The 129,950-nt window shown below is 43.5% G+C and overlaps 5 protein-coding genes across 14 annotated transcripts; 3 read left to right on the top strand and 2 right to left on the bottom strand.

Annotated features, from left to right (window-relative positions):
* Positions 1 to 375: 375 nt before the first annotated feature.
* On the top strand, positions 376 to 23,443 carry PKD2L1 (polycystin 2 like 1, transient receptor potential cation channel). Of its 2 annotated transcripts, none has more exons than XM_062001099.1 (15): positions 376 to 791; positions 4,521 to 4,634; positions 6,008 to 6,135; positions 7,219 to 7,475; positions 8,297 to 8,521; positions 8,872 to 9,100; positions 9,408 to 9,578; positions 10,244 to 10,425; positions 13,825 to 13,945; positions 14,600 to 14,698; positions 15,471 to 15,592; positions 15,917 to 16,034; positions 16,257 to 16,393; positions 17,176 to 17,323; positions 19,919 to 23,443. In XM_062001099.1, exons 1-15 carry the CDS (start codon positions 497 to 499, stop codon positions 20,129 to 20,131), a joined length of 2,559 nt encoding a protein of 852 aa, XP_061857083.1. In that variant the 5' UTR covers positions 376 to 496; the 3' UTR covers positions 20,132 to 23,443. The 2 variants fall into 2 exon arrangements, with proteins under 2 accessions (XP_061857083.1, XP_061857084.1); XM_062001100.1 differs by lacking the exon at positions 19,919 to 23,443 and adding an exon at positions 17,755 to 17,942.
* A 6,849-nt stretch (positions 23,444 to 30,292) lies between these two features.
* LOC104552224 (broad substrate specificity ATP-binding cassette transporter ABCG2) lies at positions 30,293 to 55,717 on the top strand. 4 transcript variants are annotated; one of them, XM_062001108.1, is made up of 17 exons: positions 30,293 to 30,375; positions 32,337 to 32,421; positions 33,305 to 33,605; positions 34,178 to 34,237; positions 35,080 to 35,194; positions 37,462 to 37,614; positions 38,386 to 38,543; positions 39,621 to 39,772; positions 44,001 to 44,117; positions 45,783 to 46,048; positions 46,587 to 46,669; positions 47,035 to 47,124; positions 48,466 to 48,590; positions 48,949 to 49,103; positions 50,490 to 50,579; positions 51,836 to 51,948; positions 54,795 to 55,717. In XM_062001108.1, the coding sequence occupies exons 3-17, from the start codon at positions 33,397 to 33,399 to the stop codon at positions 54,940 to 54,942; spliced, it is 2,034 nt and encodes a 677-aa protein (XP_061857092.1). In that variant the 5' UTR covers positions 30,293 to 30,375; positions 32,337 to 32,421; positions 33,305 to 33,396; the 3' UTR covers positions 54,943 to 55,717. The 4 variants fall into 4 exon arrangements, with proteins under 4 accessions (XP_061857092.1, XP_061857091.1, XP_061857094.1 ...); XM_062001107.1 differs by lacking the exon at positions 30,293 to 30,375 and adding an exon at positions 30,569 to 31,080; XM_062001110.1 differs by lacking the exon at positions 30,293 to 30,375 and adding an exon at positions 31,200 to 31,273.
* Positions 55,718 to 58,289: 2,572 nt separating this feature from the next.
* On the top strand, positions 58,290 to 63,468 carry BLOC1S2 (biogenesis of lysosomal organelles complex 1 subunit 2). Of its 3 annotated transcripts, XR_009819184.1 has the most exons (6): positions 58,290 to 58,569; positions 59,440 to 59,556; positions 60,687 to 60,806; positions 61,288 to 61,392; positions 61,906 to 62,048; positions 62,793 to 63,468. XR_009819184.1 is itself a non-coding variant. In XM_062001258.1 (5 exons), exons 1-5 carry the CDS (start codon positions 58,518 to 58,520, stop codon positions 61,935 to 61,937), a joined length of 426 nt encoding a protein of 141 aa, XP_061857242.1. In that variant the 5' UTR covers positions 58,290 to 58,517; the 3' UTR covers positions 61,938 to 62,436. The 3 variants fall into 3 exon arrangements, 2 of the variants coding, with proteins under 2 accessions (XP_061857242.1, XP_061857243.1); XM_062001258.1 differs by lacking the exon at positions 62,793 to 63,468 and having other exon boundaries at positions 61,906 to 62,436; XM_062001259.1 differs by lacking the exons at positions 58,290 to 58,569; positions 62,793 to 63,468 and adding an exon at positions 58,678 to 58,985 and having other exon boundaries at positions 61,906 to 62,436.
* A 2,051-nt stretch (positions 63,469 to 65,519) lies between these two features.
* Positions 65,520 to 75,209, bottom strand: LOC104549995 (cytochrome P450 2H1). Of its 3 annotated transcripts, none has more exons than XM_062000699.1 (9): positions 75,030 to 75,209; positions 72,425 to 72,587; positions 71,433 to 71,582; positions 68,337 to 68,497; positions 67,759 to 67,935; positions 67,218 to 67,359; positions 66,755 to 66,942; positions 66,158 to 66,299; positions 65,520 to 65,701 (listed from the first exon to the last, which is right to left on the bottom strand). In XM_062000699.1, the coding sequence occupies exons 1-9, from the start codon at positions 75,207 to 75,209 to the stop codon at positions 65,520 to 65,522; spliced, it is 1,485 nt and encodes a 494-aa protein (XP_061856683.1). The 3 variants fall into 3 exon arrangements, with proteins under 3 accessions (XP_061856683.1, XP_061856682.1, XP_061856684.1); XM_062000698.1 differs by having other exon boundaries at positions 68,331 to 68,497; XM_062000700.1 differs by lacking the exon at positions 67,759 to 67,935.
* A 10,190-nt stretch (positions 75,210 to 85,399) lies between these two features.
* On the bottom strand, positions 85,400 to 93,985 carry LOC104557931 (cytochrome P450 2H1-like). Of its 2 annotated transcripts, XM_062000747.1 has the most exons (9): positions 93,806 to 93,985; positions 91,076 to 91,238; positions 90,084 to 90,233; positions 88,217 to 88,383; positions 87,645 to 87,821; positions 87,104 to 87,245; positions 86,643 to 86,830; positions 86,045 to 86,186; positions 85,400 to 85,581 (listed from the first exon to the last, which is right to left on the bottom strand). In XM_062000747.1, the coding sequence occupies exons 1-9, from the start codon at positions 93,983 to 93,985 to the stop codon at positions 85,400 to 85,402; spliced, it is 1,491 nt and encodes a 496-aa protein (XP_061856731.1). The 2 variants fall into 2 exon arrangements, with proteins under 2 accessions (XP_061856731.1, XP_061856732.1); XM_062000748.1 differs by lacking the exon at positions 87,645 to 87,821 and having other exon boundaries at positions 88,223 to 88,383.
* Between the last annotated feature and the right edge of the window lie 35,965 nt (positions 93,986 to 129,950).

A 129,950-nucleotide genomic window follows, 5' to 3' on the forward strand; every position in this document is an offset into this window, starting at 1 on the left:
CCTCAGAGCCAAGGCCCATCCAGGACCTGTCCCTAACGAATCCACCCTTTGCCAGAGCTCCACCTGGAGCAGATCTAGGCTGAGGGCAGCTTGAGGGGTCCAATTAAATCCCAGCTGCCTCCTCCCCTCCTTCCCCCCCACCAGCTCCGGAGCCGTCTGCTAGCAGTATCCTCTTCCTCTGACTAGATCTGTTGTCTCCTTTGGGATAGCAGAGAAGGTCTCCTGGACGTGTCAGCGTTCCCGGGACAGCTGGGGTGGCAGAGCTGACGCTGAGCCCTAACAACAGGCAGTCCCACCCCGATAGGTGGCACCCACTGAGCTGGTATAAGAGAGAGGATGTGTGCTGTGTGTGCGAAGTTGGTGGTGAGCCCTCGCCTGGTTGCTGAGCCAGACAAGCTGTTTGGCATTGGCTGATTCTCTCAGCTAGCTTGCAACAACAGCCTGGGCACACAGTCTTTACAATTCCAGTTAAAAGGTACTCTGACAGTGACTAGCTATGAGCTTGTCTCATCCCAACAGCGGAGCCAGGAGCCCCTTCAGAGCCTCAGAGGAGCATGAACTGCAGGCAGTGGGGAAAAAAGCTTGGGACAATCCTGTTTACAACAGCTCTCCCTCTACCTCCTTGAAGATTCAAGCCATCTACAACCCCAAGTCTAACCTGGAGAGTCCCTATAAGAACTGTGAAGGAGTGGAGAATCCACTGCCCTATCAGGAAGAGCAGAGGAAAGCTGTGGATGGGAAGACAAGTCTTTTCCTCAAGTTCTGCTTATATATCCTCAGAGGCATCCGAGGTAAAGCTCTGACATCTATTGAGAAAGGATTTACTAGCCCTCAGGAAGAGTGATGGTATGAGGGGGTGTGAATGCAAGGATGCAAAAGGTAGAAATGCCATAGTGTCTGTGTAGCCTGGGCACCTGTGATCATCTTTGACTGACCTGGAAGGAGCATCTGCATTCTGTGTGCCTTGCTGTAGCTCCAGGGTCTGTCATATTCTCTTTACTACATGTCAGCCTTAGTAGCATGCTCAGGATCATGCAATGAATCTGTTGGCAGAACTTTGGAGAGAGCTTAGGTGTCCTGAATTGGCAGAAGCCATCACTCTAGTGATGAGACTATTCTGTCTTTGCCTGCATTTTCTAGATTGTTGTGTCACAGTAACTTAAGAACTGATATAAATGCCTGTCAGACAAAATCTATCATTGTCAGGACTGAAATGCAGAGAATGCCAAGGATGTATCAAACAAGGCTTTGCTTGAAGACAGCTGAAAGGAAAAGGTGCTAATATCCAGTTTAAAAGACAAAGGCGAATGAAATATCATACAGGCTTATTCAGAGGCAATCAAAAACCTGGGAGCAAGTTAGATCTGTAAGAATACAGTCCATGGCAAAAGCATTTGTTGAATGTTTCTGATAGAAGGCATAGAGTCTTAATGGTGTAAGAACAGGGAAGACAAAGCAAGAAACTGTATTTCTTGTGAAAATTCATATTTTTTTGTCAATGGGTCTTTTCTTCTTGACTTGGAAGGCAAGAACCTTTCTGAGAGCTGTACTCTCCAACAGTACATGTGAGTGAAAAACAGTATAATCTGGTCCTGAATTGCACAGCACCTCTGTAATAAATTCTTTCTTACTTGCTGTTGCAGTTACAATCCAACACTATTAATTCATATGGAAGCTGGAGCTGAGAGGGCTTGGTGGGTAATTACAGGTTGCTCAGAGGCAGTGTATGTTTTGCCTGTTTTATTCTGGTGTCCTTTTTTTTGAGGTATTGTTTAAGACTTAAAAAAGGAAAAACAAATCTATACTTTAACATCAAAATTCCATTTATGAGATGCCAGGGTTGAAACTGGAGCATGCAAATGAAAATACCTCTCTGGACACTGCGGTGATTCCTCTTTGTGGCAGTTACAGCCCTTTGTCCTGCAGCAAGTGTGGTAAATAGGGTTGTAGGACAAAACAAAGCTGGGATGAAATCCAAAGGTCAGTGCAGCCAGAAGAAGACTCTATCAATATTGTGGAAGTGGTGACTTCTTCCTTGAAGAATTTGCATCCTTCCTTTGCATTTTTACTAGATACTTATTATTTTTTTATTGCCTCACCAAATATTGCTGGTGCTTCCCCTTCTCTTCCATTTCATCACTTTAGTGTCTCACTTGGGAAACAGAAGTAGTAAAGAGAATTTGCTTAGCCAAGGACAGTTTGCGAGGGATTCTTTTTCTTAAAAACTATTTATTGGGATTATACATCCAAAGCTCTTTGGGGGTACTGGTTGTATTTGGCTTACTGAGTTCTTTTCTTGTCCTCATCAGCTACAGGGCTGGACTATTTGTGAGTAGCTGCTTCATCTAGCACCACTGTCTCTCTATATTGTGTCCAAGCAGCTCCTTGTCATCTGGTTCCTCCTTTCCTGCTGCCACCTCAGCTGTTTCATGGTCAGACTACGGACAGACTTTGCTGGGTATCTGGGTGGCATGAGGGCCAGTGGAGGTCACCCAGCTTCCTGCTGTCCTTGGAAGAGGATTTCCAGCTGTAGCCAAGACTGTGAGCTAGTGACTCACCTGAGTCACAAGTCTGATTTAAAAGCAGCCTCAAAAATAATGTAGATGTTACCACCAATTCTTACCAGTAACTTGTTACTGACAGGAAGGCAAGAATTACAAAACAATTGCATTCATTGCCTGTTTTCTACATTCTGTTTTGCTTTCCTTGCTCTGCCGTGGTAGTGCTAGATAGTCATGTAAGATGCCCTAAGGAAACCTGGATGTTATCTAGTCTTGAGTATCATTCTAGTCCAAATGTTGTTCAAAACAGCTTCATCCCCAAAGGATTAGGTAATGCCAAGGGAGACACAGGTGGGAAGATGCTTCATGTATTCCATGGCATGTTTCCCAAAGAAATGGATGAAACCAAACCTCAGTTGCTCTAGTTTTACATTTACTGAATGCAATCTGAAAGTGTACTGGACCAGCCTCGTGGTCCACCAGGTATCATTGTGGGCAAGTCTCTGAACGATGTTTTCAAGGGTATTTGAGTGTCTTTGAATGTAGGTGTTCCTAAGTACACATCTATTCCTAAAGCAAAGTCTGTATCTCTGTTCTCAATGTGAATAGTAGGGGTTCTGTCCTTCATGGAAAACCAAATATACTTCTTAAAAGATTGTGATGTGGTCATGTATAGAGATAAAGGGAGTCATTTAAAAGTGACCTGAACAGATTGATGGGTTGTTTCTCTTTGTTTCTCTCCATTGTGGAGATTCCTGTAGACCACGTGATTCTCTCTCCTCCACATGATGCAGACTACTGGTTTGTCTGCCCATGAGTGAGGGTGGATGCTTCGTCACTATGGTAGCTGATGGTGCAAAAGGCTCTCTTAATCTGTTGCGATGCCAAAAATCTATTGAAAGGACAGGACTAAATGCACACTACATCACTTTTACTTGCTCCAAAGAAAAAAGCACTTCATGCTCTGCTAAAGTTGACTTCAAATGTGTGACCTTTGATCAGTTTTGATCAAAGCTTACAGGAAAATGATTGTTGCGTATTACTGGGGACAGGCATCAGGACTGAGCTCTCTGGAAGCTGCAGAAAGCAGAAGGACTATGGGTGTTATTGATATGACTTCCATCAGTAGGCTTTCAAGTTCTTATGCCTTTCAGGAGCATTTCAGAAATCACAACAAAAAGCCATTACAAAAAGAAGATACAAATACACTAATGGTATCAGGCAGTTCATCAAACCAAAAATACCAAGGCTTCTTTTAAAGGAAGTGTTTCTTTTTGATCAACCTGGTGGCATTTGTTGCTTTGCTTTCACTGTGTGAGGAAATCGAATCATTAGTTGGTGCAATTGGCAAAACTATTTTGAAGTCAGCAGAGCTTCATTGATAGACATTCTGAAGAAAATGTGACTCTAAATTTTACACCAAAAATATTGAATTGGGTTATTTGATTGAGTCTTATGACCTACAAGAAATCTGCAAGTGCTTTTAGGTAAGCAAGGGACAAATATTTGGAGCCTAGTGATTCAATATACACTAAAATACACACTGATAGTTATGAAGATAACATCAGATGTAGTTCTGCTGTGGAAGCCCTATCATAAGGATGGCACAGGTGTGACAGAGATGAAATGTTATGGTTCCAAGAAAACTTGTGACAAAGACTGAATTTCTACATAGAGTAAGCTGAAAAACAGGCAGAATAAGTACTAGGCCACAGTGAACTCAAACAGAAAACTGGAGAGTGACTTAGCAAAATAATAAAACCAAATTGCTTATGTTTCAGTCAGCCTTAAATATTTTGTTTAAGCTGTAATGGTTCTTTTTAGGTGTTAACACATTTTTTGCAGCTCTTAGACAAGTTTTGAAAAAACAAAGTAGTTTTGTCTTGAAAAATAACAAAAATCCAACTCCCAAAAATCCAACTCCCAAAAATCCAACTCTTTGGGAATGGGACTTCAGCTTCTCACAAGGCCTTTGAAAATAGCCATCAAAACTCTTCAGTTTCTTCTTTCAACCAACAGGTCTGTGGGGCACTACATTGACTGAGAATACAGCTGAAAACAGAGAGCTTTATGTGAAGACCACATTGAGAGAGCTGCTAGTCTATATTGTGTTCCTGGTGGATGTCTGTCTATGTAAGTAGCCATCATCTCATAGGTGTCTTTTCTCTGTGCATTGTGAAGGGAACAACATGAGGTTTTATTATTAGAGTTCTTTACTCCGTTGTAGGCGTTGAATTTATTGTACATGCACTCACTGTAGCATGTCATTAACCTACAGAGTAGCTACTGCACACAGAAATAAAGTAACTGCCTATTGCTGTAGATCTAATTGACATTCGTTAGGTTTAAGCAGTATTTTCTAACCTACATTATCAGTTCTAGCCAGTGACCCCACAGTTCTAGGAGAATCTGCCCTAGGTCCTTTCTTAATTTCACAGCAAGTGAACACAAAACTTTAACGAGACCCAGAGAGAAGCTCTAGAAACTTCTTGGGATCAAAGATGCAGAGTTCAAAGAGATTTTCACCTCTGAGACTGGAGAGCTGGCTGGAGAGATAAAGCAGGTGGCAGCTCACATTGTTGATCCTGGGTGGATTTAATGCATCCCTATTCTGAATGATTTGTGTGGGTAGAACAATGGCTGTTTTTTGGGGAAGGTTCATTCAGTATCACAAAAGAGCACCTGTGGCATGGGACAGTGAAGAGGATTATGTCTCATTGACCCTGTGACAGAAGAGATAGATAGACAATACTAACCCAAATTACTATCACACAGGCCCAGGGACACAATGCCTCAGTCATTCTTCCTAAAGAGACAAAACAGGCACATAGACATAGATGTGGTTGCACAGTGACTCATCAGATGTGGGGGTGGGGGTGTGTCTTGAATGTCAGCTGCTTTATTTTCATGATGCCCTTTCAAGAACAGGACATGTTCTTAGTGATTGCTTTATTTTCATGGTGCCCTTTCAAGAATAGGACACATTCTTAATGATTACCATGATGGATGCTTTTATACAGGAAAGAGCACTGGAGAACTGAAACAACATATTCATGGAAGCTAGAGTGTGTTCCTGTTTGAAGTTTCTTTGTAAATGAGAGAGCTTTCCGCTTGAGAAATGGTGTGGTCGCTATACATTCATAGCTTCACATCATAAGTTCAAAATACAGATCATGGACTTTGTTCTGAGAAATAAAATTTCCTTAGAAATTTAGTTTGATGACAAAATTTGTTACCTGGGATGTTCAGTTGTGTCATTCATTGGTCTTTTCTAAACTCTTGTAGTCTATCAGTCAGTTTAAATTCTGGAATGTGCTACAACTAAGTTTGTAAATTCCTAAGAAAGCAGAAAGTAATATGATTAGTGTTCCCATTATTTCTTCTCTTGTGCCTTGCTCAACTTACCTGTGACAGTATAAGCCACACAGAAAGTGAATCTGTATATGTATTTATATTAGGCTTCTATATTCAGGTATAAGGGAAGACCCTCTTGTCTCTTCTCTTAGTGACATATGGAATGACAAGTTCCAATGCCTATTACTACACCAAAGTGATGTCTGAGCTCTTCCTGCAAACCTCTTCAGGTGGCCATGTCTCCTTCCAGTCCATCAGCAGCATGGCTGACTTCTGGCTCGTGAGTACAAATCAGCATGAGCAGCCTCAGAAATCTCAGCTAGACTGGGATACTCATTTCCCTCTGAGTGTGCTACCTAGTGATTTCAGCAAGGCATTTTGCTGCCACAAGCTTTTGCCACCTACTAGCAATAGTTACAATTTGCTTGCAAAATATTCATGACTTTAAAATATCATTTATCCCTCTGAGTACCATGGCCAGAATATTGGCTATGCTAAGTGTAGTGCATGCCCAGAAGAGTCCATTCCCAGTAATTTACCAGCTAAACAGATAGGACATAACCAAAAGGGAAATTGCTGTGGTCTGAGGCCCATTGCACAGATGGGGAGTACCAAAATGGAGGGGCCAAGTGATTTACTCCATTTTTCCTTGTGGTATAAATGGCTTTGAATCCTGCCTTTATGCTGGTAATAGACCTATGTCCATTTTCATGGGCAATTGTGGGAACAGCATACTTAATCTGCCTGTAATTCATGACTGGACTGATCTGATGTGTAGATTCTTTATGAAGAAGCTGGATTAAAATTTGCACTGATGCTTACCAAAGAGATAAAAAGCGAAAAAGATGTCTGATGTCTAATGTATTTCTATCAAAGATCTGGTGAAGGAATAAAAGAAGCCACACAGAATGTTGTTGAGATATTGCAACTGTTTATCTCTGACAGTCAGACAGAAATTGTCAGTTAGCTTTGTCTTTTTCTGTCATATTAAAAAAGAACTATTGTTTTTTTCCCCATCAGTTTCCAGGGCACTGATGTACACCTTTTTCATAATTCACACCTCATGCCATAGCAGTTCTTTGAGACTTGTAGGGCTCTTGTCTCTTCATTAGCCTAACAAGATGCAGCAACTATGTTACAGGCCTGTGAGGAGCCAGTGATGACCCTGCTGACCAACATTCTTCTTCTACCCTCAGCCCTGGTCTTTCCCCTCCTTAGTATATTTCCAACACAAGCTTTTACTATTTCCCATTTTGGGGACTAGAGAGGGGTGGATCGGGTTTTACTATCTCAAAACCAGGCTAAGAAAATTCCTCTGATGTGTGGGCTATGAAGAAGTTGTTCTCCTCTTCCTCTCTTGCAGTATGCACAAGGGCCCCTTCTGGATAATCTTTACTGGACAAAGTGGTACAACAACAAGTCTCTAGCAGCGCACAGCACTCAGTCATACATCTATTATGAGAACCTGCTACTGGGTGTCCCACGCGTGAGACAACTGAAGGTGAAAAACAATTCCTGTGTGGTCCATGCTGACTTCAAGGATGAAATCTCAGGCTGCTATGATGTATATTCAGAAGACAAGGAGGAAAGGGTCTCCTTTGGGCACATTAATGGAACTGCGTAAGTACATCTTCCACTGTTCAGGGTTAGAAAATTAGTCTCTTCTAATTAAAATAAGTTCTACTCAGCTCCAGGATGCTGAGGGTGAGCTTCACTGACTGGAATATCCCTTGCAGTGAGAGGCAGCAAATCATTTTTGTCTATTAATAAAGCCAAGTGTCTGTTTGAGGAAAAGCAAAACAGAATGAGTGTCAGAATCGGACCCGTTAGAAAAGCCATGAAAAATTCATCAGAGAGTTGGGTAGAAATTGTTGTCTGTTTTTAAGAGGGTGAGAATAAATAGAGAAATTTGGGACCAGGTGTACCAAGTGGATAATACTATTTGCTTCTCTCCTGGGTTTTAGGATCCAGAGAAAAGAAAGGGCATCTCTTTCATCTTGAAAATCTATTTCTTTATAATAATGTGGGGTAGCTGAAGTTAACTCTTTGCTTGCTGCGTGAGCTTTCTTCTGTAAACGAAAAGCTATTGTTCATAAGTAAATATAAGAGCAAGCATGTTCTAAGAAAGGGATTTGTGTGCATTGTGGTAGAAAGTGATACAGCAGATGCTGGGAGCAATCTCCATGCAAACAAGACTGTCACATAGCCACGGTGGTTGAAATGTAGTACCACAAGTCATGTTGTACCACTGCTGGGAAGCACTAGGTCAGTAATCTAAAAATCCTGAAGATGTGATATAGGCTCTGGAACAGGAATTAAGTGTTGATTTTTAAATTGAAAACTACTTTGTCCCTTGAAGATACAGTTTAATTTCTTCTGACTGCAATGTCATATTCAAGTCTGGAGTGGTGATTCCTTTGCTTATGGCTTGTCTGTTGCAGGTGGAGGTACCATTCTGAGGACGAGCTGAGTGGCTCATCTCACTGGGGAAGACTAACCAGTTACAGTGGAGGAGGATACTACATAGATCTCAAGTTGACCAGAGAAGAGAGTGCTGAAGCCCTGCAAGTCTTGAAGGAGAGATTGTGGCTGGATCGGGGCACAAGAGTTGTTTTCATTGATTTCTCTGTATATAATGCAAATATCAACCTGTTCTGTGTTTTGAGGTAAGCCGAGTCCTGCAGAAAATACTCCTGCCTCTGGCTTTTTCCTCAATGACACAGTGTCTTAAAGTACAATCATGCAGTCCACTAGTTGGGTAGGACTGAGTGGTATCAGTAGGTATTGTATAGATTAGTAAGAAGACTTTTTTTTCTGAAATAATCAGTCACATTTTACCTTTCACGCTTTCCTATCACAGTCAGTGAAAGCAGCAGAGATAAGACTTCATAAACACGCAATTTTTCTACTCATGGTTTGGTGGTTAGCTCAAGCTCAGGTTTGATACCTCTCAAAATTACCCGACAGCTTTCATCTCCCTGCTTGTAGTTACCAGGGTTCTCTTCTCTACTTCAAGGTTAGTGGTTGAGTTTCCAGCTACTGGTGGTGCCATTCCCTCCTGGCAAATTCGGACAGTCAAGCTTATACGATATGTCAGTGCATGGGATTTCTTCATTGTTGCCTGTGAAGTTGTCTTCTGTCTCTTCATCTTCTACTATGTGGTGGAGGAGATTTTGGAGTTGCGTATTCACAAGTTTCAGTACTTCACCAGCATCTGGAACATCCTGGATGTGGTTGTCATTCTGGTGAGGACCCTTACATGCTTTTTTGGGAGGAGTAATGACAGAGAGTTATAAGAGACAAAATAAATGAAGGATTGGTGAAACAGGTCTAGATAAGACAAGAACTGGCATGTGTTTTTCTCTGATACTGAAATGAACTAGCAGAGTAAATGGATACATGATCTTCTATCTGATGTTGGGGGAAAAATGTTTCTTTAGAGATGCCTGACAGGCTGTGAAGTCAGAACATCATTCAGCACATTGCAACCTTATTTCTGTGGAATGCATAGGTACAGCAGTCTCTGCAGACTCTTCATCTTTGTCTTTGCAGCTCTCCGTTGTCGCTATTGGATTTCACATCTTTCGCACCATTGAGGTGAACAGACTGTTGGGAGAGTTGTTGAAACACCCCAACACCTATGCGGACTTCGAATTCCTGGCATTCTGGCAGACACAGTACAACAATATGAATGCAGTCAACTTATTCTTTGCCTGGATCAAGGTATTGCAGGGAGTCTGGAAGGTATCAAGCCTCTTCCTCTAGATAGCTTGGGGATTGACTCTTCCACCCCTCTGAGTGAATGAGAGTAGCAGTTATACAACAGAGGATTTTCCTCAGTCACATGTTCTGTTTTGCAGTAAATCCAGACAACTTTTCACCCTGCATTCTGAGGCTTGTTATTTTGAGAAGGCAAACAGGGAGATGAGCTCAGACATTGTAGCGTAAAAGCAGATTTCGAGAATGCTGAGTATAGTGTAACTTTGTCCATCCTGTACTATTTTAGTGTTTTGGAGGACAATCTGGCAAACTATGTTTTGCTTTCATGATGACCACCCAAAAACTGGAAATTATTAATCTGTTGGCATGGTCTTTGCATTTCAACTTGTCATGGTGGAAAGCCATGCTATCCTTGGGGCTCTTCATTATCTTTAAGACGTTTGTCCTTGTAGCAATCCCTCTTTATATTTGCCTTTCACACAGGGAACGGAGTTGTATGTTTATAATATGTTTATAAAAGGAGGATGGTGGCACACCTGGAACAAACCTGACCACTAAACCACCATTCCTGTAGCCTGGCTGTTGGTGAACCTCTGACTTAGCAAACATATGCACATATGAGAGACAGTAACCTAGCCTAACTTTCTCCCTATTCTTTCTTCTTGCAGATATTCAAGTATATTAGCTTTAACAAAACAATGACCCAGCTCTCCTCCACACTGGCACGTTGTGCCAAGGACATCCTGGGCTTTGCCATTATGTTCTTCATTGTTTTCTTTGCCTATGCCCAGCTGGGTTACCTTCTTTTTGGGACACAAGTGGAAAACTTCAGTACCTTTTTAAAATGCATGTAAGTATGTAAGTCAGAACCATGCTTACATCATTTCATCAAAACCATTTTAACGGCTTTGCAACCTCTTCCCAGCTGCAAATCTGAATGACAATCAGATCCCAGTTGTATCTCATTGTCATAAAGCCACAATAGTTAACAAGTTGCTCAGTCCTCCAGCTGTGACATCTTCATGGACAAAAGAACACGGTGAGAAAACGGAGAGTTACAATCAGATTTCTGGTTATCTGGTATTTATCAGTAGAGACGTGAGTAGCTGATCCTGTCAGACTTTGAAACATCTTGCAGCAATTCAATAGAAATCTCAGCCTTTGCATGGGAGTGTTGTAGTGAGAAGTTTCAGCTTGCTGAAGCCTAGGCAGCTCTCCTTTGATGTGGAGTGTTTTAACATTTTTCTACAGAAAAGCATTAGAGCTCAGCTGATAGTTTAGCTTCTGTTCTGCACACCCTTCTGTCACCTTCTCACTTGCTATGGGTCTGTGACAAATTTGTGATTTTATACAAAATTTGTATGGCAAAATTGTGATTTTATACACAAGCAGATGACTTTATGTCTTGTTAGGTTTACGTCTTGGTGGATTAAACTTCTCTGTAATTCTGGTGGCAAGAATTAAACAGCTCAAAACGAGAGTTTTGAGATAGGCTTAGAGGGGTTTGGGTTTTTTGATAAGGAAGAAGCAGATATATAAACTCCAAAGTTTTGAAACTCTCTGGCTTGCAAATATACTTATGATCACATTGTTTCAGTGTCTGCACAACAGCTGCATAAAAACTTGCCTGTTTTCCATCAGATAGTGCCTTTTAATTCAAACAAAGATTTAGAAGGAATACTCTTGTTGCTACAAGTTTTTCACAGGGAAAAGCAGAAATAATACATTTATCTTATCAAGATGATGGCTTTAAACATTAAAATGGAAAAAACCCCATCATTTTATATTATTTATAAATATATATTACTTTGATCAGATAGCATCTCCACATTTCTGAAATTTGGTAGTTGTATAATATGCTAATTTTAATACAAATTCAGTATGAGTTTTTTGAAAAATATTATGTACAATAGTTTAAATAAGACTAAGTAGACCTTTTCAAAGCAAAAGAGATAAAAATAATTTCTTACTGGAAGGAAGACATTTCAACATCACTGAACTGGGACAATTTAAACCAAAGAAGAGGAAGCAGTGCTACATTCCTTTCGCTTAGACCTGGAAAACTTTTCCAGTTCTGTGACTAGTCCAAATCTGAATCTGAAATGGAACTCGACATTTCTCAGACAGGATTTTCAGGCTCCAGGCTCTTGAGATCCCTTTTCATAGAATTATAAGGGTTGGAAGAGAGCTTTAGAGATCATCCAGTCCAACCCTCTTGCAGAAGCAGGTCCACCTAGATCAGGTCGCATAGGAATGTCCAGGTGGGTCTTGAAGACCTCCAAGGAAGGAGACTCCACAACCCCTCTGGGCAGCCTGTGCCAGGGCTCCCTCACGCTCACAGTGAAATAGTTTTTTCTTATGTTTAAGTGGAACTTTTTGTGTTCCACCTTCATCCCATTACCCCTTGTCGTGTTGCTAGATACAACAGAAAAATAGGATGCCCCAACCTCCTGATATCCACTATTTAGATATTTGGAAATATTAATGAGATTCCTTCCTCAGTCTCCTCTTCTCTAGACTAAACAGCCCCAGTTCCTGCAGCCTTTGCTCGTAAGGAAGATGCTCCAGTCCCCAGATCATCTTGGTAGCTCGTACTGGACTCTCTCCAGAAGTTCCCTGTCCCTCTTGAGCTGGGGAGCCCAGAACTAGACGCAGGACTCCAGATGAAACCTCACCAGGGCAGAGTAGAGGGAGAACAGAAGCTCCCCTGACCTGCTGGACACACTCTTCTTCATGCATCACAGAATGCCACTGGCTTTCTTGGCCACGAGGGCACATTGCTGGCTCATATTTAGCTTATTGTCAACCAGCACTCCCAGGTCTCTCTCTGCAGAGCTGCTCTCCAGCAGGTCAGTCCCCAGCCTGTACTAGTGCATGGGGTTGTTCCTTCCCAGATGCAGGACTCTGCACTTGTCCTTGTTGAACCTCATGAGGTTCCTCTCTGCCCAACTCTCCAGCCGGTCGAGATCCCGCTGAATGGCAGCACAGCCTCTGGGGAATCAGCCAGTCCTCCCAGTTTGGTGTCATCAGCCAACTTGCTGAGGGTACACTCTGTCCCCTCATCCAGGTGGTTGATGAAGATGTTGAACAAGACTGGCCCCAGAACCGACCCCCGTGGAACTCCACTGGCCACAGGCCTCCAACTCAACTCTGTGCCATTGATCAGCACCCTCTGGGCTCTGTCATTCAGCCAGCTCTCGATCCACCTCACTGTCCACTCATCCAAGCCACACTGCCTGAGCTTTCTGATGAGGATGTCATGGGAGACAGTGTCAAAAGCCTTGCTGAAATCAAGGTAGATGACATCTGCTGCTCTCCCCTCATCTAGCCAGCTGGTTATGCACTCATAGAAGGCTGTCTGGTTGGTCAAACAGGATTTTCCCTTGGTGAAGCCATGTTGACTCCCCCTGATAACCATCTTCTCCATTTTTCTGCACACGACCTCATATTCTGTGTCTTTCTGTCCCTCTCTTTTTTTTTTTTTTCCCCCTTTTATGTTTTAGTTTGAGGACTTTTTAAAAAAAAAAATATCCTTTCACTGATCAATTTCCAGAGAAGTCCCACAGAGAATGTATCAAGATACTTGAGATGGGGGATGACCAGTGGGTAAATAAGCAACCACAGAAGGGAGTGTTGGGAAAGTGCCTTAGATATCCAGTCATGGACAATCTTTCAGTCCATGGGCCTGCGACAGCTACAGGTATCTGCTACAGCGGTCGTTTTCAGCCTGTCTTCCATATACCTCTGACATCCAGCTCCTGTCTTTAAGAGATCTACAAGAGATAATTGAGATAAGCAATCTTCCGATCGACAGACTTAAATTTGCTTCATTATAGAAGCTATGAATTGCAAAACGTTGAAGACCACTGTCCAGTACTATATCCGCACAGTCTGATAAACTCTTTTTCAAGAGAAGATTTCAGTGAGTTGAATACCTTTACAGGGGAACATTCAAGTTGTTTTTGGTTTAAACAGGAGTTAAAAAACAAAACAGACTTCAGACAAGCTGAAATTTGTGTGGAAATCATGTTTTGCTTTCCAGACAATTCTTGCTCTAACTTGCTTCACACCTGAAATATTATAGCTCTATTTAACTCACCAGTCAGACTGAGTGAGTTAGACCCTGCTCTGGCTTGTACCTGTGATGATCTAGGCTGCAGGCAGGTTCAGAGTTTCCCTCAGAACTGTCTGAGGGTGTGATATAAATATATATGTCTTTGTGTGACCTTGTGCTCCTTATTTCTTCCAGATTCACCCAGTTTCGGATCATTCTTGGTGATTTTGACTACAACTCCATTGACAATGCCAACAGGATTCTTGGTCCTGTTTACTTTGTCACCTACGTGTTCTTTGTTTTCTTTGTGCTTCTGGTAAGCAAGAAAGTCCTCCTTGCCCTCATATTGACCGCAGTGTTTGATAATCTCTGAGTTAGGTGCAATGCAAATGCTTAGAGAGAAAGGAAGTTTCTATTATAATAACTCTGCGGTGAAAATAGACAAAAGTAGACAAAAACCCCATTGTTTCAATTCAGGATTTGATGATCAAGGAGATTAAGGGTCATGTTCACGTCCTTTAAGGTGAAGACTAAAACTAACTGAATTCAAGAGGATCAATTCAGATGCGCTGCAGCAGGTAGTGAACAAAGCATGGGGGACAATCTCTGGCTTCCTAGGTAACAGATGCAGAGGAATACTTACAATGACCAGGTTAAACACCCAGTGCCAGGAATACACATGTAACCTTATATCTTGCAGGAGAGACTATCAAAGATGGGTTTTCTTCTGGGAACAAAGGTACCTTTAGCCACTTCTTTAACTGGGAAGCCCTCCTCCCCAGTGAGAAAGAACTGTATGGCTGAAGTGGGTCTTCCCTTCACCCACTTTAATGTGCCCAAGGGAAACCCCATGTGGAAAAAGCATCTTGTTTAACTAAGCCTTGCACATCCAGGCCTGTCTCTTGCTGCTTCAGTTGCTGGAGCAGGCAAGATGCTTCATGATTATTCAATTCTGTTCTACTTTTCCTAGAACATGTTTCTGGCCATCATTAATGACACCTACTCAGAAGTGAAGGAGGAGCTTTCAAGCAAGAAGGATGAGCTGCAGCTCTCAGATATCTTGAAACAGGTGATGAATAGTGAAAGCTGTGTTACTTTCTATCTAAATCCTGAAGCATTTTCTGGAGGACTCTAACCTACACGGAATTTACTCAAGAGAAACAGTGTTTACTATTTCCAGATCCACCTTTTTGGTGTACACAGGCATTACAGTTCTTTTCTGGAGTAAATCAAACTCCCATATCCCTTGGAAATGGGACAATGATAAAGCAGACAACAGGTTGGGGGAATCCTGTTACTTTAGTATACTGATATTGTTTCTGAGAGACTTTTCTTCCAGGAAAGTTTCTGGACAAAGCTCATTCTGTCCTTGATAGTGTACTTTGGTAAAAAAAAAAAAAATGACAGGTCCTATTTAGCTGAGCTGAGTGGGTTACAGTGATGCAAATTTAGTGGATTACATCTATATTTCCCACAGGCAAATTCCAGACAAATTTCTGGATGATCACAACTCTCTTGTGCCATGGGACCCATATTCTGGAAAGAATAATATTTGAGACATTATCTTAAACAGCTGATGTCTGAGAGATCAGATACAGGTAGAGTCAGGAGGAGAAAAGCAGAGTGCAAACCATCATGGAGATCACAGCTACTATGATGGTGTCGCTTTGAAGGTGTGATCCTAGTCTAGAAGTGGGGCTCATCAGCAGTGTTGTATTATTGTGCCTGGAATCTCACTGAATTACTTACCATCTGCTCACTTGTATTCCACTATCCACTCTGTTCTATTTTTCACTGTTCTACCTGCGTGATTCTGTGTCCATTTGCACCTTTGACAACAGAGCTACAACCAAACACTCATGAAGCTGAAGCTGAAGAAGGAGCAGATTTCTGATGTGCAGAAAGCACTGCAGAATGGAATGAAGGAACTAGAGTTTGAAGACTTCAAGAATAGCTTGAAGGAGTAAGTGAGTCAGCTTAAGGGATGCTCATTTAGCCCTTTCTCTTGGTAATACAGGTAAATTAAATTATCTGTTTTTTTAAGAGTGATAGAGCAGTTAGCTAAGATCTGAGCAGCATAAGACTCAAAAAATTAGTTATCTTTCCTTGTATTTTTAATTTCCTGTTCTAAATAAGTTTGTGTTACTATTTCTTTCCCATTTGGGATGCTTAGGTTTGTTGCTGGGAGGAGGAAACAGTACACTGATTTCAAAAGAGGTGCTCCTACACTGTTAGAGCCTAACAGTGTAATTCAGTGCTTTGAGGTTCTCTTCCTATTCTTTTGCAGAATGGGCCATGCAGACCATGAGATCACAGCAGCCTTCTCTAGATTTGACAAAGATGGTAACCACATCCTTGATGAAGAGGAGCAACAGCAGATGAAGCATGACCTAGAGGCAAAAAGGGTAAAAAAGGGTCAAGGAACCCTCTATTTGGTAGGGATCACTCCAAAGTGATCTCAGGAATCTTTAGGTTTGTGGTATAAACCAAGCAAGCAACTCAAATACAGTTCCAACTCTGCCTAGGTAGCAGCTGAGTATAGTGCTGCTTATGAAGCTCTGTGCTATTAGCAGTGAAGTTGACACAGACTTCGTATGCAACTTTGCAGGAATTTATCTATCTTCTAGGTTGCTCTGAATACAGAGATTGAAAATCTGGGGAAATGTTATGGTGACAACCACCTGGATGAAAATCTGACCTACATGGAAGCAAGGAGTAACCACACCGATAAGCACAGCTGGGTCCCCAAAGAAGAGTTCCAAGCGTATGTTTGTGCTTGCAGTAATTTAATCCCTTCAAATGAGGGGTCTGTTTCTCTGCTGCTTCCTTCCCTGATGTAATTGTTTATACTGGTGCTAAGCAGTTTCAGTAAGATCTTGTCCCTTTCTATCTTGCATGTGTGAGGTCAGGAGAGAAGTGGGGTGGTTCTTGTAATGTGCTTGTTCTTGTAAAAAGATAGAGTTAAGAAGTTTTGCTTTCTGTTCCTTGAATAACCTCTGCAGTTGTCATCTGGCCATAAGCAATATGCTGTCACGTTTCAGGTCAGAAGATTGCCCAGATAACTGGGCCAGGGAAAGTTGATACCTCTACAGAAGGTCCTGTGGGAATAGATATTTTTGATTTACAGCCTAGTTGGCCTTCACGCTTCAGGTCTGAAAATAACACTTGACTGTTTCTTCCACAGGAGACACATGGGATAAATACAACACAGAGAATCAGAATTTCCTGATTCTGCTACTGAGAAACACTGTGCAGTTCACATAGGGCCATATCAAAGGAGAGCTAGGTGCAATCTTTAATAATGGGATTATATTGTGGCTGGGCTGTGATCCAAACTAGTAGGGATCCATCCTAAGCAGAACCACTGATTACAGATGAAAACACAGTGTAGCAGAGAGGTATGTCTTCAGTGGGTATGAAGCAATTATCTGGTGTAGAGCATTCACTTCTGCTTGAGATCAGGCCCTTTGTTTGTGAGATGTCTACTGCACATCCTACTGTTGATCATAAGAAAAATCTTGTAGATGCTCTGCATGTCTCCACCAGGCTCCCGCAACGCGTCCTGCAGCTGGAACAGTCCATAAACAGCATTGGCTCCAAGATTGATGCAGTGGTCAGCAAGCTAGACATGCTGGAAAGAAGCAAGCTGAAGAGGAAGAACCTGTTGGACAAACCAGTGGATAATGGTAGCACGGTTGGTAGCCCTCCACCATGCATTTGAGCCAGGTGACCAGCCCTGCTGTGCGAAAGAGCCTGGTATCATAGAATCATAGAATGGTAGGAGTTGGAAGGGACCGTTAGAGATCATCTAGTCCAACCCTTCTGCTGAAGCAGGTTCATCTAGATCAGGCCGCATAGGAACATGTCCAGGCGGGTCTTGAAGACCTCCAAGGAAGGAGACTCCACAACCCCTCTGGGCAGCCTGTGCCAGGGCTCCCTCACCTGAACAGTGAAATAGTTTTTTCTTATCTTTAAGTGGAACTTTTTGTGTTCCAGCTTCATCCCATTACCCCTTGTCCTGTTGCTAGCTACAGTAGAAAAAAGGGATGCCCCAACCTGTTGACACACACCATTTAGATATTTGTAAATGTTAATAAGATCTTCCCTCAGTCTTCTCTTCTTTAGACTAAACAGTTCCAGTTCCCGCAGCCTTTCCTCATAAGGAAGATGCTCCAGTCCCCTGATCATCTTGGTGGGCCTGTGCTGGACTCTCTCCAGAAGTTCCCTGTCCCTCTGGGGAGCTTGGCAGACCAGAACTGGACGTAGAACTCCAGATGAAGCCTCACCAGGGCAGAGCAGATGGGGAACAGAAGCTCCCTTGACCTGCTGGCCACACTCTTCTTGATGCATCCCAGGATGCCACTGGCCTTCTTGGCCATGAGGGCACATTGCTGGCTCATGGTTAGTTTATTATCAATCAGCACTCCCAGGTCTCTCTCTGCAGAGCTGCTCTTCAGCAGTTCGACCCCCAGCCTGTACTGGTGCATGGGGTTGTTCCTTCCCAGATGCAGGATTCTGCACTTGTCCTTGTTGAACCTCATGAGGTTCCTCTCTGCCCAACTCTCAAGCTGGTTGAGATCCTGCTGAATGGCAGCACAGCCTCTGGGGAATCAGCCAGTCCTCCCAGTTTGGTGTCATCAGCCAACTTACTGAGGGTACACTCTGTCCCCTCATCCAGGTCACTGATGAAGATGTTGAACAAGACTGGCCCCAGAACCGATCCCTGTGGAACTCCACTGGCCACAGGCCTACAACTTGATTCTGTGCCATTGATCAGCACCCTCTGGGCTCTGTCATTCAGCCAGCTCTCGATCCACCTCACTGTCCACTCATCCAAGCCACACTGCCTGAGCTTTCTGATGAGGATGTTATGGGAGACAGTGTCAAAGGCCTTGCTGAAGTCAAGGTAGATGACATCTGCTGCTCTCCCCTCATCTAGCCAGCTGATTTTACACTCATAGAAGGCCATCAGGTTAGTCAAACAGGATTTCCCCTTGGTGAAGCCATGTTGACTCCCTCTGATAACCATATTTTCCTTCATATGTTCAGTGATAACATTCAGGATGAGTTGTTCCATCACCTTTCCAGGGATGGAGGTGAGGCTGACTGGCCTGTAGTTTCCTGGGTTATTCTTCTTTCTTTTTTTGAAGACTGGCATGACATTGGCCTTTCTCCAGTCCTCAGACATCTCACCTGTCCTCCATGATTGTTCAAAAATGATAGAGAGAGGCTTAGCAATCACATCAGCCAGCTCCCTCAGCACTCCTGGATTCACCCCATCAGGACTCATTGACTTATGAGCCTTAAGCTTGGCCAACAAGTCTTTAACCTCTTCCTCTTCCACCCAGGGCAAGTCCTCTGCTGTCCTGGCCATCCTGTTATCCTTGCTGGACTGGGCTTCCCAAGGACTGGCCTTGGTATCATCTTTGCTTTTCCAGTCCTGATTGACATAAGAAAATAAGCATTGTGCATGGTCACCATTTTGTATTATCAAGCCTTTTCTGTTCAAGCAAAGTGACACAAAGCCTCTTGCTTTCATGATCCCCCACACCTTCCATATCCTTTGAGACCAAGCTCATTCCTGTAGCAGTGGATGCAATTCACTTGTCTTCAGTTGCTTTGTACCTACTTGTTTTCAGACATTAAAAATAGCACACCGTCCTTCCCAACAAGAGCAGCTCATGACAGTATTGTGGACTGTGATCTTAACATCTTGTCTACAGATTATTTGCCACACATGATTTGAAAGATTGTTAGAGGTGTGCTTATATATCTCATTGTAGAATTTTGACTTTTGATAAAGACTGCCTATATCCAGTCAACCAGCATATTTTGGGTCTTCAGCCTTAACATAAAAGGCAGCAAGGAATGTGGGAGACGTGTCATTACTTTGTATTTTTATAGTTTTGATAATGAGAAACAGCACAAGGTGACTTAGCAAAGTCAGAAAGTAGCCTTTCTTTTGCAGAGTGATATTATGGTTCTTTCCCATCAGAAAAATTGAATATGCATTCAACTCTATATTGAATGGTATATATTGAATGTATATTGAATATACATTCAGTAGAAATTCAATAATACAATATGAATATACATTCATATGAATATACAATATGAATATACAATATGAATATACATTCATATTGTAGCAAACAATATATTGGCTCTTTCATAGACAGGCAGGCCATGATATATGAGTATCATGTACAACTTGTCTCTCTCCTAGAGTGCTGATAGACTTCTTGGTAGCTTGTTAACATTGTAGGTCACTCTGTCTTCTGGTTCACAGGAGGAAGAGCTCAGTCAGGAAGAGCTGCTCCCCCAGAGCCTAGACCAGCTGGGGAAAGAAGAAGCAGAAGGCTGGGGGATTGAACTTGTACCAGGAAACAACCTCAGTGGCAAATCGTCCCAAAATGGGGTCTATCCCATCTTGCCCAGGATAAGTGTGCTGGGGTCTCAGGTGCCCAAGAACATCCAGCCACAGTCTGATGTGCGGTTCTAGCAAATAGCCTAATGTTCCCTGCCTGGCTCCAACAGTACCAAGTCACTGTCAGTTGTTTCCCCACTATTAGAATAACCCAGACAGTAGGACACCGCTGTTGCCAGGAACTGGTGATGTGAAAAATCAGGGACATTTTTTTCCAGCATAATGATGTATAATGTCACAGAGCTAGAACTTCTGCTCCTGGTATCTCCAGAGTAGGTAGAGATTTGGAACCAGATGACACATTAGGTTTCTGACTCTGAACAGGCTGGCACAAAGTCTTTTATCTATCTTTTCTCAAAAAATAGAGACTCTAGAACATAGTGAACACTTGTGTCCAGAGTAGCACCTTGCAACTTGTTCCCAACACACACAATTGTCTGCAGGACAAAGATGTGGTTATCTTGTAAACAAAGCAGAATATAAATATTAGGGTGAAATTCAAAGGAGAAATTTAACTGTTTGTGTCTACCTGGTTACCACCAATTTTGCTTTGTAGTTTATTTCAAAAAATGCTTTGGTAACCCTCTCTATACCTTAGATTCAGATGCTGAGAAAAGAGGATACTAACAGCCAGCACTGGATAACTGAGAGGGTGACTCTCAGTGTAATTGGAAGATCTGAAATATCATAAATGTAGAAGCAGTTATGACAGGCAGAGTCCTCGGTCTGAGTGTTAGAGAGCAGATTCCTTTTTCTATGGTTTCTAACACAGCTGTAGACACTAAGAAATCTTTGTTCTGTTTTCACGCTCCTTAAATTGCATTTCAAGGTACTTCATAAAACTAGCACTATATTTCTGGAGTTGTGATACTTCTCTTTTTTGTCAAGGAAACAAACTGATTTGCTGTTGTGGGTGCTGATACTGTTTCAGTTGAAGAATATTGTGAAAATTAGGTGAATGTCAGTTTTTCATTCACATTTAAAATCCTTATTTTCCAGACATTTTTCACTTTGCTGAGATTTCTCTTCCCTTTGTGCCGACTATTACTGGTATTACAGGACCACTGCAAGTGTATTTCAAATATCTCAATCACTGGTATTCCACAAGCTAACCACAAATAGGCTCTGTAAGCTTAAAGCCAATAGAAATGTGAGTTGTACTGGACCACTGGTAACAATTCTCATTATCACTATGATGTTTAGAGTGCTATGCTGTGCAGTGACAAGTTTAGTGGGGACCTTGTGCAGTGGTGTTTTCTATTGACATCTTTTTAAGATGGATGTGTCACTTTGTTCTGGGGAAAGCCTCCCTGAGAATGTCTGAAGGACCTCAAGATCACCTCTGTTCCCAAATGGCCCGGGCTCCATTGCTGTCACAGCTACAAGGTACCATTGATCCTGAAATTGAGACCTCCCAAGAAAATGAAGGTGAAAGTTATTATCTGTAAGGTCTGGTTTTATAAAGCATCAGATTTCTAACAGGGAGGGTGTTGCTTGGTTCCTACGCTCAACAGAAAAGCTGGCATAAGACCTTCCTCTTTCTGTTGCCCAGTATTTTTGTTCCTCTCCTGAGCTGTGACAAAAATCCACACGACCAACATCAAGGACAGCTCTCCCCCTGAGGCAGGAATTCTGCAGCCACCACAGTGCAAGAGCCTTGCTGTCACTGCACCAGGAACCAGTCTTCACCATCCTGCTCCTTTCTGCACAGAAGCGTCAGGGAAATCAAGTGAGACAAGAGGACAATGATGTGGCAGCTGGGCTCAGATCCATGGGACAGTGACTGTCAGTCTCAGGCAACCAGATCACAGGCACTGTGGTCTCCTCTTTAGGGAAGCAGGAGAAGCAAAATCGTTGTTAGCGCTGCAGTGTTTGTTCATACTCAGAACTTGGGAAGACAGCTTTCTGCTGCCAAAGGGAGAGCACAGAAGTCTCAACAGGGCCATTGAAGCTGGGAGTGATGTCTGCCTCTCACTCTGTTTGTCAGTGTCAACCACGGAAGCTGCAAGCCCAGCTTGTCAGGGCTCCTCACTTCCCACTGATATGAACAGTCTGACAACTTCCTTCTTTGGGCCATGAGGGAAAGGCAAGCAGCAGGAGCAGTCAGCCTGCCCTGTTGAGCAGCTCTGAATCGGCTCCAGTGGGGTCGGGCAAGTAGGCTGCATTGGTTTCCTGGGTCTGTCCACAGCCCAGTCAGTGATCGCCTTTCCCCCTTTCTGGAAGAAAGACTACTCTCTTCACCCCATGCTGTGATTTTGGTGGTGCCAGTGCTGCTCAGTGTAAAACCAGCTCTGTCACTGGTATATGGCTGTACATGCATTAATGTCTTCTCTCTTACTTGGTACCTGTCCTTGCAACTGTATCTTGTCTGTTTCTTGTCAATATGCTGTCATGTATATGACGTGTCCTAGAGTAAGGCAAGGAAATTATTTATCCCCAGCAATCTCTTGTCTGTAATTGTCAATTGTATCTTCAAGCTGATTGAGAAATAACATAAAGACATTGAAAGGTAAGTTCATACAGCTGCTTTTTTCAGATGTGCATTGTCAGGCCTTTCATTAGGATCTTGTATTACTTATATGATAGACGTTTGATGGGGAAACTATTTTTTACTCAATAGTGGGTGTATGTATTTTGTTCAAATTTGCAGAGGGTAGGTGTGATGGGTTGGCAGGACAGCCTTTCTGATAAGGGGAAAGGGGCTGTAAAGATGGCTTCTGTAAGAAGTTGGTCAAACTCTCCCCAGCTCTGAGCCAGACCCACTGCTGGGGCTGAGCCAATTAGATGCCTCCAAGATCACTTTTTAAGAAGAAACTGGAAGAGGAGGTTTCTCCTTGTTTCTTCCTTCTCCTGTCCCTTCTTCTTCTCTGGCTGGTGGTGGTGCAAGGAGTAGGAAGAGTGAAAGAAACAACCATGCAGACTCCAAGGTCAGTGATGAAAGAGAGGAGGAGGTGTGCTGGAGCAGAGACTCCCCTGCATTCTATGAAGAAGGTTGTGTCCCAAGGGAGGGACCCTGTATCTGCAGAAACTGCAACTCTGGCAAAGAACCCACACCAGAGATATTCACTAAGGACTGTGTCCCATGTGAGAGACCCTGTATCAACAGAAGCTGCAGCTGCTGGGAAGAGCCCACACCAGAGAAGTTCATTAAGGGCTGTGTCCTGGGAGAGGGATCCTGTATTGGAGCAGGGAAAGAATGCAAGAATTCATCCTCATCTGAGAAGAGAGAAGCAGCAGAGCTCATCTGTGAGAGACTGACCACATCCCCCATTCCCTGCCCCCCTGAGCCGTTGAGAGGGGAGGATGTAGAGATATCGGGAGCAGTGAGCTGGGCCCGGGAAGAAAGGAGGGATGGGGGAGGGAGATCTTAAAGTGCTGGTTGTAATTTTCTCATCATCCTACTCCCTTTTTGCTTTTATTCTGTTCTCTTTCTTGTAGAATAAACTTTCCTACTTTCCTCTCTAAGTCCATTACTGGAGTCTGTTTTGCCCAGGACCATAATTGGCAGCGAGCCCTCCCTGCTCTTGTCTTAATCCACAACAACCTTGCTTATCTTTTTCCTCTCATTTCGCTGGAGCCTCTGCCATCCTAACAAGAGTGGGGGTGAATGGGGGCACTAAATGAGAGACTGTTGTGGTGCTTCTGTGCTAGCTGGGCCAAACCATGACAGTAGCCTTCCAAAATGCTGTGTCACAGTTGTGCCTTAAGATGGTTAAAGTCTTCAGGAAGAGGTTTGGTAAACCATACGGTTCTCAGAAGAGTTATCATCATCAATGTTATTTGTGTTGGCAGTTGCAGTGGCTGGGGTCTAAACCCATTCTGGTAGGTGCAGCATGTGCTCCAAAGGACAGGCTGCCTTAAAATGCTATGGATCTGATCCAGCCAAAGGGGATCCAACCACAGTGTCAAAGCATAGGTGAGGCATAAGATTGATGTGGGCAGGGAGGAGCATGACAGAGGTGTCTGAAAGCAGGCTCAGGCAGCTGGCAAGAGGCAGCCCCAATCAGCCACGACCCTGAGTGTGTAAAGCTTCCAGCAGTCTCTTCTCTGTGTCTCTCCAAGAATATGATGTCTAAACAATGAGTAAGCCTACCTTTTGGTGTTTAAAAGGACCCCATGCAAATACAGCCAAGTTTTTAGAGTTATCAGTCATCTTTAGTTTACCAGTAGATGTCAGTCAGCACCGCTCACAACCCTTGGCACCTACAGCCCCTTCTCTGCTCAGTTTTCAAAGGAGGTCAGTAGCAACTCTCCCATTTGTTTTACTGAGAGAAATTGGACCACAGGAAAACTACTCAGGAGCAAAAAAAAAAAAAAACCCAGAATCCAGGGTTTTCAAAAGACACTTTCTAATACTGCCACCCAAATATTTATTGCAAACTTTCTCCATCTCTGGACAAAGGTTACAGTTCTCTCTCCAACCTGTAAATGGGGTTTGTACAGGTTTTTCTCATTTTTTGCAGTCATGTGAAAAATCTTAATAAATGCCACTATTAGCCTACAGCTGCTGCTAACTGGTCAGTCTTTAGCAGAGGAGGTTGTTGGCTGGAGATGGCCCTGTTCCTGCCTGTATTACAAACATCCTAGCAGGAGGCACTTAGCAAGAAGAGGGCAATAGCAGGGAACAACTATCAGTATTTATAGAGTTTATCTATTGATAAACTAGGGCAAAGGAGGGGAGAAGCCAGTATCATCTGGTGAGACAGCTTGTTCCAAACACAGATAAAGTGCCATGCCATCTTTCTGCTTGTCACAAAAGCCCATGCCTAGGCTTTGCAAGAGCATCAAAGATGGAGAAGTTCACTGAAAGAGACACCTTGATCATCTCCTCTGTATGCTAGACACACTTTGATAAAGGCCTTTCCAGCTTTAATTTCAGCAGTCTTGTTAGATTTGGCAGGATTTGTGAGAGAGTACTGGGAGATCTCTCAGGAGGGAAGACCTCAGGGTTGCATGCTTGCCTGTTTCTTGCACTAGGGAGGAAAAAGAAAGCCTTCAATATGAGTGGCCGAACGCGGCGAACTGACCTGCAGGGCCCTGATGCTTCAATGGAAGTGAGTGGTCCATGGGCCATGCTCTGGCCATAGAACCAGTCTGTAGCTCTAGTGTGAGATATGAGTGACCTTGATAAGGGCTGCGCTGCTGAGTTGCTTCTGAAAATGGAGCAGGAGAGAAGGATGAATTGGAGAGAGATCAGTGCAGGGGTGGGTAATGCAGGCACCAGGAGCAGGGAAACAAAATGCAGTGGTAACTATTTTAAACTGATGGAACTTCTGTTCTCTTACCTGCATACTCATGAGCAGCAAGAGACATATCTAAATGTTGGGCACCAAAGCCTGTGTCCAGGTGCTGTGGTCAGAGGTCTTTGCAATGACGCAGAACAAGGAATGCCACTAAGAGAGTTCTCATGTCTCCTACATTCTTAGCCTGGTGACCATGGGTTGTTTTTGCAGGTGCCTTTTCATACCCTCTGGGAGATGACAGGCTCAGTTTCAATGTCCCTTCTCTGTGAGTCATTAAGATTTACTCATTGCCCTTTTTCTCTCAGTCTGAGTGCCCGGAGGAGCTACCCCTAGATGTGTTGATGTCCTGGCTAGCAGCTAAGCTCAGTGCTGTTAAGACCTGCAACTGCTCATGTTCCATACCCAGACTCTCATTTGCTCTCCATTCACACCTACCTTTGCTTTTCTGTTGGAATTCTCTACTCCTCCCCTTGCCCTTCCCAAATTACTGCCAACTGCCTCCTGCCCTGGAAACCCAGCTACCCTTCTGTGGTTCCCAGGTAGATCTAGACTCCCCTAGAGGAGCAGAGTCGCACTGTCAAAAAACCTGAGATGCCATGGCCAAGACAAACACCAGGCAGTGGCTCTGTTGAAAGAAATAGCTAAATATTGAGATGTACCTGGGACCTAGTAGAACATAACCAGTCAGGGCAGCTGGAAAGTGAGTACAAAGAGCTCTGGCATAAGTAATTTAGGATTATTGTGCTTTTTCCTGTAGCATTACTGGATGGGCTGAGCAACAAAGTGGGCTTTTTGTTTTGGTCACTTTGTTTGTTTGTTCTCCCCTTCATCTGTGTTACTTTATCTTCAAGACAAACATCCTAACATCTAGCCTGGCCTACTGCTCTTTGGTAACACTCGCTACCTGGTGATTCATTGCCTTTCTGTCTCAGTTTCCTAGTTGGCAAACATGAGTCTTCTGCGGTCTGCATCAGAGTAGGGGACAGCTGAGCCTTTGCACTTCACCATTTTCTTTCACCTAATGTGATGTATTGGAAGCATGTGACACTGTAGTTCTCTGTCAAGTTCATACAGCACTGTTAGGCATGTAGGAAGGAATGAAGGAAGGGGGAAGTTATGGACAAGACAGACCTAATTTTTTATCTCTCCTTCTCCAGAATACAAACTGTTTATTGCCACGTTATCTCACATTCTGCTGTTGTGCAGTGTCCCTTTGGGAAAGGACACTCTGCAACTCTGTGTGTACAGCACAATAAGTAGTCTGAATCTGTTTAGGGCTGCCACAAAAAATGGCAACAGCTCAGGCCTTGTGAGCGGATAAAAGTTAAACAGTTTTTAGGAATGACTGGTGGGGCACCCTGGACTTTGTTCCTGAGGAAAGAGGTGAACGGTATCTGTAACCTTGTGTATGTTAACATTTGTGCCTAGGGAGGGACCTGACCTCTGGGGAGCTAGGCTAGGACAGATAAAATGCACTTCAATCCTGTTAGCCTCCTGCAGGCACTGAGGCCCTCAAAAGGGAAGTGAAATGTGGAAGAAGAGTTCTCATTCCTGACTAGCAAATAGCAATGCAAACTGCACTTGTGGGTGGCATGTCCCAGGAGCTTGGGCTGAGTGTGAGACAGTCTTGCACTGGGGAACTTGTGTTGCTGCCCCAGCTTAGTTTGGTGCTGCTTCTTAGTTTGCAGACCCAGGCTTTGTCCTAAAGGTGTAAGAACATGGGGCAGTCATAGCCGATGTCTCTCCACATCTGCTTTGCTAGAGAGGATGTGAGAGATTCCTTTCTTAGCGGGCTCACAAAGTTTACCTTCCAAGTAGCTGCTATGCAGCGTGGCTAAGATGTATCCATTATCAAGGTCTCTATTCCAGGCTTTCTTATCAGACCTTGCTGTTCCCTCCACGTGTATTATCTCCCTCTCTTAATCCATTTAGACTGAGGGAAAGAAGTGTTTCTCTTATGGTGGTCCTAGATTCTCTCTAACATTACTAACAACAGCAAGTTGGAGGTGTAAATATCCGAGTACATTTATGGTTAGCTTTTTAACTACTGTAGAGCTGCAACAGTGGTTTAGACACCCTGGATACTCCAGAGTACGGATGTTATATCCTTGTCTGATGACTTGCTTTACCCAGATAACACCTGTGTGTAGTTCTGTTGACTACAGTTTAGCTGTTTGTGATTTCTGTCAGTCAAGGCCATGCCTCAGTGTAGAACACTAGTTAAATATTGATTTCCTCTACTCTTAGATTTACTTGAATCCTTTCTATCTTTAACCAATTAAGGACTTAGTGCTACTATAGATTCAGGTAATGGACTAAATAATAAATAAATAAATAACAAAATTTGACAAAGTCAGATTTCTTCTACGTAATCTGCTAGTCTTGCAAAACCCAGCTTCTCAAGGCCAGCAGCACTTTAACCAAGTAAGGAAGGCCAGTCAGCACCAGTTTTGACACGGTAAGCAATCAGGGTGGAAAAGGCACAATGAAATGGCATTTTATGCCCAGTGTGGTGAATTTGTAGATGCAGCAGATTTAGCACATGTGTACATGTCTGTACAGGGTGTGTGTTTTAGAGTGGTTTGCTGGAACTTTTGGAAAAGGAGAGTTAGAAAATATCTCTCACTCATGTACCATGTTGATATTGCTCTCTTCTGCATTGATCTTGGAACTGCTTTTTTACAGAGCACTGGGATCTGCTCCTTGCTGCATAGGGTAGAGAAAGCAACAGTATTAATCACTGTGCAATTCCTCCTGCATGTATTTCTCATGCACTCTCTTGCTGGTTCAAGTTCCCAAAATATTTTATGAACTTTACGAAACTCAGCATTAGGCAGGATTGAAAAACACCCTGGATCCTCAGGGCAATGAAAGCAGCATCCTAAAGAAAGCAGTGGACAATCAGATGTGAAAATTTGTGTCCAGTGATTCTGCTAGACAAAGCCATTGACTTGATCAAGTGGTGTCAAGTCTTGTACTGTGTGAAAAGCTGGGCTATAAGAAGCTCTCAGCATCCCCTTCAAACACTGATGTTTTTGTGATGCTGTGGCTCAGGCTGCAGGAAGACAGGAAGAAGAGACCAGGACCTTCATAAGTGAGTGGATCTCACAGTAACTTCTTACCCACTTTGTGTTCTGGGGCACATATGGGACATGTCTACTGTTACCAGAACCTGTAGGAAAGGAGCAATGTTCAAATCAGCTGCAAATGAGAATGATGCTTTCTCAGCAGTCCTCGATGTCTCACTTTCTGATAGGTCCCTTCCCTCATACCCAGGACAGTATCATGGGGTTTTTCCTGCTCTGCAACCCCGTAGTGGCAGCCAAACCACAGGCCCATGGCAGAAGGGGCTAAGGAGCAAGAGCAGAGACCCCAAATCTTTGCTAAAACCTGTGTGAGACCTGAAACATGACCCAGGTTGCTCTTGCCTTGTTATCACAGTGTATTTGTGTAACGTCACTCAGTAAAAGCAACAGGACTTTGTAGCTTGCTGCTTGCTAGAGCTTTAGCCCGAGTTAATGCCTTTGTTGTCTTCCCCTAAAGACCACATTCTTTCATCAGAAGTAACAGCTGTCAGTTTACACAAATGCCCTTCTCTGTAGATGAGCATCAGAAAGCACTGCTGGCATGCAGCAATGTAAAGAATGGTGCAGTGAGAGAAAAGTGTGGTGCTCAACATCAGTCTCTCCTCAGGATTGTTATGAGTATTCATCTTAAAAACCCACACTGTTTCCTACACCTGTACTAGCAGAAATCTTCCTTAGCAACAGTATAAGCTAGATCAACCAGATCAGTAATCAGAAAAATACTCTCAAGTGGGGTTGTAGATGAAACAGAATGAAGATCAAAAGGACTTTGAAGAAGCCTAGAAGACTGTTGCTTGAAGAACAGGCTAGAGGAAAGCCAGAGCCTCAATCCAGATGCTGTAGCTAGTCTGGTTTCTTCCTGTATCTTGTGTCTCTATTTCTTTGCCATCAGGATATGCTTAGGCTCAGTGGGCAGAGAACTGATTTTTTTAATTTAATGAAGTGTGGGAGGAGCAGTGCTGCTTCCCCAAATTACCAGCATGAAAGCATCAATCTTCTTTGCCTGAAGAGCAGCTGAGCAAATGAAACTGTCACGAGTAACCCGAACCTTTAATTGTGCTACTTCAGTAAGTTGTTCTCCTGCACCACTGTGCAGGCACTATGTGGAGCAGCAAGTTCATGATTCAGAAAGTGCTCACCTCTGCTCCCAAAGCACATAGGCTTTTTTTCCTCACTGTCCCAGGCACATGAGAGGATTGTCACTGCAGCACATTGAGGAATAGTGAGCATTTAGGGTTGAAATACGCTTGGAGACAGAGATGTGTTTGCTTGGTGAAACACTAGGGCAAAAGTCTTCAGTGAAGGCAGATTTTCCTCAAAACAGGAAGTTAAATCTCGAATTGAAACACGAACTCAAGCCTACTTCTGACCCATAGAGTGACCGAAAATAACATTCTTATTCAGCAAGCCTGATCCTTGGGTGTACTTACGGCAAGACTCTCAGGCTACTTCAATATCCTCATAATCCCACCTGCTCTGGGATGTTATGAGCTCTGTAGAGCAATGTAGCTGCATGAGATATGTGGATCTTCTGCCTAATACCTTAATAGCATTGAGTGCATCAACATGCCTGGAAGGAGGCAGGTATCAGAAAAGGGATAGGTGAACTGTTGGAGTTTTTATTATTGGTATTGACTGAGAAGCTACCACTATGCTTCAGCATGGTTGAGCCTTATGCTGATCTAGGTGGTGTTAGAAAAATGCTGTGCAGAACTGAAGAGGGTAGTAAAACTGGAGGCAATTAATGTGGTGACTTGACAGCTCTGCTATAAATCATAGTTATAAACCACAGAAGTGGGCTTTTCCTGCATTCATATTACCAAGAGGTCTGGGGAGAGTGAGCTTATTTATAAATACAATAGTGTCTGATAATAGGAGGCTGAGGAGGAACCTTGACAACAGACCAATGGATATCAGATCTTCCTGTTTTCACACATTCTCCTAGCTGGGAGCACACAGCAACACAGAGAAGCAGCCCAGCGGACCCCAGGTAACCCCACCAGGCTGCCCTGGCCCCCTTGGGCCAAGCAGAGAAGCTTGGAGGAGCACACTGCCTCTCAAATGCGAGATCAGTGTGGCAGAGCCACCCTTGGAGGGGTTCCTTGGACTGCCTCTGGCCTCAGCTGACCCAGCGGGACTGCAGAACCATCCCCCGGGTGCGGTGACCTTTGCAGGAGGTGGGAAAGTGGGAGAGAGAGCGGGTACCTCCTCTCATCCCCAGCTGTACTCCTCTGAGCCAGGGACCTGCGGGGTCCGAGGACAACTGGCGCCCGCAGGCACCCCGTGCCCGATGCCAGTTCGCCCTTTTGACTTTTTCCAACGAGAGAACGACGCTGCTTGCCCCTACACACCCTCCTCCCCCCGCGCCAGCAGGGCAGGCTAGCAGCGCGGGGCAGCGCTCCCCATCCCGGCGCAGAAGGCTCCGTGGCCCCGCACGCCACGTCGGGACACCCGCACTCGGGGGCGCGGCGTGCTGCGGCCCGCTCCCAGCACCGCCCCGGGGGTCGCGCCGCCGCGGCCGCCCGCGCTGCCGGGGAAGCGAGGCCCGTCGCCGCCGGCGTCTCGGCGGGATTCGGAGCGGGCACTCCCCGCCGCTGGTTTATGTAACTCGCCACCGAAGCCGGTTATAAAACGCGGGGAGCGCAGATCCGCCGGCAGAGCCTCGCTGCCGCCTTGACGCCGCGGCGGCCGGGAGGTAACGGCGCGGGGCGGCGCGGACCCGGCCGGGCGGGGAGCGGCGAAGTCGGGCCGGGCCCTCAGGCGGGCAGCCCGGCCGGGGCGCGGGGGGACCGGAGCGGAGCGGGGCTGCACGGGTCGGTTCTCATCTCCGGCTCAGTAGCGGAACCGGCCCGTGGGGCGAGGCGGGGAGGCCGGAGGGACAGAATGAGGTGCTGCCGCTGTTGCCTGGTCCTACCTGTAGCGTCTGCTGAGCTTTTCTCATCCTCTGCTAAGCTTTTCTCATCCTCACCTTTACACACGTGGCGGTTTAGCTTACCAGTAGCTTTGCAAAAACTAGATAAAAGGTCTTGTGGTGTAATATGTTACAGAACCTGTCCAGGACAGATGTGAGGCATACAGGACAGCCAGATGTTCAGAAGTCTTTGCTCCTGATGTCGCTGTCATCCTGATTTTTTTCCCTCCCTCTGATCTGTTGTGCAACCTTTGAGGCATATAAGCCCTCTCTTGCTGATGTAACCAGCATATCCTTTCTTGTTTCCCACAAGGAAGGCTTTCCCAGGGGTGAACAGATTTAGAATTCAGGATGTGTTCAAGCTAAACAACCCTCCCTTCTCCCCATCACTTTTAGGAAAACACTACTGCAACTTATTGAGCTCTAAGTGATAGAAAGAGACAGAGAGGAAACACAACTACAGTTTCTTTAAATCTGGCTCATGTAGTTCCAGTTTCTTAAAAGGATTACTATCTTGCTCCCTAAAAAATCCATTACTTCTGTAGTGGTGGATATTTTTGGTCCTGCTGCTTATCACCATCTTGGTCCTGGGAGGAAGGAAGTGCAGATGGTGGGAAAAGGGTGATTGATGCGATACAACAATCTTCCCACAGAACTCAAGGACAGCAATAGATGTCTTTGTGGACAGTTCTTGCTCTCTCAGTCACTGTGGCTTTCTGCAGGATCACAGCAAATTTTTAGCTTTCCAACAAACACTGTCATGCCAGCAGCTATAAGGGGAGTGAATGATTAGACTGACTTGTGGTAATCTAACCTGTCATGTTCAATTCCTTGCTTGCTGTAGTTCTTTGGAAAGGGACAGGAAGGATAACGACCATGAGGGCACCTGGCTAGAAGGGAGTGTACAAGTTATGCACAGGCCTTGCACAGGGTGGAGAACTTGGAGACTTTAGGGTTTCCAAGTTCTTCATGTGCAACATCAAGGCAAGAACTTTAAACATTTTCTTTCTTTCTTTCTTTTTTTTTTTAAACCCACGAAGGAATACAAACTACGTCTCCATCAGTTACTGCAACAGAAGGGGAAGCAGCCTCTTGGCCAAAGAGCTCTACTGCTGTGACTAGTAGGTGAGTTACAACCATATACATATGTTGCCTGCTGTATATGCTCTTGTGCATGGACAGGGAGAACAGTTCCTTCCTGTTGCTGTTCACATGTCCTTCCTTTCAGGTGCCCCCATCCCGAGGTAAAGAGGCAGCTTAGCTGCTTGAACCAGAACATTTTATAACTCTATTTGTGCTTACAAATAGATACCATATTTCATTTTCCTTAATGTTTGAGTTTGTACCATATTTTTCCTTACTGTGGCATGTCCCAGATCTCTCCTTGTGGGAGGGGGAGCACCTACCATTCCTCAGGGTAAATGGTGCCTCCAGACAAATCCAAATTCTCTTCCTGTTTGTAGTTGTGAAGTGTCTTGATACTGATGTGACTGAAACATGATAAGCAACATGTGTAATTGTTATTTTAGTCACACTGGTATCTCTGAAACAAATTTGTGCCAGCAAACAAGGTGCATGAGAGTGGCCTTCATTGTCATATGCACAACTGTGATTCTTCATACAGAATCATTCATAGGTTTTCTCTGAATGCTTTGTGGGGATGTGTGGAGTAAGCATGTTATACCTGGAGGAAGGGAGCTTGAGTCCCTGTAGCTTAAGTGGTAGTAGCTTTCATTTGTAGTCCCTACTGTGTTGAGCAGATGGGCTTGGCTTTTTCATCATTAGGTGCTCTTTGAGTTAGCATCACTTCAAGAACATAGATATCTTGTTCTTAAAGGCTATATGTATTGTTCTAAATATGTGGTTTCTGTGCCTTTGGAGACTACTTCCAGTGCGGATGTCCATCCTCTTGGAAACTTGGCACGTGTAAGGGCTGGTGTGGTGTGCATGAACTTACTTTTCCAGACACTTTCTACAGAAATCTTTGCTCACGTCTCCTTCCCTGCAGCTTTTTGTCTTAACAGATGGGAAGTGCTCAAAACAACAAGTGACCTCAAAAAACTACATGCAGTGGAGCTTGACCTGTGTAACGTGGACGTGATGGCAGACATGTTTGATCACAGTGTTATTTCTGTTGGAGAAGAAGAAGGACCAGGCAATTTCCAACGTTCTTTTCCAACACAAGAGTCACTCCGATCCCCTCGGGGCTCTGTTGTGAGTTTCCATAACATCCAGTACTCTGTGAAGCAGTCCAGTGGATTCCTATGCAAACGGAAAACTGTGGAAAAGAAGATCCTTCATAATGTTTAGTAAGTTCTTGCTTAAATAAAATACTGGAGGGTAGGAATTAATCTAGTGCTGTGAATCAGTAACATCAATGTCATCTTCCAGAACCGTCCTGCCAGTCTGCAGTTCACGTGAACGCTTCCTAATTTGTTTTTAGGCAAAATAGGTGGGATGTAGCTGGAGCAGTTTCAGTTATTGATTTGAGCAAATTAGGACCAAACTTATGTGAATTCTTCTTCCAGAAGATCTGAGGGTTACTTTAATTATAGTTCAGGCTGCAGTCAGAAGAAATGAAGAAACTAAATGAAGAGAAGAAATGAATAGCAGAGAGCAGTTGTTCTTTTCAAAACCTGGATCATCAGGGATTACACTAATTTCTGTCTTTTGTAGATTTCTTTTTATATCTGTCTCTGGTTCTGTTCTGACTTGTAATCTGGAACACAAAGGGAAAATTGCATATTGTTTTCAGATTTAAGTAGAAGGTTTTAATCATCTCTAAGTCTTCCTTTCAACAGCAATTTGTTCACACCTTACCTCTACTATGAGCTGCATGTAAACTGTCCTTTATTTGGAAATAATCCTTTCCTTCTTCCAGTGGCATTATGAAGCCAGGCTTGAATGCTATCCTGGGGCCAACAGGGAGTGGTAAATCTTCGTGAGTATTTTCTTCTACTCCTTCAAATGAACAGGCAACTGTTCATAGAAGATTTGGGGTTCTGAGGGTTGGGGGAGATTTGAAACTTGCAGGCTCAGACGTCTGCATGGCGGTGAGAAATCCGGAGATGCAGTTTGATCTCCTGTTCTTGTATCAGCTTTGCTGGAGTTCTTGCCCTGCGGCAGTATCACACCCCTCATCTGCTCCAGCTGGTGATCTGCAGTCATCTTTGGATGTTGACCTCATTGAAGATACTAGGCTGAACAGGGATGACTGGAGCTCAGGTGTAGACTATGTCCTAGACCTGTAACGAGGTTGTGAGAGAGTGAAAGCTCCCTTGGGGAAGGAGAGATTCTGCATTGGCAGTGAGCAGAATCCAGTGATATATTTAAAAAAATACTAGATTTAATATTAATTCTCTGAAGTCTTGTTATACATGTTTGGATTAATTTCCTTGAGATCAAAGTAGTTAATTCTGTGCTCCCCTGCCTGGAGAGCAGACCACAGCTACTCGTCAGGCTGCTTTTGTCCCCATGCATTTCAGATTAATTCTTAATAGAGACTGAGTTTAATGTCTGTAGGGTGTTAACTGCTGTGAATTGTGAGGGTCTGTGCACTACCACATTGCTGTGGCACATCTTGTGCTTGAAAATCCTGTATGTACAACAGGCTTTCTGTACAAAAAGTTAAAGCCCCCAGAGTAGAGGAAGCCCCTTTCTGTGCCCTTGGTTTGCAGCATGCTGTGAGCATGCTCTAACTGCAGTCCTGACTGCTGGAGCTTATCTCATCAAAAGTAAAAGCAGCTGTTGTGGCAAAACCTAATGCCTGGTGTTTATCTGAAGTCTCTTAGATGTGCTGGCTGCCAGAAAGGACCCAGCAGGCCTGTCTGGAGAAGTGCTTATAGATGGCATCCCTCAACCTCCAAATTTCAAGTGCATCTCAGGATATGTTGTGCAGGTAATGGCCTTCCGTGGAGGACTGGGAACTCTTGGGAGGGAAAATCACATAAGATGAGCAAAAAATGAACTACTAGGTTAGGTAATTTTCCATGATCCCTACAGAGTCTAATTTGATAATTCAGATGCTACAGTATTTAGTAGTTTTCTGATGTGTGGAAGACAAGAGGATCAAATTGTTATGCTGGGCTACTGAGGCTTTTTATTTTGGCCCCTGCCTATAGGGTTTCAAACCAAAAAAAAAACCATAAGGAAAAAACTTGGAACACCCAAAAATCTCTTGTAAAACTCAGAAGCAGTTCTAGCTGGCAGAAGTACCTTCAAGCTATCAGATAATTCTAGGAAGTAAATAGATGCCTGTTGTTCTTCCTCTGATTCTGGCTGGCTGGAACAGAGCTTCATTCCACTGGGAGACAGGAAAAGCCATCTGAATCTGCGGAAGTGGGTGGAGACCTGGGCCAGTAATAGATCCTCGAAGCGCTGGAAGAGCTGAGGAGAAGGGAATTCCTGGCAGCCATATGAACAGCTAAATCTGGAAAGCATCCAGACTTATGACTGCAGGCAGATGTGAAATAGGCAGCTTTTCGGAAAGCTGCCAGCTGGGAGGCTCTGGATGGATGTATGTGACAAGACTGATGCCAAGCCTCAATCCTGCAGGTCAAAGATCCTCTGTGTTTCATGACTAGCAAGGAGTTTTCTTGCAAGTGGTCCCCTTTTGAGACATTTGTCTCTCAAATGTTCAAAGCAACCAAACATCCTTAAAAATATAGGCAGCTATGTGAGACATTAAATAGTCTCACTCCCCTCCCACTCTGTGCAGTTACTCCCTAGATCAATAAAGATGTCCCAAACACTGCAAACAACACTGGAGACCTAAATACGTAAATAAAAACATACTTATAGGGTAAATCTGATGCAGATGAGCATATAGATGTGCTAAGTCATGTGTTTTCCCTACAAAACTGCTGGTGGCCTCTCCACTCATGCCTTGCAGGTGAGGTGTCCTGCCAAAGTTCATTATGTTTGGTATTAAGGTACCCTAAATTTAGTTTAGTTTCCAGTGTGGTGACTCAGCAGTTGTATTGGTGAGATCCGAGGATGGGGAATGGGGGACTAGGGTGAGAAACTGGGTGTATGGAGAGGAAAGGGATGGAGAGAAATTCCTAAAAGACCTTTGTTGGCAAAGACAGTTTGTCATAACACTACAGTCTGAGTAATCTGTCACATGCTTTTAGCACAGCAGCACATTCAGTCTTCCTCTGTTAACTCCAGTGCCAAACCTGGCTGGCTGGCACATCCTCTGTGTTAATGATCAGTCCTGCAACGTGGAAGAAGTCCCAAGGCAGGCAAGAGTCTGCTGCCCTGCAGCTTAGGGGCTGTGCCTTCCAAAAGGGCCCTAGACGTGAAAAAGGCCTGATTAACAGGCGTGATTCTCAGCAGCTTCCCAGTGCCACAAGCCTTCTCTCATCATATGTTGGATGCAGAATTGGCCTGAATATCAAATCAGGGGTGACGGAGAGGCATGGAGCTCTGGATGGACTTGTCATCAACTCTGTTGGGCTCATGGTTGTTGCAGGTTGGTGTAGGCTGCCCAGATGTTTGTCAACTGGATAGATTTGATTCTTACTCTGAATGCACATGACTGTTGGAGCTTTTCTAAAGGGGTAGCCCTTAGAATATAGCCTTGTGCCCAAGAGTTATAGATAGCTGAAATGTGAAAAAAATTAGAGGCATCTTGGTGAAGTACTCTTGTTTCTCTGAGGAGCTGGGGAGAGTTCTGTCAGCAGCTGAAGTCAGCAAGTGCTGTGGAACACAGCAAGATGTGGCTTGTAATTGGGAGCAGAGATGACACAGGTGACTCCCTGACTGTCTCTACCTTGAACATTGAGCACTAGCAATGTCCGTTGGCTTTAGCTGGACTGGCAGAAGTTTTAACTCTTTACAAAACAAGATACCTGTTCTGCCTCTCTTTGCCTGGTAAGGAAAACAGCACAAAATGGTACTGTCTGCACTTGAACTCCTGAGCCTGAAAGCAGGCAGACATGTTGCTTGGTGTAAGCTGGGAACCTGCAAAGCTGCATTCTCCCCTTGACAGCTACTGAGTGACCTTGAATTTTGTATCATAAATTTTGAAGAAGGGACTGTCCCTTAGTCCAGCTTCCACTGTGTTCCACAAACAGCTTATCCAGCAACTGCCACTACATGGACTCTCGTGTCCAGTCAGGCAGTTGAGGAGACTGCCTAACTTGTCATTTGTACTGATTTCAGGATGATGTTGTCATGGGCACAATGACAGTGAGAGAGAACCTGCATTTCTCTGCTGCCCTGAGACTACCCAGCTCCATCAGTGTTAAAGAGAAAGAAGAGCGAGTCACCCAGATAATCAGCGAGCTGGGATTAAGCAAAGTGGCTGATGCTAAGGTAAGCAGTGAGAATACCTTTCTCAGAAATCATACTATCTCTGGAAACTGAACTACGTGACTCTGGGTAGTGTGGTTTATGTAGTGCAGCTACACCAAGCTAAGCAGGAGTCTGACTAAACCATATTGTACATAAGAAATCAGTCTTCAGTTCAGGATGCAGCTTGGAAAGAGGTATGTGTATTTGCTACTAAAAAGGGGAAGATTTTGTACCATATGCAGCATGTTGTATAAGTTCAGAGGGGAAAAAGTCATCTAGTCATTGCACCTTGGAAGGCTGCTCAGTCACTTCCTGCCTTTGTGGGACAAGACAGGGAAGTTATTTTTACACTACTGAAAGCTGTGAGGGATGGAAAGCTGGGCTGTGATGGAGATATTCTGTGCAAAGCTTGTTCCTCCCATCAGCATTTTTACCCTTTCTTTCCTTTCACTTCACTCTTACTTGAGCAGCAGGTGAGGTTCCAACAAAAGGCATCCCCAAAAGCCAATACCCCCTCTGACTGGCTGAGACTGTGGCCTCATTCTGGCTCTTCCTTGTCAGTATCATCCTTGACCCCTGAAGTCATAAGGTGCCTGGTACCTTTGAAAATCAGGCTCTACTTACTGCTACACAGTCCTACACACTGCATCAGACTCATCACCTGCTGCTGGCCCTAGAGTTCACTAACAGGACTCTGAAAAGGACAAAGGCTGCTGGGTGGGGAGAGCCCTGAGCTCCAGAGCATGCACTGACTGGGTCTTGTTGCAAATGCCTGATTTCTTCTGCTCATAGGTAGGAACTGAATTGATCCGAGGAGTGTCTGGAGGGGAACGGAAGAGAACCAACATTGGGATGGAGCTCATCACAGAGCCACCAGTACTTTTTCTGGACGAGCCAACAACTGGCCTTGATGCCAGCACGGCCAATGCAGTCCTCATCCTCCTGAAGAAGTAAGAGTTAGTTCTCCAGAGCTCTGCTGCATTTTGTTGTCAGCTCATTAGTAAAAAAAGGAATGCTGTTACGGCTGAGTAGCTACAGTGCTCCTTTAAAAAAAAAAAAAGAAAAAAGAAAAACTGGACAAATTGACTCAAATTAGTAAATTATTTGTTTGGGTCATGTCCAAAGCCTTTTGAAGTTGATGGGAATCTTTCCCCAGCAAGCATTGGACTGGAGTCCAAAAGGCAGCTGTAGCTTGGACAGCTTCCCTTTGCCACAGAGAGGGGTGGACTGGGGAGGTCAAGCGTTGTAATTATAATTTCTTGGCCTTCCAACCGAGTCTATTACAAAATCTCTTTCTCCACTGTGGCAACAACCTTGAACTCAGATGAGACTTTATTTGCAAATTTACCCTCAGTGTTTGCTTCCATCTCCTGCATTGTGGAAATGAGCTGTCTCTGGTACAAAGAGGACCAAACGAGGCTTATTTAATAACAATGAGTTTCTAACCCTCCTCCTTCGTTTGTTGTGCATTGCCTGGTTTTGCTTCGGGGCACATTTTGCTCTGCTGTTTGTGGATAGGGGTCTTTGATTGACAAGGATACCCTTTGGGCATCAGTGGTAAAGCACTTGAAAGAACACCTGACAAACCTGATTTGACTTTTACAGAGAGTAAATCTTTAGCAGAAGAGTGAAATCTCAGCTGGCCAGACTTCCACAGCCTGCTATGTAAAGCCTGGTACTGCCATTGAGCGCAGTAGGACCATTCCAGTTAGTCAAATTGAAGCCTGATGTAGAAAACATGTAAGGAGGGTTTATACACAGCTGTGGCCTTAACCTTTGCTAGCTACAGACAACATCATACTTTGTCTACCCAGACTGAAGTGACAGTCTCTTGCAATGGGTGCTGTCTTCAGGATCTTGCAGGCAGCATCTGACACAGTGACAGAGAACAGGGAACTACAGCTTTCCTGGGTCAAGACGCAGAGAAGTTGACAAGTATTTGTCATGGATTTGGGTACTTGGGTTAACGTGACCTTTCCAAAATTCAAAGTGTGGTGTGTTTGAGAGATATTTTGTTTTTATTTCAGGCTCTCAAGAAGAGGGCGAACCATCATATTTTCCATCCATCAGCCCCGCTATTCAATATTCAAGCTGTTTGACAGCCTGACATTACTAGCTTTGGGGAAGGTGGTGTATCATGGTCCTGCAAAGCAGGCCCTGGAGTACTTCAGTTCTATTGGTAAGTCTTCTGTACCAAGAGCACGGGCAACAGGCTAGTGAGTTTAATTTGTGGGTAAATTCGTACTCTACCACGGGGTAATAGTCCTGTGCTGTTTTATAACTAGGATGCTAGAGGATGTGCATATACAGTCTAAACAGTGTTACATTAGAACAGGAAAAAAACAAAATTATAAACCCCTTTTTTTTTCAGACAACACAGAGCATGACTCTCTCCTGCCTTTGGTTTTGCCTTGAGTTGGGACAAAACTTGCTTGGGTCTTTAGAAGCACGGTGCCAAACAGACAAGATGCTGCTTGTAGTTCTGCCAGGCCTAGGTGTCAGACCCAGTGAGTTTTGAACCACATCCTGCAGACTGAGAGCAATTGGTATGGGCTTATCCAAGAATCTGCTCTACTCTGAATGCAGATGGGTGACTGCGACGAGAAAACTATGGTATCTGTTAAGATGGGATAATCATCTTTCTCATAAGGGCACTGGAATATTTGGGAATAGACTGGCCAACTTGATCAAGAGGGCTTTAAACTGAAGGACTTGGGGAGTGTGGGGAGAAATAACATAGAACAGACCATCCTGTCTAGCAGGTGAACAGGGCAGGGAATGCAGTGATGAGTGCTCTTCAGCCACATACCATGTTGAGATGCAGAAGGCTGACTGCCCTTAGGGAGTACCAAACCAGGGAGGATCCTCCTGTATCTGTCCAGGGAAACCTGTGTGTTTGAGTAAGACCCTGTGCTGCCTCTGCACCAATGCACGCAGCCTGGGGAATAAGCAGGAGGAACTGGAGATGTGGGTGCAGATGCAGGACTATGACCTCATTGCAGTCACAGAGATGTGGTGGGACAGCTGCCATGACTGGAGCACAGCAATGGAGGGTTATGTATTGTTCAGGAAAGACAGACTGACAAAGCGTGGAGGTGGAGCTGCTCTCTATGTGAGAAAGCAATTAGTCTGTATTGAGCTCTGCCTGGGTGCAGATGAAGGGCAGGTTGAATGCTTGTGGGTGATAATTAAGGAGTTTGGTACAGGACACCTGATCAGGAGGAGGAAATGAATGAGGATGAGGCCTTCTGTGAACAGCTGAGAGCTGCCTCACAATCACAATCCCCAGTCCTCATGGGGGACTTCAACCACCCTGATATTTGCTGACAAAGCCACTCAGCCAAGCACACGCAGTCCAGGAGGTTCCTACAGAATGTTGATAACAGTTACATGTGGTTGAGGAACCAACAAGGAGGGGTGTGCTGCTGGACCTTCTACTGACAAATATGGAGAGTCTGATTGAGGATGTGAAAGTTGGAAGCAACCTTGGCTGCAGTGACCATGAGACGATAGAGTTGAAGATCCTGTGTGGAAGAGGGAGGACACAAAGCAGGACTGTGACCCTGCATTTCAGGCGAGCCGACTTTGGCTTCTTCAAAGGCTTGCTTGGAGGGATCTCATGGGATAGGATCCTAGATGGTAGAAGTGCCCAAGACAGATGATCAGTCTTCAAGTGCCACTTTCTCCAAACCCAGGATCAATGTGTCCCCACATGTAGAAAAGTGGGAAAAGGAGGCAGGAGGCCTCTATGGATGAACACAGGTCTGCTGGGACAGCTCAGGCAGAAAGCAGACGTTTGTGAGAGGTGGAAACAGGGCCTGACTTCTTCTGAAGAGTATAGGAACTTTACTAGAGCATGCAGGGGTGCAACCAGGAAGGCTAGAGCCCTTTAAGAATTAAACATGATCAGGAAAGTTAAGGAAAACAAGAAGGTTTTTTTTTGAGACAGATCAGCAGTAAAAGGAAGACTGGGGGAATGTGGGCCCGCTGCTAAACACAGAGGGCGCATGGGTGACAGAGGATGCAGAGAAGGCCAAACTACTGAATGCCTTCTTTGCTTCAGTCTTTACAGCCAAGGCTGGCCCTTGGGAAGCCCAGTCCAGCAAGGATAGTAGGATGGCCTGGACAACAGAAGACTTGTCGTTGATAAGGAATAGGTTAAAGACTTGTTGACCAAGCTCAACACTCATAAGTCAATGGGTCCTGATGGGATACATCCTAGAGTGCTGAAGGAGCTGGCTGATGTGATTGCTAAACCTCTCTCTATAATTTTTGCATGATCATGGAGGACAGGCGAGGTGCCTGAGGACTGGAGAAAGGCCAATGTCACTCCAGTCTTCAAAAAGGGCAAGAAGGAGGACCCACAAAACTACAGGCTGGTCAGCCTCACGTCCATCCTTGGCAATGGAACAGATCATCCTCAATGTCATCTCTAAACACATGAAGGAAAAGATGGTTATCAGGGGGAGTCAACACAGATTCAACAGGGAGAAATGCTGTTTGACTAACCTGATGAGGTCAAAACCGGCTGGCGAGATTAGGGGAGGGCAGCAGATGTCATCTTCCTTGACCTCAGCAAGGCTTTTGACACTCTCTCCCATAACATCCTCATCAGAAAGCTCAGGCAGTGTGGCTTGGATGAGTGGACAGTGAGGTAGATCGAGAGCTGGCTGAATGACAGAGCCCAGAGGGTGGTGATCAATGGCACAGAATCAAGTTGGAGGCCTGTGGCCAGTGGAGTTCCACAGGGATCAGTTTTGGGGCCAGTCTTGTTCAACATCTTCATCAACGACCTGGATGAGGGGACAGAGTGTACCCTCAGCAAGTTGGCTGATGACACCAAACTGGGAGGATTGGCTGATTCCCCAGAGGCTGTGCTGCCATTCAGTGGGATCTCGACCGGCTTGAGAGTTGGGCAGAGAGGAACCTCATGAGGTTCAACAAGGACAAGTGCAGAGTCCTGCACCTGGGAAGGAACAACCCCATGCACCAGTACAGGCTGGGGATTGACCTGCTGGAGAGCAGCTCTGCAGAGAGAGACCTGGGAGTGCTGGTTGACAATAAGCTAAACATGAGCCAGCAATGTGCCCTCGTGGCCAAGAAAGCCAGTGGCATTCTGTGATGCATGAAGAAGAGTGTGTCCAGCAGGTCAGGGAAGCTTCTGTTCTCCCTCTACTCTGCCCTGGTGAGGCCTCATCTGGAGTCCTGTGTCCAGTTCAGGGCTCCTCAGCTCAAGAGGGACAGAGAACTTCTGGAGAGAGTGCAGCACAGGGCCACCAAGATGATCAGGGGACTGGAACATCTTCCTTATGAGGAAAGGCTGCAGGAACTGGGGCTGTTTAGTCTGGAGGAGACTGAGGGGGGATTTCATTAATATTTACAAATATCTAAATAGTGTATGTCAGGAGGTTGGGACATCCCTTTTTTCTGTTGTATCTAGCAACAGGACAGGGGTAATGGGATGAAGCTGGAACACAAAAAGTTCCATTTAAACATAAGAAAAAACTATTTTACTGTGAAGTTGACAGAGCATGGGAACAGGCTGCCCAGGGAGGTTGTGGAGTCTCCTTCCTTCAAGGTCTTCAAGACTCACCTGGATGTATTCTTGATCTAGGTGAACTTGCTTTGCCAGGGTGGGTGGATTAGATGATCTCTAAAGGTCCTTTCCAACCCCTACCATTCTATGATTCCATGATTCAATGACAATAATTGCACTGTTCAGTAGCCACTCCCTGTCCAGGTAAGCACAGTGGGGGTTTCTGACTACAACAGACTGAAAACATGGAACTGATTTGTAGTTTACTCTAGATGCAGCCGTGAACAATACTGGATTGTATGTATTCCCTGGCTTTAAGGAAGATGCTTTAACCAACCTCACTACTTCTACACCTCGTCTTACTATCCCATCTCATTTGCTTTCTCACAGGAATCCTATAGCATATGCATTGTTGCTTTTTTGTTTTCTTTTCTCTTCATCTCCTACCTAGAACTTTATTATAAGAAGTCACTCTTGGACAGTCCTTCCTTTTCCTTGTGACCAAGGAAACACAAGCAGGAGTTGAACTTCTAGGGCAAGCATCTGAGGCTGCAGAGCAGGCATCCAGTGGTTGAACAGCACTGGGAAGGAGACAAGATTTATCCAGGCTGAGTTATGTAGAAGAAAGTTACTAATTTCTTTTCACCTGAAATCAGTGGAGAATAAGTAATAATATCTGTATAGATACCTTGGACTCACCATCTCCTAAATCCTATCCATTCTACTGCTGTAAAATAATGGTCATGGAATGCAGTGAAGTTTTCTTCTAACAGGCCTGTGGAAAAGTGATACAGTATTAGACATGACCTTCCAAGCTGTCCTCTGAGCAAAACAAAAAATTTGCATGTGTAATTTTTGGTTATTTTTTAAGGATATGAATGTGAACCCTTCAACAATCCAGCTGATTTCTTCCTTGATATCATAAATGGTGATTCAACTGCTGTGTCAGCAAGCAAGGAAGACCACAGACCTGTGGACACAGGAAAAGGTAAATTGTGAAGGAGAAATCCACTTTTGAAGTTTTATGTGATAATGGTAAATTTTTAGTCTCTGGGTTTGCTCCAGTCTAAAGGCACTTCATTATCTTTTTATTTTTCTTACTAACAAGTATTTACTTTAGGCTTCTTTAAAGAGTTCAGACAAAAAAAATAAAGGAATTTTTTTCCTTCCTTCAGTAATATACAGAAGCGGTGATAAATACCAGCAATTTATAAAACCTATATGGGAAAGGCTGAAAAACAAGAATTGCTCAGTCTCAAGCGACAGCTGATAGAAGTTTTCAGTCACAATAAGACTGCTGCAGAGACAGGGTAGATAGGCTAAGGAATAATGGATTTACAAGTGTCCTGGTTTTGTCTGGGATATTTTTCTTCACACAGGGGATACGTTTTTGCTTAGTGTGAGAATAATGCTGATAACACACGGATGTTTTAGTTGTCGCTAAGTAATGCTTATCCTAGGTGAAGGACTTTTTAGTTTCCCATGCTCTGCCATCAAGAAGGGGCACAAGAAGCTGAGAGGGAGTATGGCCAGGACAGCTGACCTAAACTAGACAAAGAGCTATTCCATACCATAGGACATGGCCAGTATATAAACTGGGGGGAACTGGTGGGGAAGGGGCAGATCTGTGCTCAGGCATTGGTCATCTTGTCTTTTCTTGTGTTTTGTTTCTCTCTTTCTATGGATATTCTTGTTCATCATCATCATTATTATTACTATTATTTCTTTTTTATTATTAAACTGTTCTTATCTCAAACCACAAGTTTTACTTTTGTTTTTTCTGCTTCTTCTTCTCATCTTACTGGGAGGAGGAGGAGTGAGCAGGTGGCTGTGTGCTGCTTAGTTGTTGGCTGAGGTTAAACTACAACAATAGGGCACTGAGAAAGATGGGGATTAGATTAAATAACAAACTCTCTAACAATATAGTGAGTGACGAGTTAGGAAATAGTTCTTTGGGGATGCTGTAGCATATCCATGACTGAAAGATTAAAGGGAATGGTTTTCTTAATGGTGCTTTTTGGGGATGGAAAAATGGATCAGAGCAAACAATGCTGTTCCCCAAAATTCAGTGAAACAAAGGTGTTCTGGTACTTCAGTCTAAGAATTTGGCCATTTTTGTGCCACAAAAACCAGGCAGATTAGCTAGCTTCATGGATGTCAGGAGGTTGGGACATCCCTTTTTTCTATAGTAGCTAGCAACAGGACAAGGGGTAATGGGATGAAGCTGGAACACAAAAAGTTCCACTTAAATATAAGAAAAAACTATTTGACTGTGAGGGTGACAGAGCACTGGCACAGGCTGCCCAGAGGGGTTGTGGAGTCTCCTTCCTTGGAAGTCTTCAAGACCCGCCTGGACATGTTCCTATGTGACTTGATCTAGGTGACCCTGCTTCTGCAGGGAGGTTGAACTAGATGATCTCTAAAGGTCCATTCCAACCCCTACCATTCTATGATTCTGTGATTACAGCTGTAGGGAAACCTTCTCACCCCAGCTAGCCTCTTAAGCTCAGAGCTAAGGTTTGAACAATTCAAATTCTCTGACCATTCCTACTTCTTTTATACAGCCTCCAAAGTGGCTAAGCATGTTGATGGGCCATGTCTGAATACAGAGTTAATGGGGAATCACAAGCCATACCTTGTCTTTCTCACTCAGAGGGGAGCAGTGAAAATGGAGTGGCAGAAGATAACGTGGACAGCAGTGTGGTATATGTGCTGCACCAGAAATACCTCAACTCCAGTCTGTATCAGAGCACAAAGGAATCACTGGGGAAAATGGAACTTGGACAAGGAAGCAAGCAGAGAAAACCCAAGCAGGAGCATGAGATTACCTATGCAAATGGATTCCTCACACAGCTATACTGGGTGTCCAAGCGTTCCCTGAAAAACCTCATCAGGAACCCACAGGCCTCTGTTGCACAAGTAGGTAACAACTACTAAAAGTCTGGGATTCCCCCTGCTCTCAGTCCTGCATCTGCAGTTTGTAAGGTATACTTTTTTTATCAAAGGCAGCTAGGGAAACAGGAAAGTCCTGTGCCACTGCCACTTAAGTGGCATGAGATATTCAGCTACATTTGTTGCCTTTGAAAAACAATCTCCATTTTATTTAGCACAAGCACTACTGCACTGAAGATTGGGGAGTGGGGGAAGTGCTCCATTCTGTGGTTCATCTTCTAGTGGCATATTAATTTTGTGCCTCACTTGAAATTTTAAGCTGAGCTGTTCTTTGAGTTTGCTTGTACTAACCTTTCCCAGACAAAGATCAGAGGAAGGAGAAAACCAAAAAGGATAAATTCAGAAAATTTGCCATAAGGCTTTTAATTGTGTGGCATAGATTTACATTCACTCTCAACAGCAAAGTTTTAGGCAGGTGTGACTCTTAAACCTTGCATATGTCTCAATAAGAAGTTTGTCTTTATTTACTTATCTAAAGACTCTCTTCTCTTCTTTCCACTTCTAGATTGCAGTGACCACCATTCTATCCTTGGTTGTGGGTGCTATCTTTTTTGGTGTAAAATTGGATCGAAGTGGCATTCAGAATCGGTGAGTTGGACAGCCAACAGCTTTGCTTGTTTTTCTGTCTGTAGCAGACAAGTTTCAGCCACAGGAAAGGTCTTGGGATCCACTTGAGCAACAAAGGAGGGTTAAGAAGCCTCAATACACTGCAGCATGGTATTGCCAGAGGTCCTAAAGGGACCACAGTTCCGTTGGGCTTGCACATATGTATGAAGAACATGTTAAAGGGGAGATAAAGGAATAAACTTGATTTTACAGCTGATATCTACAGTAGCACGATTCAGTGGACAGAAACAGAAGAATACTGACTTGATGGTATGATGATGCCTGAGGCTGCTGGTGTTGATCTAGGCTGTTTCCTCACTTTTTGACTTTTCTGTTTTGCCTTCTAGGGTTGGATCCTTGTTTTTTGTCACCACAAACCAGTGCTTTTCTAGTGTCTCTGCAGTTGAGCTGTTCATTAGAGACAAGAAACTATTTGTGTAAGTAGTGAGGCACTTAGACTATCTTGTACCCTGGAGTGAGGTGAGTATCTTACAGGCTAAACGAAATTATTTCCACCAAGACCTGATGATTGCTCCCTTGCAACATGTGATTGTAACAGTCATGATAAATTGGTCTATAGAACAGAGAGCTGAAATGCTAAGGGGTGGGGGAAGGAGGTGAGAAATAAAGTAATTCTTCTTGTTTGCCATGTCACAGTTCACTGAGAAGTGCTTTTCCTACCCACTTTTGGTAGCAGCTGTTTTGAAGTCTGCATGTGAATCCTGCAGACTCTGAACCCTGCCTGCTCCCTTGCTGACAGGGTTGAAATGCTGTCTTGGAATGGTACTAGTGTGGTAAGACTGTACAAAGAGGAAGGGAAAGTTCTTGAAAAAGCTTTGCAGGGGATGCTTGGATGAAGAGGGCTGCTGACTGGCTTACAAGAACTCCCTAATAATCAAGCTCATCTCTGTGTGTGTGTGTGTGTGTGTGTGTGTATATATATATATATATATTTGTGTGTGTGTCAATGTGTGTGTATATTATATACGCACATATATGTACAGATATGTTGAAAATGTAGTTTAAAATAGCCTCCAGCTGATGGGATGATGGGATGAAAGGGGAACAGACATTCTATGCAGTAAAGAAGAAATTGGAGATCTGTGCCTGGAATCCACATGTCCACTTGCACGTTCTTCAGAACAGCTTAATATTGCCCCAACAGCTGCTCAGGAGTGAATCTCCCAACACTGACATTTACTGCCAGTCCGCCCTGCTTACCAGCTTAGCTTACAAGCTGCATGAATGGGGATGTTGGCACTTCACCAATTAAAGCATCTTTTCATGAGCTCCATTAAGCAGCAAAACAATCATGACATTTAATTGCCCTGGGAACTGGAGGTGAGTCCTAAAGGGGTTTTCTCATTGTTAGGTATCATCCTTCTCCTCTGGAAGCAGCTGTATGAGTTGGCTGTGGAGGAAGTGTTCCTCTAGTTAACAGCAGTCTAATACTTTCCCCGTGCTCTTGTTTAAAGGATCATTCTCTTTTAAAAGAAGTTTAAGACCCTTTTTCTAAAATGTTACTTAGCAGTCTTGTAGCCTTTCATTCACTTTTCTGTGGACAGCTCTCAGTATGACCACAGGGCCTGTGAGATAGGTCAGCCCTTACTTTACAGAGTGGGAAGTTACAGCACAGAGAAAATTTAAAAACTTGCATATAGAGGAGTCATTGGTAGTGAGGACAGAAACCAAATCAGGACAAACCAGACATGCATGCTGAGTCTGCTTCCTACATAACCTCTAAACCTGTACAACTCCCCTCCTTCCTGTCCTCACAGCCATCAGTACACCAGTGGGTATTACCGTGTGTCTGCCTACTTCCTGGCCTTGATGATAGGAGATCTGCTGCCCATGAGAACTGCTCCAGCCATCATATTTTCATGCATCAGTTACTGGATGATTGGTAAAGAATTGACGCTTTCATTGAACCTTTCATCTTCCAACACATTCACTTTCTGACTTAGCCAGAGTTTAATTCCTACACCATGAAACTAGATGAATCCTCAACTGATGTAAGTGCCTCGCATCACAATTTCAGGCAATTCTAGAGCAAAAGCACAAACAGCAGCAGTCTAAAACAGGGACCTTGCTTGACCACATCTTTTGCGAATGCTCTTTGGGCCTTTGGAGCATGCATAGTCCCTGCGAATTGCAAACTTGGGTCTTTCTTCCTACTTTCCCTCTCATATAGGAGACCAGGGGTACCTCTCTGGGATTCATAATGTGGTTTACTGGACTCTTTCCTTTCTGGTTTTTGACAGGATACCAAGCTGTTGCAGGCAGGTTCTTCTTCTTCATGCTGACCCTGGTTCTGGTGTCCTACACTGCCACAGCCATGTCTCTGGCTATCAGTGCTGGTATGGATGTGGTGGCTGTGGCCAATCTGCTCATCACTATTTGTTTTGTCCTGATGCTTGTAAGTATATAAGTATGTGCGTGGTCTTTGGTGGAGGTAAGGATACAGCTGAGAAAGGCCAAGGGGGCTGGACTGAGCCAGCCCTAAGCAGGCTGAGAAGCCACAGGCCAGTAGCACATCAGCCTGTGAGTTTATTGTCACTACTAGTCAAAGATGCACTTCAGCCAACTTGTAATCTAAGAGTCAAATTATTGTTCAGGTGCAGTTCAGTAGTTACGATGCTACCAGAGCTTTGCAAACAATGCACACCTAAAAATGGGTTTTTTTAAATTGTTGTTACTAAAATTTATTTCTGAAAAATCTCTCATTTCTGATATTAAAAATCTATGTGATCAACTGCATCATTTAAAAGGAAAAAAATCTTGAAATAAACCTTAGATCAGTTGATTTTATTGGATTAACTTTTGATGCCCAGTGGGATTTTAATTCAGTATTGCCCTTGGGTTCCAGAAATTACTTGAGTACTCTTCTTCAAGGACTTCTAAGGAAGAGAGCAAGGCATTTTGACTGCTCACAGATGAGGGATGTGAATTCCTTTTTAAAGAGATAATGTTTGTGGTGAAACTTCTTGACTGTGAGACCTATCGAGTTACCTTAGAGTAAAAGGTAGTTCCTGTCAGGTGACCCCTTGTCGCTGTCTGAGGATACATATGCTGAGCCCACAATGCATCCCTTACTGTTTTGTTTGCAATTTAACCTGCTTTTGCAATAAGCTAAGTGGTACTGTGTTGCTTCAAATGTTTGCTGTGGCTGACAAGTGTGCATGCATAGTGAAGGGCAGGTGATGTACACTGAATGAAGTCATGAATAGACCCTGAAAGACAGCAGGGTAAGCACAAAGCCATTTGTGATGAAGCACAACCTGAAATGTTATGTCTAACTATGAAATACTGTGCTAAGAAGTAAAAGAGCAAATGTTGTTCCATTCAGGAGAGAGTTGTTGCTCCAGTCAGATAAAAGATGCAGGTCAAAGGAGAAAGCTGAAACAGTGACAGCCTTTAAGGCTCTGCATGGTTCCCTTCTTGTTTTTCTACTTCTTCATCTCCCAGCCATTGGTCTTTAGCCTCTGGCTAGCTCTACCATAGAACACAGCCCTCCAGAGTAAGACACTGCTAGTATGCATGCTTAAATCACATGTGGATATAGAAATCCTTTCTGACCTCCATGCAAGCAGTTCAACTGGAGTACTTGGGTGTGCTGTTGGGCAGGCTGTCTGGGACTGCTGCAGGGTTTGAACCAGGTGCTTGTAGGCACAGGCCTAACAGCAGTAGGAGTTCCATCTGCCCTAGGGCAGCTCAGCTGGGCAACTGCACTATGTGTGCAGGAATGGCATTGTTTGCAGTAAACAGAGTGTGTGACTCATAAGTCTCTTCTGTTCCTTTTCAGATCTTTTCAGGCCTCTTAGTAAACCTCCCTTCTATAATGGGCTGGCTGAACTGGCTCCAGTACCTCAGCATCCCCCGATACGGCCTCACTGTGAGTAGCGAGTAGACTCCTGTGAGTAATGTAGCCACACTGCTGCTTCCTGGAGGGGTTCTGAGTACAAAAGACGTGGTTTTAAAAGTCAGATTTGATTTCTTTCCTTGCATGAACATAGTAAAGGAAGAACAAACCAGCCAACTCCAGAAAGGATCTCTGTGTGAGAGGTGAAAGTCTCAGAGACTACAAAATCCTTTGTGCCACAAAATTAGTGCTGCTTGGACAGCAACAGTGAGCTGTCCAGTGAGGCACTAATTCCTAGCCTGAGCAGTTGACCCCCATGGTTTAGAATAAAGTCAACTACTGTATGGCCTCTTCAGCTGTTTAGGTGGCCAGTCTGAGTTTAATGACTGAGCTTAAAGGATTTACCATAATGCCTGAGTGTCTTAGTCTTCATTGTGGCTTCCTCTGAAGTGAAATCTGACTTCCTAACTTTTTTGGATATTAGTGAGCTGGGGTACCAGAAAGCTCAGTGTGCAGCTGCTTGAAACACAGTACCTAGATATAGCAGGTCACTCAGCAGTCACAGGTGGCACTTATGCTACCATCTCCTGTCTTCATCCTGGCCACGCCTGTTTAAGAGGAATAGTTTCCTGCCTTTGGGTGAGAATGAGTGACCTGCTTTTGCAGGGGCATTGGACTAGATGATCTTTAGAGGTCCCTTCTAACCCCTACCATTCTGTGATTCTGTGAATGCTGGAGCTGGTGCGGGGTTGTGTGGGCAGGAGCATGTTGACCACCAGTGGAAGAGAAAGATAGGATCAGGAAGAGGGGGTGGAGATATGAAACCTCTCCTGTTTGGGTGTTACTGAGATGCTTTATCAGTGTTGCTGGACATGGAAGTGTTCCCTGAGATTGTAATTAGCCCAGGATACCAGTGTAAGGGAACCCTTCCTTGGCTGACTGTGCCATCTGCTCCAGTGTACCAATCCTGAGGAGTCTGCATAGAGCCACACGGTAGATTGACCCAGATGGAAGTGGATGTACAGGAACTTGTAGCTGGCAAAACAGAAACTCATGGCTAAATCACCAAAATGTAACTTTGAAGCCAAAGACTCAGACACCAAACCATCCTCCATGTAGAACTTATAGCAGTTCCTCAGGCAGTGATTAAGAGTTTCAAAATAAAAAGGAATATAAACATACAGTTCCAAAAATAGTGATATGTGTCTTCTAATAATCCTTTGAGATGTTTCAGTTTTAGCACCCCAAATCACTACATGTAAAAATCGAACATCTGCCTCTTTTTCTAGGCTCTTCAGGTGAATGAGTTCAAAGATCTCTACTTCTGTGGTGAGAAGAATCCAAATGCTACAGCGCCTGTGGGAGACGCAGGCAGTTGTTCCCCTGATACTTCAGGAGAAATGTAAGTCATGGTGGAGTTCATGGTGGCTCTTGGGCCTGAAGTGTAATGACTTGCTTCAGTGGAAGCCATCTGACTATTTCATTTTTTTGTATTATTCAAAGAATAACCACTCATAGGCCAGTCTCAATGATATGTCCCAAAATAATGTGGTTTAGACTTAAACTTGTATTAAAACTTCACAATTACCCAAGAGTGAAATAGGGATGAAACTCAGCTCCTAAAAATAGGCAGATGAGCTAAATTAAGTTTTAGTTTTGATAATATATCCATGGCTTACCAGTTTTCTTAAACAAACCCATGTTCACTTTGCAAGGCAATTGCAATGTGTTGACAGCCACAAGGTTGTTCGGAAGCTGATTTGTGAGCAGAAACATGCCTGCTACTCAGAGTTTGTTTGTAAATATTAAGCTCCCTGCAGATACACAAGAGGGTATCTTCCAGTGCTCCTACCCCATTTAAAATACTCTTGCCTATTGATACCTTAAGTTGTAGCAATGCAAGTATTTCCTGACACATGCTATAGGACTGGCAAACTAAGGTTATTGTTAGAGCACTGTTTCCACAGCTTTTGGAACCCAAACCCCTGCTATGGACCTCCAATGACTGCTGTGTGAAACTAATGCTTTTGTACTTACGTGGTTTAATGTTGCCCTGAGGTTTACTAATAAATTGCCATCTATCTATAAACATGAGAATTCTAGTGAAAAATTATGAGTACCAGAGATCTAGATTTGTCTCTTGAGGGATTTTTTTTTTTTGGTGATGTTATGAGGTTACTCTATTTCTGTCACCTGTTTTGCAGACTTAAGGGTAGAATGAGGAGGGTGTCCTGGTGACAGAGGATGCAGAGAAGGTGGAATTATTAAATGTATTGTTTGCCTACAGTCTTTATAGCCCCCTGGAAGCCCATTCCCTGGAGGATAGTAGGATAGTGTGGAGAATGGAAGACTCCCTTTGTGGATGAGGACTGGGTTAGAGACCTGTTGGGCAAGCTTAACATCCATAAATCTATGGGTCCCAATGGGTTGCACCTTAGAATGCTGAGGGAGCTGGCTGATGTGATTGCTAAGCCACTCTCACTTTGGCAGAGAAGGCCAAACTACTGAATGCCTTCTTTGCTTCAGTCTTTACAGCCAAGGCTGGCCCTTGGGAAGCCCAGTCCAGCAAGGATAGTAGGACGACCTGGACAACAGAAGACTTGTCATTGGTGGATAAGGAATAGGTTAAAGACTTGTTGACCAAGCTCAACACTCATAAGTCAATGGGTCCTGATGGGATACATCCTAGAGTGCTGAAGGAGCTGGCTGATGTGATTGCTAAACCTCTCTCTATAATTTTTGCATGATCATGGAGGACAGGCGAGGTGCCTGAGGACTGGAGAAAGGCCAATGTCACTCCAGTCTTCAAAAAGGGCAGGAAGAATGACCCAGGAAACTACAGGCTTGTCAGCCTCACCTCCATCCTTGGCAATGGAACAGTTCATCCTCAATGTCATCTCTAAACACATGAAGGAAAAGATGGTTATCAGGGGGAGTCAACACAGATTCAACAGGGAGAAATGCTGTTTGACTAACCTGATGGCCTTCTATGAGGACAAAACCGGCTGGCTAGATGAGGGGAGAGCAGCAGATGTCATCTTCCTTGACCTCAGCAAGGCTTTTGACACTGTCTCCCATGACATCCTCATCAGAAAGCTCAGGCAGTGTGGCTTGGATGAGTGGACAGTGAGGTAGATCGAGAGCTGGCTGAATGACAGAGCCCAGAGGGTGCTGATCAATGGCACAGAGTCGAGTTGGAGGCCTGTGGCCAGTGGAGTTCCACAGGGATCAGTTCTGGGGCCAGTCTTGTTCAACATATTCATCAGCGACCTGGATGAGGGGACAGAGTGTACCCTCAGCAAGTTCACTGATGACACTAAACTGGGAGGACTGGCTGATTCCCCAGAGGCTGTGCTGCCATTCAGCGGGATCTCGACCGGCTTGAGAGTTGGGCAGAGAGGAATCTCATGAGGTTCAACAAGGACAAGTGCAGAGTCCTGCATCTGGGAAGGAACAACCCCATGCAGCAGTAGAGGCTGGAGATTGACGTACTGGAGAGCAGCTCTGCAGAGAGACCTGCTGGTTGACAATAAGCTAACCATGAGCCAGCAATGTGCCCTCGTGGCCAAGAAGGCCAATGGCATTCTGTGGTGCATGAAAAATCGTGTGGCTAGCAGGTCAGGGGAGGTTCTGTTCCCCATCTACTCTGCCCCAGTGAGGCTTCATCTCGAGTCCTATGTCTGATTCTGGTCTCCCAAGCTCCCAAGAGGGACAGGGAACTTCTGGAGAGATGATCAGGGGACTGGAGCGTCTTCTTTATGAGGAAAAGCTGCGAGAACCGGGGCTGTTCAGCCTTGGAGGAGTCTGAGGGGGAAAGCTCATAAATACTTAGAAGTATTTAAATGATGTATGTCAAGACGATGAGGTGGTACTTTTTTTTTCTGTTGACTCGAGTGACAGGACAAGGGATAATGGACAAAAGCTGGAACACAAAAGGTTCCACTTAAACATGAGGAAAAAACTTTTTTCCTGCGAGGGCAAGGGAGCCCTGGCACAGGCTGCCCAGGGAGGTTGTGCAGTCTCCTTCTCTGGAGGTTTTAAAAACCTGCCTGGACGTGTTCCTGTGTGACCTGATCTAGGTGGACCTGCTCTAGCAGAGGGGTTAGATTACATGATCTCCAGAGGTCCCTTCCAACCCCTACCATTTTGTGATTCTGTGAATAATCTTTGTGGAACAGGAATAAAAGTAAGTACTTGAAGACTTGTACCACGTAATAATACCAACTTCTGCCCCATGCTTTTCTGCAGGTGTTCTGGTGAAGCATACCTGTGCAGCCAAGGAATCACACCTACCAGCTGGGCAATGTGGGAAAATGTAGTGGCTCTCTTCTGCATGACTGTTATCTTTCTTATCATTGCCTATGCAAAAATCCGGTTTATGAGAAAGTTCACTTAGTCTCCTATATTTGTCTTGCTCTGTTGCTTCTCCAGTCTTAAAACTGCAAAGCTTGTTAGGCCCTGCTGGAGACTGACAGCAGATTTCAAGTGACTTTACTGGACTTGATGGAAACCCTGTCCCCTTGTTTCTGGAGCATGATCTGCACATGATTGTATGATTTGCATTTTTAAGAAGAAATGCATTCATGTATATTGTGCAAGAAACTTTTTCTAAGCTAATATAATTCTCATAATTCCTTATATATCAAACTATATATTATAAAGTATTATAAAAATATTATTCTTATGTCACCAACTTATACAAGGAATATTCAAAGGAAAGCATTTGTCTTTCAACATCTGAGCTTCTCCATCACAAATGGCATAAGGCGATGAGGATATTTATAGATTGATCCATTGCCATCTTTGTGTTGTCACCTCTGAGGAGAGCCAGAGACCAGTCCCAGCATGTTTGAGATGCATTTGAGTTTGAACAGTGAGTGAGCGCTCCTTGCCAAGCAAGAATGGTTGTATTTCTAATAGCTTGCTGGTGAAAGGTACTTGGTGAAACATTTAATTGATTAAAAACTAAACAACAGTGGTGTAAGAAGAGTGAGGAAATAGATACTGTTGTACTGTAAAAAAACCCCATACAAACCACAACCAGCCCCATCCCCTCCCCTACAGGAACCCTGCAACACCAAAGAATACATTTCCTACTTAAGGGGCGTGGGGGAAAGTACCTTTTTTCTTGTTTGTTTGGCTTTTTTAATAAAAATTTGTATGCTCAACAATGGTGGATTTTTTTCACTGTTTAATGCTTAGCTGCAAGATCTCTATATAGTGTTACTTACACTAGGGCCTAACAAAATCCACATAGACACTGCTGTATCCCTCAGCCCTTTCTCATCTGAGATGTGCTCCAAATCCTATCCTGCTTGGTAGCCCAGCCTCTGGGTACTTTCCAGCACCTCCATGTCTTTCTTGTAGAGAGGGGCCCAAAACTGGACACAGGATTCGAGGTGTGGCCTCACCAAAGCTGAGTACAGGGGAATGATCACCTCCCTGCTCCTAGGATGGGGCAGATGTCTTGCAGATTAATAGGCACTTTCATCTGCAGTGCGTTTGAAGCAGCCCTTCTTGTTATCCTTGAACTCCCATGTAAGGTACAACTCCAATGAGGCTTTAGCTTTCCTCATTGCCTCCGTACATCCTCTGACAACAGCCTTATATTCATCCCAAGTGGCCATCCATTCTTTCCATCATCTAGAGACTCTCTTCCATTGGAGTGGCTATATTCAACACAAGTAATTTTGATAGGGAATCAAAAGAAGTGTTATTTCCTATCAGATCAAAAATTTAGGATAAAATAGGACAGAAAATCAGATGTTTTTTCACTTACGCTACTCTACAGTGTATAGCTGTCAAAATCCACTCAAGATCAGCATTGTTTAGCAGCATGTCTACCAAGTTTTCTTTCCTTCAACACCTAAGCGAGCATGAACTGACTCTCAGATGCCTCATTTCCCAAACATACTGTTTGTTATACCCCTGCCTTATTGGTTTACTTACATTTTTTATTTAAATCTTTCAGATTTCTACTGATGTTTATAGCAATATCTTTCATTTCTAGGTACTTCAAGCTAGTCAGCTTATTCATGTTTTCCAAGAGTTTGTAGTCTTCACTGGTGCCTTAAAAACAATAAGAATTTATTTTCATTAAAAGTTGATGCCATGTGAATGGGGTGCAGACTCTTCAAGAGGACAAGAGATTTCAAACCAATAGACATAAACAGAACACAAAGAATAGTTTAGATGGTAATACAGGTATTAGTATTGATCTCCAAAAAGAGAGGTGACAGTTTATGAACTGTAAAAATCAACTGGATTGATGAATACTTATTGATTTGCTTTTTCTTTTGAGAAAAAAATAACTAATCCCTCACATTTCTGCTCTTATTCTGCTAAACACTCATGCTTACAAAATTGTTAGCACAAATCCAGACTTGGAGCCTTTCCATGTACTCTTCAATTTCACGCAAATCAGTAGTGCCAAACTGCTTTCAAAATTAACCTATGCCATCCACAAACTTGTTGAGTACTTTACCTTGCTCCAGTTAATACTGCACAGTGGTTTATTCTAAAGCATGAATGTTAGAGAACATGTGTCTGATCCCTGCTGCAAGGAAAACAAAACAGCTGCATATGTTCCACTCTTGGTTGTGCTTCTCTTCTAGTCCTTCTTAACCTAGCCTCCTTTTGTTTTTCCATGCACATCTTCTGCAAGACTAAAAAGAACAGCCCCAGATCCCTCAGCCGTTCCTCATATGAGACATGCTCCAAATCCTTTACTAGCTTGGTAGCCCTCCTCTGTATCCTCTCCAGCACCTCAGTGTCCTTCTTGTAGAGAGGGGCACAAAACTGGATATGGCCCAAGCTGTGGCCTCACCAAAGCAGAGTACAGGGGAATGATCACCTCCCTCCTCCTGGTGACAACACTGTTCCTGATACAGGCCAGGATGCCATTGGCCTTCTTGGCCACCTGGTCACACTGCTGGCTCATGTCAGTTGGCTGTCAGTCAACACTCCCAGGTCTCTCTCCGCCTGGCAGCTTCCCAGCCACTCCTGCCCAAGCCTAGAGCGCTGCTGGGGGTTGTTGCAGCACAAGTGGAGGACCCAACACTTGGCCTTATTGAAACTCGTGCCATTGGCCTTGGCCCAGCCATCCAACCTATCTAGATCTCTCTGGAGAGCTTTCCTACCCTAGAGCAGATCAACAGCTTGGTGTCATCTGCAAACTTACTAAGAGTTCGCTCTATCCCCTCATCCAGATGATGAATAAAGACATTAAACAGGAGTGGCCCCAGTACTGAGCCCTGGGGGACACCACTTGTGATCAGCTGCCAATTGGATTTAACTCCATTGACCATGACTCTTTGGACCCGGCCATCTAACCAGTTTTTCACCCAGAAAGCGTCTGCCTATCCAAGCCAAGAACAGACAATTTCTCTAAGAGAACGCTGTGGGAAACAGTGTAAAATGCCTTACTAAAGTCAAGGTAGACAAGACACACAGCCTTTCCTTCAGCCAGCAAGTGGGTCACCCTGTCCTAGAAGGAGATCGGGTTTGTTAAACAGGACCTGCCTTTCATAAACCCATGCTGACTGGGCCTGATCATCTGACTCGGCTGTCAGACTGACAGTTAAGCCACGTCAAGCACAAACCAGCCTTTTATAGATGGTAAAAAATAAACTCGTGCTAGGTTTTACACGTTGGTATTTGTCTTTCTCCTCCTGCCATATGAAGGTTCTTGCTTGTATCTGCAGCTGAAGCTGTTGCCTATCGGACACCTCCTGCACGTGGCAGCACAAGCCAGCCCTCAAGACACGGAGGGAAGCTGGGGGAGCAGCCCCTGGATCTACGCGCCGGCCGGCTGCCAGGCCCCGCCACGGCAGCACCACGCCAACCAACCCCTCACAGCGGCCAACCCCCCGTACGGACGGCCACGGCCTGCCCTGGAGCCGGACCGCGCCGCGCCTGCGCCCTGCGGGAACACGGGGCGGAAGCGAGCGCTGAGGGAAGGGGCGTGTCGCCATGGCGACCGCGGCGGAGGGGCTGTCTGAGGCTGGCGTGCAGCCCGCCAAGCGTAAGGGATCGGGGCCGGGGCCGGGGCCGCGTGGTGGGGCCGGGGCCGAGTGGTGGGGCCGGGCCGTAGCAGGCCGCGGCCTACTCCCGGCGCGGTGCTGGGAGGAGCTGCCCGGTAGGGCCGCGGCCGCCGGCGCCAGGAGGGCTGCGGCGATGAAGTGGGGGCCGGCTGCGAGCAGGGGCCGCTGCTTCGCGTCCGTCGGCCGGCCAGCCGCTCCTGCGGAGGTCAGCGGCTGCGTCCCCGAGGGCTCCCCCCGCGGGCCTGGCACCCCACGCGCGGCTGCTTGGCGGACGGAGCCGGAGGCCTCGGGGCAGCCCCTAGGTTCAACATGGCTAGAGCGGCCGACTAAGCAAATTGCAGCTTGACGGGTTGAGAGAGGGAGATACTCGGCTGCTCCTGCGAAGAGCAGAACAAAGGCAGGTTGTGCTAGCAGTGGGTTTAGAGAAGGAAATCGGTCATTACTGCTTTCTGCAGGAGGGGGAATTTCCTCGTGAAATGGACTTGTGGGGAGACTGCGCTTCTGTTCTGAATCAGTGACCAGAAATAATCATCAGTAGCACTGTGCACGAAGTCACTCAAAATTTCTGCCTCAATTCATTTACTGTCTAAAGCAGAGGAGGGGGCTGTTATTTGCAAGTGTGTTCAGACCAGGTACCAGCCCCTTAAAAGCTCCCTAAAGCAATATTTTGAAATAGTCTTGACATTGCTTAAAGGAAGCAGCCTAGGTTTGTTAGCCCTTTGCGTAAAGTAGGTAACTTATGCGGAAATTTGGTATAGTCAACTTAAAGGGGAAAAAAAAGTCTACATTTATGGTGTGTTTCTGTACCTGGTGACTTTCTTCTAACCTTGTAATATCTGTGCTCTGATTAGAAGATACTGCTATTGAAACAGCAGAGGAAGCTAAGGAACCAGCAGAGGCAGACATCAATGAACTCTGTAAAGACATGTTCAACAAAATGGCCACTTATTTAACAGGTGAACTGACAGGTAAGGCCCTGTAATACTGACCTCTAAGTATTTTTTTGTTTCTTTTCTTTTGAAGAAATCTGTTGTGTAGTTTGTCCAAACTGTACTTACCAGCCAAGACTAGCAGTTCAAGTCCAGCATGTTACTAGACTAGTTCAGAAAAATCTCATAACCAGGAGTCAGTGCTCACACAGAGACAGAGGAGTTTTCTAAACTTTATTCAAGTAAAGGAAGAGTCCACTGCAGTATTACCCTGGATGGCACAGCCTCTTTTTGTGCTAACTCCACAGCCACCTGAGACCCTCCTCTTTTCCCTCTTGACTGAGGCAAAGCCCATGTGAGGCCTGCCAAGCCACTTCTTTGCAAAGCTTAGCTGAGGCCTGCTAAGCTACCTTGTTCACCTCTTTATTTGTAAAGACACTCCGTGCATTTTCCTATCACTACTAACAACATGAGTTAGTCATATCCACCAAGTGCCAGAATAGCACAAATATTTTTCAAAATAATTGAGTATGATATCAGCAAGTTTAAAAAAATATTTTTAGTCTTGCAGAAGATGTGCATGGGAAAACAAAAGGAGGCTAGGTTAAGAAGGACTAGAAGAGCAGCACAACCAAGAGTGGAACATATGCAGCTGTTTTGTTTTCCTGGCAGCAGGGATCAGACACATGTTCTCTAACATTCAACATTCATGCTTTAGAATAAACCACTGTGCAGTATTAACTGGAGCAAGGTAAAGTACTCAACAAGTTTGTGGATGGCATAGGTTAATTTTGAAAGCAGTTTGGCACTACTGATTTGCGTGAAATTGAAGAGTACATGGAAAGGCTCCAAGTCTGGATTTGTGCTAACAATTTTGTAAGCATGAGTGTTTAACTGGCAGAATAAGAGCAGAAATGTGAGGGATTAGTTAATTTTTCTCAAAAGAAAAAGCAAATCAATAAGTATTCATCAATCCAGTTGATTTTTACAGTTCATAAACTGTCACCTCTCTTTTTGGAGATCAACACTAATACCTGTATTACCATCTAAACTATTCTTTGTGTTCTGTTTATGTCTATTGGTTTGGAATCTCTTGTCCTCTTGAAGAGTCTGCACCCCATTCACATGGCATCAACTTTTAATGAAAATAAATTCTTATTGTTTTTAAGGCACCAGTGAAGACTACAAACTCTTGGAAAACATGAATAAGCTGACTAGCTTGAAGTACCTAGAAATGAAAGATATTGCTATAAACATCAGTAGAAATCTGAAAGATTTAAATAAAAAATGTAAGTAAACCAATAAGGCAGGGGCATAACAAACAGTATGTTTGGGAAATGAGGCATCTGAGAGTCAGTTCATGCTCGCTTAGGTGCTGAAGGAAAGAAAACTTGGTAGACATGCAGCTATATAATGCTAATCTTGAGTGGGTTTTGACAGCTATACACTGTAGAGTAGCGTAAGTGAAAAAACATCTGATTTTCTGTCCTATTTTATCCTAAATTTTTGATCTGATAGGAAATAACACTTCTTTTGATTCCCTATCAAAATTACGTGTGTTGAACATAGCCAGTACTCTTATTTAGTTCAAGCTTTCCTGGAACATGGCCATTAGTATCACTGCTTGGTTTGTGGGCAAGGGAAAGAAGGAGCTTTTAAATTTTTCTGTCTGAAGAATGTAATAGTAAATTCTTGTTTTTTCATGTGTGTACTGTTTCTTGGAAGTAAATTAGTGAGAACTGACAAATGAGATGTTTCTGCTTTTTGAAGATGCTGCTCTTCAGCCATATCTGGAACAAATCAACTTAATTGAGGAACAAGTTGCAGCTCTGGAGCAGGCAGCTTATAAATTGGATGCATATTCAAAAAAACTTGGTAACTATTGTCTTCTTTTGTTACTACCTGACAACATTGTCTCCTGTAAGGAGATTTAAAAAGACAAAGTAAACTCCTCTTCTGTTTAACAAACCTGAGCTGCAGAATTGCCTATGCTGCTTTTGAAAGTGAAGTGGTAAGCACTGTGAAAAGATTAGCAAGTTACATGGAGGTGGACTAGTTCAGATATTATTCAACTAAAGCTTACTAGGAGGGCTTGATTTCTCTTTTACAGTATTCACTGACCCACATTTTTTAAGATGTTTAGTCTTGTAAATATAAGGATTCATAAAGTTCTACTAGTCACAAAGTCCCCTTAGCTTAAATTAATATGACTTAAGCACTTGGTTGTTAAAATTTTGATTGTGGAATTTCATTTGCCTAAGTGCTTTAGTATAAAATTACCCTAAATGATAATATAAATTTACTTGTGTTTTAAAATGTATAGTAGCTTAGAAGATTGGAAGCTTTTACCTATCCAGTCCTAAAATATTCTTATCTTTCCTTATGCAGAAGCCAAATACAAGAAACTGGAGAAACGATGAAATTTCAACAGTCTTGGAGTTGGGCTATGAGTCAAACTGATTTCTGTTGAAGTGGCACAGCAGCAGTTCTGTATGTTGACAAGGATTTGGTTGCAACTAACATCAAAACTGGTAACTTTTTGTGTCTGTTGAATACAGTAGGCTGTATTCAGGCTTAAAGCTTAATATTTTCCTCCTCTCAGGAGGTTCTGTTGCCTCCATTATTCCACAGTGAAATGTCACTAGACCTGTCCCTAACCCTTACATTGATATTTGCTATCTGTATGTTAGTCTCATGTCACAGACAAAGTATCTAGGAAAAGACCTCTGTAACCTATAAAGACATTTTCCCTTAGGAACTAAACTTCTTTTTTCCCCTTCATTGTGGTCTGTGTTGAGAAGATACCTGCACCTTTGGAGTTTATGAGCATGGTATCAAAAACAGTTCACTTTGGTATTCACTTTTATCTGTTTGAAATAGAGTAATTATTATAAATTTACAATAAACCAACTTACTACATTTGTCTGAGAGCATGTTTTAAGCTCTGCGCCAAGTGTTCCTGCAGTTATGTTCTGTAACTGCCTAGACCTCAAGTAAAATTGGAAGAAGATGCTTTATCACATGCTCAATTAACTTAGCTCATCCTCTCGCTATTTTAACCATGAATTTTGACTCCAGTAGTTTTTGAAGAGGCATGCTCAGCACAAAAAGCTGCCTGTGTGCCAAATTAACACTGTTAATTACCAGGTTGGTAATTCAGTGGAGCTCTTCTTACTGAACACTGTCATGGTTTAGCAAGGAGCTGCTTTTGCTTGGTAACAGGGAGAGGAGGTTGCAGTGAAGACCCAGTAAAGAGTTTTTGGACTCTCCTCCAGCTCCTGGGTTCAGACCCATCTCCGGCCCGGCTGGGCCAATCTGGTGCCTCTGCCATCACTATTTATGGGACAGGAATTTGAAGTGCTGGCAGGAGGTGTAAGAGTGATACAAGATGGAGGCGACCACACAGACCCCACAGTCAGAGAAGGAGGAAGGAAGGAGGAGCACCAGAACAGAGACCCCTCTGCAAGCCATGGTGAGAATGCAGCTGTACCCTTGCAACCCATGCAGGGCCATGGCAGGGCTGAGGCCGTGTTGGAGAGCCTGCACGCCACAGAGCAGCCCCACAGGAGAGGCAGAGAGGAGCTGCAGCCTTTGGGATAAATGCACCTCGGAGCAGCCTGTGCAGGGCTGCCGTGTGTGTGGGGTACCCACGGACTTGCAGGGAGGACTGGTGTGGAACCCACCTGCCCTGAGGAGGAACAAAAGCAGAAGCCATCAGGAATAGACTGACTGAAACCCCCACTCCCTGCCCCCCTGGGTCGTTCAGCGGGGAGGAGGTAAAAACACCAGGATCAAGGCTCTGAGCTCGGGAAGAGAATAGGAGTGGGGAGAAGGTGGTTTTAAAAGGCTGGTTGGACTCTTCATCATTGTACCACTCTGTGTTGTTTTATTTTGGCTATGTTTTGGGGTTTTAAGGTTATGCTTTAGTTGGTATTGCATTAAATTATTTTTCTTCCCCAAGCTGAGTAGCCTGGTCTGTTTTGTCCTGAATCTTAAGTGGCAATTAAGCTCTCCCTGCCTTTTGGCAATCCACGATTAGAGGCTAATCATGGTCTTTTGGTCCCTGATGGGCCTAAACCAGGACAACTCTGAAGCTGGAAATCCATCTAGCATGCATTGCCAGTGGACACTTAGCTTTTCAGGTAAGAGAAATATGAAATAGCAAATTCCTTCACAAACTCTTGAGTATCCCGCCTCCAGGAAGCAGAAATGGGAAGGAAAGCTTATCCCACAAGGGACTTTAGTGGGAGGAAATGTTAGGGAATGACTACCTGGGATTGCTGGAGGACTGCATGAAAGTGTCATCCCAATTTAGCCAAGAGATGACACCTGTGTTTCCAGTTCTGTCTTTGAGTAACTCTTCCCCTCTCTGCTTGAGGACCTTCTGTGTGACTGGTAGAATCCAAATCACAGCAAGGATGGCAGGTCCTTGGAGACTAGCACCACAAAAGAGACCTAGCTAGGTGTAAGTAGCACCTGGAGAGACCAAGGGATATTCCATACAGTTTCACATCAGGGAAATACTGACTGGAAGCTGCTGCTTGGGAACTGCCTGGGCACTAGACTGTGCTGCGGAACAATTGCATTGAGCATCACTTGTTCTGTATCTTCTGTTATCCTTGATTCCTTTTCTGTCCTATTTAAGCTGTCTTTATCTCCACCCATGGATTTTAATTTTTTTTCCCCAATTCTCTCTCCCATCCCAACCAGGGGAGCAGGGAGTAAGTTGCCAGCTGGGGGAAAACCACAACAAAAATAGAATAAAGTAGTGAGTGCTTGAAGGGAAGAGCATGGAAGAGAGCAGAGGAAAGGGAGGGCTGACAGAGGAGAGACCAGGGAGGAAACGTCTCATGAAAGCAGTCAGTGCAACTGCTTTGGAGATGAAGTAATTGTGAGTAGTCATTGGTTACTATTGCACTGCTTTTTGTACCACAGGTGGCACATTCGTTTTTGCCTATTTTAGTCATGGTACAGCTGATGGAGAAGTATGGAGGACTTAGCTTGGTTTTGGCTGGTGAGAAGACTTGTAATAGTTGATGTTCTTTGGCAGGTGGCAATAACTTAGGTGATATGTACTTAGGTAGAATTTGTGCCTGTTTCACACAAATGGTTAATGTCTTTGTGGTAACAATACAGTTACTGTCTTTTTCCACATAGTGCAGTTTCAGTCTTCACTGTAATCACTATAAATTACACATTGAAGGGAATGTGATCAAGTTACGAAATTTCAAGTGAAATGAAAGAATCAGATATGCACAAAACTTGGGAGATATTTTGGAGTATAACCTTTGTGGAGGCAGGTTTTTCACTAAAAAACGTTCTTCTAGGACCTCAGAAAAAACATCAATTCAGTGCAGTACTGTTTTATTTTGCATTAGAAATTGTAACTTCACAAATACTTTATTTTAATCACACCCAAAGAGGACACATCTACCCAGTCATTGATAAACTCCATCCCCACCACAAGAGACAATATGTATTGAGACAAAAATACAGTAGCTTATCATCTTCTAACAGAAAAAAACCCACTGTTTTATGCTTACTTTTATTTTGTGACAAACAGGTCAGAAAAAAACCTGAAAATATGGAAAGAGATACCTCAAGTAGAGTCTTGAGGAATCCTTGGAGTACAAGCATCTGTTCTTGCTCAGAGGATCAAGTGATAGGGCCAGCAGCAGCTGGGCTCTCAGTGCACTAGTCCCCACACCTTGACATCGGGACATCAGGAGCCAGGTAGGAATCTGACACACGTGTAGAGGGAATTTGTGTAATTTTATACAGGAATCTGTCTTCTTCCCTATACAATTGCCTACACTTGCCACTGCTTAGAGCCAGCTGTGGTGATTATAAAAGCACAATGCTTTTTTTTTTGTTCAAAGCACATTTCTCTCCATACAATATCTAGCAAGTGATCTGAGTATTTCAGTCTCATTAGAGTGGGAAATGACTGCAGTCAACCAGAGCTTTCATGAGTTTGTGACCTGGCAACTCTCTTCACTTGGCTAACGTGGAAGAAAGGAGACCTTATAAGGTTGGGGTATATTTGCTAGAGTGGTGGCCACTGGGAAAATGTCGATGTCCTTGCAGTCCAAAACAGGTTTCAAAGTAAAGTTCTGCAGGATGGCTGTTAAAAATAGGAATATTTCCATCCGGGCCAGACCTTCTCCTGCACAGACGCGTTTTCCTGCAAGCAAAAAATAAAAAGTGAGGTGATGGTGGAGTCCTTTGCTGGTAACTTATTGTAACCCGTGTTCCATGGAAGTTCAGACATGTCAGAATGGATAGACAGCACTGCAGCATTCTGAGGAAGCAAATTAAACTAGGGGCTAAGTGTCTAGAACAATATGAATGCTCAGTGGCAAAGGCAGCTTGAAGGCTTCAGTTTCTCATGTTCTGCTGCTGTTTGATAATAAGTTTGGAGAAAGAAGTTATGTGACTAAGTCCATTTCATACATATCTTCATGTAGAACACATTGCTAAAAAAAGAAAGTCAACTGAAACTCTTGTACAGGTGTTGGAGCTGCCCAGGAATGACTCTAGGAGACCACTAGACATCACTGTACAGACCATGGCAATGGAGGCACTAAAATGAGGTTCTCCTAGAGGATAGCCTAGGCTGTGAAATAGAAAGAAGACTGACCTGCAGAGAATGGCATGAAGTAGTCACTCTTTTTAAAGGTGCCATTTGCATTCAGGAAGTGTCCTGGGTCAAATTTTTCTGGATTTGGAAATTCCTTGCTGTCGTGTAAAACGGAAGTCAGCATAGGGAATATCATAGTGTCCTGAATTCACAAAGAGAGGAGAGTCTTAAAATGGAGACAGAGCAAAACAGCATTAAGAAGTTCCCAGAGCTGAATAGAAGGATAATCAAAGTTTAACCAATTTAAAACGAGCATTTTATGAATCAAAATGTGTGCCATTGGTATGGCAAATATTTTTTAAAATGAATTTTAATGTCAAGTCTGGTTGGAGTGTTTAAAATTGCCTCCAAATAAATCAGAATTTTGATTGCTTACATTTACATGAAAAAAAAAAGTATAAAACTCTCTTCACATAGAAGAGCCTAGTTTTAAAATAAGGGGGTGGGCTCAATGACTTCCAGAATCCTCTTCCAAACAAAATTATTCCAATTCTAGATAAGATTTCAGTGCTTTTGAAAATAAAATACAGTACAATTAATAGAACACATCATTGTTTTCAAGAGATTATGACCTTTCTCAGACACAGCCAAACAGACCTTGGGGATAAAATAGTCTCTGAACTTGGTGTCTCTGATGACAGCGTGTGGAACGTTAAATGGTAGGAAATCAATGAATCTCTGGATTTCATGGATGACAGCATCTGTGTAGGGCATCTGGCTCCGATCTGCCATGCAGGGGCTTCGGTCTCGGCCAATCACAGAATCAATCTCCTTTTGAACCTTCTCTGTTAGGAAATAAATGTTGAATGTTCCCTATCTGTTTGTCTAAACTTCTCCCCATATTTACAGCAAAACTTGCTTTTAGCACAGCAGGAACATATGACTGTTCTTCATACTGACATCTGTTTCCTACAACTAAGACTAATATACATTTCTACACTGCAAACACGTGTTTCTTTTGTCAGGGGACTATTGCCACCTGTGATAGGGATGGGAATTGTCCAAATTGGTTCCTTGACATATTGAAAAATTTTCAGTTGCTTGTTTCTTTTGCTGTTACCTGCTATCTCTGGGTATTTCTGGAGAATCAGAAGTCCATATATCAGTGTGTTGCTGGTAGTCCCTGTTCCTGCAAGGAACAAGTCAATTGTGGATCTGCTCAAGGCCTCAATGGTGAAATGTGAGTGAGCATTCCTTTTCTCCTGTGGGAGGAATTGGCAGAACATTTTGAATCTCAAGCAGTCTGTCTAAAAAGAAAAGTCCTGTACCCATAATGTATGTTTTTAAACACATCTAATGTGCTTTCAAAAACATGACACTCTCCCCAATGACAGCATTTACAATAATTTCGAATATAACCATTTTTGAACCATTATATGAACCATTTTTAATATGGGAGGAACATTGAATTACATCAGCCAGATTGGTCTTCAGCTTTCCTAGCTTTGCCCAGTGCTGTTTAAAAATGGAGAGGTAAGAATGAAATTGACATGCCAACAAAAGCCAACAAAAGTTCCCCTCTGCATTTGCAGAAGCCCAGTGGCCTGCACAGCTGAAAAAAAGCTAGGATTCAAGCAGTGAGTCTCTTGCTCTTACATTACCTGTTCCATTTTGTTAAGAAACGCATCAATAAAATCTCGAGGATAAGTAGGATCCAGGGTCTTCTGGTGTTCCTTTATGATTTCTGAAATAAATTCATCAACTTTTCCAATATTTTGTATCATTTTTTGATGAGGCCCAGGCAAAAAATCCATGATAGTTGGAAGGAAATTGTACATCTGTAAGTATAAAATGTTGGAAAAGCACATTCTGGTTAATGTGGATACAATAAAATGTTCTCCTAACAATAACTATGAAAATGGGGCAATTAAACTGTTTTGGAACAGCAAGTCTTTATTACTCAAATGGATTTTAATGCCTTTTACTTTATGGCTTCACTGTATTAAAGGATAGACTTCACTTGAGCAACTTTTGCAATGATGTCCTCCTTTGGACATACAATGACAATTCCATAAGGTAAGAAAAAACAACAGGAATTGGTCATTTAATTGCCTTTTTGGCTTTCAAAAATATCTCCAAATTTTGAAAAATCCACTCCAATTCAAATAAACAACATGAATAAATATTCATTAATAAAATATTTTAATAGGAAACACATTTGATAATTAATGACACACACCTGTATTTGCAGAGAGTTCTGGTACTTATTGTTTTCCTCTAGCAGTTCAATTAAAGTTAGAAATTTCTTATCCTCATAGTCAAATCGATCCCCAAAGACAATGGAGCAGATGATGTTGGACACAGCATGGATTAGGAAGTTGCTAGGATTGAAGGGTTGCTCTGCAACAAGAAAAAAATAAAAGTGGTATTTTGCTTTCAGTTTTTCAGGCATAATCCTCTCCTCTGACACTGCAGGGAAGTTTTGCATCCTTTTGAGACCCAGGGTTTTGTATTCCTTCAAAAGAATGATGAAAATCTTGTGTAATTTATTCTTCTCTTCTTGAAGTGAACTAATTTTCCTGTTTAAGTATCTCTTTTGTCCTCTTCTCAGCAGAACATTGCTCTGAGTGTCTTTGTTCCTCTTCAACTGTCACATGCCTTGTCTGCCTTATAGCCTATTTATTAGAAATGGCTGAAAGATTCCCACCATAAACCTAAACCTAATAAAACCAGAAGGACTTTGCCCGAGTCTTTCGGTTATTGCACACTTTTCTGAACTCTGTTAGCATAACCTCAGTTTTAAACTCTCTCCTTGGGGTTCAAGCAGCTGTAATCAAAGTCTAGTTTTGATAGCACAGCTGCATAAGCTGTTAAAACTATGGTGTGAGAAAAAAGTGAGATTACATCCAAGAAAGCAACGAAAGGTATAATTGCAGACAGTGATAGGGTGCATCTCAAGGTTTCAGGAGGAGAAACAGCATGAAAGTGTCTAAAAGCCTAAAAGAAAAACAAGGAGTCAGAAAATGGCAAATTGACAGCATTGAGGATCACCTTGTTTGAAGGAGCAATGGCACCAACCCTTCTCTGCCTGACATGACTTCCTGACCATTGACTACTCAGCAGATGTCTCATCAGAGGTCATGGGTTTGTGTGACCAGGTTTTGGTAGCGGCAGGGCTACATGGGTGACTTCTTTAAAAACGCTGCCAGAAACTGCTGCTACATCTGATAGGGCCAGCACCAGTCGGCTCTAAGATGGACCTGCCGATGAGCCAATTAGTGATGGAGGTACCACCTCTGTGATTAACATATTGGAGGAAGGGAAGAAGTTGCTGAACAGATACAAAACTGTAGCAGCAGCAGCAGAAGAGAGTGAGAATGTCAGAACAGTATCTCCACAGATAGCAAGGTCAGTGGAGAAGGAGGGGGAGGAGGTGCTCAGGCACTAGAGAAGAGATTCCCCTGCAACCTGTGATGCAGCCCATGGTGAGGCCGTGCCCCTGCAGCCATGGAGGCCTCAGGGGAGTCACAGTCAGTGGAGTCCAGGCATAGTCAGTGGAGGACCTCACGCTTGAGTGGGTGGATGCCTGAAGGAAACTGTGACCCTGTGGGAGGCTCACAGTGGAGCAAGTTCCTGGCAGGACCTGGGAACCCTTTGAGAGGGAAGCACATGCCAGATCAGGTTTGCTGTCAGGACTTGTGACCCTGTGGGGAACCAAGACTGGAGCAGTTTGTTCCTGAAGGACTGTTTCCCCCATGGATGAGACCCACACTGGGGCAATTCGTGAAGAGCTTCACCACATGGCTGAGACCCACATTGGAGCAGTTCATGAAAAACTGCAGCCCATGGGAAGGACCTGCTTTGGATAAGTTCATGGAGGACTCTCTCCCATGAGAGGGACCCCACACTGTAGCAGTGGGAAGTGTGAGGAGTTGTCCCCCAGAGTGAAAGCAGCAGCAAAGACCATCTGTGATGAACTGACCATAATTCCCATTCCCTGTCCCCCTGTGCTGCTGGAGGGGAGGAGGTAGAAACCTGGGAAGAAAGGAGGAGTGGGGGGAGATGTTTTAATTTTTATTTCTGATTTCCCTACTCTGTTGTGATTGTTCATGTTCTACGATACATCATAAAATCATAGAATAGTAGTGTTGGAAGGGATCTTTAGAGATCATCTAGTCCTCCCCAAGTTGATTCTGTTTTGTCCGTGATGATGATTGCTGAGTGATCTCCTTGTCCTTATCTTGGCTCACAAGCCATTTGTTATATTTCTCTCTCCCTTGTCAATTTGGGAGAATGAGTGATAGAACAGCTTTGGTGGACACCTGGCACTCAGCCAGGATTAAAAGTGATATTAATGCTGAGCCTAGTAGATAAGTAGTCCTAATTATTTATTATTTGCATTATATAAATAATGGCTTTATACTTCCCAGTTGTGTATATCTTGCTTGCAAAGCAATTATTTTAGTACACTGTAAAAGAGGCTGTAACAAGGTGAGCCAGAGAAGTTTGCACAGGATGTAGGAAATACAGTATTACTATTCTAGTGAAAGGGTAAGACCAGTGCAGGTGAGAGTGTTTTCTCTGTTTTGTGGAAGGAATTTTTGTCTATGAAGCCAGATTGGATTTTCTAGGGGCTCATTGGCAACAGGGATGCTTCAGTATCCTTTTAGATCCATCTGCTTTTACACCCTTGCAGAATAAGCACACATCGAAGCCTGGCCGTGGAAAAGAAGCCTGTGGTCTAGGCTGGTACAAGGCCACTCTCAAGGGAAGCAGTTAGAAGTAACATTGTTTTGTATACTAACAGAAAGTGCATTTACAGGTTGAAAGTAAGGGGATTACCTTAAGCTTTGCTATCAAAAGCAGCTTAGAGTTCTTGTTCCCATTGCACATCACTGATACTGGGAGATATTGTCTAGTGTACAGATGGGCTGGACCCAAACCCAAATATCTGTAAATTAGTTTTCTGTTCACCCACTTGCTCAAGATCTATTTACTTAGAGCTGCAGGAGGCAAGGCAAGGAAGTGGATGTTGCTCGGATACCTGGGAGAGCCCAACTCTGTGTGAATGGCTGAATTCCAGGAAACCCTCAGATTTGGGGCCAGGCCATTCACTTTGGCACTGCCCTTCTTGTTTGTCACACAGAACAGGGTAAATTATGCTTTCCAACACCAGTTTCCTACATTTATTCATCCATACTGTCACAGTACCAATGACTGGCCTACCACATGCCCATTTCTTGGGTAGCAGATTTGATGAAGCAGACCTACACCTCTCGTTGTCTCATTGCAGATACACAGGGCAGCCCAGAAGGCACAAGGTTGCATGTCCTACCTTGTGTGTTCCTGATCCTCTCCACCAGAAACTGAGCTTCCTCCTGGATTCGTTCCTCAATGCCCTTCTTCCCCATCCCAAAATCCCGCAGGGTGGTGAGTGTAAACCGCCGGAGCTGCCTCCAAGTCTCCCCATTGCTGGTCACAATGCCTGGCACAGGAAGGCAAAAGAGAACTCCATGAGGAAACATCATTTTTTCTCCCTCTGAATGGAAGCCTCACAGTAAGTATGCCAACATGAAAAGATACCATTCTGTGGAGTTACATTGCAATTGCTACATGCCCAAAAATGTAACTTCTCTGTAATTCTGGAGGTGACAAATCTGATCCATCTGCCACAGCACTTTGAGTAAAACTGAATGTTTTTCTAGAGTAACTACATTAGGATGTAATTAAGGAGGTAACACTGTTATTGGATTGATTTTGGCTGCAAACACATGGTCTTTGCAGTGTAACTGCTCATGTTGTGCTGTGCACCTTCCTTATTGACAATGCCATTGCTACTGTACTATAGTGCTATGGAATAGGTACTATTTACCCAGATAAATGCCATACTGGGATCTGCCCTGGTGAATAAACTTGGGGCCTACTTTTGCATGTGGCCCTTATTGGGACAGCCTATACAATCTTGTGTCTTTGTTGTGCTGTTGACTTTCCTTTTGCAGATTCCTTAGTTGTCTGTATATTGTTAAAATTTTCAGACATGAACATAAGAGCTTAGAGGCATATTTAATGAACAAAATTATAGATGGAATTTGAAGGATGCTAAAAATAGAAAAGCATTCAGTGAAGCCAAGCTGAGACGTTAAACCCAGGAGTCCAATTTACTCAAGGGTCCAAGTAATGAGCTGGGCTTTTAGTCTTTTATTGCTAATCTGTATGAATGAAAGTAGTAATTGAAAGACACTACTCCTTCCTCCACTGCACCCTCAGGTGTGTTCCTGAAGCACTAAAAGCATCATCTTTGTATGCCAAAATTAACTAGGGGTGTACCTGTGCCTCGGAAGAATCTTTTCAACAGTGGTAGAACGCCTCTTCCACTGAAGTCATCTGCCTGATCGATCAGAGCTTCTTTCACAACATCATAGCCATAGAGCACCACAACCTTTTGTGGGCCTAAATGTACTGTGAAGACGGGACCATACTTCTCGCTGAGCTGTAGGAAAGAGGAACACAAAAAGCAATATTTCTGAATGTTAATCCTGTGAAGAGAATGTAGCAAAGGGTTTGAGGGGTGACGTATTCTTGTTTGAGTATTGCTGCACCATGACAGTAGTTAGCAGCAACACAGAGATCTTTCAAGTAGGAGTTATAGCTAGGGTAAGAGGGAAGCATACCAGAAATAGTGAATATGAGTGGAATTTGTGGAGTTTCAAGATCAAATCCCAGAAAAGAAAATAGTTCTTCACAGGGCTGGCAAAAGAGTCTCAAATGCCTTTCTACAGGGCACAGTGGATAACAGTTTACATGAGTGTAGTGCTTTTGGCTGGGACAGGTTTTTGGTAGCAGAAGGGCTACAGGAGTGGCTTCTTTAAACGATTATCTGCCAGAAGCTTCCCTTGTAGCTGACAGGGCTAGGACCAGTCAATTCTAAGATGGACCCTGCAGCTGACCCAGGCCTGGCCAGTTAGTGACTGAGGTAAAGCCTCTGTGAATAACATTGGAGTAGGGGAAGAAGTTGGGGCACAGTTGCTAAACCACGGCAGCAACAGAGAGTGAGAATGTGAAAACATATCTGCAGACACAAGGTCAGTGGAGAAGGATGGGGAAGAGGGTGCTTAGGCCCTGAAAGAAAGATTCTCCTGTGGTGAGGACCATGGTGAGGCAGGTTGTGCCCCTGCAGTCCATGGTGGACCAGTGGGGAGCAGAGATCCACTCACAGCCCATGGAGGAGCCCACGCTGGAGTGGGTGGATGCCTGAAGGAGGCTGTGGCTCCGTGGGAAGCTCACTCTGGACCAAGTTTCTGGCAGGACCTGGGAGTCTGTGGGGAGAGAGGAGCCCACGCCAGAGCAGGTTTGCTGTCAGGACTTGTGATCCTGTGAGGCACTCAGGCTGGAGCAGTCAGTACCTGAAGGATTGTTCTCCTGGTGGGTGAGCCACATTGGGGCAGGGTGTGAGGAGCTGCCCCCATGGGAGGCCCCATGCCAGATCAGCATGTGAGAAACTGCAGCCCATGGGAAGGACCCATGCTGGAGAAGTTCATGAGGGACTGTCTCCTGTGTGGAGGACCCCACAGTGTAGCAGTGGGAAGTGTGAGGAGGCCTCCCCCAAGAAGGAGCAGTGACCAAGTCTTCCAATTGTTCATTAATAAATCAAAGCCTTTTCTCCCCAGTTTGAGTCTGTTTTGCCCATGACGGTAATTGCTGAGTGATCTCCCTGTCCTTATCTTGACTCACAAACCTCTCATTATATTTCTCTCTCCCCTGTCCAGTTCAGGAGGATGAGTGATATTACAATTCAGTTGGCATCTGGCACGCAGCCAAGGCAAAACCGCCACAGTGGGCTCAAAAAGCAATTCTATACACTTATGGAAGCAAGTGCCTACAGAGATTTTGAGCACAAACATACCACAGTCATCTCTAAAATCTCAGAGATCTCTGGAAATTGGGTGAATAAATCAGAAGAGAGTTACCACATCCTTGTACTAATCATGTACTCTGTCTGAGACATCTGCTTTTGGCGACAATTGCAGAAAGATTCTTGGGCTACTTGGTCTGACCTGGAACACACCTTCTCATGCTCATGTTTAGGAGCAAACTAGATATAGTCTCTTTTTTTTTTTTTATGGTAGGAAGCCAAATCACCTAGTGCTCTGAAGCAAAGAGAAATGCCTGAGGATGCTCATGATTCTCGACGTTCACAGGCTCCAAGGCAAAATCAAGCTGATATGGCTATGTGTGCATCGGACAATACACACAGTGATGTCAGCCACCACAACAATTTTGCTCTGAAGACCCCAGGGACATCCACCCTTCCTGTCCATTTGCCACAATCCCCTCAGAATCCACTAAAGAACAGGCACCCCAGCTGAACTTGCCTCCACCTATTCCCTCCCAGGCCTTGCAACACACAGCTTTTGTTTGACAGGTGGGTGACATCAGCCAGGGGAGGGAATGGAAGCACAATTCACCTCCAAACTTTCTTGGCTTTGACCCTTTTGCTCATTATTTCCACTCCCAGGAGATCTTACCTATTTGCTAGAAAGCAGAGGCAGCAACGTAGAGCAGAATCCTCTCTCAAAAAGGACCACGCTGCGTTTCCAGTGTGGTGAGAAGTGGGATATGGGAGAAGAATAGCAAATATTGCAATAGCATCAGTGCCCTGACTGCAAATCCACTGCAAATTGCAGTACTGCCATGAGATAATCACAGGACTCATCCTTAACATGATTGTTGCAAATATATAGACTTGGATATACAGATTATTGCAATATATAGACTTCAGAAGCATGTATTTCTGGGCAACCTTTTGTTTCTGTTTGAGTCAGATATTTAGTTGGTGCAAATTGAGCTTGTGAACTAAGCTGAGACAATCTGGACTGAACTTTGGTTTATATGCAATGGAGACAACAGGGGAAAGAAAAAGACAGACCCTTACCTTCTTCAAGCTTTGAGGCAAGTTCCATGGGTTCAGCTGGAGTATGTTTCCAACAATGGGAATTGCAGTGGGACCAGGAGGCAGCTTCTGGTTTTGTGACATGCTTCTCCATGTGGCAAAGAGAAGCATGCATGAGATGCAGACTAGCAAGAAAACAGTGGTTGTTCCCAGGAGCTCCATGCTGGGCTGAGGAAGAAAAATCGAGCATCAGAAGAGTCTAATGTTGGACCTGGAAATCCATGTTTATTTATAGGCTGACACCAAAGCTAGCCAATTGTGCCTGCTTGGATGTGAAATTAACTTATTAATCTCTTCCAGATAAGAATGAACAAACTAAGGATGAACTCCTTGTTACCTTACTCATTTTTTTACTTCTCTATCTTGTGTTCCTTTGGTTAATCATTCATGTAGGACTAATGTCATCGTGGTGTAATGCCATCAAATAAACTCAAAATGCAAAACTATTTAGAGCCTAGCTTAAACTCTTACTGTTTGCCCTCATGCATAGATTGACATCTGCCAGTCCCTCTAGTAGCTGAGCACAGTGGAGGCAGGTGTTGTGGCTGAAAAAGGGCATAACTCCAAGTTCTTCCTAGACATTCCTCCTCCATGTCTGGGATGAAATACACAATTGTAACCAAGGGCCTTCTGTGTGACTGGTAGAATCCAAATCATGGCAAGGATCCTTGGAGAGTAACACTATAGAAGAGACATAGCTACATAGTCTGTGAACAGCATCATACCAGGCAAATATGTAGTCTAAACACAGAGGCACAATTTGGTTGCTGCGCAAACATTTCACCTGGGGAGCCCAAGATATTCCACACCATTTCACATCATGCTCAGTATATAAAGCAGGGAAATGCTGTCCGGGAGCTGCTGCTTGAGAACTGGCTGGGCACTGCTCAGTGGTGTGAAGCAATTGCATTGAGCATCACTTGTTCTGTATCTTCTATTATTATTGTTATTATTATATCTTCTTTTCTGTCCTGTTAATCTGTATTTATGTTGTTAAAATCCACATATTTTACTTGTTTTTCCCAGTTCTCTCTCCCATCCCACTGGGGTCAGGGAGTAAGTTGCCAGCTGGGGGGAAACCAGGACAAAAATATGACAAAGTAACAAGTGCTTGAAGAGAAAAGCATGGAAGAGAGCAGAGGAAAAGGAAGGCTAACAGATGAGAGTCAACGGACAAAGTATCTCATGAAGCGTTCTATCCAACTACCTCAGAGCTCAAGCAGTTCTTAAGGACTTGGACTACAAGTGCAAAAGAGGGAAGTGAAAATCAGTGTAGCAAACACAGCTCTTTAAGCAGAAACAGAACTCCATTCCAGAAGAGGAGGTGGGGAGTCGTTGTATCACTTGGATTTTTTTCTTTCCTTAACTGTCTTTATCTTGACCCAGGAATCTGGATCCTGCTAGAGGAAATCTGGATCCAGGGTATTAAGCAGGGTCTATCCCCTGACTTCCAGGTCAAATAAAAGTAACCATTTTCAGTATTTCTTCATTTTAATATTCAGGATCACTGTTCAGAAATATTGCTGGCAAAGGAAGCTATCTGGCTGTAAACATCTACAACGTTGGAATGTATGGCTAATTATGCAGAGAGGAGTGTGATGATATCGAAAGTTTACACAGGGTAGCCCTTACACAATTATATATGTGCCACACACAAACTGAAACCAGATTCAGTTTCTGAAAAAGACGGCTTTACCCTTAAACTCCAGGCACTGAGATGTTGTATGGAAAGTTGAGAGGCAAGGATACACTATCAAATTTCTAACATCAATGCCCTTAATAACACGTTTTAAGTTTTGGTCAGCCTTTAAGTGGTCAGATAGTTTGACTAGATTATTATTGTATGTCCCTTCCAACAGAAAAGATTCTATTCTATTCTATTCTATTCTATTCTATTCTATTCTATTCTATTCTATTCTATTCTATTCTATTCTATTCCATACCATACCATTCCTTACCATTCCATACCATTCCATACCATTCTTTCTACTCATACTCTGTTCAGCAACTGTGCAAGCTTCAACCTCTTTCAAAAGTCTCCTGGGCTATCTCCTCGAGTCAAGCACTTTATCAAGGCTGGATAATACTTGTATGTATAACTTAAGAGAGACAGCTTTTGAATCTTTTCTCAGTCTGAGAGGAAAAAAATTATATGTTTGACGTGCTTTAGTGGAGAAAGAAAGGGATAGGAAAGCAGGTTTTGATGGAGAAAAGTCTACCTGATCTCATGAAGACTATAGATAAAACTGCAAAATTATCAGCAACGTTAGCATCTCTTCAGATAGGCCAAACTTCCCATTATTCTTTAGCCTTTACAAGGACAAAGGCTTTCTACCCTTTCTCTTCGCTAGGAGGAGGCTGGGAGGCAATTGAGAAAAATTAGACATGCAAACACAGTGTGCTGCAGCAGCCCCCTTTCCTGTTGCTGTGAAGGGCAGTATCTGGACAGACAAATGCAAGAGGCTCTAAAAATTATTAACCTGAGTCGTGGTTTGACCCAGCTAGCACAGCAGCAGCATGACAGCCTCTTACTCGGTAATCCCCATCCATCCCCACCATCGTTATGATGGCAGAGGCCCCAGTGAAATGGGAGGAACAAGATAAGCAAGGGTGTTGTGGATTAAGACAAGGTCAGGAAGGGCTCGCTGCCAATTATAGTCCTGGGCAAAACAGACTCCAGTACTCTGCTTAGAGAGGAAAGTAGGAAAGTTTATTCTACAAGAAATAGAACAGAATAAAAGCAAAAAAAGGAGTGGGATGATTGAGAAAATACAACCAGCACTTTAAGATCTCCCTCCCCCATCCCTCCTTTCTTCCCAGGCCCAGCTCACTGCTCCCGATATCTCTACCTCTTTCCCCGTCAACAGCTCAGGGGGGCAGGGAGTGGGGGATGTGGTCAGTCTCTCACAGATGGGCTCTGCCGCTTCTGTCTTCTCAGATGAGGACGACTCCTGACATTCTTCGCCTGCTCCAATACGGGGTCCCTCCCCTGGGACACAGTCCTCAATGAACTTCTCTGGTGTGGGTTCTTCCCAGCAGCTGCAGCTTCTGCCTATACAGGGTCCCTCACACGGGGGACAGTCCTAAATGAATATCTGGCGTGGGTTCTTTGCCAGAGTTGCAGCTTCTGCAGATACAGGATCCCTCCCTTGGGACATGGACTCTTCTGGCCATAGTTACTGCCCCTGGAACGCAGTCTTTAATCAAGTGAATCACTGCCCCTGACTTGGGGTTCTTAGCAAAATGAGTCTCTACCACTGATTCAGGGTTTCTAGCAAAATAAGTCACTGCCCCTGATACGAGGTCATTATCAATATGAATCTCTGCCCTTCATGCGGGGTCTTTAACAAAATGCAAACAAATCTCAGCTTCACCAGTCCTCTCCGTAGAATGCAGGGGAGTCTCTGCTCCAGCACACCTCCTCCTCTCTTTCCTCACTGACCTTGGCATCCACATGGTTGTTTCTCTCACTGTTCCTACTCCTTGCACCACCACCGGCCCGAAAAGAAGAAGGGACAGAAGGAGGAAGAAACAGGGAGAAACCTCCTACTCTGGTTTCTTCTTAAAAAGTGATTGTGGAGGCACTCAATTGGCTCAGCCCCAGAAGTGGGTCTGGCTCAGAGCTGGGGAGAGTTTTGAACAACTTCTTACAGGAGCCATCTTTACAGCCCCTTCTTACTTACCAGAAATGGCTGTCAAGTCAAACTATGACAGCCTGAGAGTCTGCCAGTACTCCTAGAGAACATCCTGTACCCTTTGGGTTTTTGTCAGATTGAAATCATAGAAGAGGAGACCATGTCAGAGTTATTATTATTTTTTCCTCCATTGTAGTCTGGATATTAAGAAGGCTCTATGCCAAGTAAGATGCTCAAAAAAACAAACCAAATATTAGACATTAAAAGGAATAGAGAACAAAAAGGATATCTCTTTATGCCACCATAGAAGCCTAGGGTGGACCTTTAGCTGTAATTCTGTGTGAAGCTGTGATTCCCAAAGGACAGAACAGACCTTGAAAAGCCTTAGATCAAGGCATGTAGGATGCCTTAAGATCTAGAAGGACTGTTTAAATGGACTAGATTGCTCTGGTCTGGAAAATCTATTAATAAAGTGGATATAGCATACTGATGAAAATGTGAAGGATTTGAAGAAGGTAAGAAGGGAATGACTGATCATATATCCTTCCTATATAGAAGAGCACTATTAGAGCACTAAAATAGCAACTGGAAGGTTTTAAACAGTCAAAAGAAGGTGTTTCTTCACACACCATTCCCTTGAGCTGTGGAACACCATTTTATTAGATCATAGAATCATGGAATTCTTTCCGTGGAAAAGAACTTCAAAATTATTGAGTCCAACCACTAACCTAACACTGCCAAGTCCACCACTAACCATGTCCCTTAGCACCTCATCTACATGTCTCCTAAATATGATGCCCCCACCACCTCCCTCAGCAGATGTATGTGTGCAAAAAGTAACTGGACAAATTCACAGGAGAAAAATCCATTGAGGATACTCAAGCACAAAGATATCTAGAGTGGCTCAGGAATCACTGGAGACTGAGCAGTGTGAAAGCATATGCCTTTGTGCTTGCCTTGCTTTTATTCTGTTCATCGGGAGCTAGTTTTTAAGCCACTGTTGGAAAGGATTCTAGACTGGCTTGACTTTTGCCATGATCCTGTACATCCATCCTCAGGCTCCTATGTCCTTATATTATAATGAACATTTCATTACATACTTTCATTGATCAGTTTAGCAGAGTAGCCTATGGAAATCATCTCACTGTGAATAACACCTCAGCTACTAAATTCTTACTGTTTTCTGATAGGTTTTTCCTTAATGCCCTGTAGAAAAATCACAATATCACTCTTGCCTTATTTCTAGCAGCAATTTGATAAAGGATCTGATATAATCAGTAGGAATAAAGGTTTAACATTCAATAGTTTGTGTTACACCCATATTTGTAACATGCTACGTGGGTGGTACTAGAGATAAGATAAAAACCACATCATCAGTTTTCACATCACAGAAATGACATTTGACCAACTATCTCAAAACACTTGGTTAAATATTTGTTTATGAACTCACTGGACCCAAAACATAACTCAGCTGAGAAGAATGAAGTTCATCAACCATTTGCAATACGTGGTTAATTGCTTGTTTAGTCTCAAAAAGGGCAAGGAAATTAAGCTGATGACAGCTTTCCTGTGACCTGTACAATGACTCCAACAACTACACTGCTGCTACATACACTTTAAATAAAGCCAAGGTGTTTATTTCTAGACTACAAGAAGCATCAAGAAACAACAAACACTTTCCCAAGTCAGGCAGAAAAAAGTCAGGAAATGGGAAAACTCAGTCCCAGTGCTACACATGGTATAGAGGCATAGAAGTAAAGGCTGCTCATTTCAAAGAAGATGTCTGTCCATTTCAAATTTCAAACAAGATGTTGGGCTTTAGTGAAGCTCCTGAGATTGTTGCTCCCAGCTGTCTGCGTGGGCAATGGAACTCCTTCTGAACAAGCTGCAGAACCACCATAGTCTGCAGCAGGTTATCTGAAAGGTCCATGACATGGAAAATAAAGAGGTGAAGGGACAACCTTATCAATTGTCCCCAACTATAACACTGTCATCATAGGGCAGAGAGCCACCATGCCTGAGATGAGAATCTATGGTACAGACAGGACCTGAACACAGTCCTGCTGAAACTTGGACTAGAGCCTTAACTAGAGGCATTCAGCAACTTCTATAAGTTGCTTATCATTATTGCAAAAAACCATGGAAACATGTAACTTGCTGTCAGTCTGTATGTTCTGGATATAAAGAAAAATGACACTGGAAAAATTCACTCACTGACAATTAAAAAGTCAAGAAAAAATCAGCAATCATCAAGTAACAAAACCTTTGGTTACGCTTTGTGATATTAAGTAACCAAAGTAATAAGGAAAACAGATGAGAAATCATGCATTTAAAACATGAAGAAAAAAGTAACTAATGCTGATACTAAGTGATGAAATGCACCCCCTCACCTTACCTTTCAGTCCTGCCAGACAGAAGCATGAGATAACAGAGTTGTTTGAGAAGTTAAAGGAGGAAATCAAAGAAACTGAACAGCCCTAAGAAGTGACCCCACCAAAGTGACACAGCCAGTGGTGAGCCATTTTAACAGGAGGATAGTGGTGGAGGGATATTCTTCACTGTGATGACATCATCTTCTTCCTGTTCATAGAATCATAGAATCATAGAATGGTAGGGGTTGGAAGGGACCTTTAGAGATCATCTAGTCCAAGCCCCCTGCAGAAGCAGGGTCACCTAGATCAGGTCACATAGGAACATGTCCAGGCGGGTCTTGAAGACCTCCAAGGAAGGAGACTCTACAACCCCTCTGGGCAGCCTGTGCCAGGGCTCCCTCACCCTCACAGTGAAATAGTTGATTCTGTTGATTGTGTAGAACAGACTATAGCAATTTCCATGCAAGAAACCCCTAGTGCAATACAACACAGGTGTTTGCAGGAGAACATATATTGTCTACGGTTCTCATCAGCCTAGTCTTCCAGACAAGTTCTCACAGATAGATTTACATGTTTTCTTACTGTTTGGGATGGAAAAAATTTTTGAATGGGGAAAATTACAGAAATCATCAGCATTTTACCTTTAAGTTTACTAGTATTAGTATCTGACAGTTGGGCTTTTCTCCTAACCATGTCAAAATACAGCAAATGCATTAAAAGTTTAAATTGTGTTTCCCTACTCTAAACACTAACTGAGGAAATGAAGAATTGCTTGAGTAAGAAGTGTTGTGTAAGAAAAATGGAAGAAATTGAGGGAAGTGGGTTAATACACTACAAGTCAAAGGTGAGTGCAGAGAGACCAGGACAAGGGTGACAGGCACTGCCTGAGAGGGACCTTTACCTGTCAAAGTCAGTGCCAAATTGTTAAGTATGCAGTAGAGCTGGAGGGTACAAGGACAGAGACAGATGAGACAGAGAGGCCCAGTGCTTGCCTTGGTCACATGGGCACAGAAGGAAAAGAAGAATTTGCAAGGTCAAGAGGGAGTTTCTGGGACATCTTTTCTACCCATCACAGTGGAAATCAACCATGAAATGCTCTGGCAGTGACTAGTGAATGATGCAGCATTCATGACCTGCCTCTCACAAAGAAAAACAATTTGCATGAACTCACCTGACAGTGCTTTCCTGGCAGGACATAATCAGCAATGATTCGCAAGGTAACACAAAAGATGAACTTGTCAACAAACCAAAGCCAGAGTTCACTTGATTAAAGCAAGATATGTACTTAATGCTGAAGTGAGAAATTTTAAGCTAATAGTTGTATTTGAGTTTCACTTAATGTTTGATAATGATTGGTTCAGAGCCCACAAGGACCATTCTGTTCTGTGGCAGCTGTCCAGATTGAGGTCTTGACCTCTTGTCCCATCCCACAGTCACAGCATGTAACAAGCTCTTACAGTCTTCCTCCACTACAGGTTTCATGCTTGGGACCACTGGGTGAACAGGGCCCATGTAAAGACTTCTGTTGCAGAGCTCATCCAAGCCCTCCCTTTAGTGTGAAAGGTGGCTCACGCCCACTTCCCAACCATCACCTTCTCCTACACATATTGCCTCGTCTGGAAATGATGGTACCTAATGTGTTTTCTCTCGTAAGCGTGAAAGATGTCCCCTGTCCTTTGGCTGAACGGCAGCACAGCCTCTGGGGAATCAGCCAGTCCTCCCAGTTTGGGGTCATCAGCAAACTTGCTGAGGGTACACTCTGTCCCCTCATCCAGGTGGTTGATGAAGATGTTGAACGAGACTGGCCCCAGAATCTATCCGTGTGGAACTCCACTGGCCACAGGTCTCCAACTCGATTCTGTGCCATTGATGACCACTCTCGCGGCTTGGTCATTTATCCAGCTCTCGATCCACCTCACTGTCCACTCATCCAAGCCACACTGCCTGAGCTTTCTGATGAGGATGTCATGGGAGACAGTGTCAAAAGCTTTGCTGAAGTCAAGGTAGATGACATCCACTGCTCTCCCCTCATCTAGCCAGCCGGTGATGCACTCATAGAAGGCTGTCAGGTTAGTCAAACAGTATTTCCCCTTGGTGAATCTGTGTTGACTCCCCCTGATAACCATCTTTTCCTTCATATGTTCAGTGATAACATTCAGGATGAGTTGTTCTATCACCTTTCCAGGGATGGAGGTGAGACTGACTGGCCTGTAGTTTCCTGGGTCATCCTTCCTGCCCTTTTTGAAGCCTTCAGTGACATTGACCTTTCTCCAGTCCTCAGGCGTCTCGTCTGTCCTCCATGGTTGTTCAAAAATGATGGAGAGAGGCTTAGCCATCACATCAGCCAGCTCCCTCAGCACTCTAGGATGCATCCCATCAGGACCCATTAGACTTATGAGCCTTAAGCTTGGCCAACATATCTTTAACCTTTTCCTCTTCCACCCAGGACAAGTCCTCTGCTGTCCTGGCCATCCTGTTATCCTTGCCGGACTGGGCTTCCAGAGTGTCAGCCTTGGCTGTAAAGACTGAAGCAAAGAAGGCATTCAGTACTTTGGCCTTCTCTGCATCCTCAGACACCAGGGCACCCTCAGTGTTTAGCAGCGGGCCCACATCCCCCCTCACCATCCTTCTGCTGATGATGTACTTGAAAAAAATGCCTTATTACTGTCCTTAAACCCCTGGCTAAACCTTCTTGTTTTCCTTAACTTTCCTGATCGTGTTTAATTCTAGAAGGGCTTTAGCCTTCCTAGTTGCACCCCTGCATGCTCTGGCAATGTTCCCATAATCTTCCCCAGAAGCCAGCCCCTGTTTCCACCTCTCATAGATGGCTGCTTTCTGCCTGAGTTTTCCCAGCAGATCCTTGCTCATCCATGGAGGCCTTCCACCTCCTTTTCCTCCTTTCTTGTGCATTGGGACACATTGATCCTGAGTGTAGAGGATGTGATGCTTGAAGATTGACCAGCTCTCATGGGCACTTCTGTCTTCTAGAATCGTATCCCATGAGATCCGTCCAAGTAGATCTCTGAAGAGGCCAAAGTCGGCTCACCTGGAAACCCAGGGTCATGGTCCTGCTTTGTGTTCTGCCCCTTCCACACAGGGTCTTGAACTCTATCATCTCATGGTCACTGCAGCTGAGGTTGCCTCCAACCTTCACATCCCCAACCAGGCCCCCTCTATTCATCAGTACCAGGTCCAGCAGCACATCCCTCCTTGTTGGTTCGTCGATCATCTGCGACAGGAAATTGTCATCAATAATTTGTAGGAACCTCCTGGACTGCGTGTCCTTGGCTGAGTGGCTTTCCCAGCAAATATCAGGGTGGTTGAAGTCCCCCATGAGGACCAGAGACTGTGATCATGAGGCAGCTCTCAGCAGTTTGTAGAAGGCCTCATCCACATACTCCTCCTGATCAGGTGGCCTGTAGCAAACTCCTACAACAATATCACCTGCCTTGCCCTGCCCAATAACTTTTACCCATAAGCAATCTACCCACTCCTCATCCCCACCCAGGCACAGTTCAGTACACATTAATTGCTCCCTCACATAGAGAGCAACTCCACCTCCACGCCTTGTCAGTCTGTCTTTCCTGAACAATACATAACCCTCCATGGCTGTGCTCCAGTAATGGCAGCTGTCCCACCACGTCTCTGTGACTGCAATGAGGTCGTAGCCCTGCATCCACACAATTCAGTGCAGTACTGTTTTATTTTGCATTAGAAATTGTAACTTCACAAATACTTTATTTTAAAATAATCACACCCAAAGAGGACACATCTACCCAGTCATTGATAAACTCCATCCCCACCACAAGAGACAATATGTATTGAGACAAAAATACAGTAGCTTATCATCTTATAACAGAAAAAAACCCACTGTTTTATGCTTACTTTTATTTTGTGACAAACAGGTCACAAAAAAACCTGAAAATATGGAAAGAGATACCTCAAGTAGAGTCTTGAGGAATCCTTGGAGTACAAGCATCTGTTCTTGCTCAGAGGATCAAGTGATAGGGCCAGCAGCAGCTGGGCTCTCAGTGCACTAGTCCCCACACCTTGACATTGGGACATCAGGAGCCAGGTAGGAATCTGACACAGGTGTAGAGGAAATTTGTGTAATTTTATACAGGAATCTGTCTTCTTCCCTATACAATTGCCTACACTTGCCACTGCTTAGAGCCAGCTGTGGTGATTATAAAAGCACAATGCTTTTTTTTTTTGTTCAAAGCACATTTCTCTCCATACAATATCTAGCAAATGATCTGAGTATTTCAGTCTCATTAGAGTGGGAAATGACTGCAGTCAACCAGAGCTTTCATGAGTTTGTGACCTGGCAACTCTCTTCACTTGGCTAACGTGGAAGAAAGGAGACCTTATAAGGTTGGGGTGTATTTGCTAGAGTGGTGGCCACTGGGAAAATGTTGATGTCCTTGCAGTCCAAAACAGGTTTCAAAGTAAAGTTCTGCAGGATGGCTGTTAAAAATAGGAACATTTCCATCCGGGCCAGACCTTCTCCTGCACAGGCGCGTTTTCCTGCAAGCAAAAAATAAAAAGTGAGGTGATGGTGGAGTCCTTTGCTGGTAACTTATTGTAACCCGTGTTCCATGGAAGTTCAGACATGTCAGAATGGATAGACAGCACTGCAGCATTCTGAGGAAGCAAATTAAACTAGGGGCTAAGTGTCTAGAACAATATGAATGCTCAGTGGCAAAGGCAGCTTGAAGGCTTCAGTTTCTCATGTTCTGCTGCTGTTTGATAATAAGTTTGGAGAAAGAAGTTATGTGACTAAGTCCATTTCATACCAATCTTCTTGTAGAACACATTGCTAAAAAAAGAAAGTCAACTGAAACTCTTGTACAGGTGTTGGAGCTGCCCAGGAATGACTCTAGGAGACCACTAGACATCACTGTACAGACCATGGCGATGGAGGCACTCAAATCCTCAATGAGGTTCTCCTAGAGGATAGCCTAGGCTGTGAAATAGAAAGAAGACTTACCTGCAGAGAATGGCATGAAGTAGTCACTCTTTTTAAAGGTGCCATTTGCATTCAGGAAGTGTCCTGGGTCAAATTTTTCTGGATTTGGAAATTCCTTGCTGTCGTGTAAAACGGAAGTCAGCATAGGGAATATCATAGTGTCCTGAATTCACAAAGAGAGGAGAGTCTTAAAATGGAGACAGAGCAAAACAGCATTAAGAAGTTCCCAGAGCTGAATAGAAGGATAATCAAAGTTTAACCAATTTAAAATGAGCATTTTATGAATCAAAATGTGTGCCATTGGTATGGCAAATAATTTTTAAAATGAATTTTAATGTCAAGTCTGGTTGGAGTGTTTAAAATTGCTTCCAAATAAATCAGAATTTTGATTGCTTACATTTACATGAAAAAAAAAGTATAAAACTCTCTTCACATAGAAGAGCCTAGTTTTAAAATACAAGGGGTTGGACTCAATGACTTCCAGAATCCTCTTCCAAACAAAATTATTCCAATTCTAGATAAGATTTCAGTGCTTTTGAAAATAAAATACAGTACAATTAATAGAACACATCATTGTTTTCAAGAGATTATGACCTTTCTCAGACACAGCCAAACAGACCTTGGGGATAAAATAGTCTCTGAACTTGGTGTCTCTGATGACAGTGTGTGGAACGCTAAGTGGTAGGAAATCAATGAATCTCTGGATTTCATGGATGACAGCATCTGTGTAGGGCATCTGGCTCCGATCTGCCATGCAGGGGCTTCGGTCTCGGCCGATCACAGAATCAATCTCCTTTTGAGCCTTCTCTGTTAGGAAATAAATGTTGAATGTTCCCTATCTGTTTGTCTAAACTACTCCCCATATTTACAGCAAAACTTGCTTTTAGCACACCAGGAACGTATGACTGTTCTTCATACTGACATCTGTTTCCTACAACTAAGACTAATATACATTTCTACACTGCAAACACGTGTTTCTTTTGTCAGGGGACTATTGCCACCTGTGATAGGGATGGGAATTGTCCAAATTGGTTCCTTGACATTGAAAAATTTTCAGTTGCTTGTTTCTTTTTCTGTTACCTGCTATCTCTGGGTATTTCTGGAGAATCAGAAGTCCATATATCAGTGTGTTGCTGGTAGTCCCTGTTCCTGCAAAGAACAAGTCAAGTGCGGTTCTGCTCAAGGCCTCAATGGTGAAATGTGAGTGAGCCTTCCTTTTCTCCTGTGGGAGGAATTGGCAGAACATTTTGAATCTCAAGCAGTCTGTCTAAAAAGAAAAGTCCTGTACCCATAATGTATGTTTTTAAACACATCTAATGTGCTTTCAAAAACATGACACTCTCCCCAATGACAGCATTTACAATAATTTCGAATATAACCATTTGTGAACCATTATATGAACCATTTTTAATATGGGAGGAACACTGAATTACATCAACCAGATTGGTCTTCAGCTTTCCTAGCTTTGCCCAGTGCTGTTTAAAAATGGAGAGGTAAGAATGAAATTGACGTGCCAACAAAAGCCAACAAAAGTTCCCCTTTGCATTTGCAGAAGCCCAGTGGCCTGCACAGCTGAAAGAAAGCTAGGATTCAAGCAGTGAGTCTCTTGCTCTTACATTACCTGTTCCATTTTGTTAAGAAACGCATCAATAAAATCTCGAGGATAAGTAGGATCCAGGGTCTTCTGGTGTTCCTTTACAATTTCTAAAGTAAATTCATCAATTTTTCCAATGTTTTGTATCATTTTTTTATGAGGCCCAGGTAAAAAATCCATGATAGTTGGAAGGAAATTATACATCTGTAAGTATAAAATGTTGGAAAAGCACATTCTGATTAATGTGGATACAATAAAATGTTCTCCTAACAATAACTATGAAAATGGGGCAATTAAACTGTTTTGGAACAGCAAGTCTTTATTACTCAAATGGATTTTAATGCCTTTTACTTTATGGCTTCACTGTGTTCAAGGATAGACTTCACTTGAGCAACTTTTGCAATGATATTCTCCTTTGAACATACAATGACAATTCCATAAGGTAAGAAAAAACAACAGGAATTGGTCATTTAATTGCCTTTTTGGCTTTCAAAAATATCTCCAAATTTTGAAAAATCCACTCAGAGTCAAATAAACAACATGAATAAATATTCATTAATAAAATATTTTAATAAGAAACACATTTGATAATTAACGACACACACCTGTATTTGCAGAGAGTTCTGGTACTTGTTGTTTTCCTCTAGCAGGTCAATTAAAGTTAGAAATTTCTTATCCTCATAGTCAAATCGATCCCCAAAGACAATGGAGCAGATGATGTTGGACACAGCATGGATTAGGAAGTTGCTAGGATTGAAGGGTTGCTCTGCAACAAGAAAAAAATAAAAGTGGTATTTTGCTTTCGGTTTTTCAGGCATAATCCTCTCCTCTGACACTGCAGGGGACTTTTGCATCCTTTTGAGACCCAGGGTTTTGTATTCCTTCAAAAGAATGATGAAAATCTTGTGTAATTTATTCTTCTCTTCTTGAAATGAACTAATTTTCCTGTTTAAGTACCTCTTTTGTCCTCTTCTCAGCAGAACACTGCTCTGAGTGTTTTTGTTCCTCTTCAACTGTCATGTGCCTTGTCTGCCTCATAGCCTATTTATTAGAAATGGCCGAAAGATTCCCACCAAAACCTAAACCTAATAAAACCAGAAGGACTTTGCCTGAGTCTTTAGGCTATTGCACACTTTTCTGAACTCTGTTAGCATAACCTCAGTTTTAAACTCTCTCCTTGGGGTTCAAACAGCTGTGAGCAAAGTCTAGTTTTGATAGCACAGCTGCATAAGCTGTTAAAACTATGGTGTGAGAAAAAAGTGAGATTACATCCAAGAAAGCAACAAAAGAGATTCCCCTGCAACCTGTGGTGCAGCCCATGGTGAGGCCGTGCCCCTGCAGTCATGGAGGCCTCAGGGGAGTCACAGTCAGTGGAGCCCAGGCACAGTCAGTGGAGGACCTCACGCTTGAGTGGGTGGATGCCTGAAGGAAACTGTGACCCTGTGGGAGGCCCACAGTGGAGCAAGTTCCTGGCAGGACCTGGGAACCTTTTGAGAGGGAAGCACATGCCAGATCAGGTTTGCTGTCAGGACTTGTGACCCTATGGGGAACCAACACTGGAGCAGTTTGTTCCTGAAGGACTGTTTCCCCCATGGATGAGACCCACACTGGGGCAATTCGTGAAGAGCTTCACCACATGGCTGAGACCCACATTGGAGCAGTTCATGAAAAACTGCAGCCCATGGGAAGGACCTGCATTGGATAAGTTCATGGAAGACTCTCTCCCATGAGAGGGACCCTGCACTGTAGCAGTGGGAAGTGTGAGGAGTTGTCCCCCAGAGTGAAAGCAGCAGCAAAGACCATCTGTGATGAACTGACCATAATTCCCATTCCCTGTCCCCCTGTGCTGCTGGAGGGAAGGAGGTAGAAACCTGGGAAGAAAGGAGGAGTAGGGGGAGATGTTTTAATTTTTATTTCTGATTTCCCTACTCTGTTGTGATTGTTCATGTTCTACGATACATCATAAAATCATAGAATAGTAGTGTTGGAAGGGATCTTTCGAGATCATCTAGTCCTCCCCAAGTTGAGTCTGTTTTGTCCGTGATGATGATTGCTGAGTGATCTCCCTGTCCTTATCTTGGCTCACAAGCCATTTGTTATATTTCTCTCTCTCTTGTCAATTTGGGAGAATGAGTGATAGAACAGCTTTGGTGGACACCTGGCACTCAGCAGGACTAAAAGTGATATTAATGCTGGGCCTAGTAGATAAGTAGTCCTAATCATTTATTATTTGCATTATATAAATAATGGCTTTATACTTCTCAGTTGTGTACATCTTGCTTGTAAGATTATGCTTTCCAACACCAGTTTCCTACATTTATTCATCCATACTGTCACAGTACCAATGACTGGCCTACCACATGCCCATTTCTTGGGTAGCAGATTTGATGAAGCAGACCTACACCTCTCGTTGTCTCATTGCAGATACACAGGGCAGCCCAGAAGGCACAAGGTTGCATGTCCTACCTTGTGTGTTCCTGATCCTCTCCACCAGAAACTGAGCTTCCTCCTGGATTCGCTCCTCAATGCCCTTCTTCCCCATCCCAAAATCCCGCAGGGTGGTGAGTGTAAACCGCCGGAGCTGCTTCCAAGTCTCCCCATTGCTGGTCACAATGCCTGGCACAGGAAGGCAAAAGAGAACTCCATGAGGAAACATCATTTTTTCTCCCTCTGAATGGAAGCCTCACAGTAAGTATGCCAACATGAAAAGACACCATTCTGTGGCGTTCCATTGCAATTGCTACATGCCCAAAAATGTAACTTCTCTGTAATCCTCGAGGTGACAAATCTGATCCATCTGCCACAGCACTTTGAGTAAAACTGAATGTATTCCTAGAGTAACTACATTAGGATGTAATTAAGGAGGTAACACTGTTATTGGATTGATCTTGGCTGCAAGCACATGGTCTTCGCAGTGTAACTGCTCATGTTGTGCTGTGCACCTTCCTTATTGACAATGCCATTGCTACTGTACTATAGTGCTATGGAATAGGTACTATTTACCCAGATAAATGCCATACTGGGATCTGCCCTGGTGAGTAAACTCGGGGCCTACTTTTGCATGTGGCCCTTATTGGGACAGCCTATACAATCTTGTGTCTTTGTTGTGCTGTTGACTTTCCTTGTGCAGATTCCTTAGTTGTCTGTATATTGTTAAAATTTTCAGAAATGAACATAAGAGCTTAGAGGCATATTTAATGAACAAAATTATAGATGGAATTTGAAGGATGCTAAAAATAGAAAAGCATTCAGTGAAGCCAAGCTGAGACGTTAAACCCAGGGGTCCCATTTACTCAAGGGTCCAAGTAATGAGCTGGGCTTTTAGTCTTTTATTGCTAATCTGTATGAATGAAAGTAGTAATTGAAAGACACTACTCCCTCCTCCACTGCACTCTCAGGTGTGTTCCTGAAGCACTAAAAGCATCATCTTTATATGCCAAAATGAACCAGGGGTGTACCTGTGCCTCGGAAGAATCTTTTGAACAGTGGTAGAACGCCTCTTCCGCTGAAGTCATCTGCCTGATCGATCAGAGCTTCTTTCACAACATCATAGCCATAGAGCACCACAACCTTTTGTGGGCCTAAATGTACTGTGAAGACAGGACCATACTTCTCGCTGAGCTGTAGGAAAGAGGAACACAAAAAGCAATATTTCTGAATGTTAATCCTGTGAAGAGAATGTAGCAAAGGGTTTGAGGGGTGATGTATTCTTGTTTGAGCATTGCTGCACCATGACAGTAGTTAGCAGCAACACAGAGATCTTTCAAGTAGGAGTTATATCTAGGGTAAGAGGGAAGCATACAAGAAACAGTGAATATGAGTGGAATTTGTGGAGTTTCAAGATCAAATCCCAGAAAAGAAAATAGTTCTTCACAGGGCTGGCAAAAGAGTCTCAAATGCCTTTCTACAGGGCACAGTGGATAACAGTTTACATGAGTGTAGTGCTTTTGGCTGGGACAGGTTTTTGGTAGCAGAAGGGCTACAGGAGTGGCTTCTTTAAACGATTATCTGCCAGAAGCTTCCCTTGTAGCTGACAGGGCTAGGACCAGTCAATTCTAAGATGGACCCTGCAGCTGACCCAGGCCTGGCCAGTTAGTGACTGAGGTAAAGCCTCTGTGAATAACATTGGAGTAGGGGAAGAAGTTGGGGCACAGTTGCTAAACCGCGGCAGCAACAGAGAGTGAGAATGTGAAAACATATCTGCAGACACAAGGTCAGTGGAGAAGGATGGGGAAGAGGGTGCTTAGCCCTGAAAGAAAGATTCTCCTGTGGTGAGGACCATGGTGAGGCAGGTTGTGCCCCTGCAGTCCATGGTGGACCAGTGAGGAGCAGAGATCCACTCGCAGCCCGTGGAGGACCCCACGCCGGAGTGGGTGGATGCCTGAAGGAGGCTGTGACTCCGTGGGAAGCTCACTCTGGACCAAGTTTCTGGCAGGACCTGGGAGTCTGTGGGGAGAGAGGAGCCCACGCCAGAGCAGGTTTGCTGTCAGGACTTGTGATCCCGTGAGGCACTCAGGCTGGAGCAGACAGTACCTGAAGGATTGTTCTCCTGGTGGGTGAGCCACGTTGGAGCAGGGTGTGAGGAGCTGCCCCCATGGGAGGCCCCATGCCAGAGCAGCATGTGAGAAACTGCAGCCCATGGGAAGGATCCATGCTGGAGAAGTTCATGAGGGACTGTCTCCTGTGTGGAGGACCCCACAGTGTAGCAGTGGGAAGTGTGAGGAGGCCTCCCCCGAGAAGGAGCAGCGACCAAGTCTATCTGTAATCAACTGACCGCAACTCCATCCCCTGCACTGCTTGGGGGGAGGGAAGGAGAGTCCTGGGGTGAGGGAGAGGTGAGGGGAGGTGTTTTAAGATTTGGTTTTGTTTCTCATTTCCCTGTTCCAATTGTTCATTAATAAATCAAAGCCTTTTCTCCCCACTTTGAGTCTGTTTTGCCCATGATGGTAATTGCTGAGTGATCTCCCTGTCCTTATCTTGACTCACAAACCTCTCATTATATATCTGTCTCCCCTGTCCAGTTCAGGAGGATGAGTGATATTACAATTCAGTTGGCATCTGGCACCCAGCCAAGGCAAAACCGCCACAGTGGGCTCAAAAAGCAATTCTACACATTTATGGAAGCAAGTGCCTACAGAGATTTTGAGCACAAACATACCACAGTCATCTCTAAAATCTCACAGATCTCTGGAAATTGGGTGAATAAATCAGAAGAGAGTTACTGCGTCCTTGTACTAATCATGTACTCTGTCCGAGACATCTGCTTTTGGCGACAATTGCAGGAGGATTCTTGGGCTACTTGGTCTGACCTGGAACACACCTTCTCATGCTCATGTTTAGGAGCAAACTAGATATAGTCTCTCTTTTTTTTTTTTTTATGGCAGGAAACCAAATCACCTAGTGCTCTGAAGCAAAGAGAAGTGCCTGAGGATACTCATGATTCTCGACGTTCACAGGCACCAAGGCAAAATCAAGCTGATATGGCTATGTGTGCATCGGACAATACACACAGTGATGTCAGCCACCACAACAATTTTGCTCTGAAGACCCCAGGGACATCCACCCTTCCTGTCCATTTGCCACAATCCCCTCAGAATCCACTAAAGAATACGCACCCCAGCTGAACTTGCCTCCACCTATTCCCTCCCAGGCCTTGCAACATACAGCTTTTGTTTGACAGGTGGGTAACATCAGCCAGGGGAGGGAATGGAAGCACAATTCACCTCCAAACTTTTTTGGCTTTGACCCTTTCGCTCATTATTTCCACTCCCAGGAGATCTTACCTATTTGCTAGAAAGCAGAGGCGGCAACGTAGAGCAGAATCCTCTCTCAAAAAGGACCACGCTGTGTTTCCAGTGTGGTGAGAAGTGGGATACAGGAGAAGAATAGCAAATATTGCAATAGCATCAGTGCCCTGACTGCAAATCCACTGCAAATTGCAGTACTGCCATGAGATAATCACAGGACTCATCCTTAATATGACTTGCAAATATATAGACTTGGATATACAGATTATTGCAATATATAGACTTCAGAAGCATGTATTTCTGGGAAACCTTTTGTTTCTGTTTGAGTCAGATATTTAGTTGGTGCAAATTGAGCTTGTGAACTAAGCTGAGACAATCTGGACTGAACTTTGGTTTATATGCAATGGAGACAACAGGGGAAAGAAAAAGACAGAATCTTACCTTCTTCAAGCTTTGAGGCAAGTTCCATGGGTTCAGCTGGAGTATGTTTCCAACAATGGGAATTGCAGTGGGACCAGGAGGCTGCTTCTGGTTTTGTGACATGCTTCTCCATGTGGCAAAGAGAAGCATGCATGAGATGCAGACTAGCAAGAAAACAGTGGTTGTTCCCAGGAGCTCCATGCTGGGCTGAGGAAGAAAAATCGAGCATCAGAAGAGTCTAATGTTGGACCTGGAAATCCATGTTTATTTATAGGCTGACACCAAAGCTAGCCAATTGTGCCTGCTTGGATGTGAAATTAACTTATTAATCTCTTCCAGATAAGAATGAGCAAACTAAGGATGAACTCCTTGTTACCTTACTCATTTTTTTACTTCTCTATCTTGTGTTCCTTTGGTTAATCATTCATGTAGGACTAATGTCATCGTGGTGTAATGCCATCAAACAAACTCAAAATGCAAAACTGTTTAGAACCTAGCTTAAACTCTTACTGTTTGCCCTCATGCATAGATTGACATCTGCCAGTCCCTCTAGTAGCTGAGCACAGTGGAGGCAGGTGTTGTGGCTGAAAAAGGGCATAACTCCAAGTTGTTCTTAGACATTCCTCCTCCATGTCTGGGATGAAATACACAATTGTAACCAAGGGCCTTCTGTGTGACTGGTAGAATCCAAATCATGGCAAGGATCCTTGGAGAGTAACACTATAGAAGAGACATAGCTACATAGTCTGTGAACAGCATCATACCAGGCAAATATGTAGTCTAACCACAGAGGCACAATTTGGTTGCTGCGCAAACATTTCACCTGGGGAGCCCAAGATATTCCACACCATTTCACATCATGCTCAGTATATAAAGCAGGGAAATGCTGTCCGGGAGCTGCTGCTTGAGAACTGGCTGGGCATTGCTTAGTGGTGTGAAGCAATTGCATTGAGCATCACTTGTTCTGTATCTTCTGTTATTATTGTTATTATTATATCTTCTTTTCTGTCCTGTTAATCTGTATTTATCTTGTAAAAATCCACATATTTTACTTTTTTTTCCCAGTTCTCTCTCCCATCCCACTGGGGTCAGGGAGTAAGTTGCCAGCTGGGGGGAAACCAGGACAAAAATGTGACAAAGTAACAAGGACTTGAAGAGAAAAGCATGGAAGAGAGCAGAGGAAAGGGAAGGCTAACAGATGAGAGTCAACGGACAAAGTATCTCATGAAGCGTTCTATCCAACTACCTCAGAGCTCAAGCAGTTCTTAAGGACTTGGACTACAAGTGCAAAAGAGGGAAGTGAAAATCAGTGTAGCAAACACAGCTCTTTAAGCAGAAACAGAACTCCATTCCAGAAGAGGAGGTGGGGAGTCGTTGTATCACTTGGATTTTTTTCTTTCCTTAACTGTCTTTATCTTGACCCAGGAATCTGGATCCTGCTAGAGGAAATCTGGATCCAGGGTATTAAGCAGGGTCTATCCCCTGACTTCCAGGTCAAATAAAAGTAACCATTTTCAGTATTTCTTCATTTTAATATTCAGGATCACTGTTCAGAAATATTGCTGGCAAAGGAAGCTATCTGGCTGTAAACATCTACAACGTTGGAATGTATGGCTAATTATGCAGAGAGGAGTGTGATGATATCGAAAGTTTACACAGGGTAGCCCTTACACAATTATATATGTGCCACACACAAACTGAAACCAGATTCAGTTTCTGAAAAAGACGGCTTTACCCTTAAACTCCAGGCACTGAGATGTTGTATGGAAAGTTGAGAGGCAAGGATACACTATCAAATTTCTAACATCAATGCCCTTAATAACACGTTTTAAGTTTTGGTCAGCCTTTAAGTGGTCAGATAGTTTGACTAGATTATTATTGTATGTCCCTTCCAACAGAAAAGATTCTATTCTATTCTATTCTATTCTATTCTATTCTATTCTATTCCATACCATACCATTCCTTACCATTCCATACCATTCCATACCATTCTTTCTACTCATACTCTGTTCAGCAACTGTGCAAGCTTCAACCTCTTTCAAAAGTCTCCTGGGCTATCTCCTCGAGTCAAGCACTTTATCAAGGCTGGATAATACTTGTATGTATAACTTAAGAGAGACAGCTTTTGAATCTTTTCTCAGTCTGAGAGGAAAAAAATTATATGTTTGACGTGCTTTAGTGGAGAAAGAAAGGGATAGGAAAGCAGGTTTTGATGGAGAAAAGTCTACCTGATCTCATGAAGACTATAGATAAAACTGCAAAATTATCAGCAACGTTAGCATCTCTTCAGATAGGCCAAACTTCCCATTATTCTTTAGCCTTTACAAGGACAAAGGCTTTCTACCCTTTCTCTTCGCTAGGAGGAGGCTGGGAGGCAATTGAGAAAAATTAGACATGCAAACACAGTGTGCTGCAGCAGCCCCCTTTCCTGTTGCTGTGAAGGGCAGTATCTGGACAGACAAATGCAAGAGGCTCTAAAAATTATTAACCTGAGTCGTGGTTTGACCCAGCTAGCACAGCAGCAGCATGACAGCCTCTTACTCGGTAATCCCCATCCATCCCCACCATCGTTATGATGGCAGAGGCCCCAGTGAAATGGGAGGAACAAGATAAGCAAGGGTGTTGTGGATTAAGACAAGGTCAGGAAGGGCTCGCTGCCAATTATAGTCCTGGGCAAAACAGACTCCAGTACTCTGCTTAGAGAGGAAAGTAGGAAAGTTTATTCTACAAGAAATAGAACAGAATAAAAGCAAAAAAAGGAGTGGGATGATTGAGAAAATACAACCAGCACTTTAAGATCTCCCTCCCCCATCCCTCCTTTCTTCCCAGGCCCAGCTCACTGCTCCCGATATCTCTACCTCTTTCCCCGTCAACAGCTCAGGGGGGCAGGGAATGGGGGATGTGGTCAGTCTCTCACAGATGGGCTCTGCCGCTTCTGTCTTCTCAGATGAGGACGACTCCTGACATTCTTCGCCTGCTCCAATACGGGGTCCCTCCCCTGGGACACAGTCCTCAATGAACTTCTCTGGTGTGGGTTCTTCCCAGCAGCTGCAGCTTCTGCCTATACAGGGTCCCTCACACGGGGGACAGTCCTAAATGAATATCTGGCGTGGGTTCTTTGCCAGAGTTGCAGCTTCTGCAGATACAGGATCCCTCCCTTGGGACATGGACTCTTCTGGCCATAGTTACTGCCCCTGGAACGCAGTCTTTAATCAAGTGAATCACTGCCCCTGACTTGGGGTTCTTAGCAAAATGAGTCTCTACCACTGATTCAGGGTTTCTAGCAAAATAAGTCACTGCCCCTGATACGAGGTCATTATCAATATGAATCTCTGCCCTTCATGCGGGGTCTTTAACAAAATGCAAACAAATCTCAGCTTCACCAGTCCTCTCCGTAGAATGCAGGGGAGTCTCTGCTCCAGCACACCTCCTCCTCTCTTTCCTCACTGACCTTGGCATCCACATGGTTGTTTCTCTCACTGTTCCTACTCCTTGCACCACCACCGGCCCGAAAAGAAGAAGGGACAGAAGGAGGAAGAAACAGGGAGAAACCTCCTACTCTGGTTTCTTCTTAAAAAGTGATTGTGGAGGCACTCAATTGGCTCAGCCCCAGAAGTGGGTCTGGCTCAGAGCTGGGGAGAGTTTTGAACAACTTCTTACAGGAGCCATCTTTACAGCCCCTTCTTACTTACCAGAAATGGCTGTCAAGTCAAACTATGACAGCCTGAGAGTCTGCCAGTACTCCTAGAGAACATCCTGTACCCTTTGGGTTTTTGTCAGATTGAAATCATAGAAGAGGAGACCATGTCAGAGTTATTATTATTTTTTCCTCCATTGTAGTCTGGATATTAAGAAGGCTCTATGCCAAGTAAGATGCTCAAAAAAACAAACCAAATATTAGACATTAAAAGGAATAGAGAACAAAAAGGATATCTCTTTATGCCACCATAGAAGCCTAGGGTGGACCTTTAGCTGTAATTCTGTGTGAAGCTGTGATTCCCAAAGGACAGAACAGACCTTGAAAAGCCTTAGATCAAGGCATGTAGGATGCCTTAAGATCTAGAAGGACTGTTTAAATGGACTAGATTGCTCTGGTCTGGAAAATCTATTAATAAAGTGGATATAGCATACTGATGAAAATGTGAAGGATTTGAAGAAGGTAAGAAGGGAATGACTGATCATATATCCTTCCTATATAGAAGAGCACTATTAGAGCACTAAAATAGCAACTGGAAGGTTTTAAACAGTCAAAAGAAGGTGTTTCTTCACACACCATTCCCTTGAGCTGTGGAACACCATTTTATTAGATCATAGAATCATGGAATTCTTTCCGTGGAAAAGAACTTCAAAATTATTGAGTCCAACCACTAACCTAACACTGCCAAGTCCACCACTAACCATGTCCCTTAGCACCTCATCTACATGTCTCCTAAATATGATGCCCCCACCACCTCCCTCAGCAGATGTATGTGTGCAAAAAGTAACTGGACAAATTCACAGGAGAAAAATCCATTGAGGATACTCAAGCACAAAGATATCTAGAGTGGCTCAGGAATCACTGGAGACTGAGCAGTGTGAAAGCATATGCCTTTGTGCTTGCCTTGCTTTTATTCTGTTCATCGGGAGCTAGTTTTTAAGCCACTGTTGGAAAGGATTCTAGACTGGCTTGACTTTTGCCATGATCCTGTACATCCATCCTCAGGCTCCTATGTCCTTATATTATAATGAACATTTCATTACATACTTTCATTGATCAGTTTAGCAGAGTAGCCTATGGAAATCATCTCACTGTGAATAACACCTCAGCTACTAAATTCTTACTGTTTTCTGATAGGTTTTTCCTTAATGCCCTGTAGAAAAATCACAATATCACTCTTGCCTTATTTCTAGCAGCAATTTGATAAAGGATCTGATATAATCAGTAGGAATAAAGGTTTAACATTCAATAGTTTGTGTTACACCCATATTTGTAACATGCTACGTGGGTGGTACTAGAGATAAGATAAAAACCACATCATCAGTTTTCACATCACAGAAATGACATTTGACCAACTATCTCAAAACACTTGGTTAAATATTTGTTTATGAACTCACTGGACCCAAAACATAACTCAGCTGAGAAGAATGAAGTTCATCAACCATTTGCAATACGTGGTTAATTGCTTGTTTAGTCTCAAAAAGGGCAAGGAAATTAAGCTGATGACAGCTTTCCTGTGACCTGTACAATGACTCCAACAACTACACTGCTGCTACATACACTTTAAATAAAGCCAAGGTGTTTATTTCTAGACTACAAGAAGCATCAAGAAACAACAAACACTTTCCCAAGTCAGGCAGAAAAAAGTCAGGAAATGGGAAAATTCAGTCCCAGTGCTACACATGGTATAGAGGCATAGAAGTAAAGGCTGCTCATTTCAAAGAAGATGTCTGTCCATTTCAAATTTCAAACAAGATGTTGGGCTTTAGTGAAGCTCCTGAGATTGTTGCTCCCAGCTGTCTGTGTGGGCAATGGAACTCCTTCTGAACCAGCTGCAGAACCACCATAGTCTGCAGTAGGTTATCTGAAAGGTCCATGACCTGGAAGGTAAAGAGGTGAAGGGACAACCTTATCAATTGTCCCCAACTATAACACTATCATCATAGGGCAGAGAGCCACCATGCCTGAGATGAGAATCTATGGTACAGACAGGACCTGAACACAGTCCTGCTGAAACTTGGACTAGAGCCTTAACTAGAGGCATTCAGCAACTTCTATAAGTTGCTTATCATTATTGCAAAAAACCATGGAAACATGTAACTTGCTGTCAGTCTGTATGTTCTGGATATAAAGAAAAATGACACTGGAAAAATTCACTCACTGACAATTAAAAAGTCAAGAAAAAATCAGCAATCATCAAGTACCAAAACTTTTGGTTACACTTTGTGATATCAAGTAACCACAGTAATAAGGAAAACAGATGAGAAATCATGCATTTAAAACATGAAGAAAAAAGTAACTAATGCTGATACTAAGTGATGAAATGCACCCCCTCACCTTACCTTTCAGTCCTGCCAGACAGAAGCATGAGATAACAGAGTTGTTTGAGAAGTTAAAGGAGGAAATCAAAGAAACTGAACAGCCCTAAGAAGTGACCCCACCAAAGTGACACAGCCAATGGTGAGCCATTTTAACAGGAGGATAGTGGTGGAGGGATACTCTTCACTGTGATGACATCATCTTCTTCCTGTTCATAGAATCATTGAATCATAGAATGGTAGGGGTTGGAAGGGACCTTTAGAGATCATCTAGTCCAACCCCCCTGCAGAAGCAAAAGGCAAAAGATGCACAGTGATCTATCTACATGTGGTACAGTACAATACATTCTGTTAGTATTCAAGAGCCCAGATCACAAACAAAATAAAGTATGGAAACAAAATAAAGCATGAAGAATTAATCAAACACTTTGCACAGCCTATCTGGTATTTCACAAGGACTTGGCAAGAAGGATATTTGATTAATCAATGCAGATGAGTTGGTTAAATGTTTCTTGATAAACTCAGATAACACAGGCATCAGCTGGAAGGGTTCAACATTAGACTTCCAAAACAGCTTTCATTGAAAGAGTGAACTTTCACAACCTCATTCAGCATACTTTTCAATGTACTGTGACCTTCTTCACTGTACCTTTCAAAATAAGGTACATTGATTCTTCAGACTAAAAGATATTAAGGAAGGACCATTTACTGTATAATCCAGTTGGATTAAATACTTAAGGGGACCTATAGATCAAGTGAGGACGAAGGCCTGCCTAAAAGAATTTCAGCCTTAACAAAGGAAAATTTGGGAAAAAAAAGGAAAAAAAGAACATCACTGCTCTCTTTTTACATAATAAAGTGGTTTTCTGAGACTGAATTGAGTTTCTCCAAGTCCTAGCCTCAATACTGGATGCATTCTTATGACACTGTGGTTTGTGCCACTACTGGAGGCAGTGTTTGGCCTGCTTTCCATGAGTCCCTCTGAATATATTTTGCAGAGAACACTCTGATGCCTTTGGAAAATGAGCTATTAAAGCAGAAAATCATCAGTGCAATCACTAAGTACAAGTCCTGAATTTTGAATAGCTCACAGGATACGCACTTGGAGATCAAGAAGAGAGGGGGCTCTAGGTAAAATATGAGCCCAGAAAAACAGCTACAAAAAACAGCATGGCTCCATAATAATTTCCTGAAGCAATTCATAGAATCATTGAATCATAGAATGGTAGGGGTTGGAAGGGACCTTTGGAGATCATCTAGTCCAACCCCTCTGCAGAAGCAGGTCCACCTAGATCAGATCACATAGGAACATGTCCAGGCGGGTCTTGAAGACCTCCAAGGAAGGAGACTCCACAACCCCTCTGGGCAGCCTGTGCCAGGGCTCCCTCACCCTCACAGTGAAATAGTTTTTGCTTATGTTTAAGTGGAACTTTTTGTGTTCCAGCTTCATTTCATTACCCCTTGTCCTGTTGCTAGCTACTATAGAAAAAAGGGATACACCAACCTCCTGACATTCACTCTTTAGATATTTGTAAATGTTAATAAGTTCACCCCTCAGTCTCCTCTTCTCCAGACTAAACAGCCCCAGTTCCCGCAGCCTTTCCTCATATGAAAGATATTCCAGTCCCCTGATCATTTTGGTGGCCCTGCGCTGGACTCTCTCCAGCACTTCCCTGTCCTTCTTGAGCTGAGGAGCCCAGAACTGGACACAGGACTCCAGATGAGACCTCACCAGGGTGGAGTAGAGGGGGAGAAGAACCTCCCTTGACCTGCTGGCCATACTCTTCTTGATGCATCCCAGGATGCCATTGGCCTTCTTGGCCACGAGGGCACATTGCTGGCTCATATTTAGCTTATTGTCAATCAGCACTCCCAGATGTCTCTCTGCAGAGCTGCTCTTCAGCAATTCGACCCCCAGCCTGTACTGGTGCATGGGGTTGTTTCTTCCCAGATGCAGGACTCTGCACTTGTCCTTGTTGAACCTCATGAGGTTCCTCTCTGCCCAACTCCCAAGCCAGTCGAGATCCTGCTGAATGGCAGCACAGCCTCTGGGGAATCAGCCAGTCCTCCCAGTTTGGGGTCATCAGCAAACTTACTGAGGGTACACTCTGTCCCCTCATCCAGGTCATTGATGAAGATGTTGAACAAGACTGGGCCCAGAATCTATCTCTGTGGAATTCCACTGGCCACAGGCCTCCAACTCGACTGTGCCATTGATCACCACCCTCTGGGCTCTGTCATTCAGCCAGCTCTTGATCCACCTCACTGTCCACTCATCCAAGCCACACTGCTTGAGCGTTCTGATGAGGATGTTATGGGAGAGACTGTCAAAAGCCTTGCTGAAGTCAAGGTAGGTGACATCTACTGCTCTCCCCTCATCTAGCCAGCCGGTTATGCACTCATAGAAGGCTGTCTGGTTGGTCAAACAGGATTTCCCCTTGGTGAAGCCATGTTGACTCCCCCTGATAACCATCTTATCCTTCATATGTTCAGTGATAACATTCAGGATGAGTTGTTCCATCACTTTTCCAAGGGTGGAGGTGAGGCTGACCAGCCTGTAATTTCCTGGGTCATTCTTCTTGCCCTTCTTGAAGACTGGCGTGACACTGGCCTTTCTCCAGTCCTCAGGCATCTTGCCTGTCCTCCATGATTGTTCAAAAATGATAGAGAGAGGCTTAGCAATCACATCAGCCAGCTCCCTCAGCACTCTAGGATGCATCCCATCAGGACCCACTGACTTATGAGCCTTAAGCTTGGCCAACAAGTCTTTAACCTTTTCCTCTTCCACCCAGGGCCAGTCCTCCGCTGTCCTGGCCATCCTGTTATCCTTGCTGGACTGGGATTCCTGAGGGCCAGCCTTGGCCGTAAAGACTGAAGCAAAGAAGGCATTCAGTACTTCGGCCTTTTCTGCATCCTCAGACACCAGGGCACCCTCAGAGTTTAGCAGTGGGCCCACATTCCCCCTCGCCATCCTTCTGCTGCTGATGTACTTGAAAAATGCCTTATTACTGTCCTTAAGACCCCTGGCTAAACCTTCTTGTTTTCCTTAACCTTCCTGGTTAAGTTTAATTCTAGAAGGGCTCTAGCCTTCCTAGTTGCACCCCAGCATGTCCTGGCAATGTTCCCATAATCTTCCCCAGAAGCCAGCCCCTGTTTCCACCTCTCATAGATGGCTGCTTTCTGCCTGAGTTTTCCCAGCAGATCCTTGCTCATCCATGGAGGCCTTCCACCTCCTTTTCCTCCTTTCTTGTGCATTGGGACACATTGATCCTGGGTTTAGAGGATGTGATGCTTGAAGACTGACCAGCTCTCATGGGCACTTCTATCTTCTAGAATCATATCCCATGAGATCCATCCAAGTAGATCTTTGAAGAGGCCAAACTTGTCTCACCTGAAATCCAGGGTCATGGTCCTGCTTTGTGTTCTGCCCCTTCCACACAGGATCTTGAACTCTACCATCTCATGGTCACTGCAGCTGAGGTTGCCTCCAACCTTCACATCCCCAACCAGACCCTCTCTGTTCATCAGTACCAAATCCAGCAGCACACCTCTCCTTGTTGGTTCGTCGATCATCTGTGACAGGAAATTGTCGTCAACAATCTGCAGGAACCTCCTGGACTGCGTGTGCTTGGCTGAGTGGCTTTCCCAGCAAATAGCAGGGTGGTTGAAGTCCCCCATGAGGACCAGGGACTGTGATCATGAGGCAGCTCTCAGCTGTCTGTAGAAGGCCTCATCCACATCCTCCTCCTGATCAGGTGGCCTGTAGTAAACTCGTACAACAATATCACCTGCCTTGCCCTGCCCATTAACTTTTACCCATAAGCACTCTACCTGCTCCTCATCCCCACCCAGGCACAGTTCAGTACACATTAATTGCTTCCTCACATAGAGAGCAACTCCACCTCCACGCCTTGTCAGTCTTTCCTGAACAATACATAACCCTCCATGGCTGTGCTCCAGTCATGGCAGCTGTCCCACCACGTCTGTGTGACCGCAGTGACTTGTGAGTTGAGATAAGGATGGAGAGATCACTCGGCAATTAGTGTTACAGGCAAAATAGACTCAGGGAGAAAAAGGTTTGATTTATTAAAGAAACAATAACAGCAGGGAGATGAGAAACCAAACCATCTTAAAAACACCTCCCCCAACCCCTCCTCTTCCCGGGACTTCTTTCCTTCCCCCCCGCCCAGTGGTACAAGGGATGTGGTCAATTGTTAAGAGATGGACTTTGCCGCTGCTTCTTCTCAAAGGGAGGCCTCCTCACACTTCCCACTGCTACACTGTGGGGTCCCTCCCATGGGAGACAGTCCCTCACAAACTTCTCCAGTGTGAGTCCTTCCCATGGGCTGCAGCTCCTCACGAACTGCTCCAGCATGGGGCCTGCCATGGGGGCAGCTCCGCACACCCTGCCCCAACATGGCTCACCCACCAGAAGAACAGTCCTTCAGGTACTGTCTGCTCCAGCCTGAGTGCCTCACAGGATCACAAGTCCTGACAGCAAACCTGCTCTGGTGTGGGCTCCTCTCTCCCCACAGGCTCCCAGGTCCTGCCAGGAACTTGGTCCAGAGTGAGCTTCCCACGGAGTCACAGTCTCCTTCAGGCATCCATCCACTCTGCTCCTCAATGGTCCTCCATGGACTGCAGGGGGACAACTTGCTCCACCATGGTCCTCACCAAAAGTCACAGGGGAGCCTTTTCTTTCAGGGCCCTAAGCACCCTCCTTCTCCTCCTTCTCCATCGGCCTTGGTGTCTGCGGAGATGTTTTCACATTCTCACTCTCTGTTGCTCCTGCAGTTTTGTAACTGCACCACAACCTCTTCCCCATCTCAAATATGTTATTCACAGAGGCTTTACCTCAGTCACTAACTGACCAGGCCTGGGTCAGCTGCAGGGTCTAGCTTAGAATTGACTGGCCCTAACCCTGTGAGCTACAGGGAGAGCTTCTGGCAATCCTGTTTAAAGAAGCCAGCCCCGTAGCCCCCTCACTACTAAAAAAACCTGGTCCAGGCAAAACCAGTACACATTCAAATCCAGCAACATTTTTCTGAAAACAAAAAATCATCCCTGTTTGTAATCACAGTTGTGTTTCAGTAAACAAAACCACATAGTTTTGTTCCCAAAAGGTCATGTACTCATTAAAATGCTTTTTAAAGTGAACTGAAGTCCTTGCAGTACAGTCATGGAAGCAGTTTGTAGGAGGTAGCTGGGTTCCTGCCCACCACTGATGTGTTCTCCTTGGAAGAAGAGAAATAGTGTGGCACACTGGAAATAAGTGCCATTATTAAACAGCCCATTGAAAGTTTGGTACGTGCCCTGTGGCAAAAAAGACCCAACAACTCACCATTGGGTGAATCCTCTGTGTTAACCAATACTGTGTTATTCTCAGAAATCAAAACTTTTGCTGCTTGTCTAGTTTGTTGATAATTTCTGATCAGAATGGGAGGATGCAGAAGAGAGGATGTCCTTTTGCTGTTGAGTCCTACCAGTGACTGTGTAAGGTGTTCAGGCTCCTCTGAGATCCCAGTGCCCTCTCCTGGCTGGTATTGGCCATGCTGGGATTTTCATCTGCCATGAATCAGGGATTTGGGTTTTCCATCTTTGTTTTTTTAATGCCAGCATCGCTATACCATCCAGTTTCCTTGAAAGTCACTGTGCTCCTAGCTATTCCGCTTTTTGCCATAAACTCATAAACCATGTCTCCCCATTTGTCTTGCTTGGAGAAATAAAGATCATTCCCTTCTAACAGTTGGATTTGGGTGGTATTATCAGTATCCAACACATTGTCAGCAGCCTGCAGGAGATCAGGGTCTTCCTCTGGAAACATGTCATAAATATGGCTGAAGGAGTCCTCTTCTGAGGCTTTGCTCCCTATATAGACAGAGTCATAGTCTTCTGTGTCAACACAAGGCACTGCTGCAAGCCTGGCAGCCTCCGATTGCCTTTGGAGAGAAAAGAGAAAGAGTGGTGCTTACCCACATCTTGCTGCTGGAGTGTGATTTGGTCAAGTGTTAACACCGCTACCCCAGAGAGGTACCTCTCTGTAGGACTCACAGTTGGCTCACATCTTCATTCAGAAGTACTCAGCATCCAAAACTATTGTCTATCTGTTCCTGTCATGAGCCACCACGTAATCATCCCTCAGTGTGGAAAGCCACAGGATGCTGTGGAATCAGCTTGTGCCACATGCTGCCTCCATGCCGTGGCAGTGGCTACAGGTCACACGCCACAGGTAGCAGGTAGTGTAGAGCTGTGCTAACCCTGCTGCAGCAGCCTCACATGTTCTCTTTTAGTTCAGGGCCTATTTTTTAAGATCAGAGGCATTCTGCTGTAGACAAGTCTCTGTCTGCTTCCTATATCCCGTACTCTGATTTAAGGACATTTCCATGAGAACCACAAACAGAGACAAAATATTTATAGCTGTCCATTAGGTTAAAGACATCCTCAAGCAGGTAATTCTGTAGGACTCTATTTCATAACTACGCCTTAGAAAATACCTGCTTGAATGTACCTTATTTTAGTATCTAAAATCTTACAATGTCCACATTTGTGGTGTATCTACAATGTATGCCAAGTCTCTATCCTGTCAAAGTGAATGGTAAAATTTCCCACAGTGCTGCTGAGACTGGGGTTTGTCCTGTAGAGAGAAGTGATCTCCCCTTTGGAGCTCTGTGTTCTGCAGTGATTCTGTGAGTCAGTGAGTGGAGGAGGCTGGCATCCATCTTTCTGCCACTTTACATTATTTTTACACAGTCTAATAGGAAAGAATACAAACTTCCTCTGTGCCTTGGGGAATTTGATGAAGGTAAATGTGGCAAACAGAGCCATTAGAGGACAACTTATCTGACAGTTGAGTATTAACTCCATTTTTTAATTGTTGTTACCTGAACAACATTCCTTCGGCTCTTCCTCCTCCTTCCAAGAACTTGGAACAAACTTTGGGCAGATAAAGTGAGAAGCCTCTGTCTGAATGTTCTTCCAGTGGGAATGTGCAAATCTCCCACCACACTGGGTCCACTCTGTCAAGACCTTTGTGGAGCTCTGCAGAAGCCAAGCTTCCTACCTGCTGCTCTCCTGCCATAATGCTGTCTTTGTGAGTCAGTGTAGGGGTGTCTGAGGGACCATGAGTCTGCTCTCCTACTGCAAACAATCAGCACAGCAATTTATGGCTCTGTGCTGGCTTGTGTGTTCCTCACATACATAACATGTTGGAGAAGTCTCTTGGGTCTTGATTAGACACATAAGAATTTGTCTAACTGGTGCTTACACAATGCTACCCAAGACAGTTCTACCTCCCCACAAAATGTCAGCGAAATCACAAAAGGGCACTGCATAAAATTATCTCTTTCCTCTTCACCTGATTTTCCCACACAAATTATATCTTTAGCAACACAATTATTCCAGAAAAAATAAGTGCATTGGCCTTGATTGAGTCTAAGAGGCACTCCTGTGGATACTACCAATCACTCAGCAGTGGGACTGAATGTCCAGTTACAAAGCTATGAAAAAAAACTAGTACAAATGAATATTATTACCTGATTGCTTGTTTTTCCTGTTTGATCATCTCTATTATGGCAGAAAATGAAGGTCTTTTCGTGGGGTTGTGATTCCAACAGATTTTCATGCACCCAACCAGTTTGGCGAGATTTGGAAAGCCAAAATCACCAGGGATACTTCCTAACTCCGTGAATTTCAGAACCTGTTTTATTTATCCAGACAATAAAAACAATGACACATTATAATGCTGAGAACTGGTGCCTGAATGTGCATTTTTGCCTCACAACAAACTTGCTAGCAATAAAAATGTTCAAGCTTGCACTGAGTTGTATAATAATTGCATAACAAACAGTAAATTTACTGTGTTAATTGAAGTTAGTAGGCATAAATGGCTCCTTGAAAAGCTTTTTTTGGATATAATTGTTGTGTAAACTCTTTAGTAACCTTTTTAAGTTTACACTGCAGCTTTTTATTACTGAAGAATGTGTTTCTTCCCTTTACAGAGCAGAAATTGCAGGAGTTTAAAGCATTGAGATCAGTACTCAGCCATCACACACAGTCAACTAGTTTGAAAGTTACCATGGTGGAAGAAGAGGCCAGAATGTTGAAAAACCAATGAACAGAGACAGCGTAGCACAATCAAATAGGTCTCCTGCCCCCAGGATCAGTGTTTCCCATGAAGCCTGAACACGGGTTTCACATGGGAAAATATAGTCGAAGATAAGAGATTATGGGTAAAATACACTTTCCTGTCAAAGAAGGGAGTCCCATGACCAGCATTGCAGATGCTACACTCAGAACATTGTAGAATATTTCTCAGCCCAAATATTGACTTAAGTATGGAGGAAATAATGTCCCCAAATAAAAGCAACATCTACAGTTGAGATGGGCCTGGGGGTTTCTTTCCACACATGAAAGCCAAAACTAGGAAAATGAGTCTTTCCTAGCAATGTCAGAGCTATAAAGGGGCTGATACTGCGTTTCCCCCAAAACACCGCTACCGTCCCGCTCCCGGCTCGCAGGGCACCGCGCGGGGCCAGGCGCTGTGCTGTGGGTTTGCGCAGGGACACCGGGCATGGCTAGTGTCTGTGTGCCATGCCTAGCATCATAACTCCTTATTCTCCATGTTGTTCTATTCAACTGTCCTTATCTCAACCCACAAAGCTCTACATTTTCCTCCCGGTCCTCGTCCCCATCCTGCTGAGGTGGGAAGGAGTGAGTGACTGTGTGGATTGGTTATTATCAGCTGGGTTTAAACCGTGACACATACTTACCTCACGGCTGTTCAATGAGTGGAAAGGTTTCAGCGGCTTGTACATGTGCAGGTTGGTTAACTGTGCCGTTAAAGCTTCCCATATCATAATCCCAAAGCTGAAGACATCTGATGCTCGGGAATAAAGCCCATCATTTCTCACTTCTGGGGCAGCCCTATTTAAGAAACAGGTTCTTGGTAAACATGATTCTGTATACTAGAGAGCTGGGGAACATGGTACAAAGAGCAGTCCACTGTGGATCCAAAGATTTGCATTGACATTTTGCATTAGTGGCTATGGATAAGTAAGACAAGTGGGATGACAGTAGTGCATCATGGAACATATACCTAAACTATTGATGAGAAAGAGAACACAAGACACTGCAGTATTTTTTACCATGTTCAGAGTTACAGGATAATTCTATTTTTGCCCAAATGTCCAAGATTTCTGCTGTGGAAAACTCAACTTTCAAAAGAATACCCTCAGAATTTTCCCCATTGTTGTAGGAGCTGTAAGAAGGATATTGTGAAACAAGGTGGTGGCTAAAGCTATGGAAGGATAAGGCAGAGATTATGGTAGGAAAATGGGCAGAAAAGAGAGGGGAACAAAAACATAATCTACCTACCACTTGGCTGCATCAGTTGGCATAACTTTATGCACATAAGGCTCAAAGAGATTGTCATCTATCTCTGGATGTGGCAGACAGACTGCTCTTCCCCAGCGGCCAACTTTTGCCATTACCTTTCAGAAGACAGGGGAAAGAGAGAGGGGATATAAATCCACACCATTTATCCACTTTGCAGCAAAAGCAGCAAGAATTCAATGCAGGGCTTGCTGGACCATCTAGCTATGTTCTGTCAACAGTGGCCAGCATTACTGCTTCTAGGTTCAAGGATGAGTAATGATCTGTCTTGACACTTTTCTAAGCTAATCTTTCAGACATTAAGATGGTTAATACAAGCTTTTTATACAACCCTTCTCCTAGGACAGAGCCAAGCACCTCCAGAAAACAATTAGACAGTTTCCCCAGAAATTTACCTTGGCACGTAATGCAACTCTGGGATGACTGCATTACAACCTGATTAAGAAAAAATTACTAAAGATTTTGCAAACCTCTGTGTTCTAATATAGCTAAAAATGCATCCTTCAACATGTGACAAACCGTCTATGACTGTCGCATTGTGCACCTTAATGCCCATCTGCGTGCACTTTCCTGCTCATTTGCCAAGGGCTCTCTTTGTACAGGGATCTGCTTGGGTGGAAGTGGCAGTAGTGCTATGTATAAAGAACAAATACCTCTGTGCAACTGTGATCAGAGTTAATGTAAATGTAACTGCACTGTAGGTCACAGTGTATGATATTCCTGGAATGAAGATATGCCATGGCAGAGGCAACCTGCTCCAGGCAAGTAAGAAGTTTGACATCATCCATGCTAGGACTGGCAGCAACTTCTAGTAGGGACTTTGGATTGCCATCAAGAGGTATGGAGATCTGAAAAAGGAATAAATGAGAAAATTAGGGAGAGGACTCAAAGGGAAGTCCTTCACTTGCTAGGAAATCACCACAAAGCAGGCAGAACTCTGCCTTCATATATGTCTCTCACAGCAGTTTTTGCCAGAGTGAATAGCAGGATGCCTTATTTTGCCCCAGATCTGTGTGGTTTACCTACGTTGTGCACAGGCACACTGTGCAGAGGTTTCTGTGCTAGCTCTGTGTGACCAATGGGCAAAGCAAGCTGGGGGAACGTACCCGAGTCAGCACAGAACTAGCTTGTCTACATTCGGGAGAATGTGTTTAGTGTAGCATACTGGGAATGGCATTTCAGCCAATGGGATTTCAAAGCAACACCCTCCTCAGACACTACAAACACCAGTACAGCAATCATCACCTTGTACCGTAGCAGTGCTTCATGAGGGCATCACTTTGCCAAAGGCTGGGAAGACAGAAACTGGGACAAGGCCTCTGACTCACAGAGCTTACTGTCTATTGCCTGAAAAACAGACCCTTTCTTTTATTTTTCACTTGCTACTGTGCAGCCCTTTCAATCCCTGCTGTGGCTAAATGCTTTGTAAAACACTTTGCAGTCTCTCAGTGTAACCTGGCAGGTCTCTTCACTGCTGTTCAACCCTTTGAAATGCAGGAACGATGGAGTATGTCACAGCCATTACCACAAAACTTCAACTACAGCTACATGGTAGTTTACCTACCCAGGAAAGGACTCAGCAGCAGAAAGACTGCAAAGATAACAATATCCCTCCTCTATCTTACTAGGAAAATTCTTTTGTATATTGTCTGGGATCCCAGCTCAAGACATGACAAACCAGACACCAGGTAATAATTTCAAACAAAATCTTTGTACAAGAAGTAATTCTTTCTTCCACCACACTGGTATAAATACACAGAACTTCAATTCAGAAAAATTGCTCCTGATTAACACAGGAATGAATAAGAGCTGAATAAGAGCAGAATTATGCAGTAGTGCCTTCATCATCTACAGAAAGACCTCTCCATGGTATATAACTGATTGTCAACCTTGGCCTGGCAGGACCCTAGGAAAGAAAAATCTAGGGTACAGTTCTTATGTCATTATGAAAGTCAATTAATTATAGAGAAATTTCATTATAGAATTATAGTTATAGAAGTTCATTGATGACAGGCTGAAAATCATTCTGCTGTGAAATTACAACTCCACCTTCCGTACTTACAGGAAGAGTAAAAGGCATGAAGATAACTAGTAGTGTTTTATTAGCACAGTGATTATTCTGTTTCTGTGGTCTCCAGCTCTGCATTCAGCAAGAAGATAAATGACCTTTCTCTCCCTGCTTTGCTCTGACCAGGTGTTTGTACAAGAGATCTGCACAAACACAGACTTTCTAACAGGAGCAAACTGACACTTCATGCTTCCTAGAGTCTCTTCTGCCACTGCACACACTAATGTGTGCACGCTACACAAAGAGAGCAGAGGAAGCTTGCAAGTGCATGAGAGCACTCCTGTAGTCCTAGAGCCTGGGACAGACCTCAAAGCCCTGCACTGAATCCTGTACCTCGTGGCCACATCTCTGCTGCTGTGGGACTGCTTTTATCATCACCTATGGGGGTCTCCTCACACTAAAGCACTCCAAAAATGACTGCTCTGGTGTTGCTGCTGTGGCTGAGAGCCTTTTGTGAAGTAATGCTGGGGATAACTTGAGTAAACATCACCAACATATTTTATGATCTCAGATAAAAAGGCACCATCAGGTTTCATCTAGAAAAAAAAATGCTGTACCCATTCAAGGCATGGGAATGCTGTCTTACATAAAATGACTCCACTGAGCGAGAGATGATGTCATTAGCAGTCAGTCACATAAAGCCATATCATTGTAACCGGAAAAATTACTGTACCAGGGAAATGTCTAGGCAAAAACATAAGCTCCTGTAAACTCTGCATCTGAACTCAGAGCTGATTCCAAGGGAAATCAGACCAGCAGAGATCACTAAGGACAACTCTATGACTTGCTGCAATGTAAAGAAGGGAGACCTCAGTGCTGTCACCAGTAAAGCTCTATGAAAGAAAATAATCCTAGCCATGTGCTTAAACATGCTCTGTTATAAATACTGTAGTGAGATGCCTGAGCCTTCCCTTTACAGGCCAGTTAAGATTGTGTTGGCAAAGGACAAGAAATTTTTCTACAAAATGCTCTTGGTGATTAATTTGATCTAGCAGCAGCAGAGCGCACAAGTCACAACATCTCACTGCCCAGAATAACTCTGGCCTGGGCAGTCTCCTCCACCCTGCAAAGCCCCTTGGAGGCTCCAGCAGTTCTCCAGGTCTCCCCCTTGTATCTCTGCTAGGCTGCTTCCCTTCTCTGGACACTCAGTTTTGTGTCTTGCTTCATTTTCACTCTCCACGCAGGATACTTAGCAAATCCCTGCATGGCCATTCCCAGTCTCACAGCTTGTGCTCTGAGCATCTTGTCCCAGGTGTAAGGAGCTCCATCACAGGTACATCTCCTTGCCTGCCCCACACCCTGTGGGACCTCCCGAAAGATGTGTTTGCCCCATAACCCCCACTCCAGGGCTTCCACTGCTCCTCCCTATCCTCCACAATGATCCAGACTTTGAATTTGAGAGGTCACAGTCAGTATGGCTCTCATTTTGTAAATCTATCACAAGACACTCAAAGAAATTCTGAAAAAAATGCTACATTAAAAAAGTTTCTTAGTCCTTCTGATGATCTCCCAGAGCACAGGAGACTATCTAAACATACTAAGTGACTTCCAAACCAAACCACCTTACACTTGAAAGAAGGTGGGTTTCGGCAATGCAAGAGAATAGTGGTGATAACCCATGGAAGACCCACAGTATTGAAGCATAATATTCGTATCAGAATTCATATCATACTCATGTCAGATATTTCTCTCTGGTTTTCTTCACTGACTCACATCCAGACCCTCCTACAAAAAAAGCCAATACAGCACTTCACATCTGGCCTCTCCCCTTCAGATCTGAATGCACAGCTGTCCCCTGCTGGTAGTCTATACACAGGATGTGAGGGCACAGTCACTGCTGACTTGGTGACACAGAGCCCTGGAAAAGCCCTCACAAATCATTTGTGCTGCACTCACCAGTGTAGTGGTCTTGGGGAAGAAGTGCATAATTTCTTTTATTGGCAGTATGTTCTCATGCTGTAATGTGTGAAGGGCTGTCTTAGTCACATGGTTCATTCTGAATGACACCAGCTCCCACAAGCAATCATCCTGTAAAAGAGCCTGAAAATGAACTGCCAGGAGTAGCAAGATTCCACTGTCTTTATGGAGAAAAGGACAGAATGAAGAACCAAGTTCTTCCTTCCATAACCTTAGTGAAACTCAACTGACTTTAAAGGAATGACTGGATAATTACAGTCTTTGTAACGGAAAAAGTTGCATTCACTGGCCCTATCAACTAAATTAGTTTTGTGAATGGTAGAAGAGTAAAAAACCAGCACAATGATTTAAATTTGCATAAGGAAGAAACAAGTTAAATTTTCCAGCTTTAAATGCCTCAAAATTTGGAAAATCAAAAATGTATATCCAAAAACCATTCTGAAATGTTATTGACCTAACAAAATTTGGTGTGAAAATACCATTTGCTACTTATACAAAATATGTTACTTATAGGAAACCCAATTTTAAATGTACTTTTTTTGTCAGTAAATTTACTCATAGTGAAAATGAACTTGAAAGTTCCAGATGAATTTTGGCAGGTCAATCTACACCAAAGGGAATAAACAAAACCATAAAGAAGTAAGACAGAAAAGCTGGAGATATGTAACTTTTCCTATCATATTTCTTTTCCAGATGTCCAAGCAGTTTCTTTTATTCCCCTGACTCCTCTTAAGCTGGCTTCTCCCCTTAAAATATGTATTTATAAATGATGAAGCCATAAAAAATTAATGCAGTTCAACTTGAGAGTACAGATAATTTTTTTGTTGCTTGTTGGACTGCCAGCTTGATCTTTAAAGATTCAGCCAGGATGAGTTTAAAAAATTGCCAGTGATGACACATCTGCATCCATTCCTACTTCTTATCTGACTTTTTCTATCTCTACCTGCTGGCTTTTGTTGTGATTTTGACTGCAATATTTAAGTATTTCTATTGAGGAAGCAGATAAAGTTTTAAAAGAGATAAAGTTATAACAAGGAAAGCAAAGCACTACCTTTTGCTCAACAGTATCTTCACACTTCTCCGGAAATATGTTAAGTGGATCACTCCTGAAGTTGCCTGAAGAAATAGGAAGTGAAAAATACATACAAGCCTATTTCTCCTCATGTACATCTCTGGCTATATGTCGACATACTGGCATAAGGTATCTGAAAAGTTAATACTATTTATCCTTACCAAAGGAAGACCTACCTGTATCAGTTCTCAGACTTTTAAGTACTGTGTTTCATTCTGCACCATGGTCAAATCATACAATCACTTCACCAGAACATGCTGTTGCTAAAAATTAACTCCACAGGAAAGTAACTTGTTCAGAACAATCTCCCACAAAAAGGACAAGCTCCCTCTTCCCCTCTATGGTGCTCCCATTTCCAGCACAGCATATTCTGCCAGATGAAGTTGAAGGAAATGGGAATGGGCAAACGTAGCCCATGCGGTGAAGTTGCACTGTTTCTGAAAGCATGTGAAGCCTTCACAAAGCAACCTGATTGCAACACCCTTCCTTGAAAGACCTCAGAAATTCTGAGAACAGAGGTATTTCAGGAACTCACAAGAACTCAGTGTTTATAAAGGCTTGAATTCTTAGTGCTCTCCCATCACTTGTGCTCACTCCCACTGAGCCTCATTTTGCAGTTTCCCACACACTGGGTTAACTGCTGCAGCCAGACTCCTTTTTTGTGTACACCTGTACAGGGAGATTTTTAACATAAACTGATAAAGTCAAGCAGAACTTCATCCAGAACTCATGTAGACTGTGGATGAACTGCTAACTTATCACCAAACTTGCACTTCAAGATCCTCATCTGTATAACTCTGAAAAACCTTATGGAATGACCTGTTGTCATTAGATGCTTAGATCAGTTAATACATTTGAATATGATCCCAATTTGATCTGTTACTACAGCAAAGCCTTTGACCTTTCTTCAAGTTACCCAAATGCAACCCAGCCTGTGCTGATGCTGGCCCCTGTAGACTCTCCTGCTTCCAGTACATACATTTCGCAAAGCCTCCTGTGTCCTCCTATTTTTAGACCTATTGAGCTCCTCTTGATACAAAAATATCATTTAGAAAGTTTTCTTCCCAGAAACATTTTTTCATGCATACTTTGAGAAAACCGGTTCATACCTTTGTTGTCAAGGTAGCCCTGTAAAACAAAAGATACAAGAAATATAACTAAATCTTGACCTTTCTTAGATATTCTTTCTGCTCACTTCCATATATGCGGGCAGAAATACCTCACTTTTAAATAAGGTAGTGCTTTTTTGACTTTGAGATCTACTACTGCCAGAAACATCATCTTTTAGCAATGCAGATCCTGGGAAGGAGAATGTTTCCAGATGGTCTTTCATCCCCCAACAAGAAAAGCCTAATGTGAAATGATACTGCTAAGACAGCTTGAACATGCTGACATTACCCATGCTTAAGTAGGATCCTAATGGTATAAATCCACTGCTTAAAAACTTAAAGGCTTAAAATTTAAGAAACATTTTTCTTTATGTCTGAAACCAACTTGATTTTCTGGAGTCTGCTACCAAGTCTGTTAAATGCATACTTTTACTTTGTGCCAAATGCAATGGCCAAGTGAAAAGAATGTAACACTTTTAACATACTTTCTGTAAACATACAGGACCTGTTGCTTTTGATCCTTTGCTTTCATGGGGCCAGAGAAACCAGATCTGCTTGTCTTAGACCCGACTAAAGACATAGTTTTCCTACCATCTGAAGTTCAGCAGTGATCAGACAAGCACTGGAAAAAGTCAGACGCTTCAAAGCTTTACACAAGCACTTTGTGAGACCTGATCATCACAGTATCAGGCTGGCTTTCTCAGCATGTGTACCTGTTTTTCAACAAACGTGCCCTTCTGAGATACTACCCTGCTCATTATTGATTACTGATTAACTCCGATTGCTAGTGACTATGAGTAGATATAATGCAAGAAGCAGCAGCCAGTGCCATAGACACCATGCCCTCAAACATGCAAAAAAGATATTGAAAAAGTTGGTAGATCTGGAAAAGTTACTAAGCAGCTTTGACAATTACCTTTATAATATCTTCCTCACGGATGGGAGAGAACTCTCTCATTATCTCATGTAGCTTGTCCTGATTTGACCCTAGAAAAATAAAATAAAATAAAGGTTGTGATTTGTATTTAACTCTACTCAAGCCCTTGAGGGCAGGAACAGAGCTCCCTTTGCTGTCATGGCCACAGTACCTTTGGGGAAAACTATAGTCCAGCTTACTGCTGCACTGAAACAAAAAATCTGGCTAAGAGCTGCAGGCTGCAACCAAAGAAAGAACACAATGTTGTGAAATATCTAACTGTCATTTAAGTGAGACGAGAGTCATTCATATGCTTCAGTCTCACAAGAGACAGTGGCTCTTATATTACTGTGCTTCCAGCACAGACAAAAAGACTCAGACTCTGCTGCCGAGTCTTCAGGAAGACCAATATACCACTCGCTATGGGAAATTCTCCTGAAACGGAAGAGGCAGCAAATGGAGAGTGAGGACCTACATGTGACAGTTGTTAGTCTCTTCATGTATGTGATAAACTGCTCAGACAAAGTACTGAAAAGTGAATAAAGAGCTCTACAAGCACCAAGTGGGGAAAGAAATGTAAGATATAAAAGGATGTTCCCAATATAGTCCCCACAACTGATGCAAACTGTGGTAATTACACTGAGTGTATGGTGCTCCTCTACTGTACTTGTGCAGTTGTGCCAAACTGGCTAGTCAGACTTACCAGAAACCTCTGCTGTATATGCAGGCAGCCAAAAGCCTGAATTAACTTTAGAGTGAACCTTGATTATGTTAAATTTAGGTTAAATATTTCTTATATTGGAGGCCAATCTCTTCTGATTTTCTTACAACCCTTTAATTAAGGGTCTGCAGCAATGAGTGACCACCAGGCAGGAGAAATCACCATGGGCATGTTTCCATGCTCTGAGTGAGCACCATTAATTGAATGTCAGGATATAGATAGGAAACATCTATGCCTGTACAAAGACCAGAAAGTTCCTCTATGAAGAGTCAAAAACACTCCCATATATGTGAGTAGATGCATACATCCGTTTGTAACCAGGGAACTGGACCACAGGCTAGGAAAAGACCTCATGCCTCTACCTCTGTAGGCTGTTCCAGGCTATTGTGTTAGATTGGTGACATCGTGCTTTCAAAATTCATTGCCATAATCTGAAGAGTCTCTTATTTAACAGTTTCTGTAATGAAAGAGAATTCGGCCAGGGAACTAAAAGTATTGTTAGTTCAACTGGACATTCTTAAGACCTAGGTAAGTATTGTTGCTGAGACACACTTCTATCTCTGACTATGCAATGCACAAAGCAAATGGGATTAACTAAATCAGGTCCCACTACCTAAAAACCGAGGTGAAGATGTTATAAACAGAGAGGTAGACCTGATACAGGAGAGACACTCAAAACACAATGAGGTTGTGTCCCAGTTATGGGACAGGACTGGTGAAGAATTTTACCCAGACCTTGACTGCATCAATGAACAGACAATTTATCAGTCAGGTATATTATGCTATGAGAAAACTCCATTTCAGTCAGACCCAATATACATTAATGCATTAAACTGTCTGCTTGGTCACTGTGACTATCACTCTAGAAGCTGTGAGCTGTAAAGGTGACAAATACTGGTATACTGCTGTCTAAATTCCTCAGACCTAGCTCTTCAAAGTGTGAGGAATTTTTCTCCACTGGCTTGGTGTTTTGCTCATAAAAAGAGGGATAACAAGCAGGATCCTGGGAATAAATGAAAGGGTGTCCCTAAGATTAGCTCTTTAGTTGGTGGAGCTCCTCCAGCTTCTGGGCTCTGCTTCTCTGCAGGATGGAATGAACACATAATTTTCATGGCTACATTTATCTTAAAACTGTAATCTCTGTAACTTTGCATCTTTACAGTCCTAGCACAGCCCTTTGACTAGGTACTACAATGCTACAAATGAACACAACTACATTTAGTCAGTGCTACAGTGATGTTGATAAGAGATTAGCCAGTTATAGTGATTAACATACCCAGGGTCCTCCCATAGTTTTCCAGGTGCTCTACCAGTGCCTCCATGGATGTGCGCTTAGCCTCATCATGCTCCAAGTTGGGGGCGATTATGTCCCACAGTTTCAGAGGAATTGAGCCTGGTCTTTGTGCCCTGTGTCCACTACAGATCTAAGAGGGGAAGACAACTGTTGGTAATTACATCTAAGACTAATTGCAAAGCAAAACAGCCCCAGACAATGCTTATCCTAATATCTCAAGGTGACATCTTAGGTTATGGAAATGTAAATTATTTAACTATTGATTTACGTAACAAAACAGAATGTGACCTATCTAAATACCCCTTTCACTCTTCCAGTTTCCCAACATCACTGTGAAGCACTATTGACATTTTTTAACTGCTGCTATTCTGGCTCACATAACATTTTTCATGAAAAAACCAACAGTGTCCTTCTGTCTGTAATCAAATTCCTTTATACCATAGCTGGTCCCACTATATTTTTCTTTTTACTAGTTTCCAATGCAGCAGTCACAGATCTAGGGGTATCATAGTATCATACTCCCTTGCCAAAGTAGAGATAAAATTCAGATATAAGTAGTTTTCACCGAGTTTTGATACAATGACTCAATACAGTATTCAGAGCAGAAACTTCAGCTTTGTCTACCCTACACTATAGTTACTCTAAGAAGTCCTTCTGCTTATTTAACTAGATTTCTTTTACCAATACACAGATTTTTCCCTTTAGTTCCCATAGATGGTTATAATTTCCTTTCTCTTTCTCTAGGTGATATAGGTTCTATTTGTCATGGCACTTGTTCATTTTTTGCTTGACTGTCCCTGGCATTAAGAATACATCCCCCCCAGAGTCAAAGAGATGTTTTTCTGATCTCCAGTGAAAATCACTTACCTCTTCTATGAATCTGGACACAGGCAAGTACCTGAGCTCAAAGAATGTTTGCCCACCATACAGGAGAATGGAGTAAAATGTTGCAGCAACAGCCCAGGCATCAGAAAAAGCAGAGAAGATGTGATAATGCAGGGATTCGGGAGCACTGAAGTATATAGACAGTGGCTCCTCACTGTCTCCTGTGTTAACACAGACATGAATCAAGACAAAGGCTGTGACCAGAATTCTCTTGCACTTGCCATGGATATAGACTTATCTTTTTAATTGCCCTCACAGTACCTGAATATAGTCAATAAGAAAATAAAAGAGGGAGAATTAGTCTTAGCAACAACTACTAGACAGTCTCCAAGTTATGCATAAGGAGAGCAAAGAGAGCAGATTATGGAAAATAAGCCATACCGCCTGTGTGAGACTGTTTCTATCACATCTTAATAATTTAGAGAAATGTCGACCATTTGTAACTGTATTTGACTGAGGTCTCTGACTAGTTCTGACAGTTTTGAAAAAAGGAGGCTTTTATAGTGCATTCAGTGAAGGAAGATTGTGGCGCAAACTCAGCCTTTACTATACATACAAGAATCTACATAGACAACCTTATATTCCTGGGCCACTAGCTTTGTGTAGCTAAAGTAACAGGGTGAGAAATGGGTGAATTTGCCTAGGATTTCCAAGTATGAGCCGCAAGGCTTCAAAGTTTACATACTCCTGGGCATTTGTGTGCCGGTTTCATTCTTTAACCTTTGTCTGGCATTCTTTACAGGACAAATTTTCCGTTATTTCTGATAATTTAGTGTTCTTAGTCTGTTGTGACAGCTTCCTGGGCAAAACTGCAACAGGTATCACATACAGAAACTGGGTGGGGTTTTTTTGTACTTCCTGAACGGATTGATTCTTTTGTTAAAGCCATTTCCTTATAGGAAGCACATAATTAACCCTACCTTCAGTAGTTTTGAGTGCTTACTGCTGCTGTGCACATATAAATCATAAGCACCAGTCAGCCCTAACCAGATATGCAGAATGAATATCAGACTGCATAAACAAACTAAGCAGGAAGAGAACAAGCTGGAGTCCTAGCAATTTAAGTGACCTGACAGCAGCCAGAGTAAGAATGAATGCTCTCCAAGGCTTCTTATATTTCCCTTTTGCATAGTCAGATCATTAATAGTGCTAGCTTGCGTTTATTAAGGCTCTTCAGGTTCTTCATAGCTACAGGAAAAGACAAATTCCATGAGTATACTATACTTAAGAGCTGAGAAGTGAATCACAAAAGAGCTGTGCAGTGAATGGTAGCCCAGTGAAAACTGTAGACTTTCCTCAAGCTTATCTTCACCCCACTAGCTCGTCATGTCTGTACCTCTGAGCTGCCCAGATTTGATGGTTTCATAGGAACACTCAGTAGCTGAATAGTATCTCTCATCCTCTGAGGGGGCCAGCCTGGCCTGGAAGAAATCAGACAGTTTGACCTGCACTCGAAGTGCTCCAGTTTCTTGTCGCCCATCTGTAACCACAATGAAGCTGGCAGGAGTAATGTTGCAAAGTAGGACCTTTTTCTGGTGACATGATCCAACAGCTTTGGCAATATCTTTTAAAATGCCTATTATAATGGATTGGGTGAGCCTATTTCTTTTTTCCTGCAGGAAAGCCAAGAGTGGGTTCCCATCTTCCATCATGTACAGTGGAGGCACTCCACAGGCACTGGACATTTGCAGCTTGGCAATGGACTTCCTGTCTTGACAAAGAGTCACTATTTTTATCACCTCTTGAAATCTTTCACAGTCACTGTCAGTGGCATTCGTCTGCAAGATGTCATTCAGGGTCTGTTGTTTGGCTATATAGATCTTCACGTTCCCTACAGGTGTGACACCTTGCACAACAATGCTACTGTCATTTGTCTTCATCTGTCCCTTGAGGGTAAGATCAGGGAAGGTGACTTTCAGATGTTCTCGAAGAGCTGCCTGCACGTGGCTGGAATCAGCTGGGATCACTCTGTTTCCCAGCTCAGTGGCATGAGTGTATGTGCCATCCTGGCTAAAGAGTAATGGTGCAATGCGGTGTCTCACTTCACTCAGCGGGTGGTAAAGCAACTTTTGGAAGAAATGATTGAGGATGATCATTGTCAAAGTCTTCTCTTTAGTGGCAGTTCTTGTGCACCATTCCCACAAGCTTTGGAGAAGATACAAGCATTCTTTTACTGCCCCTATGACAGACAAGTGCTCTGTTAAGGCCATTGCAGTGGAGCCACTGTGTCAGACATTGCAGACTTTTAAAAATAACATGGCAGAACAGTACAGTGATTTGAGAGAGAAAGAGAAGAACAATACTGTTTATCTGCTGTAGTGTTGACTAAGTAGAGCCAAGTCACAATGGTCTCATTAGGCCATGCCAGGTTGAACATCTGTAAACAACTGGAGTGTTGGTTTATGCCTCTAGTGAGAGTTTTGTCTCAGCAGAACAGGGCTCAGTTCAATTGATAGAAAAACAATCAGCTCAGAAAAATTGGATACTGAAGATCTTGGCTGCCTTAAGAAATTGAAAGCCCAGTCCTAACTTTCTCTGAAAGGTTATAATTTTGTCATTGTAATGATCACCTTCCTCCATCAAGTCAGTCAGTGCTAAACACTACTCAAAAAGGATAATAACTGGGCACGCAGCCTAATAAATAAAGCATCTGATACCTTTTGGAATAGTGACTGTTAGAGCAGTGGCTGTTTTGCCATTGCCTGAAGCCTGATGTCCAAAACAATTACTAGCTTTATGCCTCATGGCAGTCCTGTTTCCTTACCTTGTGTGTGGCTGGCTTGAATATGTTCAGTGATGCGCTCAGTGATTTCCAGCAGAATCTCCCAATGCTTTTTCCCCAGCTTTGTGCACACATGGAAGAAGAAAGGCTGGCTAACTGCAAGCAGTTTTTCTTCAAACACCTAGAAAATACAGACTGTAACTGAGCTGCTCACATTTATTGTGAACTTTGTGGGTGATTTTTGCTTACTTTCATATTAAGTAGATGACTGCACATCCAACTAAAAGGATGCCTAAAACAAGTTTTTGTTGTGCATTTGCTGCTCACAGAGTACTGTCACACCAGCAAGAAACTGACAAGTCAAGAGTTACAGAAGCAATACTAGTATAGCACAATCGGTTCATTACATACCTTTTCAACAAGAACAATAATAAAGATATGTCTTATCATCCAGGGTACTCTCTGAAGTTGCTTCTGGATGAATTGGAATTGCACAACTCTCTGGTTTGCACAAGTCACAGTTTTCTCCAGTGACCTAAGAAAACTTTCAAAGTGCTTCAGGTATGTTTCTATGAAGTTTGGCCAGGGAATTTGTTTTTTTACAGCTGTGGAGATGGCCATTCCAATCTTCTGGTAGGCACTAAAGCACAGATCCTCATAATTTCTCTCCTCTGAAGGAACGGTGCGTTTTGCAAAGACCATTCCCCTCAACAGAGCCCTCAGGTTTACATCATTTGTTGTGGAGACACGAACAAACATTGCTGCCAGAATCCAACAGTACAGTTTCTCCTGTTGAATGCAAAGCTCCTGGTTGGAAGCAGAGTTGTTGCACTGGATGAGGTTTCTTACTCTTAGCTCTAAGATCTCCAGTTTTCCCAAGCTACAGAAAGTCAGAAAGTCCCTCTTGATGTCTTTGATCACTGCCTGACAGATTCGTTGTCTGATCCACTTATTGCTAGCATCCCAGTATCTCATAAAATCCATCTGTTCAAAAGATACATAGGACATTTCTTTCAGGATGTCTTCAGTTTCTAGACAGAAGATAAAACAAACATTTATTAACTGGAACCCTCCCAGAGTTTCTAGCAGGTTTCTGTACTGGATGACAGCCTACAGGGACAATTAGTCTGTTTGTCTGTCCTCAGAGACAGTGCTAGGAATATACAAGGAAGCATTTACAACCTACCAGAAATCTGAAAGGAAAGAGAAGAGTCACTCCTTGCTATTCTACTGCATTTCATGTTTGCCTTCTCCACTAGCTCTTTCCTTTGCAACAGCTCCAGTGCACTGCTTATTAATCACCACCACCTGAGAGCATTGTGACTATATAAATAATCTTCCAGTAATTACTCTGATACAGATAAATACGGTCTTTATTTTGCAGCTCAAGAGGACAACTGCAAAGGCACGACTCTGTTGTATGGGACATGAAAGTTCTTGAAGGCAACAAAGTCCTCCCAGCTGCTGGTGTGTGGAAGTATTATATGAGCAGGACCACCCTGACTGGGAGAGCATTGCCAATGTCTGTGAGAAGTCTATGTATGGAATGCATGTTCAGAAGCAGTACCTCTGTGGGGAAGTACTCTGTGCTGCAAGGATGAGTTGTTGAAGCAAAGGGTGTAGCGACATCTCCAGTACTGTCTGAATGACTTCCTTGATCTATCCGACCTCCTGAAAGGTTCTGTAATGCAAACATGGAGCACAGAGATGTTAGTTGGCTAAATCCACCTCTGTTACCTTGCAGACACTCTGCAGTAAGTGCATGCTCAAAAATGCTGGTATCACAATCTCTGCCTTTGGAGGTTAAGAAGGGCAAAGTAGGCTCTGGGAAGAGAAGGTAGGAAGTTAAGGAGAGGAAGTACTTCTCTGGGATATGACAAAATGTGGACAACCAAAAGGCACAATCGTGACTAATCTGATGTGGAATAAGCAATCTGGTTTGTGACTGATGTATAGTAATTGGCCTTATGTGTGCATTTACTGCTGGGTGCAGTTACCCAAATCAGTGCAGATCTTCTTCTCTGTCAGTATGCAGACACATAGATGTAATTAAAGGTTTAAGATTTTGGAAACAGGAACTGTGGCTGTCTAATTTGTGGAGTGTCCAGCACAGTGAAAAGTGACAAAGAAATTGCTCCTGAGTTCCACTACAGAGTTTATTCCGAAAACCAGGTCAGGTATTGAAAATCTATCAAAAGAAACATGTGCTTTATCTGGATACCAAACTAGTAGACAGAAAGTCATTATCCTGCTTTCCCCTGGCTATCTGGAGAACATCATGTTGTTGGAAAAAAATGTTTTAGCTTCTTCAAAAGATATGCAGCTCTCACTTGAGCACTGTCAAAATTCTCACTGAAGTGAGTTACCTGTATAAAAAACTGTTGGCCCAACTTGCATCCTGGATAGACGGAGAGAGATAATTTGGCAATAATTTGCACCAGTATTGCTGAGCAATCCTTAACATCACGCACTAGAAACTGCCGCTTTCCAAAGCTGTCACCCTCCTCTTATTTTCCAAGGCAAAATATACTTAAAATTCAATTAATCCAACTGTTGAACATGACAAGACCTATCATCTTACCTGTGTCTATTTTGCTTGATGTCTGTGTCCTTGCATTCCTTTCTCTGTGAACCTCTAAAGTTTGCTTTATTTTTTGCAAAATTTGTGGGTCATTGGCTTCTACTAAAAAGCAATATTGCCATAGAAAGGGCAAAGTATAAGTAGGATCAAACAAAAGCAGTATAATTCTTGTTAGATCATCTACAGTTACAAGCATCTCTAAAAGATTTTGAAAATATTGGTCTTTGTAGACTGGTATAAGTGTAACAGGGATAATTTTCATGGGTTCCTGCATGGCATGTATGATGGTATTTCCACCAACAGAATTCCTGTAACCGTGGTAACAGCAGTAATTCTCCTTCTCCAGGATTTCCACAATCTTCTCATTAATAAAGCTGTCAACAGCTATCTGCTCCTTGTTCCGTGGTGCAGGGGCAGATGGGATGTAGAGGTCATAGCAATATAGTTTATGAAAAATGAGGTCACCTGAAATGATACAAGATAAGGTAGTACAGCTCACTCCATAAAATCACAGTACAATGACTACTTCTTCACTAGGAAAAAGTGCATTAGTTTTGCCTACTGCAGATGCATTTGGGCAATATATAAACAGATATTAGGGTCTAAGTAAAATTCTATACATTGAATGAAAGAAAAAGACCACAGAATCATAGAACATATCAGACTGGAAGGGATCTTGAAAGATCATCTAGTCCAGCCTTTGTGGGAAAGGGAGCCTAGGTGAGATTATCCAGCACGCTGTTCAATTGTACCTGGAAATCTTCCAGTGATGGGGACTCTTACTATGTCCCCAGGGAGGTTGTTCCAGTGATTGATTGTTCTCACTTTAAAGAATTTCTTTCTTATATCAAGATGAAGCCTCTCCTGGTGCAACTGGTACCCAATGATTGCCCTTTATCTTCTTCATGTAGCTCCACATGAAGAGTGCCTACATTCTCTTTGTAGCTGCCCTTTAAGTACTTGAATACTGTGATATCTCCTTGAGCTACCCCTTCTCCGGGGATATAAGACCTAACACTTTCATTCTTTACTTATAACCCTTTGATCATCTTTGTGCCTATCCTTTGGACCATCCACATTATGTCTGTATCTTTTTTGAACTATGAGGGTTGAACTTCCAAGGGTTTCCCTTTCCCCATCTCTGATCTTGCCCCACAGATCTGGGACAATATTGACCTTTTAATAGGGGGTTTGAGAGACGCTTCTGGCTCAGAGAACAATGCTATGAGCCTGCAGAACAGCTGCATATTTCACCCTGGATAGACTGGTTTGAAGATACTTACCACATTTACTTTGTCCACACTTCTGACAGGTTTCTGTCTCACTGTTGGTATTCATTCTCAGTTGATTTGTAGAATCACAGAACAAATGGATGATGCATTCACATACGTGTCCTTGATCCACACCCTGAACTGTTTCTTGCACTATTTCTGAGCAGTGCAGTTGTTAAGATGAAGTAGATCACTGTGGGCTCACCAGAGCCAAAGATTAGGATCAAACCTGGAGATCAGACAAGGTAAAGGAGAAGGTCAGATAGTAAATGTTACGAACTGAAGAATTCTTACAAGAATGGTTTTCAGAATTTCAGACCCTAACAGGCTGATAATCAACGCTGGCTATAACACTTTTTCTAGACTTTTTAGCTCCTACACCATGGTATCATTGAAGTCTTTGTGAAGGGGACGTAAGATCAGGTTCTACAAACATTTATGGCAGCTTCCACTGCCAGAGAAGGCTCAGTTTGCCTCCACATAGAAGCATTTGTAGGGTGGTCTCGATATTTCTTCTTCCTTGCTTTACAAGTATTTCTTTCCAGACAGCTGGGTGGTAACTTGCATGTCCTTGAGTATATTAGCATACATCTGTGTAAAACAACCTGGAAATTACATTCGTTAATTATGTTCATTCACATCTAACAATCCACATTTCTTCTGGCAACTGCAAAGCTACAGAACCGGACACAGCAAGGTGAGCCTTTTGCTTTCATCATCATCACTGCTACATTTTCGGGTATGATTGCTGCTTTGCCCCTGTTTCCTTTTCCTGTTAGCCATGCTGCAGTTGGAAGGGCTTTTCCCAGTGACCCTCCTCTTACCAGGATCAAAGTTTGTTAATATGAAGCTCAAAATTAAGTAGTGAAACTCCCCAACTGCCTCCTACTGGGTCCCAGTTTCTAGTGAACAGAACTTTCTCACAGCATTTACCTACTTCCTTCCTACCAGGCAGTTCTCTTCAACTCCAGACTCTGTCTAAGGTCACCACAAGCACTTTGGCTACAACAACTGATTTGTCTTGCTTTGCTGTACCACACCTCACCTCTTCTGTCTCTATGTTTCTGTCTGTGATAGACTACATCATACAGCTTCTAGACAGAGGACTAATTACAAGAGTAACTGAACTGAAGACTCATTTAAAAGGCCAATATTCAGCATCTCAGAAGAACAGATCAATGGCTATAGAATCTAATTCCTCCTTTGTAGATGATCAGATGCTGTGGGTCCTCTTTAGATTTATAGGTATTTTCCACAAGTCCTTACATGCAAAATTTACCAAATTCATCTCCTGCTAGTTCTTAGTGGATACCGAATGCCTAATGCCATTTGGCAGATGAAACAATCCTTTTCTGACAGTAGATGAATAAACAGTTCTACTCAAGAGCCAACGCTACCTGAATCACTTCTATTAGCATTTCTGAGTCCCCACCACAGAACTTGTGAAAAGTCAGGGGACATAAAGCTTAGGGAGCTTCCAAGAAGGACACATTTTGCACTGCAGTTCTTTGAATGTGAGCAATGTATTACATCCTTATACCCCATACAAACTGCTGAGCAACAATATGCATCCACATACCACTGAGTTTTGGAGAATATCCCGTCAGACACAGGCTCTAGTCTTAGTCACCACATATATCCCTGGCCTAAGCAATCTTTAGTTCCAGTCCTCATGCAACTGCTCTGACCTGGCAATGTAACACCAGGAAGAGATCTTACTCTGCTACAAGCAAATCAAGAACATTATAGATGACATATTAGCTTCTACAAGTGTGTGTGTGTTTAGGCCTACGTGAAAGATAACCATGCATGTGAGAACAGATACACACATCACTTCTGAGAATAAAGACTTCATACTGAAAGCATGGTGGTTTCCTGTGTGCTGACTCACCACCCAGTCCGGGAAGAGAAAATATTAGTGAGGGTGAAAACTTTGAGAGCCTCAAGAAGACCCCAGGGGTTCCAGAACATCTCTGACCACACCAAGTCTCACTTCCCACTTTCTCCTAGACAACTTGATTTCATTCTTGGCCTGGAAACACAACATGAAGGAGCATGTTTTTCCGTTTCTGAATGCTGTTTCCAGTTAAGCAAGCAAAAAGGAAAGAGGAAATCTGCAGACACAAGGTCTGTCATTTATGGAAAGGAAAGGACACTTCAGGAGCAGCACCTGAAAAATAGATCTAGCAGTAAATAAGCCTGAGGAGCTGAATACACTATTAACAACAACTAAGGAACCATCTGCAACTAGGAGGTGTTAAAAAAAAGCAAGCCTAGACCATACCAACAAGTATCTATACAATTACAATGCTATCTCTGGCTGAACCTACCAATGAGCTTTGCCTGGTGACACTCTTTCCAAGCACTTTTGTCTTACAGCCACCAGATAAACACAACAGCAGCTTGGATTTAGGGAGCTAAGTAGTTCATTCTACAGGGATCATGTCAGAAAAGAGAAGAAAGAAGCCATCAAAGCCAGAGATAAATTTATCTTCTCTTAAAAATCACTGGGGAGCTCAGAGGTTAGGATAGAGACAGATGTTTTACTGCCTCCATAAGAAATGTGACATTACTTACCATGTGGTGCTCACAAGTCCCCACAGGATGTCTGCTCCTCCTCTTTTATATGTCTTGAATATGGATTTTACAGAAAGAATAAAACATCTTTCCTGGTTTCTACCATTGGCAGTTCCTTTTATTTCTTTCTTCCTTGTGCAAAGCCAAATCCCTCTTTTGTCAGCAGTGGCCTGGGAAAGCAGGTGAAAATGCTGATGTCTGCTAGCAAATCCACCAGAGGTTTAGACCCCGGGATGTGTGGACATGCCTCTCTTTTAAGTCGTGGCTTGTTTTTTATTTTGACCTTTTTCACTCAGGTAGTTGCTGGAAGAGGTGGAGATATGAACTTTGCACTCATACATGAAGAAGCTCAGTGCCTTGTTTCTTTCAGCAATAAGGAAACAAATTGAGGCAAATCCACTTGCCGTCTGGTGGTGTTGCCTTAGTTTCGGCAGAGCGCTTCCAAGAAGGAGGTCTATAAACAATTGAATTTACTGACTTCCCACGTAACTTTTTCATTCTTTATGAGGTCATAACTCTCCTATGAGATTACAGATTGAGTCTAATCAAGTGCTGGATTTTAAACAGTGCAAAACTAAAGCTAAAAGGCTGCTGGATGAGCAGTTTAAATTGTGCTCACCAGAGACACTGAATTTGAAGTTGTATAGAGACCTAACAGATATTAGGTTGCAATTCAACTCTTACAAGGAAATATTTGAATGGCAGATCACATAGTATTTCTCTTATTGGATTGAAGGTATTCAAGCATTGTCCACCACTTGCATACACACAAACACAAAATTTGTTCAGTAATACAGATAACTGCTGTGTGCATTGTGTAACAAAACCAGCTGTCTTTCTAGCACAGACTGCAATTCCCAAGATGTACAGCTCCCAAGGAGACACTAAAACCCCATGAGTCAATACATTGCTATCCTACTAATATGACAATTTCCTTTTACCCAGGTAGTGACTATCTCACACTGTGAAGCTTGGAGAGAAGTAGACAGTTAGAGATGGACTTGAGCTAAAAAATCTGACTCTCGCTAGATTTAGAGGCAGAATTACCCAAGCCTATGACAGTTCAGATCGAGAGTCATTATCCATGTTTCTGCTTTGTTTGTTATTCAGTTAAATTCAATTAACCTTATCCACCCTTTTTTTTTGGTCATTATCTAGTTGCACTATTCTGCAAGCCAAAAAATGTACCTTTAATGAAAAAAGTGAGGATTTGTCCCCTGACCCACTGAAACAAAATCTATTACTAGTAACAATGGTAGAGATATTGAGTCATCTGTTGAAGCTGAAAGAACTTAATCCAGATTCATTTTTCCTGCTCTCACTAACTATGGTGTAAGCATAGGCTCTATGAAACGTGACACAATTATCCTCAGACCTATGCAGTGTTTAGGAACTCTAATCCCATACACTTTTCTGTGTTACCTGGAATGCTGAACTCTTATAGTTCTGGACTTGCCTGACTCAAAGAGTTCCATTTTCTATGAAATGGAAAAAGCTGAAGCCTTCAAAAGTCTGTTTTCCAGACAGTAATGACAGATAACCTGAAAAGCATCTAGTCTCTTCCTGGGAAATCAAGAGCAGGAAAAGCACTGGGTACGATAATATCCCATCCAGAATAAGTGTTGATA

Source organism: Colius striatus, chromosome 8 (genome assembly GCF_028858725.1).
Source record: "Colius striatus isolate bColStr4 chromosome 8, bColStr4.1.hap1, whole genome shotgun sequence".
Classification (NCBI taxonomy): domain Eukaryota; kingdom Metazoa; phylum Chordata; class Aves; order Coliiformes; family Coliidae; genus Colius; species Colius striatus.

Excerpts from the sequence above, each read along its gene's own strand:
- LOC104549995 (XM_062000698.1), bottom strand. The coding sequence starts at position 75,209 with ATGGAGCTCCTGGGAACAACCACTGTTTTCTTGCTAGTCTGCATCTCA. Across the intron at positions 71,583-72,424 it reads AAGATTCTTCCGAGGCACAG|GCATTGTGACCAGCAATGGG; the intron begins GTACACCCCTAG and ends TTCCTGTGCCAG. Across the intron at positions 67,360-67,758 it reads TTCTTAACAAAATGGAACAG|GAGAAAAGGAATGCTCACTC; the intron begins GTAATGTAAGAG and ends TTCCTCCCACAG.
- LOC104557931 (XM_062000747.1), bottom strand. The coding sequence starts at position 93,985 with ATGGAGCTCCTGGGAACAACCACTGTTTTCTTGCTAGTCTGCATCTCA. Across the intron at positions 91,239-93,805 it reads TGCCTCAAAGCTTGAAGAAG|CTCAGCGAGAAGTATGGTCC; the intron begins GTAAGATTCTGT and ends TCTTTCCTACAG. Across the intron at positions 86,831-87,103 it reads GAAATACCCAGAGATAGCAG|AGAAGGCTCAAAAGGAGATT; the intron begins GTAACAGAAAAA and ends ATTTCCTAACAG.
- PKD2L1 (XM_062001099.1), top strand. The coding sequence starts at position 497 with ATGAGCTTGTCTCATCCCAACAGCGGAGCCAGGAGCCCCTTCAGAGCC. Across the intron at positions 792-4,520 it reads TATCCTCAGAGGCATCCGAG|GTCTGTGGGGCACTACATTG; the intron begins GTAAAGCTCTGA and ends TTCAACCAACAG. Across the intron at positions 6,136-7,218 it reads GCATGGCTGACTTCTGGCTC|TATGCACAAGGGCCCCTTCT; the intron begins GTGAGTACAAAT and ends CCTCTCTTGCAG.
- LOC104552224 (XM_062001108.1), top strand. The coding sequence starts at position 33,397 with ATGGCAGACATGTTTGATCACAGTGTTATTTCTGTTGGAGAAGAAGAA. Across the intron at positions 33,606-34,177 it reads AAGATCCTTCATAATGTTTA|TGGCATTATGAAGCCAGGCT; the intron begins GTAAGTTCTTGC and ends TCCTTCTTCCAG. Across the intron at positions 46,049-46,586 it reads CACAGGCCTCTGTTGCACAA|ATTGCAGTGACCACCATTCT; the intron begins GTAGGTAACAAC and ends TTCCACTTCTAG.
- BLOC1S2 (XM_062001258.1), top strand. The coding sequence starts at position 58,518 with ATGGCGACCGCGGCGGAGGGGCTGTCTGAGGCTGGCGTGCAGCCCGCC. Across the intron at positions 59,557-60,686 it reads TTTAACAGGTGAACTGACAG|GCACCAGTGAAGACTACAAA; the intron begins GTAAGGCCCTGT and ends ATTGTTTTTAAG. Across the intron at positions 61,393-61,905 it reads TGCATATTCAAAAAAACTTG|AAGCCAAATACAAGAAACTG; the intron begins GTAACTATTGTC and ends TTCCTTATGCAG.